The sequence below is a fragment of the Balaenoptera ricei genome, chromosome 11 (assembly GCF_028023285.1).
Source record: "Balaenoptera ricei isolate mBalRic1 chromosome 11, mBalRic1.hap2, whole genome shotgun sequence".
Lineage (NCBI taxonomy): Eukaryota > Metazoa > Chordata > Mammalia > Artiodactyla > Balaenopteridae > Balaenoptera > Balaenoptera ricei.
The window spans coordinates 23,786,867-23,927,250 of NC_082649.1; the positions used below are offsets into that span (position 1 = coordinate 23,786,867).

At 48.2% G+C, this 140,384-nt stretch overlaps 5 protein-coding genes and 1 long non-coding RNA gene across 16 annotated transcripts; 4 read left to right on the forward strand and 2 right to left on the reverse strand.

Annotated features, from left to right (window-relative positions):
• Window positions 1-25,891: 25,891 nt before the first annotated feature.
• Window positions 25,892-73,124, reverse strand: LOC132374532 (uncharacterized). Its single transcript, XR_009505684.1, has 3 exons — window positions 72,851-73,124; window positions 72,505-72,615; window positions 25,892-25,970 (listed from the first exon to the last, which is right to left on the reverse strand). It is a non-coding gene; the product is annotated as an uncharacterized LOC132374532 (long non-coding RNA).
• DDR1 (discoidin domain receptor tyrosine kinase 1) lies at window positions 49,271-68,615 on the forward strand. Of its 9 annotated transcripts, none has more exons than XM_059938297.1 (19): window positions 51,319-51,402; window positions 54,716-54,884; window positions 57,640-57,769; window positions 57,860-57,962; window positions 58,164-58,392; window positions 59,715-59,862; window positions 60,122-60,230; window positions 60,723-60,909; window positions 61,019-61,265; window positions 61,812-61,907; window positions 62,023-62,174; window positions 63,061-63,226; window positions 63,915-64,025; window positions 65,113-65,357; window positions 65,526-65,653; window positions 65,867-66,082; window positions 66,549-66,783; window positions 67,358-67,507; window positions 67,620-68,615. In XM_059938297.1, the coding sequence occupies exons 3-19, from the start codon at window positions 57,682-57,684 to the stop codon at window positions 67,758-67,760; spliced, it is 2,751 nt and encodes a 916-aa protein (XP_059794280.1). In that variant the 5' UTR covers window positions 51,319-51,402; window positions 54,716-54,884; window positions 57,640-57,681; the 3' UTR covers window positions 67,761-68,615. The 9 variants fall into 9 exon arrangements, with proteins under 9 accessions (XP_059794284.1, XP_059794285.1, XP_059794280.1 ...); XM_059938293.1 differs by lacking the exon at window positions 51,319-51,402 and adding an exon at window positions 53,136-53,235; XM_059938295.1 differs by lacking the exon at window positions 51,319-51,402 and adding an exon at window positions 53,306-53,502.
• A 126-nt stretch (window positions 73,125-73,250) lies between the features above and the next one.
• On the forward strand, window positions 73,251-78,863 carry GTF2H4 (general transcription factor IIH subunit 4). Of its 2 annotated transcripts, none has more exons than XM_059938306.1 (14): window positions 73,251-73,496; window positions 74,132-74,274; window positions 74,530-74,634; window positions 74,994-75,125; window positions 75,399-75,495; window positions 75,591-75,679; window positions 75,894-76,005; window positions 76,155-76,223; window positions 76,413-76,496; window positions 76,741-76,873; window positions 77,054-77,184; window positions 77,804-77,851; window positions 78,025-78,103; window positions 78,572-78,863. In XM_059938306.1, exons 2-14 carry the CDS (start codon window positions 74,135-74,137, stop codon window positions 78,742-78,744), a joined length of 1,392 nt encoding a protein of 463 aa, XP_059794289.1. In that variant the 5' UTR covers window positions 73,251-73,496; window positions 74,132-74,134; the 3' UTR covers window positions 78,745-78,863. The 2 variants fall into 2 exon arrangements, with proteins under 2 accessions (XP_059794289.1, XP_059794290.1); XM_059938307.1 differs by having other exon boundaries at window positions 76,200-76,223.
• A 117-nt stretch (window positions 78,864-78,980) lies between these two features.
• VARS2 (valyl-tRNA synthetase 2, mitochondrial) lies at window positions 78,981-90,657 on the forward strand. Of its 2 annotated transcripts, XM_059938304.1 has the most exons (30): window positions 78,984-79,133; window positions 79,607-79,834; window positions 79,969-80,050; window positions 80,167-80,267; window positions 80,559-80,680; window positions 81,049-81,115; window positions 81,208-81,305; window positions 81,852-81,933; window positions 82,104-82,223; window positions 82,681-82,792; window positions 83,506-83,594; window positions 84,109-84,199; window positions 84,339-84,466; window positions 84,584-84,687; window positions 84,874-84,955; window positions 85,274-85,350; window positions 85,432-85,507; window positions 85,797-85,902; window positions 86,169-86,239; window positions 86,368-86,493; window positions 86,712-86,816; window positions 86,974-87,042; window positions 87,167-87,245; window positions 87,366-87,493; window positions 87,626-87,778; window positions 88,573-88,779; window positions 89,468-89,579; window positions 89,725-89,900; window positions 90,062-90,190; window positions 90,307-90,657. In XM_059938304.1, the coding sequence occupies exons 2-30, from the start codon at window positions 79,634-79,636 to the stop codon at window positions 90,400-90,402; spliced, it is 3,189 nt and encodes a 1,062-aa protein (XP_059794287.1). In that variant the 5' UTR covers window positions 78,984-79,133; window positions 79,607-79,633; the 3' UTR covers window positions 90,403-90,657. The 2 variants fall into 2 exon arrangements, with proteins under 2 accessions (XP_059794288.1, XP_059794287.1); XM_059938305.1 differs by lacking the exons at window positions 89,468-89,579; window positions 89,725-89,900; window positions 90,062-90,190; window positions 90,307-90,657 and having other exon boundaries at window positions 78,981-79,133; window positions 88,231-88,600.
• Window positions 90,658-94,784: 4,127 nt separating this feature from the next.
• SFTA2 (surfactant associated 2) lies at window positions 94,785-95,840 on the reverse strand. The gene is made up of 3 exons (XM_059938308.1): window positions 95,472-95,840; window positions 95,135-95,223; window positions 94,785-94,996 (listed from the first exon to the last, which is right to left on the reverse strand). The coding sequence occupies exons 1-3, from the start codon at window positions 95,530-95,532 to the stop codon at window positions 94,910-94,912; spliced, it is 237 nt and encodes a 78-aa protein (XP_059794291.1). The 5' UTR covers window positions 95,533-95,840; the 3' UTR covers window positions 94,785-94,909.
• A 32,035-nt stretch (window positions 95,841-127,875) lies between these two features.
• Window positions 127,876-131,366, forward strand: MUC21 (mucin 21, cell surface associated). The gene is made up of 3 exons (XM_059937968.1): window positions 127,876-127,939; window positions 130,095-130,813; window positions 131,178-131,366. The coding sequence occupies exons 1-3, from the start codon at window positions 127,876-127,878 to the stop codon at window positions 131,364-131,366; spliced, it is 972 nt and encodes a 323-aa protein (XP_059793951.1).
• Window positions 131,367-140,384: the final 9,018 nt, after the last annotated feature.

Genomic DNA, 140,384 nt, shown 5'->3' on the forward strand with positions numbered 1-140,384 from the left:
ATTTTTGCCAATCTGAGAGGTAAAAAATTACTACCTTAGTACAGTTTTGATTTATATTTTTCTTTTTTTTATTATTATTTATTTTTGGCTGCGTTGGGTCTTTGTTGCTGCGTGCGGGCTTTTCTCTAGCTGTGGCGAGCAGGGCCTACTCTTCATTGCGGTGCACGGGCTTCTCACTGCGGTGGCTTCTCTTGTTGCGGAGCACGGGCTCTAGTCGCACGGGCTTCAGTAGTTGTGGCTCGTGGGCTCTAGAGTGCAGGCTCAGTAGTTGTGGCACACGGGCTTAGTTGCTCCGTGGCATGTGGGATCTTCCTGGACCAGGGCTCGAACCTGCGTCCCCTGCATTGGCAGGCGGATTCTCAACCACTGCGCCACCAGGGAAGCCCTGATTTATATCTTTCTTACTAGATGCAAGGTTGAACATCTTTTTATACATTATGGAGTCCTTTACATTTCTTTCTGGAACTGTTTGTTCATGTCTCTTGCAGTTTTTAAGTTGAGTTTGTGGGAGTGGAAAAAAATTTCCCTTCTAGGCTCTTTGGCTGGTCTAATAGTTAAATTGACATAAGACAGAGTAACAAGGGGAAAAAATTTTTGGACATATAAGAGCCCCATAAAAATAAGAAACTCAAAGGCAGTCATGCAATTGAGGTTTATATGCCATCGGGAGCTAAGGAATGAGATAGGGGCCTGGGACTTGAAGGGGAGGTGTGTAATTCACAGGAGGATGAGAAGAGCAGATGTTTGGTGATTAGATGTTTGCCTGCCAAGCAGGTAAGTCTTTCAGATGAAACAGCTATCTCTGGTTATAGCTCTCTCTCTGGGCCTGACCCCCTACCTAAATTATTTAGGCAGTTAAGGGAGAGGTAAAAACCTGTTCCTGAGCCTGCTGGATCTTGATTGCCTTCAGCTCAATGGTCCATATGCCAAAGTGGCACATTTTGGGGTGGCCTATTTTGCTCCCCTTCAAGTTGTTGGTTCTTTTCCCTCTACTTTTAGAAGCTCTTTATATATTAAGGATGTTAGCCATCCGTATGTGATATGTTTGCATTTTACTTTGCTTATGATAATGTTTTTTCTTGTAAAAGTTTTTGCTTTTAAATTTTTATGTGGTCAAATGTATCAATCTTTTCCCTCAATGGCAGCTGGATTTTTAGTCATAGTTATGAAAGTATTCTCCTCTCCCAAGTAACAGAAAATTCACTCATTCCACCCCACACCCCATACTTATATGGTTTCACTTAAAAAAAATTCTATATGGAATTTATCCTTTTGTATGATAAATGAACACAATTTTTTTTTTCATATAGAGTTTCAAATCTGATATTATTAGCTCCTTCCCCCAGCCTCCCTTCAGCTTGTCTTTTCCTGGACATTTTATTCTTTTCGAGGTTTTCCAAAACTGGACATGAATCAAAATAAACGTCTTTTCAACTCCCTGCATTTGTTTTCATTTTGCTGTCTGTTTTTCTTTCCTGGACTCTGTGATTTCTGCACAGTGTTTTTCCAGCAGTTCCAGGAAGTTATGACCTTTCGGGCTTCAGGAAGAGTGGACTAAAGACCTGTCCAGAGAGTGATTCAAGCTGGAGCAGGTTGTGCAGACACCCAGGAGGGCCTCCTCTGCTTGGGGGTGGGGTAGAAAATGGCTTCATGGAGTGGGGGCTGGGTGGAGGGGTGCTCGCAGGTGTGAAGCACGTGGTAGTTCAGTTTTTGTTGATGATTCATGTTTCTTGTTTCCACCATCTTTGGTCTTTTCTTTTCCATCTCCCCCGCTTCCTTACCTACTTTCAGACAGCTCCTTGCTTTCCCCCTACTTTTCTTTGCAACAGCTTCGTATCCCAACCATTCAGCATACGAGAGGGTGCAAACTGATGGACTGCTGCCTGAATATCTGCAGAAACGTGTAATTTGCTAACGGAATGTTTATAAAAACTATTGAATGCACTCCAAACATTTTAAAATGGGAGATTACACATAAAAATCCAGATTTCTAGATTTTAAAAATTCAGACTATCTGGTATCAAGGGGCCCACAGTCATTGCTGGTAACAATGGAGCTGGATGGTAGCTGCCCCTCTCAGGTCACTAGAGTCTACTCCGTTGGTGTCTCCTGGCTTCCCTAACACTGAGGGACAATGTCAATTGGCATTTATCATTTAGCTTGAGCAGCTGTTTTTCCTCTAGCAGAAAAATTTTAGTCCCTACCCACATGTTTACTCCAAAGTTGGAACACAAAGAAACAGCAAGAGCCGTGTTTTTCTCACCCGCAGCGTGCTATGACGTCATTCACATTTCCTGCTCTGACCCTGTAGGGGCTGAGTTTACAACCTTTGCTAGAGACAAAGGCTCAGGTCTCCCTCCCGCTTTCTCTCCCTCTCACCCCTTCTTTCTCCCTCCTCCCACCTTTTATTCATATGAAGATTAGTATTTAATGCACTGCTGTAAGGTTAAATAACTTCAGGACCACTACTGAAACTGTAGTCTTCAGAAACGGTCTGTGGAAAGTCACATTTTTGCAATAGTATTTCGTGTGTGTATGTAGAAGATGAGAGAAGTTACTTTATCAAGAATCTATCTGGCACAACATTGTAAATCAAGTATACTTCAATTAAAAAAAAAAAAAGAGGGCTTCCCTGGTGGCGCAGTGGTTGAGAGTCTGCCTGCCAATGCAGGGGACACGGGTTCGAGCCCTGGTCTGGGAGGATCCCACATGCCACGTAGCAACTAGGCCCGTGAGCCACAACTACTGAGCCTGCGCGTCTGGAGCTTGTGCTCCGCAACAAGAGAGGCCGCGGTACTGAGAGGCCCGCGCACCGCGATGAAGAGTGGCCCCCACTTGCCGCAACTAGAGAAAGCCCTCGTACAGAAACGAAGACCCAACACAGCCAAAAATAAATAAATAAATAAAATTAAAAAAAAAAAAAAAGAATCTATCACTTGTCTTGCTGTTTGTGTCATCAGCTAACAACCTATTCATATGGATGAAATCTGAGAAACTCATGGAGCCTGGCCAAACACAGCTTTCTTTTAGGGTCATTATCATCAGCTGGGGGATGGCATTCAGAGGGTAGTATTAGAAACCTGAAAAACAGTGACATAAACAAATTAAGGGTTCAATTTTTCTGCATTTAAAATAACTCTCAAGGTGAGAACAGGGCTCCTAATGGGAACCTGGCTCCCTCTAGCCTCCTGAGCCATCATCTATAGGGCTGACTCTGTCCTGCACCTAGTACCTCATTTCTTAATTTATTTTCCTCCTTAACACTTACCACATTCTGACATACTATGTATCTATTTGTTTATGATCTGTAAGCTCCTTGAGCTAGGGATCATTGTCTGTTTTCTTCACCTTGAATCCCGAGCATGGAAAATAGCATGTATTTGTTGAGTAAATGAATCAGTGCTCTCAGGGTGACTGCTAGAACTCAGACTACCACGTTTATGTTTCTGGCAGGAAGAAATGGGATAGTGAAGGGCAAAAGGGGACCCAAGCCCAGAGAGTTGGCTCCAGAAAAGAACTCTTCTGCAAGTCCATTTAGTGACTTAGGCTGACACCCCCTTAGCCAGAACTGTGTCATGCTGTCACTCCTACCTGGACGGGATGTTGAGAAAAAAAATTTGTTTAAAGCAGAGGAATATGGATAAGTGAAATAAAACTGGGGCTCTGTTAGAAGGAGGAATGGGAGAATGCATATCAGGTCTCTGCAAGCTGCCCTCTCTGAATGCCTGGAGCTCCAGAGATCATCCACGGGGCTCTTCACCGTGACCCTAGGCCCCGGACTTTCTACTTTATTTACTCTTATGAGTAACATCAGCTTCCTTGAACTTCACCACACTGTGATTCCTTAATTCTATACTTACTGATTATTTGTTGCGTTTCTAAGACGTAATTACACATAATTCCAGGAACTGTGAGTAGTAAGAACCCCCTCCCCCAAATCTGTCAACTATTCTATTTTTTAGGCACCATTATTCTTACTGAAACATTCAGTGGCTTAAGCTCTACCCTACAGGTCCCTGACTGCATACGTGTGCACAAGTGTGCGTGTGTGCATGTGTGTATACATGAACCTGTGTCCACACATCACAAAAAAGAAGAGGGTGGCAGCCTCTCCACACCCCTTCCTCCTCCCTTCCAAGGCTGCTGATGTCTGGAACTGAAAATGCTTTCATGTGTAGAATGCAGGCTTATGCACCCCAACAGGTAACTGGAGGAGCAGGGAGAGTTGGCACCTAGGGCCCTGCCTATGAGCTCACAAAGGTGATGAGGAGGGCTGAATTCCAGTTTGTGCTCAGCTCCCCTGGCCTCTCACCACGGCATAGTGTCAGGGCTGTTTGCCCAGAGGAAGGGGCCTTTTTTTTCTAGTTTATGAAAAATGTGCTCTTCGTTGCCAAGCATGTATACTTATCATCTGCTTGTGCCCAGAGGAAGTGCCTTTTCCTATTTAATTCACTCAGAGGAGGCGTCTTTAAAATGCACCCAAAGGCTCCCTGTGGGCTGGCTTCAGCATCCTCTCCTGTATGGAGGTCAGTAGATTTCGCCCCTGCTTATTCTGAAAGCCAGAGATCTGTGACCACTGCCGTCCCCCCCCTTCCTTCTTTCCTCCATCCAGTCAATGTCGGACTACTGAATGAAAGTAATCTGAAGACAGACACATTCTATTCTTCTCTTCAGACCAACACCTTCTGTTAAAAAACCATCTCCCCGTGTGCTGCCGTGAGTGAGATCCAGCTGAGCTCACATGGGGTACAGCCTATGCTGTGCTCCATTGAGTGGTGAGGAATATCCCAGCCTAGTTCACACTCATTTCCAAATCGCCTCTGCAGGTGTCTGACCTCAGCCTCCCTCATCTTAGTTCTGTTTTAGAGAGTGGCATCTTCTGATGCTAGCACCAAACTGGGATGAGCTGTTTCTGGAGCCCCTGTGTACCGGCCACAACTTCCAACTTGGAGAACCTGTGACTGTATGAAATAATCTGATCGTAAAATGCTCGATAAATAAGGAAAGTACAGAATAGTTATAGAGCAGACTGGTTTTTTAAAAAATGACAGGTTAACCTGTGTATCAAATTAAATCTCATAGAGAAGCTCACTGTATAACAAAAACGTGAAGGCGGAGCTTCTCTGGGTGAAGGAGATGAGCCCTCCCCACAGTGCACCCGCCCAGATCCTCATCAGAGCCCCTCAGGTGCCTCTGTGGCTCTCCAAGGATCTGTTGAGCATGATTTGCAAATGTATAGGTAGTGGAAAGAACCCAGGCTTGGAGTTAGGAAATGGCATGAGTTCTTGCTTTGTGGCCTAGGGTAAGTGAAACAGCCCAGTCTCTCACGTCAGCCTCATGTGACCCACGGGAACAGAACAAGTCATGCAGGTGCCTGAAGCTCAAATGGAGAATTACTCAGAAATACCTCCTCCTTGTCTAAGTCTACTCGGAACGTCCTTTCTCAGCAGCCTCCTCCATCTCATCATTTGGCCGTGGATCTTGACATACTCTGCGAGGCAGAGCTGATTGCCGCTTCAAACTCCATTATCCCCCTCTCCCCCAGCAATGGAACCTCAATCTGGTTTGGGCGTCTGTCCTGTGGGAGTCTGATGACAGCTAGAGTTGATCCCTGATTATTAGGCTGTCCCTTTAGTTGCATCTGTATATACTTTGGCGCTTGTGGGGTATGGAGTCTGAGGTAAGGGGTGCCCAAGAGTCTGCTGTGGGTTTTTGAAGCTGAGGAGGTGGGAGGAGGAGACGTGGGAGCGGTTATGACAAGAGGGAACTGAAAAAAGTAAGAACATTCAGTGCTTGTTCTGTGCTTCTGTACACTTTTGACCCTGGAGAATTTTAAAGGACTTTTTCTAATATTTATCTTAGATGGATGGAGTCATTTGATAAGTATCCCAGGCACTATGTAGGGGTTGGGAATAAACAGTAAATGCTACAGAGTTCCAGCCATCAGGGAGTTTTTTTGTTTGTTTCTGTTTTTAATTTTTTTTTTTTTATTTGGCCGCACTGCGCAGCATTTGGGATCTTAGTTCCCCGACCAGGGACCGAACCTGGGCCCCAGCAGTGAAGGCGCCGAGTCCTAATCACTAGACCGCAGGGAATTCCCCTTCAAGGAGCTTTCTAAGTTTGTTTTTTAGCCCCACAAGGACAAGGTGGAAAACCCAGGAAGGTGTTTTGACTGAGGCCCCAGAACACCCAATGCCCAGATGTGTGGACAGAGACACAACATCCAGCAAAAGCAGAATTCCTTTAGAACTCTGCTGATTGTGAGGAATAAGTCAAAATGGCAAACCTGCAGGATAACATCCTGGCTCATTTCTTTCTTTTTCTTTTTAAATTTTAGCCGCGCCACACGGCTTGTGGGATCTCAGATCCCCGACCAGGGATTGAACCTGGGCCATAGCAGTGAAAGCACCAGATCCTAACTGCTAGACCACCAGGGAACTCCCATTGGCTCATTTCTAAATTTATTTATTTTTGGCTGTGTTGGGGCTTCGTTTCTGCGGGAGGGCTTTCTCTAGTTGTGGCAAGCGGGGGCCACTCTTCATCGCGGTGCGCGGGCCTCTCACTATCGCAGCCTCTCTTGTTACGGAGCACAGGCTCCAGACGCGCAGAGCTCAGTAGTTGTGGCTCACGGGCCTAGCTGCTCCGCGGCATGTGGGATCTTCCCAGACCAGGGCTCGAACCCGTGTCCCCTGAATTAGCAGGCAGATTCTCAACCACTGCGCCATCAGGGAAGCCCCCATTGGCTCATTTCTTATACAAAGGAAAACACTGAGGGTTTGCTGAAGAAAGGAGGAGAAAGCAGCATATTGGGAACAATGTCGCAAAAATGTAAATTGCTCCCTGGCGATTGCTAAGATCTTGATGACCTGATAAAATGGTGTATAAGGCAGAGCAAACACACCCTTGTGATGAAGCCAGAAATTTCATCCACAGTGAAAGATGCTACCAGAGGCAGTGCCAGTGTGGGTTGGGGAGGATCAAGATTGTTACCATGTATAAACAACAAGGTCCTACTGTATAACACAGGGAACTATATTCAATATCCTGTGATAAACCATGATGGAAAAGAATAAAAAGGAATGTCTCCATGTGTATAACTGAGTCACTTTACTGTACAGCAAAGTCTGGCACAACATTGTAAATCAACTATACTTCAACAACAACAACAACAAAAGATTGTTACCTAGTCCAAGCTCCTACTTCTTGCTGCACAACAGGCTAATAAATCGAGAGATGAGTTGCTGGGGCAAGGAATAGTGACTTTATGAAGAAAGCCAGCAGACGGAGAAGATGGTGGACTGGTGTCCCAAAGAACTACCTTACCAGAATTAGAATTCAGGCTTCTTTCATACTAAAAGGGGAGGGAGTTAAGTCCTGGCTCCAGCCAGACTTGGGGGGTGGAGTGGGGGGTAGGGAGGGTGGGGATGTGTTAACTTCTTCCCTCCTGCAGCCATTCACAGGTGGATCAGATCAGGATTTCCTATGAGCTAAACAAAGGTATTTTAAGGTATTTTAGCTTACCTGGGAGGCAGAGTTCCCAGAGATGGGCCATTGTGTATAATTTAAGCTCATAGGCAACATCCCTTTAGTGATTAACTTGTAAGAGAATACAAAGGTTCTTTCACAAGATTGGTGTCTGGAAAAATAGCTGGGAGGCTATTGAAACTGTCTCAGTGAGTGGTGATGAACGTTTGAATGAAGACAGCTGCCAAGGGCAGGTGGGGACAGATAGGAGACGGATTTCCAGGCAGGAAGGACTGATGTAAGGGTGAGGGAGTGGAAGATGACTCTGGAGAGAATACCTAAGGCCTGTGTTCTTTCCTCACATACCATGTTGCCTTCCCATGGAATGGGGACCCCACCTCAGTCCAACTCTTCCACTTTATAACAAAAGGAGGACATTAAAAGCCAGGAAATGGGGACTTCCCTGGTGGCGCAGTTGTTAAGAATCCACCTGCCAATGCAGGGGACATGGGTTCGATCCCTGGTCCGGGAAGATCCCACATGCCGCGGAGCAACTAAGCCCGTATGCCACAACTACTGAGCCTGTGCTCTAGAGCCCATGAGCCACAACTACTGAGCCCGCGTGCCACAACTACTGAAGCCCGAGTGCCTAGAGCCCGTGCTCTGCAGCAAAGAGAAGCCACCTCGACGAGAAGCCTGCTCGCGGCAACTAGAGAAAACCCACGCACAGCAACGAAGACCCAACGCAGCCAAAAATAAAAGAATTAATTAATTAATTAATTATTTAAAATCCCAGGAAATGGAAACCCTCATCTATGGCTGAACTGAGAGTTGGGGGAGGAGCCCAAGTAGAAGCCAAGTCTCCCTTTCCTGATCCTACCCCTTCCACAGGTGCACATTAGAGCCAGCCAGGCCCTTTCCACACACTTGGGCCTAGGCCACACCCCCTCCAGTGAATCAGAATCCCAGGGCTGGGACCATGAGCTATTCCAGGGCAGTGCACAAGTTTCTCTTCCTGCCGTGACCATGATAGCACGTTCTGCCTGGACCACACTTTTTCTCTGATTCATAACTGCATTACATAATTGCAATACATTACGTATTACTACCGATAATTGGAGAGGTGCTGAGTGCTTGGATAGAGAACTATATGCAAACAAAATCCTTCTTCATAGGCCCATTAGTGGTAATAAACTAGAACTAATTTGTAAACATCTCATTGCAACTGCAGGAGAGGGAAGACTTTGGAGGCTGCTCTCCAGTAAAAAAGGGTTAATGGACAATCAATCATTGTTCAGTCAGCAGTTACCAATCTAAGTTTTGTAAAATTGATCATCTCTTTATGAGTTTATTTTAGTAAAAATAAAGAATATTTTTATAAATTTATTTATTTATTTAGTTAGTTAGTTATTTAGTTTTGGCTGCATTGGGTGTTCATTGTTGTGCACGGGCTTTCTCTTGTTGCGGAGCACAGGCTCTAGGCACACGGGCTTCAGTAGCTGTGGTTCACGGGCTCCAGAGCACAGGCTCAGCAGTTGTGGCGCATGGGCCCAGCTGCTCCGCGGCACGTGGGATCCTCCCGGACCAGGGCTCGAACCCGTGTTCCCTGCATTAGCAGGCGGATTCCCAACCACTGTGCCACCAGGGAAGTCCCAAGAATATTTTTAACATAAAAAACAAAATCTTAAAATTAAAAAAAATTGTGGTAAAATGAAATAACGTAACATGAAATTTACCATCTTTACTATTTTTAAGTGTACAGTTCAGTAGTGTTAAGGACGTTCACATTGCTGTGTGACCATCACCACCATCCATCTCCAGAACCCTTTTCATCTTGCATGACTGAAGCTCTGTACCCATGAAACAACTCCCCATTCCCACTTCCCCTAGCCCCTGGCAATCACCATCCTACTTTCTGACTCTGCAAATTTGCCTACTTCTTATAAGTGGAATCTTACAGTATTTGTCTTTTTGTGGCAGCTTATTTGGCGGAACATAGTATCCTCAAGGTTTATCCATGTTGTAGCATGTATTAGAATTTTCTTTTCTTTTAAAACTGAATAATATTTCATTGTATATGTAGACCATGTTTTGTTTATTCATTCATTCATTGATGGACACTTGGGTTGCTTTCACCTTTTAGCTACTGTGAATTGTGCTGCTATGAACATGGGTGTATAAATATCTCTTTGAAATTCTGCTTTCAGTTATTTTGGGTATATCCCTAAAAGTGGAATTGCTGGATCATATGGTAATTCTGTTTTTAATTTCTTAAGGAACCACCACACTCTTTTGCTCCACTACTTTACATTCCCACCAACAGTGCACAAGCGTTCTAATTGCTTCATATCCTCACCAACACTTATTTTCTGTTTTGATAGTAGCCATCCTAATGGTGAGGTGACATAAAACCTTTCTAAAACACAGGTTTGCTAATGATTTTGATCTCCCAAACCCTTAACTTTTCATGAAGTCCTAAGTTCCTTAATCACAATATTTTCATTCATGAATATTTTTAGGAAATGACCCCCCATGGCTAGAGGAGGAATACTGTATAGTCATTTTATCAGTTTTTACCAACTAGAAAGGTAAAAATTTTAATTTATTTTAATTTTCTTTCATTATTAGTGAAGCTGAACTTTTCACTATAATTGTTAATTAGTTATAGTTTCTCTGCTGTGAATTGTGTCTGAATTTCTTACATGGTACAATATAAAAATAGAAATAACTATTGAGTGCTTTCTATGTGCCAGCTAGTGTTCTAAGAGTTTTACATGTAGTAACTCAGTTAATCCTGACCCACCACCATGAGGCGGGTGCAATGATTAGTCTCATTTTATGGAGGAAACAGAAACACGGAGAGGTCAGTGAACTTATCCAAGGTCCTACCCAGGAAGTCTGGATTCAGAGCCTGTGCCCTTAAATACAAAATGGCCAATATTTTCCTAACCTATTTGTTTGATTTTTTTTTTCTATTAACTATAAAAATTTTTTTAAATTTATCAGTCTACTCCTTTCTTTTGTTGGCACTTTTTTTTTTTTTTGGCCATGCCACATGGCTTGTGGGATTCCCTGACCAGGAATTGAAACTGCACCCTTTGCAATGAAAGCGCAGTGTCCTAACCACTGGATCGCCAGGGAATTCCCGGCACATATTTTTTTTTTTTAATATATTTATTTATTTTATTTATGGCTGTGTTGGGTCTTTGTTTCTGTGTGAGGGCTTTCTCTAGTTGCGGCAAGCGCGGGCCTCTCATTATCGCGGCCTCTCTTGTTGCAGAGCATAGGCTCCAGACGCGCAGGCTCAGTAATTGTGGCTCACAGGCCTAGTTGCTCCGCGGCATGTGGGATCTTCCCAGACCAGGGCTTGAACCCGTGTCCCCTGCATTGGCAGGCAGATTCTCAACCCCTGCGCCGCCAGGGAAGCCCCTGGCACATTTTTTTTTTTTTTCTTTCAGCCAGTCTAGAACATCCTGTCCTTTTCAGATAATAGAAAAACAAATTTTTTTAATATTAGATGTTTTACATATGTATGTATTTTCCAAATAATCATTTATCCCAAACTATTTATTGAATTATATTTTTTGTTCCACTGTTTTGTGATGGTATCTTTCTGCTGGTCTTTATTTCCTAATTGCTTGTTTTTTTAATGAACATTATATGTTCAATCATCTCTTTGAGGATGCTGAAGTCTCTTTCTGGTTTTCACATTCTTTTCACTTCACCTGGCATGAACCTGTCTCTGGAGAGTTGATGTTGCTGACTCCCTTTCTCAGTGTTAGTTTTTGTGTATTTTGGAATTTTAGTTTCCAGGTCATTTCCAGGTTTTCTATCTCTCTTCTCTGGTTCCTCACTCCTCCCTGTCCAGTGACTGAGCAGTTGCCCTCCTCGGAGCCCTGTCCAGAGTGAGGTCTTATATGGCAGCCAGGGCCCCTGCCCTGGCCTGACCCTGAGGATGACTCAGGTCCAGCCCCATGACAGAAGAGGCTGGGTTAAGGTCATGTGTTGCGCCATTTGCTCCATAGGCCGCAGTCCCAGGCAAAGTCAGTAGCAACTTATTTCAATCTATTTTCTTGAAGAAGGTGGGGAGAGGCCAGTCACAGCTCCTGGATTTTTTGCCTGAATTGATGACTCTGTTCCCCCACCTCAAGCGGGCAATTCAATTCTTTCTCATCATTCAACAGGACTTGAATTAGCAGCTGCCTTTGACTGTATCCAGACTCCAAAAGGCCACAGCATCAGCCCTGTTCATCTTTTGCACTTATATTCAATTTCTGGGAATACCCATGGGGATATTCTCCACTTGTTGAATATGGATTTTGTATTTTCTCTAATAGTTTATCCACCATTGCTTTGTGCGGGAAGCCTTGGGCTGTCTATTCTGTTTCACTTGTGTGCCTGTGTCTTTATGTACAAGCATTCATTGTAGCTCTCTGCTATGAGTTAGGAAGCCACTCTCACAAGTTCCTCCAATCATGTCCTGATAGATTTCTCGAGGCTGGATCAGGTAGGAGGCTCTACAGCAGTTACCTGAGATGAGAGTGGAGGAAGTGCTACTGTCCCCCACCCAATGTGAGGACGCATCAGAGGAGCCCTGGGGTAGCTGCTCTGGGACAGGAGGAAGGTTTCTCTTTGAGAGCTCCATGCCAACATGTCATCAGGGGTCTCAAGCCAGGGTAGATCCAGTACCAGGGAGTATATGAGAGCAAACATTGGTGGCTTGACATGGTCCCTAGATGGACAACCAGAAGTTTCAGCTGTGGTAGGATCCCTGCAGAACATAATGGTGTATATGGCAGCCAGGATGCATCTGGGGCATTATGCACCGTGTCCTTAGGACCCCATGAGTAATTTGTCCAACATTCCACACGCACCCCTGCCTGCAGGCAGGGCAAATACATGGCCCCAGCTCCTGCCCCCTCTCCTGCTGCACCAGGATATTTCTCAGTGCCACGGGCACAGTGATCTAAACACAGAGCTGCATACAAAGTGGTGCCTCTTTTGCAATATAAACAGAACCAGATCTCCGGCTTGAGTGCCCTCTTGGCTATGAATTCAGGGGCAGGGAGAAGCAGCCTCTGCCCCACCCAGAGGTCCTGGCTCCCTTTCCAAAGGCTCAGCCTGTGATCAGGCCCAGTGGGGCTGAGGAGCAGACACGGGCAGGCTTCCCTAGCACCAGACACACTGGGATCCCCGCTTGGCCAGACCGTCTCCTGAGGTGCCCGTGCGAGTTTGCCCCAGAAACCCGTTTTTCCTGGGACTGGGTGTCACCTCAGGACAGAGAATGCCAGGAGTCATAACTTGGCCCTGCAGCAACTGAAGTCTGCCAATCCAGCCTGAGACAGCAGGTTGTGCTTGGCCTTTGGGCCTGAGCTGGGACTTGCAGCTCCGTAGGGAACCTCTGGGAGTGCCACCAGGGGGAGCCCTTTCTACATCTTGGGTGTCTGGGTCTGCGTTCAGCCTCCACAATGTTGGTGTCTACACACATGACTTAGTTTACGGATTGAATCATGCCTCCATTTTCGCGGTTTATGTAGTCAACCTCATCTCCTGCCACGGTTCAGGTCCTGTCTTCCTTCAGATGTAGTTATGTAACACTGTAGTCACAAGCACAGTGTAGGGTCGGGGAGAAACAGGAGGTGTAATGTGTGTCTTCACTCCCCAGATGCCACTCCGTCTACCTCACCTGGCAGCCAAGGTCCTGAGATTGTGCTGAAGCCTTAGAGGCCCAGGCAGCGGGCGGAGAGGGGCACAGAGGTGGCGTCTGTGTGGGGGGTGTCTAGATTGGCTGCACCGTCCTCCAGCAGGTACCTCCACTAGGATGGAGAGGCCTGGCTGCCAGCAAATCCTTCCTGTTTCCTTTGGGTGTTCTGGACATGGCAGGTGGGGCTGCAAGTGGTTCAAGGAGGCTCAGGGAAGACACTGCCGGGTGAGGAGAGAGTGTGGCCGCATCTGCGGAGGGTGGTGCTGACCAAGCTTCAGGTGCACAGGAGGGAGACTGGGGAGCGGGGTGAGGCAGAGAGGCTGAGGGGGAAAGGTGAGGCCAAGGGGGCCTTTCCAGCTTGAATGCCACAAACACCACTGTAAAGCTCCCTGTAAAGCACCTCACGCTCCCTGCCTGGGTCACAACCCTGGAGGGTGTTGCCATTAGAGGCCATCAAGTAAGTTGGAAGGAATTTCAGGGTCTTGGGGGCCTTATTATTCTCTGGTGCAGGCTGAGAAAATGCCAGGCCTTTCTAGAAAAAGAACCATGTTCAACATAGTGCTGCCTACGTTGTAGGTAAGAGATGGGAGAAAGGAGGGATCGAAGTGGAGAGAGAGGGTGAGAGGTAGGGCCTGCTGATCCTCTCTGGCTCCTAAGTTTCAAACCCTAGTCCCCTGAGGGAAATGAATGGATTCATGACATAAGCCCGGCATCTAGAGACTAAGAGCCACCTCCTCACCCCCGATGCGAAGGGATTCCCTTGGACTGGAGGGCAGAGGGGACTCGCTGAGGCTGTGGACATCTGTGGGTCCTAGAGGATGGGGGTCCTTGGGCTGAGCCCTGGGGAAGGGGCAGAAATGGCAGAAAGGTTTGTGGCGTCGGAGGGAGACCTCTGTCATGCTTCTTTGAGCCTGCAGCCCCTGAGGAGGAAGCACCGTGTGGAGCTGTCAGCAGGGCGGGGCCTCAGTCACCTCACAGCGGAGTCCTGTGCCTCAGCCAGAGGCAGGAGATGGGGGGCGTCTAGATTGCACCCCACACAGATGCACCATGTCCCCCAGGGAGCATGCTGCAGCCTACACCGGAAACCACCCCAATACCCTTCCACAGGAGAGCGGGAGGGAAAGTTGTAGCAGATTCATGCAGTGGGACGCTTCTCAGTGAAGAAAACAAATCATCCTACAGCCCCATGTGACAATGCAGTGAATCTGCAGACAAAATGTTGAGTGGAAGAAGCCAGATCCACAAGGGCACACAGTGTACAATTACATCTATAAAAAGCTCAACTCCAGGCAAAACTGTAGAGGTCAGGAGAGTGGTTACCCTTAGGGGAGGGTAGCGACTAAAAGGGGACATGAGGGAGGCCCCTGGCATCCTGAGAATGTTCTATTCCTTAGTCTAGGTGCTGTTTGCACAGATGTGTTCTGTGTGAAAGTTCATTGGGATTTGTGTGCCTTTCTGTATGGATGTTATATTTGTGTAAAACAGTTTTTGAGATTTAAGTGCAAAAAATGAGACTACAGAATGGAGTGAGGAGATGGGAATGGTCTACTATTATTTCAGTGCCCACTGTGCTCCATGCCTCCTTCATAGGATCTTTGCTCTTGTCTTATCAAGAGGAGGGGAGGCGGGGCAGAATTTAAATCATGAAGGACTTTCAGCTCTTTCATTCCTGACATCTTCTGTGAATCAATATTCTTTTTGATCAACTGTTTAATGGCATCCTAAATTTATCTCATGCATTTTTCAGCTCCTGCAAAAACTAAAAGGGATTAGATGGGGTTTGTGTTATTGTGAGCCCCCAGTTTGCTGCCTCCTTCATAAAATACTAGCTGGACTCTTGTATATGAGCATCAGCATCTGTAAATCCAGCAGCAAGACCTGTGGGCTGCTCACATCAACCTGGCGGACACTGCTGATCAAGTTTGAGGTCTTCTTGGTATCATCTCCATAGCCCCCAGTTTCACTGGTGCCATTGCTGCAGCAGGTCTCAACTCACCTGGACTCACCTGGAGGAAGGGGACTAATTCTATCCACTGCTAGAGATTAAAGATGGCCACAAACCCTTTTGGTCACTTCTCCCATTGAGAAGTGGGGTCTCCTTGAATCTGGGTGGGTTCTGTGGCTTTTTGATCAACAGAAATTGGTGGAGGTGATGCTGAGTCAGTTTCCAGACCTAGGCAACTTCCACTCCCTGTCTCTTGGAACACTCTCTGGGAGCCCTGAGCCGCCATGCAGGAAGTCCAAATTCCCTTGAGGTTGCATGCTGGAGCAGCCATGCCCAGCACTATGGTCACCATAAGCAGAGCCCAGTTGTCCCCACCAAGGAGACAGAAATGTGAGGAAAGCTGTCTTGGACACTTTGGACCAGCCCATCTGCCAACTGAGAGTGACCCCGGTAGACATTGATAGGAGTAGAACTGCTGAAATGACAGATAAAATGATGAGATATGAGGCAATGGTTGCTGTTTTAAGCCACTAGATTTGGAGCAGTTATGAAGCAATAGGTAACTGGAACATTTGAATTTCTGCCTGGACCACAGCCTTCGTGTCCTTGGCTCTGTAAGAACCCATCTCCTTAACTCACTTTGCCAGTGTGGCTATAGCATTTGCCAACTCTTCATTCCATTAGAATTCTTTTAGTTGCCAGGCTTGTGGCAAGATAATTTATTGTAGAATTATTTTTTTGTTCTGTTCTTGTTGCTCTATGTATATTTCCCTCACTGAGAAAGTTATGAAGCTCTTGTTCTCAATTCTGAGCTTCTGTTTTGGGTATGGAGAGAGTGGGTGAGTGTTGGCATTTGGATTATGTGCAAACACCTAGGCTAAGAGAGACAGAAGTGGGCTGTGAGCGTGTGCTGAGCAGAGACTGAGAATCTCTGGGATCTGGAAATTTGGTGCCCTCCCCCCAGTGAGTAGTAGAGACCCAGGCCCCTAATTTTTGCCCAGAGCACACCCAGGCTGAATGACTGCTGGCAAATGCCCAGAGAGGATAGGCGTGGTTTCTCCCAGGTTGGGCCATATAGGCCAGGGTCCCCAGGAGAGACTCTGCAGTCAGTGATATGGACATCTGTAAGGGGCAGTGCTGGGCCTGACCCAGAGGACTCCAGGGTTGACAGCAGCCTCTGATTTCAGAGGCAGCAACAGAAACAATGGCTGCTGCTATGGACTGAATGTTTGTGTCACCCTCAAAGTCATATATTGAAACCCGAAACCCCAATGCAATGGTATTGTAATGGATGGGAGGTAATTAAGTTTAGATGAGGTCACGAGGGTGGAGCCCTTATAAGAAGAGGAAGAGACCAGAGGTGTGTCCCCACCCCCCCACCATCTTGTGAGGACACAGTGAGAAGGGGGCCATCTGCAAACCACGAAGAGAACTCTTACCAGACACTGAATCTACCAGCACCCGATCTTGGACTTCCCAGCCTCCAGAACTGTGACAAAGAGATGTTTGTTGTTGAAGCCACCTAGTCTGTGGTATTCTGTTACAGCAGCCTGAGCTGACAGCTACCACTAGTTAGTAAGGACCTGGTCTTGCTCTCAGCTTTTCTGGCACTGCATAAACCCCTGAGAGTTTATAGTCTCATGAAGGGAGGAGGGAACCCCACTAATGACCAGGGTTCAATTTCCTTCCAGTCTGGCAGTTTGGGACACAGAGCAGATTCCATTTAATTGAGAAAAAAATAAGGAATGTGATATTTCATGCACATTTTATAACCAAAAATAATAAATGTAACATGCTTCTCAAGCCATCCAGAACATTTAATGGCTTTCTCTTTATTGCATTGTGGGCTCCCGTGCCCATTGAACTGTTGGTATTTCCCTTGGCAGGATTTTCGTGAAATATCTCCAAGGTTTGGATTTTTTTTCTTTTTAAATAAAAAGAAGGGCATGGAAACAGAGGAGGGGCTTGCTCAGAAAAATAAAACCCAAATATTGTTGACGCATGTTCTTTATTTCTCACTTACTGAATATCTGCTCTCTGTATTCTTTGATTTTAACAAATCATGTATGGATTTTTAAAATTTCTAATCTTTTTAGCAGTTATTACATTTATGTAGTTTAAAATGAAAATTACATTAAAAGGTACATGAGAAATATCACTCTCACTCCGTTCCCACCCTCTGTTTTCTCTCACTTTGCCCCTGTAAGTAACCATTTTTATTATAATAGTGACGTATTTATCCTTCTGACGTTTCTTTATGCAAATGTACCTTTATTTTTTCCTCTCTCACTCAACAAAGCATATTATACATATTCTGCTCCTTCCTCTTAAAATTTTAACTACTTACTCTGGAAATCCTTCCATGCCAGAGCACATAAAATTCTTCCTCTGTTTTTTTGACAGTATTCCATTGGTAGATATACCAGAGTTGGCTGTTTAATCAGTCCCCCATTGCTGAACACTTGGGTTGTTTTTGGTTAGTTATTATTACAGATAATGCCACAATGAATAATCTTATACCTAAGCAAGTTTATGTTTGTGTGGGCAAATCTATGGGATGGATTCCCAGAAGGGGTCTTCTGGGTCGAAGGGTAAATGCATTTCTAATTCTGGTACATACTGTAGGTTCTGCCGCACAGGATTGTGCTGTTTGCACTGTTGCCAGCAATATATGGAGCCGTCTGTTTCTTCCTGGTCTCACTCACACAGTGGGATGTCAAACTTTTGAATTTTTCCCAACCGATGAAAGATTCATGTAAGCTTAACGTGGATGCACTTGGACTAATTCTCCTTCCTGCATTTCCCTAAGAACATCCTCAGACTTTTCTTTCACATCAGACACCTTAATTAGCTCCATCTTTTCAAGAGGTTGGCCGTTTTTATATTTCCTTCACTATCATCACAGTTATGAAAGATTTCTGCCAGGGGTGGTAGGTTGAGTAACCATGGTCTCTGTTGGTTATTGCAGTAAAATCAATAGCTACAGGTGGCTTGAATTGTTTTAGACGGAATTGACCTCAGGTTAAAAAAAAAAATGTTATTTTATCACTCTTTGTATCATTACTTTCTAAGCTTAAATATCTTTTATGAGATATTTGTATAAATATTTGCATTTATTTAATATTTAATAAAACAAAATTAAAATATTTTGTCCACAGAAAGTCCAAGCCTTCTTGAATAGAAGTTGAAATATTAAAAGGAAAAGAAAGGCCTCCACCACAGCCATGTCTTTGGTAAACTCCACCCGGCTCCAGTAGTCTCTCTGTTGTATTGTTTAGGATACAAATGACCCCCTATTATGCTGGGGTACCTTTCAGCCAAGGCATTGGCAGTAGACAGGCTGCTTCCTCTCTTGTTTTGCCTACTCCTCCGACTGGTCATAAGATTTGTTCATTTAAATGAATTCCTTATTGTAAAAAAAAAAAAAAAAAAAAAAGTAAGTTGGGGCTTCCCTGGTGGCGCAGTGGTTGAGAATCTGCCTGCCAATTCAGGAACACGGGTTCGAGCCCTGGTCTGGGAGGATCCCACATGCCGCGGAGCAACTAGGCCCGTGAGCCACAATTACTGAGCCTGCGCGTCTGGAGCCTGTGCCCTGCAACAAGAGAGGCCGCGATGGTGAGAGGCCCGCGCACGGCGATGAAGAGTGGCCCCCACTTGCCGCAACTAGAGAAAGCCCTCGCACAGAAACGAAGACTCAACACAACCATAAATAAATAAATAAACCCAAAAGTTAAAAAAAAAAAAAAAAAGTTGTCTTATGTACGATATAAAGAACTCTAATCAATTAGCGTTAAAATACAAGGCCGAACTGATTGCCCACAGCAGTTTATGCGTGGCTGGGGGTGGGGGTGAGCCCGAAGCGGCTGGAGCAGGAGGATCTGGAGGCCGGGAGGTGGTGAGCAGCAGAAGGCTCACCTGTCTGGAATGGAGGAGCGGTTTTCACGTTGGAGATGAGATGCCATATATATATTCAAGGAGCCTTTTATAGCAGATTAATAAGTCTGAATTTCCATCTTTTCCTCCAGAGTGACAGGAGTTTCTGATGATTGCGCAGGGGTGTGGGTGTGTGGTGGGCATTAAGATAACATGACCTGATTCAGGAGTGTAGTAGTCAGGATTCTCTGTTCCAGAGAAACAGAAATATATATATTCTCTCTCTATATTCTGTATTGGTATATATATATATGGCACAATTATGGAGGCTGAGAAGTCCGATGATTTGCTGTCTGCAGCTGGAGAACCAGGAAAGCTGGTGATGTAATTTGGTCTGAGTCTGGAGGCCCAAGAACCAGGAGTGCAGATGTCTAAGGGCAGGAGAAGATGGACGTCGCAGCTCAAACAGAGAATGAATTTGCCCCTCCTCCTTCTTTTCATTCTATTCAGGCCCTCAGTAGATTGGATAATGCCTACCCATATTGGGGAGGGCAATTTGCTTTACTGAGTCTACTGATTCAAATGCTAATATCTCCTAGAAACGCCCTCCCAGACCCACCCAGAAATGTAGCAGCTATCTGGGCATCTCTTAATCCAGTCAAGTTGACATACAAAATTAACACAAAGGGTAATAGCCAGGGTGTAAAAACCCCATCAGAGGACTCAGGTGAGAATGCCTGGGTCAGCCTCTCTTGCTGATGCATCAGACCTAGAGTCCACTTAGATAAACTTTTTCTATCTCGGAATTAATGACTATTTTGAAAACTTAGATTAAAGACAACGTTTTCATTTTGGTCTGATATTCAATATCTATAGGATGAGTTGGAGGGTCTGGGAGGGAACAGGATGTCTGAGGCCACACTGTACACCAGGCAAATAGAAGAAATGCAGGAGGGATGGAGTTGCTATGAAGCCATATGCCAATGACAAGGGTACCTGGTGTCAGCACCATCCTCTGCCATCCTGGGGGAGCAGAATTACTCAGCAAGTTTCCATCAGAGGAACCCCCTCGAAGTAAGATTCCAGGATGTAAACAGATTCTTTCCTTTTTCATGTAATGCAGATAATTATACAGTAGCAGAGGGTGGGTGGCCTTCAATTCTGATCAGGAGGACATAGATCAGATCTGGCTCCTTTTCATGAACATTTCCATAAAATTAAATAAGGAAGTTAAAACCCCCCACTAAGAGCTGGAGGTTATGATCGCTTTGCTCCTGAACAAGCTAAAATAAAACTGGAAATGTGGCTGATAATTGCATCATTGCACTGCCCTGGCTGGTGGGTGGCAAGAAGCCAGCAGTCAACTAAAGCCACGGTGAGAATCAACTGAAGGACATCTGTGAGGCGAGAAAGGAAGCCCTACTGAGAAAGGAACTATCTCAGGCTGTGACGATTGCTGAGAAGTACTGCAGTGAGTGAAAGAGACAGGATGTCCCAGTGATAACAAGAATCCCCAGAGCAACGAAAATCTGTTGGTAGGTGGGTAGCACTAGGCATTTGTAGCTCAGTTCAATACAGCCTAGGGGAGGAGCAGTTTTTCCCAGCACAAAATAAAAATGGGAAAGTAGAATGTTCTCTCCAATTCAGAGCATTTAAGCAATGTATATTTGAGCCTGTAGCAAGGATCTGTATTGTACAATAGTCACTTGCTTATTTGTTATGCAGAATCCATTCATTGTTTTGTTCATGGTAAAGGAAACATCAAGATGGCAAACTTCTGATGAAAACTCAGGTTAATGAATATCACACACACACTCATACACACACAATGGAGGAAGTTCCAGAAAAAATGGAAGCAGTAGGAAATGTATCCTGAAGGCATACAGGTTAAACTTATGCAATTATACTGTTAGCATTTGCCAAAATCTAGATAATCTAGTAAAATCAGAGAAACAAAAATCAGAGAATTGATAAGCAAGAAATTGTAAAAATGTAGGAATGTGTAACAAAAAGCATTGGAGTTTGTTTCTTTGGGTAAATCAGCCTTCCCTTTGTCTTTATGAGATCACACAGATGGGGGCATCCCAGCAAGGCCCTGACAAGGAAATAACACAAATGACTGGAATACTGCAGCACAATTCTGACACTAGGCACCTGGAGTTAGCATTAGACTCCCAGGTTAAGGGCACAGTCCCCAACAAGACAACCCTCACTTCAGATGCCAGTCACAAGTTTGGGGGTCCCCAGGCCACTTGCTCCAAATGGCTACAAATCTGGGGAGTTCCAATGACACCCCCTCAGGTTTGATAATTTGCTAGAACAACTCACAGAACTCAGGAAAATGTCATACTTGCAATTACAGTAAAGGATACAAATCAGGAGGACCAGCCAAATGAAAAGACACATAGGGCAAAGCCTGGGAGGTTCCTAAACACAGAGCTGCCATGTGCTCTCCCTGTGGAATCAGGGGGCATCACCTTCCCCACACATCCTTGTGCTCACCAACCAGGAAGCTCCACCAAACTTCAGTGTCCAGGGTTTTCTTCTGTAGGCATGATTGATTGAATCATTGGCCACATGATTGAATTCAATATCCAGGTCCCCTTCCATCCCTGGAGGTTGGCATGGCTCAAAGCCCCAATCCTTTAATCACATGGTTGATTTTTCTGATCCGAAGTCATCTCATTAGCATGAACTCAGGTGTGATCCAAGGGACTCATGAATAATAAAGATACTCCTATTACTCAAGAAATGCCCAGGAATTGGGGTCTTTTCCAGGACCCAGGGACAAAGGGCAGTCAAATTCTTTATTGTACAATAGAGACATATAATATAGTTGGCCCTCCATATCTTCGAGTTCTGCATCCACAGATTCAGCCAACTGCGGATCGTGTGCTATGTTTACCGCCAGAGGTTGGTTGAATTTGCGGATGTGGAACTGGCAAATACAGAGAGCTGACTATGGGATTTGAGCATCACCAAATTTTGGTACTCCTTGTGGGTCCTGGAACCAATCCCCTGCAGCTACTGAGATATGACTGTATTATAAAATAGAGATGAGAAATCCTGACATATCTTGAGAAGTCTATCACAAGAGCTTAAGTATTTAGCAAGTGCATTATGAAAAGAAATCAGCCAAGTGCAGTGTCTTATCATGGAAGCATAGGATCCAAGCATCCAGTTATTGTAGGAATTGAAACTGGATGTAATAAAGGCTCAGACATTGTAAAGGAATTAGTATTACAAAAGATGAGAGAAGTTGAGGACTATGTCAAGATGCAAAAACGAAAGATTTGTCACAATTTACTTATCCTTTGCTTTCTCTTAGGAATGGAACAAGACTAAAGATTAACCCAGGAAGCATACAGTAAAGTTGGCTTCCTCCCCTGTACAATTCCACATTAAACATATTCCACATTTATATTCATATGGAATTGATTTTGAGTAGAGAGAGACAATCCTAATCATTAATGTATTTCATATGGTTAGAACCAATATACCATTTATGTAATGTAATAAAGCTTTCTTTTCCCTCTAGTTTGAAATGCATATTTTACCGTATACCTGTTGACCTAAAACAAACAGACTGCCAGGTACTTCTCCAGCAAAAGTAAGTTTACTCTGGATCAGCAAAAAATTGCAATTCAGAGCCAGTAACCACAGCAAGCGGAGAGCAAGTCCCTGCGCAGGAAGGAGAGGAAAACCTCTTTTAAAAACCTCTTTTAAAAAGGGGAAAAGGAAGTTGGGAGGGCTATAGTAAACAGTCCACTGGAGGAATTGAGAGTTCAAAGTATAGTGGCTTGTCATTGGTTGAGTTGTGACAACCTCTCATTGGCTGAGCTCTTGCCAGGAAGAAGAGGAAGTCTCTCTTTTTCCTGTTGGGCTTTGCTATTGTCATAGGGTGTGAGAGCTCCCCCTTCTGGCCTCCTGACTATTTTAATTGAGGTTTCCGTTTATCGATTTTTATATACCAAATTCTTATATACAACTTAGGTCTCTTTCTGGGCTTTACGTTCTGTTTCATTGATTAAGCTGTTTTAGTACCAGCAACACTTGATTTTAATTATTGGGTCTTTCCATTATATTTTAACATCTAGTAGGTCTGATACCCTTTCATTCTTTTTTGTTTTTTCCCCAAAAAATCTCTTGAAAATTTATTACATTAAAAATCCTATTATTAGTGTAATTACCTTATATTCAAAGATAACTTGGGGAAATTGGTATATTTACAATAATGAGGATTCACAATCAAGAACTAGGGGTATTTGCATTAATGTTTATGGTCCTTCAAAAACATTTGTAATCTTCTTTCCAGGGATGTGAATGGATGTGTTTCTTTTGAGTATGTTTCTTAAGTATTTTATATATCAATATTGGGAATGAGAATTTTCTAATTATATATTCCAACAGGCTGTTGCTGATAAATAGAAAATCTATTGCTTTTATATATTATTTTGCAATTGTCCACATATCTGCCCTTAATAGTTTTACAGTTGATACTCTTTGATTTTTTAGGAAGATAATCAAGTCTGCAAGTAAGAATACTTTGATCTTTTCCTCCTTTCCAATGTATGATTGTCTAGGAAATGTAAATAATAGTTAATGATATTGGCCATAGTGAGAAATTTGCCTAATCATAGGAATGCTTCAGTATGTGTTATGTTGTTTGTTGATTCTTTAGCATGATAAGGAAGTATCTTTCTATTCTTAGGTTCTAAGAATTCTTTTTTTATATACTTATAGGATTAATTGTTCAATTTTATTAACTATCAGTAATCTAGATGATCATGTGGTTTATCTCCTTTGGCTTACAGGTGTGACAAATTTGTATATATTTTAAAATATTAAGCTATCTTTGCACTCTTGGTTAAAATATCTCATACTAAAATTTCATCTTCTGGATTGAGACTCTGGAAACCTTAAAATTTCTTCCAGAAATTCTATATATCCAGTCAGCTCCCAGAATACCTCCTATAACTAACCTCTCAAAAAGAAGACATTTTTCCCCCTTTGTTCTTTGTCCAATATCAAAGGAAACCTCCAAATTCCAAGTAGGTCAGGCTACTAATACACACAAATCAATTCTGATAAAATCATCATAAAATAAATGACTGTTGTTTACTAAGTGATTACTTGGTGCTAGGCATTGGATTAAAATAAATATTTTATTTAAGCCTTAAAATTACCCTTAGTTTCTCATTGAAAGTATACTGTAGTTGAGACAGGAGGGAAGAGGACAGAGCACAACCTTTAAAAGAATGACATAGCCATTGAAGATATGACAAAAATTGGTTAGAACCTATTAGGCCCAAGATGGCAGCAAGATTCAACTTCCAGTAGACCTTGAGCCTCATTATAGGCTCACTGTAATACACTAGGATGCTAAATGGAGTAGAACCCTATGGCCCTTCCCCCACACCCACTCCTACCCCATGTCCTCAGTCTGCCTTTTGTCTGTAGAAAAACTTTAGCCAAAGAATAAGTTTAATCAGAGAAGTGAGGAAAATGCAGAAGCAAAGGAAAGTAGTCAAACAGGACAAAATAATAATAATTTAGTCAATAAGCGAAGTCAAGGACTTTTAGTTCCTCCTCAAGGGCTATAGGTAATATTCTGAGCCATATTCTTTGAGCTGTCTTGTAGATACTGAAAACCCCACCAGGTAGAAGAATTTAACTACATAATGACCAGACTCTAGCCATGACATAAGTGGCCACAATTCCGAGAACTGGCCTCAAAGAAATGGGAACAAACCCACCCTGGAACTGAAGGCTAACTGTATTTAAAACAAATCAAGATGACGCTGATTAGGCCACTGCATGACCAATTTCAAGATGACTGTCAGAGCTGACTGTGCTGTTTCTGCATGTAGCCCCCTCCTTCCGCCTATAAAAGCTCTTGCCGGGACTTCCCTGGCGGTGCAGGAGTTAAGACTCTGAGCTCCCAATGCAGGGGGCCTGGGTTTGATCCCTGGTCAGGGAACTAGATCCCACATGCATGCTGCAACTAAGAGTTCACATGCCGCAACTAAGACCCAGCACGACCAAATAAATAAATGAAAAGAAAAAAAAAAAGATACTGAAAACTGACTGATAATGAAAACACAACAGGTTGAAATTGGACATGGCTAAAACAATACTTAGACCAACAGAACAAACTCAAAGAAGCAAGAAAGAATGAAACACTAAGATGAAATAGAGAACAACAACTTATATAATAGAGAATATTAACAAAATCCAAAAGCTGGTTTGTTGAAAAGTTTCTTAAGATAGACCATTACCTAACCAACAAGAAAAAAAGAGAAAAGTTACCAAAAAAGTAAAGCTTAAAAAAAAAAAAAGCTCTTGCCCACTGATGGGGGAGGGGGTTGGCCTTTGGGCAGGAGTCTCCCCCTCAACCCCCCGCCCTCGTTGTCAGCCTCTGAAATAAAGCAAACTTTCCTTTTCACCAACATTGCCCCTCTAGTATTGGCTTTAGAGAGGCAAGCAGCCCAGCCGGACCCCACTTTTGGCAACAAAATGACACACCCAGAGGTGCCATGACAGTTCCAAGGCCGACCATAAAAGGCCAAAAAGTGGCCCAATTCCTGGAAATCCCGCCCCTTCTCCAAATAGTTGGAATAATCCTCCCACTCATTAGCCAATGAAATTACCCAGCCCATAAAAACTAAGCACCCCATATTTCCGGGCCATGCGCACCTTCTGAGTCAGACCGCATTCGGTCTATGGAATGTGTACCTCTGCTTTCACTTTACTATGGCTCTGTTCTTGAATTCTTTCCTGCCCGAAGCCAAGGACCCTCACTTAGCAGCCCTTCCCAGGAACTTGCCCAAGACCTGGGACATGACCATCCTCTCGAGCCCCATTTTCCTGCAGATGCTTTACAAAAAATATTAATAAATCTACTTACCTATCACTTTGCCTCTCGCTGAATTCCTTCTGTGCCAAGACATAAAGAACCTGAGCTTCATTAAGTCTTGAGATGAGCTGTGTTAAAAAAAAAACAACTCTGCTTACAATGATAATTTTCAAACCTACACAAAAGTAATGAGAAGAGCATAGTGAGTCTTCTTGTATCTGTCGCAAAGCTTCAACAACTGACAAAATTTGGTCATACTCATTTAATCTACCCATACCACATTTTCCCCCCTGGGGATCTTTTAAAACAAATTCCAAACATTGTACCATCTCATTTATAAATTCTTCAACATTATACCCAACTCATATTGAATCCCTGCAAGCTGACAGCATAATGCTGAAGCGCAATTCATTATAAGAGATTCTTTTTTTAAAAAAATAAATAAATTTATTTATTTATTTTTGGCTGCATGCGGGCTTTCTCTAGTTGCGGCGAGTGGGGGCTACTCTTGGTTGTAGTGCTGGGGCTTCTCATTGTGGGGGCTTCTCTTGTTACCGAGCATGGGCTCTAGGCTCGTGGGCTTCAGTAGTTGTGGCTCGCGGGCTCTAGAGCGCAGGCTCAGTAGTTGTGGCACAGGGGCTTAGTTGCTCCGCGGCATGTGGGATCTTCCCAGACCAGGGATCAAACCCGTGTCCCCTGCACCGCCAGGGAAGTTCCTATAAGAGATTCTATAAAGGTTTAAAGCAATGCAATCCAAATTCACAGGGCAGTGAATGTAATTACACAATCTACAGAACTGGAGGAACTACATACTCTTCGAGGAATCCTACATGGACTTTGTTTCACTTAACTGAGTTTCTGATAAGAATTGGGAGGGAGGGAGTGATGTTCAAGGTTATGTATTCTGGCAAAAACTTAAGAGTGCAAATTATTCTTGTTGGTTAAGAGAGATCCATTAAGCAGAAAGTAGAATTGGTATCCTTGTAGAGAAATTATATAGCCTAACCAGAATTCATAACACCTAGTCACTGCACAGGCAAGTGGCTTGAGCTCTTGGCAGGATTCTCTGAGATGAACTGTCTTTCATCAGAATGGTGTCTCTTAAAAGTGGACAGCCAGAGTGAAAGAAGTCACATCCCATCTACCCCCAAAGTACCTTCTTATGATTTCATTTACATCAAAGTCTAGAAAATGCTTATTAATCTATAGCGACAGTAAGTAGAACAGTGGTTGTTTAGGAATGGGGGTGGGGAGGGGGAGGAGAAAGGGAATTACGTAGAACAAGAGAAAATTTGTGGGATTGTGATGATGGTTTCACGGGTGTATACATTTGACAAAACGGACTGAAGTCCACCCTTTAAATCTGTGCAGTTTATTTTTTGTCAATTATACCTTCATAAATATATTTTTAAAAAAGAATAGCCAAGGGATTTCCCTGGTGGTCCAGTGGTTAAGACTCCGCGCTCCCAATGCTGGGGACCCAGGTTCTATCCCTGGTCAGGGAACTAGATCCCGCATGCCGCAACGAAGATCCCGCATGCGGCAACTAAGACCCGGCGCAGCCAAAAAAAAAAAAAGAAAAGAAAAGAATAGGGACTTCCCTGGTAGTCCAGTGGTTAAGAATCTGACTGCCACTGCAGGGGATACGGGTTTGAGCCCTGGTCCGGGAAGATCCCACATGCCGCGGAGCAACTAAGCCCGTGCGCCACAACTACTGAGCCTGTGCTCTAGAGCCCGCGAGCCACAACTACTGGAGCCCGAGTGCCTAGAGCCTGTGCTCCACAACAAGAGAAGCCCGTGCACCGCAACGAAGAGTAGCCCCCGCTCGCCACTACTAGAGAAAGCCCGCGCAGCAACGAAGACCCAATGCAGCCAAAAATAAATAATAAATAAATAAATAATATATACATATTAAAAAAAAAAAAGAATAGCCAAAGGGCAGAGTAGTGGAAAGTAAATGCCGTTTCAGAGATGCTCCAGGTCCGGATCACAAGTGTAACTCACAATAAGAAGAGACAGGAGTCTGAGAGCTGACATCTATGAGCCCACAAATTAAGGAAATTATGCACTCTTTGGGTTCATAAACTGCTCTTTGGTTATAGAGTCCTAAGCAGCCAGTTGGTTGAGTCAAGGGTGGAAATGAGAGCCCTGCTGGCTCAAAAGACTACTCTGGAGATATAGTCCTTGCCTCCAAGGCTTTCCCAGGTGTTCTTCAAGCAGTCTGATAAAGCTTCCAGATTCTTAAAGCAACAGGACACTTTTTGTGTACCTGGACCTTGTCATGCTCAGGTGAAGGTGAGAACACGGTGTGTTTGTTTCTGGTTTGGTATCTAAATATAGAAGCTAAAAAAAAACCCAAAATGGGCATGGGAATTATCTGGTACCCAAATGCCACCAAGAATTGCGTTGGGTGTCTAGTGGAATTTAGCCATCAGGCAGGAGAAGATGCCAGCCAGTCACTATGATCTAGAATTTTGCCTGTCAGCTCGGGACTCCAACCTGGACAACTGAAATTTCAGGAAGGATTGACCAATTCTTGTATGACAAATTGGTCCGAGTGGTGGCTCAATGCACGTGGGTAGAGGGAAGGTTGCTCTTGCTGGTTTCTACCTACTTACCTAACAGGCTGCTTCAGAGGAAGCACACCCCATGGACAAGGCCAGGTGTTTCCATTACTAGAGTCTTGCCCCTTCACGCTTTGGAGTCCCATCTCAAGTCCGTCATTTCTCCCACTGGGAAACATTGGGGTTGCCCAGGGTTGGCATGGGTTGCCCAATCCTACCTGCCTTGAGCTTTTTCCTCATGCCTGAGGGGCTTGAGGCTACCCTGAGAAATGCAGAAGACTAGTACTGCATCCTCCACCTTTGGAGGATGGTTGAAGTACCAGTCTAGACTTGATCCAGTCCTCAGGGGCTGACTAGAAGGGGTATCTTACCCTAGACAATGGAAGTTGGAAAGGCTGGAAGGATGGGCCCCAGATAAGGCCTGGGAGAGAGCTGAGTGCCAAGCCAGGGGGCCCGAGTTCCCAGGCAAGTCTAGGATAGTAGAAGGAGCGCAGTCAGGACCAACCAGGAAGAGGAGCAGGTTGGGAACAAAATGGAATATGGGAGATGGTTGCTCTGAACAGTCTGTGGCTTGTGCCACTATATCTACAGGCCATCGGAGCATCATTCATGAGGTGGGAAAGCTGGTCTGGAGCTACAGAGGCAGGGTGAACCCCACTCACACTCCTGCTGCTGGGCTGTGGCTCCCTTAGAGTCGCCAGGGGAAGATTCTGAAGAGTTCTGGGCACTTGGGGTGGGGGGCTGTTTCATAAAACCCATATCATTGGGTCACAATTTCCCATGCCCCTAGTATTTGGTGATGGCCATGATGCTTGATCCTAAAATGATCCTGGTGGCTCCTACTAATGGCCGCCTGCTATTTCCGTATCTCTCAGCAGATCATTATTTTCTCTGTCACTGGGAGTTGTTCATGGCATTGTTTCACTTTGCCAGGAAAAGCCTGACCACAACAGTAATTAGACAGTGGGTCCAGTGCTCCCCTAGTGGGGCTGATGCCCCATTAGTCATGGCAGACTTTTTTTTCTTCCATGACATAGATTTTTACTTATTTTTCTTTTTATTGGGATATAGTTGCTTTACAATATTGTGTTAGTTTCTACTGTACAGCAAAGTGAATCAGCTATATGTATACATATATCCCCTCTTTTTGGATTTCCTTCTCGTTTAGGTCACCACAGAGCACTGAATAGAGTTCCCTGTGCTACGCAGTAAGTGGCAGACTTTAAAGCCGCTGCCTGGATGCTGCTCTGTGGGTCCTCAGCCTTACTGAGCACTACACCCCTGGCCCAAGTTCCTGATCATTCTTGCAAATGTTCTAGGCCTCCTCTTTTTGTTCTCTCTTCCTTGGTGTCACTAATCATGGGAGATGGGTGGACTCCTCCTGTCCACTGCTCCTGACTTGAGGGTGTGAGCCAGAACTGCCGTCTTTTCATGTGACCCCCTGAGGGAGATCTCTAACACCTACACATGGATATTCTCCTTTGCATTCTAACATTTGCTATGAAACTTACTGGCATGGTTCTGGAGCTCTCCACAATTCTAAACCCTATGTAGGTGCCACCCCAAGCATCCTGCCCCAGAGCCCAGTCTGCACGGATGCCAGGGATATTGCTGATGCAGGACCTATAAGCTTTGTACCAGCCTCCTTCTCTTTCTCCTTTCATGACTCTGTTACTCCTTCAGTGTATTAGAGGAAAGTTCCAGCCAACATATTAAATGGTTAATTCTCTAGACCTGGCACAAGACTACGAGAAATCATCTTTGGTCCAAAGGCTCTGGATTTTTGGTGACTCGTTATAACCATTACATTGGTACAACTATACACTGAGTAAGAAAAATCATGGGGCATAATGGTGGAGACCACCAGCTACACGCCAAACGCCTCTCTTCTTGGGGTACACATACTACATTTCCCAGACACCCTTCCAAACAGGTTTGGTCACATGACCAAGGTATCTCCAACAGAGACCAAGTTACCTCCAGTGGAATGTGAGCAGAAGTGTACATACCAAACTCCAGGCCTGATCTATTAAAAACCTCCCACGTTCCTCCTCCTTTCTCTTCCCACTTCTTCTGGACGATTGGCAGCTTGACACCAAAGGTGACCTTGGAAGCCATTAACTGAAATTGGCAGAGCCACTGTCAATCCAAGTTCCTGATAGACCATGAGGAGGAGAGCTGCTCTTGGAATGCAAACCTTCTCAGCACTGTTATATAAGAAATAAATTTGTATTATGTGAAGCCCTGAAACTTTGTGTGTGTGTGTGTGTGTGTGTGTGTGTGTGTTTTAATTACCACAGCCTAGCCTACTCTAACTAATAGAAGGTGAGATCAGGAAGCAATTTTATTTTCATTTCTCTTTGTCCCTTTAAACCCATTTTGTGGGACCCATTCTCCTTCTGCTCCTTGATGGACATTTAAAACAGGTTCCATGACCTTTCTGGTCATTGTATGTAATCAAAGGTCACCTGGTCTAATTTCCCCAAAAGTTTAGTAATTAAATGGTCTGGTTTCATGTAATGGTAAAACTTCAAACTTTATTTAAACTCAAGGCTTCTTCCCTTTCTTTGTGCCATATACAGACCAGCTGCCTTCACTGGGAATTGAAGTGTGCAGTGATCTCTCATTTCCCATTCCGTGCTTTGTGGCAGAAACTGCTATTGTCCCCCAATATTCATTCACCTCTTCTTCCTTACTAATAAAACTCCCAAATTTTTGGTGGACTTGTAGCCATCCTGAATAAAGACTACATTTCCCAGCATCCCTTGAAGCTATGTGTGACCATGTGACTAACTTCTGGGCAAAAGGGTCTGAGTGAAGTGAGTGAGGAACTTTTTGATAATGCTCTGGATGGCCGGCATGGTGCTCCACTTCCCCTTTCCCTCTTCCTGCTGGCTGGAATAAGGACCCAGAGGATGTGGTGATGGGTCATTTCAACCTTTCAGGTGAGAGCAGCATTCCAGGGAAGGGCAAAACAGCAAGACAGAAGGACCCAGGGTCCCCAACATGGTGGAATTACCATATCCAGCCCAGGAGTCCTTATGCTGGAACTATTCCATGAGAAATACTTTAACTTTTGTCTCTTTTTAACATAGAGTTTTTTTCCCCCAGCAGCTGCTCCTGTATACTTACTATACAGGTCATCCTTTATGCGTGCTTCTGTCTTTCCTCCATCATCTTGCTAACTCTCCTTGGACCTTGGACCCCAACAGGGTTGGAGTGGTGAGAGGGAGAGGCCGAAAGGTGCCAGGAGAGGATTTATTTGGCTAGAACTCCTGTGAGATGGCATAAGTCATCCCTGGGTTTTTAGGCATAGGTGATCCTTCCTTTCATTAGGCACTTTTGTGGATACTTTTGGAGACAACTCCTTCCCTTCGCTAAGATTTCTCACTCCCTGATTGTTGGATGTGGTCAAATGCCCTGCTTAGGCTAGTCAACTATATTTCTTTCTCCAGCCTCTACAAGTCTGGCAGGACTCTATCAGGCTCACCAATCCCTCCAGGTGACACTTTTGGACAGGATCTAACATCACCCTGCGTCAGGCCCCACATCTGGTCCACAGGAAACGTCATAAATCCAGTGGTGGTATCTGGGAAGGCTGGCAGCCTCTCAGCCCAGCAGCCTCTCTTGTTCCACCATCAGGGCAGCTAGCCAATTTGTTCTTTTCATTTTCAGAATGAGCCAGCCACCAGCTCACCCAGTCCTCCACACTGCAGGGAACACACATTAAACTCTCTGAAGGATACTATGAAGCCTCTTTCCCTGGGCTTGATGGGAAAGAAATGCCTGTCTCAGATTTCCTCAAGAGGCTGAATAGCTACCCCGTTCCTACTCCCATCTATGGTCCCACCTTTATGGGGACATTCCCAGGCTTGGCACTGTAAAGGTGCTCTGGTCCCTTCCCTCATGATTCTCCTCTTATTGAGGAAGAGATTCAGACTCTTTAAAAGCTCATTTCTCTTGAATAAGAACTCATTTGTCTTGTCTGTTTGCTTTCCAAATACCAACCTCACCCACTTACCTCATATTTTCCAGGGCATCACAGAGGAACTAACATGCCCAGAAGCTCTAGTGAAACTGCATTCTATTCTCCTTCTGTTTGAACTTCCAGTCTACCTTACCCAAGGTCACCTGCAGTGACTCCACCAGAGCCACTGTCACTGCCACTATCCCCAACAGAACAAGGGGCTCTCACCCCAGTGGTAGTAATTAGTCTGTGGTGCAAGTAGTATTTCAAGGTTGAGTTCAAAAATGTAACCTGAGTTTCTCTGGGTCTCACTAGCCTGCAAGGATATGCAAATGGGGTCATCTTAAGGTAATAACCCAAATATTAGCGTCTCTTCCCAACCCCTACAAAGTCCCCTTCTCTGCCGAAGTATTTCTGGGGATCTGAGGGAAGTCTCACATGTGCTCATAAATCTAGCCATCCAGGTATATTGTAACTGTCTCCATCTCCTTCTAAGCATCACACCCACTGAACTGGAACCCTCGAGACACCAAATCTGCAGGGTGTGGGGGGTGTCTATGCCCAGTGGTCAGATGCCTTTCCTGTCTTTTGTGATCCACTTCATTAGTGGGGCATCCAAGCAATGCCTGTAGGCCCCAGGGTCTTGCAGAGCTTGTAGGACCACAGCTTCCGGATTGACATTCAGCCTTCTTCCTGACTGGGATGGAGGCAGGACTGGACTAGGGATGGTGGCAAACAACATCCACTTACTCTTTTAGTCAACAGATATTTCCTGAGTTCCTCTTCCATGCTAGTCACATGGCGAACAAGATAAATGTGGTCTCTGCAACCAAGGAGTTTACAGCCTGATGCAAGACCAAAAACCAAACACACACACACACACACACTCACACACACACTCACACACACTCACAGAGCAAAAAAAGGCACTTAAAATTTAATGTTCAAGACTTTGTTATTATTGGGTCAAGTTCATTGTACTTGGCTGCTGCTTCTGCCTGGGTGAGTTCTGTGCATGAAGCCTGTCAACCTTCAGGCAAATAGATGCTGACAGCCGGACAGCCGGCCTTACCTATGGCAGCACCACCCCTCCTCACCCTGCTGCTACAGGGATCCACTGGGGCCCAGGGCTGGAGGTTAACCCTTACTGTGCTGCAAGTGTCTGTTTTTTTGCTTTTTGTTTTTTTTTACACTCAGTGACAACCAAAGGAAAACACTTATGGTACCTCCCCCAGAGCTTTCTTCCTCCCCCATCCAACACCATGGTTTCCAAACTTTCCATTCCCTGCAGCAAAACTGGTTAAGAGACTGGACAGGCCACTGTCATAACTTCAAAAATATAAGAGGAGGCCAGGGATCTGTCAATCCTGGGGTAAGAGGGGTCAGGCCAGCGCAGACCAGACATGGGGAGGTGAAAAACTTTGAGAGAAGGTAAAGGGAAGGGCTATTTGTGGAGAGGGAGGGGTTGGGTTGAAGAAGGAGGTATTGGAGGAACGGAGGGCAGTCTTGGAAGCCCATCTTCTGCTGGTCTAGGGAACCAGACATGAGAGAGAGAAAACCTGGAAATGAACCTGGAAACTAAAATTCCAAAATACACAAAAATTAACACTGAAGAAAGCAGCTAGCAACACCAACACTCCAGAGACAGATTCATGCCGGATGAAGTGAAAAGAACAGAACAACCAGAAAGAGACTTCAGTATCCTCCAAGAGATGACTGAACATATAGTGTTCATTAAAAGAAAACAGCAATTAGGAAATAAAAACCAGCAGAAAGGTGCCATCACTAAACAATGGAAGAAAAATATAATTCAATAAATAGTTTGGGAGAAATGATTATTTGGGAAAATACATATATGTGAAACATCTAATGTAACAAAAATCCAAATATTTTCTATTATCTGAAAAGAAGAGGATGTTCTAAGCTGGCTAAAAGAATAAAATGGTCCAATAAAAGAAAGGAGTAGACTGATAAATTTAACCACAGTTTTGTTTTCATTTTTATAGTTAATGGAAAAAAATTAAAAGCAAACAAATAAATTAAGAAAATATTGGCCATTTTGTACATAAGGACACAGGCTCTGAATCCAGACTCCTTGGGTAGGACCTTGGGCAAGTTCATTGACCTCTCCATGCTTCTGTTTCTTCTATAAAATAATAATTGCACCTGCCTCATGGTGGGTCAGGATTAACCGAGTAACTACACGTAAAGCTCTTAGAACAGTAGTTGACACATAGAAAGCAGTCAATAGCTATTTCTTTTTTATTTTGTAGCATGTAAGAAATTCAGACACAAACAATTCACAACAGAGAAACCATAAATAACAATTTAGTGAAAAGTTCAACTTCACTAATAATGAAAGAAAATTAAAACAATTCAAATTTTACCTTTCTAATTGGTAAAGACTTTAAGATGACAATAGAGTATTCCTTCTCTAACCATGGGGGTTATGTTCCAAAAAATCTCCTTGGATGAAAACATTGTGATTAAGGAATTTAGGACTTTATGCAAAGTCAGGGGTAGGAGAGATCAAAACCTTTAGTAAACCTATGTCCTAAAAAGGTTTTATGCCACCTCACCATTAGGATAGCTACTATCAAAACAGAAAATAACAAGTGTTGGCAAAGATATGAAGCAATTAGAACCCTTGTGCACTTTTGGTGGGAATGTAAAATAGTGGAGCCACTATGGAAAACAGTGTAGTGGTTCCTTAAGAAATTAAAAACAGAATTACTATATGATCCAGCAATTCCACTTTTGGGGATATACCCAAAATAATTGAAAGCAGAGTCTCAGAGAGATATTTATACACCCATGTTCATAGCAGCATTATTCACAATAGCGAAAAGATGAAAGCAACCCAAGAGTCCATCAGTGAATGAATGAGTAATCAGAATGTGGTCTGTACATAAAATGAAATATTATTCAACTTAAAAGGAAAGGAAATTCTAATGCATGCTACAACATGGATGAACCTTGAGTATATTATGTTCAGTGAAACAAGCTGCCACAAAAAGGTAAGATTCCACTTATAAGAAGTAGTCAAGGGCTTCCCAGGTGGTGCAGTGGTTAAGAATCCGCCTGCCAGTGCAGGGGACACGTGTTTGAGCCGTGGTCCGAGAACATCTTACATGCTGCAGAGCAGCTAGGCCCATGCGCCACAACTACTGAGCCTGTGCTCTAGAGCCCGCGAACCACAACTACTGAGCCCGTGTGCCTAGAGCCCGAGCTCCGCAACAAGAGAAGCCAACACAATGGGAAGCCTGTGCACTGCAATGAAGAGTAGCCCCTGCTCGCCACAACTAGAGAAAGCCCACGCACAGCAACGAAGACCCAACAGAGCCAAAAAGAAAGGAAGGAAGAAAGAAAGAAAGTCAAGGGACTTCCCTGGCGGTCCAGTGGTTAAGACTCCGTGCTTCCACTGCAGGGGTCACGGGTTTGATCCCTGGTCAGGGAACTAAGATCTTACACGTTGCATGGCACAGCCAAAAAAATAAATAAAAATAAAAAAATAAAATTAGAAAAGAAAAATAGTCAAATTTGTAGAGACAGAAAGTAGGATGGTGGTTACCGGGGGCTAGTGGAAGTGGGAATGGGGAGTTGTTGTTTCATGGGTACAGAGCTTGTCATGCAAGATGAAAAGAGTTCTGGAGATGGATGGTGGTGATGGTTGCACAACAACGTGAATGTACTTAACACTACTGAACTGTACCCTTAAAAATGGTAAAAATGGTAAATTTCATACTATGTGCATTTTACCACAATTTTTTTTTAATTTTAAGATTTGTGTTTTATGTTAAAAAATATTCTTTATTTTTACTAAAATAAACTCATAAAGAGATGATCAATTTTACAAAACTTAGATTGGTAACTGCTGACTGAACAATGATTGTCCATTAACCCTTCTTTACTGGAGAGCAGCCTCCAAAGGCATCCCTCTCCTGCAGTTTCAATGAAATGTTTGCGAATTAGTTCTAGTTTATTACCGCTAATGGGCCTATGAAGAAGGATTTTGTTTGCACATAGTTCTCCATCCAACACTCAGCGCCTTTCCAATTATCAGTAGGAATACGTAATGTACTGCAATTATGTAATGCAGTTATGAAACAGAGAAAAAGTGTGGTCTAGACAGGATGTGCTATCATGGTCATGGCAGGAAGAGAAGCTTGTGCACTGCCCTGGAATAGCTCATGGTCACAGTCATGGGATTCTGATTCACTGGAGGGGGTGTGGCCCAGGCCTAGGTGTGTGGAAAGGGCCTGGCTGGCTCTAACAAGCACCTGTGGAAGGGGTGGGACCAGGGAAGGGAGACTTGGCTTCTACTTGGGCTCCTCCCCCAACTTTCAGTTCAGCCATAGATGAGGGTTTCCATTTCCTGGGTTTTAATGTCTTCCTTTTGCTATAAAGTGAAAGCGTTGAACTGAAGTGGGGTCTTCATCCCATGGCAAGGTAACATGGTATGTGAGGAAAGATCACAGTCATCTTCCTCACTTTCCCCTTACATCAGTCCTTCCTGCCTTGAAATCTGTGTCCCGTCTGTCCCTACCTGCCCCTTGGTGGCTGTCTTCATTCAAACGTTCAACACTGCTCACTGAAACAGTTTCAACAGCCTCCCAACTAATTTTCCAGACACCAATCTTGATCCTCCCCAACCCACCCTGACCCTGCCTCTGGTAGCATCCTTCACTGTGGATGAAATTTCTGGCTTTATCACAAGGGTGTGTTTGCTCTGCCTTATACACAATTTTATCAGGTCATCAAGATCTTAGCAATCACCAGGGAGCAATTTACATTTTTGCAACATGGTTCCCATTATGCTGCTTTCTCCTCCTTTCTTCAGCAAACCCTCCGTGTTTTCCTTTGTATAAGAAATGAGCCAATGGGAGTTCCCTGGTGTTCTAGTGGTTAGGATTCAGTGCTTTCACTGCTATGGCCCAGGTTCAATCCCTGGTCGGGGAACTGAGATTCCCCAAGCAGTGTGGCGAGGCTAAAATAAAAAAAGAAATGAGCCAGGATGTTATCCTGCAGGTTTGCCATTTTGACTTATTCCTCACAATCAGCAGCGTTCTAAAGGATTTCTGCTTTTGCTGAGAGTTGTGTCTCTGTCTACACATCTGGGCATTGGGTGTTCCCTGGGCCCTCAGTTAAAGTGCCTCTCTTGGGATTTCCGCCGTGTCCTTGTGGGGCTAAAAAACAAACTTAGAAAGCTCCTTGAAGGCTGGAACTTCGTCTCATTTACCGTTTATTTCCAACCCCTACATAGTGCCTGGGATATTTATGACTCCTCCATCTAAGATAAATATTAGAAAAAGTCCTTTAAAATTCCCCAGGGTCAAAAATGTTAGAAGCACAAAACAAGCACTGAATGTTCTTACTTTTCTCAGTTCCCTCTTGTCATAACCGCTCTCATGTCTCCTCCTCCCACCTCCTCAGCTTCAAAAACCCACAGCAGACTCTTGGGCACCCCTTACCTCAGACTCCATACCCCACAAGTGCCAAATCACATCCAGATGCCACCAAAAGGGACAGTCTAATACTCAGGGATCAACTCTACTCGTCCTCAGACTCCCACAGAACACTTAGCAATTCTCATCACAGAATGGGATGCATATTTTAGTCCAATAATGTTAATATTAGCACTAATTCCTCATCGATCTCTTCATCCACTCAGAAATTCAATGGCTCAATAGCGAGGAGTTTGGAGCAAAGGTAAGTACATGTTAGATGTGGGTAAAGACAACCCACTTCCAATTCTTACTCCCAGGGAGCTTTCTATACACAAACAGGGAAGAAAGATCCAGAACTAAATAGGGTGAGGAGGTCCATCTTAGGAATTTTAAGATTGAGAAAGGGATTTAAAAAAAAATAAAGAAAGGAATTTGCCTGTATCTTGATGATGCGAAAACCATATCAAAATATCATCTGTCACTTAGAACAGAGATAGCCCCAAGTCCTGGGCTGCAGGTGTCTGGCAAGGGGTAACTAGTGCACACCCAGAGACTTGGTACTGTTTATATTCGGCCTTGAAAACCTTCAGAACCAACCTTCCTCGGGGTTTTCTGTGAAGGTAAAAAGTCTCCTCAACTCCCAAATGGCACCTTAAGGAGATGTATTCTTGCTCCAGGTGAGGAAAGGATCTCGTGAAGAACACCCCAGTGAACAAACAGCAAGACCCGGCCCCTTGCCTGCCTCTCACCCTGTCCTGGGCCTTCCCCACTGCACATCCCCTTCCAGCTGTGCAGCCCAGAGACACCCAGCTGAGGCTCCTGCTTGGTTTGAAGGTCATCCAGAGTTGAATACCAGCCCAGAATTTTAGCTTCCTGTCCAGGAAAACCAGCTACATAACTTTTTAAAAAAATTTTAAACTATTAGAATTTCAGATTTCCATTTTCATTTGCTTACTTTCTAATTGTTCCGTTGTTTGGAAGACAGAAATTTTCAGGCCCTCCCTCTGTTAAGTCTCTAATTTTTTTTTCTTTTTTTAAATGGAGATATAATTTATGTATCGTGAAATGCTCAAATCTTTTTTTAAATTTATTTTATTTATTTTTGGCTGTGTTGTGTCTTCATTGCTGCGCATGGGCTTTCTCTAGTTGCGGTGAGTGGGGGCTATTCTTCGTTGTGGTGCGCGGGCTTCTCACTGCGGTGGCTTCTCTTGTTGCGGAGCATGGGCTCTAGGCATGCGGGCTTCAGTAGTTGTGGCTCGCAGGCTCTAGAGCTCAGGCTCAGTAGATGCGGCACACGGGCTCAGTTGCTCCGCGGCATGTGGGATCTTCCCAGAGCAGGGCTCGAACCCATGTCCCCTGCATTGGCAGGCGGATTCTTAACCACTGCGCCACCAGGGAAGCCCAAGGCTCTATTTTTAAAAAATATTTATTTATTTATCCATTTGGTTACGCTGGGTCTTAGTTGCAGCAGGTGGGCTCCTCAGTTGTGGCTCACTGGCTCCTCACTTGTGGTAAGCAGGCGCCTTAGTTGCAGCTCGCCGGCTCCTTAGTTGTGGCATGCGAACTCTTAGTTGCCACATGCATGTGGGAATCTAGTTCCCTGACCAGGGACTGAACCCCGGGCCCCCTGCATTGGGAGCGTGGAGTCTTAACCACTGCACCACCAGGGAAGTCCCTGTTAAGTGTCTATTGATGTGAACACACACACTATGGAAACATTAAGAGAAGATGCTACTTAATGGGATCAGGTGATTCTTTTCTTTTTAAAATTAATTTATTAATTTATTTATCTTTGGCTGTGTAGGGTCTTCGTTGCTGTGCACAGGCTTTCTCTAGTTGCGGCGAGCTGGGGCTACTCTTCGTTGCAGTGCGCAGGGTTCTCATTGTGGTGGCTTCTCTTTGTTGCGGAGGATGGCCTCTAGGCACATGGGCTTCAGTAGTTGTGGCTCATGGGCTCTAGAGCCCAGGCTCAGTAGTTGTGGTGCACGGGCTTAGTTGCTCCGTGGCACGTGGGATCTTCCTGGACCAGGGCTCGAACCCGTGTTCTTAACCACTGCGCCACCAGGGAAGTCCCTCATGTGATTCTTTTATGAAGTGAGAGATTCTTTCACAATTTGAAAAATTTCACTCTGTATGTAGAATGTTTTGGAACTCATGTTATGACGTCAGTTCAATAAATTAAAAGGCTGATTCCATGATGGGGAGGATAGATCTCTGCAGAAAAGTTTCTTCCTCCACCTCCCACCTCCAACCCCTACTCCTCAGACCAGGGTTTTCATGAAGCACAAGCCTCACTCCAGGTGGGAGCCCTGCTGAGGCTGGAGGAAAGCCTCCAGAAGGTGGCTAATACACTGCATTTGGCCCCTGGTTGTGGGCAGTGGCAAGTGGACAGGTGAAGTTTGAAGGCTATTTTCCAGAGACATGATGTGAACTTCAAGCCTCAGCTGATGGTCACGTGGTTGTGTGGTGGTGGCAGACTATTTATTTCATGAATGGAAGGACTCAGGCAGTGCAGAGGATGACATGGGCCACGTTGTCTGTATCACTATTGCCCTCGGGTCAGGGGGCAGGTCATTATGAAGCCCTTGCCAGTGGGTTCCCTGGAGTCTAGGTGAGAGACACATGAGATGTCCCACACCCATGGATGTGTCATAGATGGCAGTATAGTTTATAGCATGATGCTTAAATTATCAAAAATATCACTTTTGGCACCCTAAAGGGGACACAGTGGTCTGTTTCAGGAGCATAGTGGCAGAATTTAGCACTTGTGTGAACCTCCTTTGATTAAAACATTATCAGCCCCCTCCCACCCCGACCTCTGATCGCCCCCCCCACCCCACACACACAGGGTGGTTCTGGGTCCTAGGCAGGCACTAAGCGTCTGCTGTTTGTACTCAGCTTAGCTCCACCCATGGCTGAAGAGCTGTGAAGTTCACGGTGGAAGATCTCCAAGAGGGGTGGTCTTTGCTGCCCCTGTGATCCAGCGGGCATGATAAGTTATCCATCCATCTGCCAGTTCTGGTTTCCTAGTATGTATATGATTTAGAATTAGAAGCACATAAAAAATAGCCTTATTACTGGGACCTTTACCTCTAATTCCACTTTGCCTTCATATAATTCTTTTTTTTTAAATCAGTCATCAATTTTATACACATCACTTTATACATGTCAATCCTAATCGCCCAATTCAGCACACCACCATCCCCACCCCACAGCAGTTTTCCCCCCTTGGTGTCCATACGTTTGTTCTCTACATCTGTGCCTCAACTTCTGCCCTGCAACCCGGTTCATCTGTACCATTTTTCTAGGTTCCACATACATGCGTTAATATACGATATTTGTTTTTCTCTTTCTGACTTACTTCACTCTGTATGACAGTCTCTAGATCCATCCACGTCTCAACAAATGACTGAATTTCGTTCCTTTTTATGGCTGAGTAATATTCCATTGTATATATGTACCACAACTTCTTTATCCATTCGTCTGTCGATGGGCATTTAGGTTGCTTATATGACCTGGCTATTGTAAATAGTGCTGCAATGAACATTCGGGTGCATGTGTCTTTTTGAATTACGGTTTTCTCTGGGTATATGCCCAGTAGTGGGATTGCTGGGTCATATGGTAATTCTAGTTTTAGTTTTTTAAGGAACCTCCATATTGTTCTCCATAGTGGCTGTATCAATTTACATTCCCACCAACAGTGCAAGAGGGTTCCCTTTCCTCCACACCCTCTCCAGCATTTGTTGTTTGTAGATTTTCTGATGATGCCCATTCTAACTGGTGTGAGGTGATACCTCATTGTAGTTTTGATTTGCATTTCTCTAATAATTAGTGATGTTGAGCATCTTTTCATGTGCTTCGTGGCCGTCTGTATGTCTTCTTTGGAGAAATGTCTATTTAGGTCTTCTGCCCATTTTTGGATTGGGGTGTTTGTTTCCTTAATATTGAGCTGAATGAGCTGTTTATATATTTTGGAGATTAATCCTTTGTCCGTTGATTCGTTTGCAAATATTTTCTCCCATTCCGAGGGTTGTCTTTTCATCTTGTTTACTGTTTCCTTTGCTGTGCAAAAGCTTTGAAGTTTCATTAGGTCCCATTTGTTTATTTTTGTTTTTATTTCCATTACTCTAGGAGGTGGATCAAAAAAGATCTTGCTGTGATTGATGTCAAAGAGTGTTCTTCCTATGTTTTCCTCTAAGAGTTTTATAGTGTCCAGTCTTACATTTAGGTCTCTAATCCATTTTGAGTTTATTTTTGTGTAGGGTGTTAGGGAGTATTCTAATTTCATTCTTTTACATGTAGCTGTCCAGTTTTCCCAGCACCACTTATTGAAGAGACTGTCTTTTCTCCATTGTATATCTTTGCCTCCTTTGTCATAGATTAGTAGACCATAGGTGCGTGGGTTTATCTCTGGGCTTTCTATCTTGTTCCATTGATCTATGTTTCTGTTTTTGTGCCAGTACCATATTGTCTTGATTACTGTAGCTTTGTAGTATAGTCTGAAGTCAGGGAGTCTGATTCCTCCAGCTCCATTTTTTCCCCTCAAGACTGCTTTGGCTATTCGGGGTCTCTTGTGTCTCCATACAAATTTTAAGATGATTTGTTCTAGTTCCGTAAAAATTGCCATTGGTAATTTGATAGGGATTGCATTGAATCTGTAGATTACTTTGGGTAGTATAGTCATTTTCACAATGTTGATTCTTCCAATCCAAGAACATGGTATATCTCTCCATTTGTTGGTGTCATCTTTAATTTCTTTCATCAGTGTCTTATAGTTTTCTGCATACAGGTCTTTTGTCTCCCTAGGTAGGTTTATTCCTAGGTATTTTATTCTTTTTGTTGCAATGGTAAATGGGAGTGTTTCCATAATTTCTCTTTCAGATTTTTCATCATTAGTGTATAGGAATGCAAGAGATTTCTGTGCATTAATTTTGTATCCTGCAACTTTACCAAATTCATTAATTAGCTCTAGCAGTTTTCTGGTGGCAGTTTTAGGATTCTCTATGTATAGTATCATGTCAACTGCAAACAGTGACAGTTTTACTTCTTCTTTTCCAATTTGTATTCCTTTTATTTCTTTTTCTTCTCTGATTGCCATGGCTAGGACTTCCAAAACTATGTTGAATATTAGTGGTGAGAGTGGACATCATTGTCTCGTTCTTGATCTTAGAGGAAATGCTTTCAGTTTTTCACCATTGAGAACGACGTTTGCTGTGGCTTTGTCGTATATGGCCTTTATTATGTTGAGGTAGGTTCCCTCTATGCCCACTTTCTGGAGAGTTTTTATCATAAATGGGTGTTGAATTTTGTCAAAAGCTTTTTCTGCATCTATTGAGATGATCATACGGTTTTTATTCTTCAGTTTGTTAATATGGTGTATCACATTGATTGATTTGCGTATATTGAAGAATCCTTGCATCCCTGGGATAAATCCCACTTGATCGTGGTGTATGATCCTTTTAATGTGTTGTTGGATTCTGTTTGCTAGTATTTTGTTGAGGATTTTTGCATCTATATTCATCAGTGATATTGGTCTGTAATTTTCCTTTTTTGTAGTATCTTTGTCTGGTTTTGGTATCAGGGTGATGGTGGCCTCATAGAATGAGTTTAGGAGTGTTCCTTGCTCTGCAATTTTTTGGAAGAGTTTGAGAAGGATAGGTGTTAGCTCTTCTCTAAACGTTTGATAGAATTCACCTGTGAAGCCATCTGGTCCTGGACTTTTGTTTGTTGGAAGATTTTTAATTACAGTTTCAATTTCATTACTTGTGATTGGTCTGTTCATATTTTCTGTTTCTTCCTGGTTCAGTCTTGGAAGTTTATACCTTTCTAAGAATTTGTCCATTTCTTCCAGGTTGTCCATTTTATTGGCATAGAGTTGTTTGTAGTGGTCTCTTAGGATGCTTTGTATTTCTGCGGTGTCTGTTGTAACTTCTCCTTTTTCATTTCTGATTTTATTGATTTGAGTCCTCTCCCTCTTTTTCTTGATGAGTCTGGCTAATGGCTTATCAATTTTGTTTATCTTCTCAAAGAACCAGCTTTTAGTTTTATTGATCTTTGCTATTGTTTTCTTTGTTTCTATTTCATTTATTTCTGCTCTGATCCTTATGATTTCTTTCCTTCTGCTAATTTTGGGTTTTGTTTGTTCTTCTTTCTCTAGTTTCTTTAGGTGTAAGGTTAGACTGTTTACTTGAGATTTTTCTTGTTTCTTTAGGTAGGCTTGTATAGCTATAAACTTCCCTCTTAGAACTGCTTTTGCTGTATCCCATAGGTTTTGGGTCGTCGTGTTTTCATTGTCATTTGTCTCTAGGTCTTTTTTGATTTCCTCTTTGATTTCTTCAGTGATCTCTTGGTTATTTAGTAACGTATTGTTTAGCCTCCATGTGTTTGTGTTTTTTACGTTTTTTTCCCTGTAATTCATTTCTAATCTCATAGCGTTGTGGTCAGCAAAGATGCTTGATATGATTTCAATTTTCTTAAATTTACTGAGGCTTGATTTGTGACCCAAGATGTGATCTATCCTGGAGAATGTTCCGTGCGCACTTGAGAAGAACGTGTAATCTGCTGTTTTTGGATGGAATGTCCTATAAATATCAATTAAATCTGTCTGGTCTATTGTGTCATTTAAAGCTTCTGTTTCCTTATTTATTTTCATTTTGGATGATCTGTCCATTGGTGTAAGTGAGGTGTTAAAGTCCCCCACTATTATTGTTTTACTGTCGATTTCCTCTTTTATAGCTGTTAGCAGTTGCCTTATGTATTGAGGTGCTCCTATGTTGGGTGCATATATATTTATAATTGTTATATCTTCTTCTTGGATTGATCCCTTGATCATTATGTAGTGTCCTTCCTTGTCTCTTGTAACATTCTTTATTTTAAAGTCTATTTTATCTGATATGAGTATAGCTACTCCAGCTTTCTTTTGATTTCCATTTGCATGGAATATCTTTTTCCATCCCCTCACTTTCAGTCTGTATGTGTCCCTAGGTCTAAAGTGGGTCTCTTGTAGACAGCATATATATGGGTCTTGTTTTTGTATCCATTCACCAAGCCTGTGTCTTTTGGTTGGAGCATTTAATCCATTCACGTTTAAGGTAATTATCGATATGTATGTTCCTATGACCATTTTCTTAATTGTTTTGGGTTTGTTTTTGTAGGTCCTTTTCTTCTCTTGTGTTTCCCACTTAGAGAAGTTCCTTTAGCATTTGTTGTAGAGCTGGTTTGGTGGTGCTGAATTCTCTTAGCTTTTGCTTGTCTGTAAAGCTTTTGATTTCTCCATCAAATCTAAATGAGATCCTTGCCGGGTAGAGTAATCTTGGTTGTATGTTCTTCCCTTTCATCACTTTAAGTATATCATGCCACTCCCTTCTGGCTTGTAGAGTTTCTGCTGAGAAATCAGCTGTTAACCTTATGGGAGTTCCCTTGTATGTTATTTGTCCTTTTTCCCTTGCTGCTTTCAATAATTTTTCTTTGTCTTTAAATTTGACCAATTTGATTACTATGTGTCTCGGCGTGTTTCTCCTTGGGTTTATCCTGTGTGGGACTCTCTGTGCTTCCTGGACTTGGGTGGCTATTTCCTTTCCCGTGTTAGGGAAGTTTTCGACTATAATCCCTTCAAATATTTTCTCTGGTCCTTTCTCTCTCTCTTCTCCTTCTGGGACCCCTATAATGCGAATGTTGTTGCGTTTAATGTTGTCCCAGAGGTCTCTTAGGCTGTCTTCATTTCTTTTCATTCTTTTTTCTTTAGTCTGTTCCACAGCAGTGAATTCCACCATTCTGTCTTCCAGGTCACTTATCCGTTCTTCTGCCTTAGTTATTCTGCTATTGATTCCTTCTAGTGTAGTTTTCATTTCAGTTATTGTATTGGTCATCTCTGTTTATTTGTTCTTTAATTCTTCTAGGTCTTTGTTAATCATTTCTTGCATCTTCTCAATCTTTGCCTCCATTCTTATTCCGAGGTCCTGGATCATCTTCACTATCATTATTCTGAATTCTTTTTCTGGAAGGTTGCCTATCTCCACTTCATTGAGTTGTTTTTCTGGGGTTTTTTCTTGTTCCTTCATCTGGTATATAGCCCTCTGCCTTTTTATCTTGTCTATCTTTCTGTAAATGTGGTTTTTGGTCCACAGGCTGCAGGATTGTAGTTTTTCTTGCTTCTGCTGTCTGCCCTCTGGTGGTTGAGGCTATCTAAGAGGCTTGATGGGAGGCTCTGGTGGTGGGTAGAGCTGACTGTTGCTGTGGCGGTCAGAGCTCAGTAAAACTTTAATCCACTTGACTGTTGATGGGTGGGGCTGGGTTCCCTCCCTGTTGGTTGTTTTGCCTGAGGCAACCCAACACTGGAGCCTACCTGGGCTCTTTGGTGGGGCTAATGGCCGACTCTGGGAGGGCTCATGCCAAGGAGTACTTCCCAGAACCTCCGCTGCCAGTGTCCTTGTCCCCACGGTGAAACAGAGCCAGCCCCCACCTCTGCAGGAGACCCTCCAACACTAGCAGGTAGGTCTGGTTCAGTGACCCCCAGGGTCACTGCTCCTTCCCCTGGGTCCCGATGCACACACTATTTTGTGTGCGCCCTCCAAGAGTGGGGTCTCTGTTTCCCCCAGTCCTGTCGAAGTCCTGCAATCAATTCCCACTAGGCTTCAAAGTCTGATTCTCTATGAATTCCTCCTCCCGTTGCCGGACCCCCAGGTTGGGAAGCCTGATGTGGGGCTCAGAACCTTCACTCCAGTGGGTGGACTTCTGTGGTATAAGTGTTCACCAGTCTGTGAGTCACCCACCCAGCAATTATGGGATTTGATTTTACTGTGATTGCGCCCCTCCTACCGTCTCACTGTGGCTTCTCCTCTGTCCTTGGACATGGAGTATCCTCCTTGGTGAAGTCCAGTGTCTTCCTGTCGATGATTGTCTAGCAGCCAGTTGTGATCACCTTCATATAATTCTTTATAGCATTATGCAAATCTAATCATGCCCAGATTCAATTTTTAAAAACACTTTCCAGAATCTACTGGATAAGACCCAAACCCCTCGGCATGGCGGGCAAGTCCCTTCACGAAAGCCTGTCCAATCTCATGAAAGCATTTTGTAGAGGACACTTTTGGCATTCACAAAACGGCCATCCCTACTTCCTTGCTGGGTAAAGTTTTTACAAATTTTATTTGTTTATTGTTTCAGTGCTGCCCTCCCATATATTCAGAGAAGACGGTCCCTTCACGGCCGAAAGAGATATATTACTATGATTGCTCTAAATCAGCCACACCATTTCCATTCCTTTTCCCATGATGGATTTAGGAGTGGGGCTCTGGGCCCAGTGAGACATGGCGGGGAGAGTTAGGGGGGAGTCTGCGGGGGTACTTTTGGGAAAAGCTTTCCACCTCTGTACATTGCTGTTGAGGATGTGGGATGTGGTGTCTGCAGCTGAGGCGGCCAACCAAAGTCTATGAGGCTGAGTCCTGACACACTGAGGATGGGAGAGCAGAAAGTTGGAAAGAAGCTGGTCCTTGATGACATAATAAAGCCACCAGATTAACCAAGAACCTTTCTTTCCCAGGAAACTTCTTCACCCAGAATTTTTTTTTTCTTCTGTTTTTTTTCATTTGTTTGTTTAAGCCTTTTCTGGTACTTGCAGCCACAAGCATTCTCACTGATAAACCTGCCCAACATCATCTTTTACAATTCACCTTTCCTTCTACTTAAAGCCTGCGGTGGTCTCTCTCATACCTTCACATTCTACACACTCTCACCTCAGTTTTCGGTTCTGTCATGTAAATTCTTCTTGGAGTTTTCCCCAGGTGCTGCCCTATGACCACTTCACTTTGTGACCCCTCCTTCCCTCCCTCAGTCTCAGCAGCCCTGAGGCCCCCAGCTCTAACTTCCTTGCGCTGGATCTTTGGGAGAGGGTGGGAGTTTGGACTTTAACAGAGATTCCAACACTACAGGTTTCCTTTGGAGACTCCTGAAGGCCCAGGTCGAGTTTAGCCCTGCACTGAGGGCTAGAACTTGAGTAACGTATGGACCCTTTTGGAAGACATACAATTCTCATGGACTTGACTTAAATTATTTTTATAACAAATGTGTGCAAACACAGCTAACTATGAACTCTTCCTGCTTCAGTACTTAAGCAGTCATAAACCCAAAACAAAGTTGCAATAAATACAAACAAAAGTGGAAAGACAATTTAACCTAAAAGTAATTTGATGTGATGAATAGTGTCCTTTTTCTGAAATGAAGTTGGTGCTGGCAACGTGAACACATAATACCTAACTGGCTCTTTTGAAGTTGACACAATATTCCACTGTGTGCCCAGCATGATTCAGTTCTCCCCCTACTTGTGTCTGTTCAAATAACGAAGAAATCTTTGTTAGTACGTGTCCCCTGGACTTCACTTGGTACGAACGCAACCCAGACAATTAAAGAAGTGCTAACTTGACCACAAGTAGGTAAACACACAAAACAAATGCAGGCACTCACATGCAGGGCCCTATAGATCAGTTACATAGGATCCAGAACATGCTTAAAATACTTTCCAAAAAATTACCAATGAAACAAAAACATGGAATTTAATAATTTTCACAGAGCATTCATGGAACCTCAGTTTGAGAAATACTATCCTAGCACTGACCTTGACTTCTGGTGTGACCTTGGGCAAACTGTTAGCCATCGTTCAGTCTCTGTACATTGTGCACAAACAAAATAATTTGGACCACTAGTATTCTTGGGAGATGAAGGAAGTTAGAGGAGTTAAGGACAATGTCCCAAGATCTTCAAGGACGATAAAGGAAGGGGTGAGGATTTATGACAGATCCCTAGAGTTGGACAAATAACGATAGCTCAGACACTCCAGTCCAGCTTTGACTTTGGAGTCAAAAGGACTTGTGTTTGAATTCCAGATCTGCCAATTGCTGTGTATGTGTCTGTGGGCAAGTTACTTGATTTCTCTGACCCTCAGTTTCTGCCCCTGTAAAAGTGGAAGTATCTCAAAATGCCACCTCACAGAGCTGCAGTGAGGGCCAAATGCGATGACTTGGGCAAGTGCTGAGGGCAGAGCCTGGCACCTAGCAAGGCTCAGTAATCAGCAGCCTTTATCAGGAAGAGGCCAAGGGTTGCCGAGAATGCCACAGGCTTTGGCAAAGAATGATAGAAAAGAGAAAGTGAAGATTCTAAGCTTCTGTCCATAAATAACAGTATTTCTGCTATGTGACTGTCAGCATACTTCACACTAATGAGCCCCGCAGCTACCCTAAGCTTCCGCTCAGCCTTTCTCTTTTCTCCCTCCCTGGCTGCCTCTCCAGAGCTCTGCCCGCCCCGGTTCCACGTCCAGGCTTGAAGCTCCTTCCCTCCAGGTTTTCACTTTCTCCAGTAATTACCGTAGTGTTGGTCACCTGTGCAGCGAGCGCCCCCCAGTGGTCTTTCTGTTCATTACAGGGACCGTGGGGCCTACAAAAGACTGAAGAAAGGTGCGGTTTCCAAGGCGGCAGGACTCAAGAGACTCAGGCCTTTGCCTAGTCCAGCCACTCAGGAAGCCGTTCTGGATCTCCCTCCTAGCCCCCGCCCCCTTTTGGAAGAGAGAGGCGGAGGAATCTAGAAGTCCTGGGTGGAAAGCAGCAACTTGCCACAGATCTAAGGCAAGTTACAACCTCTCCGGGCCTGATTCCCTTTTTAAGAAGAGCCCTGCCCCATCCACCTCAGAGGCCCCAAGGAAACAACCAAATGATAGGTGAAAACACCGGGAGAGAACCGCGCATGTGCTTTTCTGTAGGCTCTCAACATTTCCTCACGGCTTTGCTGGTTGGGGGGTGGGGGTGGGGGCGGGGGCGGGGGAGAACCCCGGGCGGATGTGGACGAGATAAAGGGGGAATGAACTCCTCTCTTCTCCTCAGCCATTCCTCTGCACTGTGTATCCAACGTGCTGCTGCCAGAAACCACTTTTAAAATAACACCCATCTAATCATGCGTTTCCCAGCTCAAAGGCCGAAGGCCCTTCCTCCTCACCTTCAGAATAAATGAAACTACTAATGAGATTACCCCACCTCACTCTGCCTCTCTGGGGTTAACGCGTACAGGCTCTGCCTTCCAGCCACAGCTACGTTTTCACAGAACCATGTTTACGTCTCCCTGCTATTAGCCAGGAATGGCCTTGCTTCGTTTCTGCAAATCTTTGTCTGACTTAAAACCCAGTTCCAGCTCCAACTCTTCCATGATGTTGTCCTTGATCTTGCCTCGCCCCCACTCAGGAGGACCTGGCCTGCCCCTCCTCTGGGTTCCCACAGCCTCTTCCAGCTCTGACTATAGCATGGGTCAGGCTGTCTTCTGTGATTATATACATATACAAACACACACACATACACATATGCGTGTTTATATATATACATATATACATACATATTTATACACACATATACACATACATGCCTGGCTCCCCCTCTAGACTGTAAATGCCCAGAGTGGGTTGTGTTCCTCTATGTATCCTTCATAGCTCTTACTGTCAGAACCCTGCTCTGCACAAACCCTTCATAACTGTGGAATGAATTGGGACATGGAACTCAGGGACCCAAGTGACACATGAGAAAGCCACAGATGGAGATCATGTTAGTGGGGTTTGGATGGTTGTTTCCATCAATGGGGCCTGTACGCCATCTCACATTATCATCCCAACAGACCCCCAGGGGTCTATTAGCTCCATCTTTCTGATGAGGGGACTGGCAGGCTGTAGGACTCAGCAAGAGGAGCTAGATGGTGAGTGGCAGTTTTGTTCCTTGCTTCTCAGCGGCAAAGCCTTGCTTTCTCTCCTCCCGTTTTGGTACTTTGCTTCCTCGCATGTGAGGCCTCGTTACTGCTCCCTCCTGGCCCTACTTTCTCCAAGCCTAATCAGTCCCCTTTGGCTTTGGGAAGCATATTTTCCAAATCAAGAATTGGAGTACATTGTCTGACAATGACATTTGTACTTCAGAGGTGACAGGTCAGAATATGTTTGAATTGGGATTGTTCTGGAAAACTGAGGGTGCCTTTAGGCCTTGGGTACTTCCTATGCTTTGGTACAACTTTGGGGGGGGCACTCACCAACTAGGAAACTGGTATTCTGGTTCTCCCCAGAGTGCAAAACCCTGACGGAAGAAATGAATTGTTAGGGACGCAGAAGGAGACCTCCTAAGGACCACTGTTAATCTCTTCTCCCACCTCCTGTCTGTTTGTCCCTCTTGCCTGGATTCTCTCCCTCAGCAGGACCTAATGCCTGCTGCCTAAGCTCTCAGCCACAGCCAGCCGCTGCTGCTTTCTCCCGCGCTGCTTCCCTTCATCTCCCTTTGTCTGGGGTCTTTGTCTGCGGTCTCCCTGCGGTTCACAGTCCTCCGCCTCCCCTCCCTTTCTCCCTGGCCTGGCTGCTCCCTCCCTCTCTGCGGGGGCCGGGAGGCTCGGCGAGGGGAGCGGGCTGGGTTGCCATGGTCACGTCGAAGCCCGCCGCAGCTGGCCAGGGCAGCTGCTCCCGGGGCTCCGGATGGGCGGACAAAGCCAGGCGGCCTTGGCAGCCCTAGAACCGGAACCCTAAAGGCCTGAGACTGGGGGGACTGGGACCCAGGATAACCCTGAGCTGGAGGTGAGAGGGAGGAAGCGAGAGCCGAACAGGGAGGGCAGGAGTGGGGACTGGTGTTGGGCCCTCCCCTCTTGGGGAGGGACCGGGCGGTCCAGGCTGGAGGTGTGGTGGGAGGAGGGGAGTGTGCCTGAGCCAGAGGGGTGGGGAGGAGGGAAAGGATGGGGAATAGAGTTGGGGGCCGTGGTGTGGCAGATGGGCTGAGGACTAGGATGTATCCAAGTAACCAACCAAGAGGTCTGGGGCCTCTGTGTCCTGCCTTCAGAAGCAGGTTTGCTTCAATCTTTGGAGTTGGGGCCTCTGTCTCCCCTGGTCTGTCCCTCAGTTGTCCCTTCCCTTCTCAGCCCCTTACTCTTCTCTTCTCCCCAGTCCCTTCGTTTCAATCCCCGTGCCTCCATCTTCCTCTTCCCCCATCTCTGGGTTTCATTCCAACTGCTTCTTCTCCCCTTTGTCCTTGTTTGGCGTCCCCTTGGTGTATCACCTCTCGAGGCCCCTCTCTTTCCTGCCCTCCTCTCTGAGTGTCCCCCCACCCTTTCCCCATCATCTCCACTCCAGTTCACTTGCTCACCCAGCCCTTTTCCCCAAACTCCACTCTTCCCACCTTTTGCCGTATGCCCTCTCATCCCTTTCCTCTCTCTGATCCCCAGTTCCCCTCTGCCTCAGCCTCAGTTTATCTCCTGCCTCTCTGAGTTCCATCACCATGGCCCCATCTCTTTCCATCCCCCAGGCTGCCCACAGCTGAGCTCTGTCTCATCTTTCTCCCTGTGCTATATCATCTCTTCCTCCTCCTGCTCCTGGGCCTCAGTTTCCCATGTGGACTTGGTGGTATCAAGGCCCAACTCACACCCAGGGCCTTGTCCACCCCCTCACTCTGCCCCCCACCCCCCAGTGGATTCTCACTCTCCCCAGCTGCTGACCCAGAGGCAGCTGCACCTCCCAGGAAGGGGACAGCAGCTTCTGTGTGGGGCCCATCTGGCCCATCCTCTCTCTCACTGGTCCTGCTGGGCTTCCCTGTAGTGGCCCAGTAGTCTGCAGGCCTGAAGCTGCTCTCTTCTACATGCCTCTCCTCACATTTTTTCAGCTGTTCCTCCTCCTCTCTTTCCTGGGCAGCAGGAGGCCATTGGCTTGAAGGGGAGGGAGGCCCTGAATTGGAGGACACGGATGGGGGAGGGGTAGAGGGTCCTTTGGGGGCTCAGGAGGACATGGGGGCCTCTGGAGCTGTGAGTGATTCAGGAGATATGGGATGGGCTCTGGGGACCACGGATGGGTGGGTGGATACACTAGGTCTTTGGTACTACTCTGGGGGCCCCTGAATGGCTGGGATTTCCCTCTCTGGCCCCTAAGAGTCTCGGCTCAGAGCCTGGCATTCCAGCCGGCTCCAGCCCCCTTTCCACTGTCACTTGACTCCACTGGGCCCCAGCCCGGCATCCCTCCCACTCCTCCAGCTCTGGGCTGGGTTGAGGTGGGCATCACCGACTAGGAATTTCTCCTGGGGGAGAAGAGGGAGCAAGGGTTTCAGGATTCTATGGTTTCTTATACTCTCCGCAGTCGACCCCTCTGTCTGGCACCGCCATGCCACCTGGCCGGGGTCAGCGTGGGCCTGCGCTGTGGAATGTCCCACTGGGGTGTGAGGGGATGTTCCTCCTTCCCTGAGGGGTCTGGCTGCAGCTCAGCCGGGCCGCCTGCCCGGGGCTTCCCGGGAGCACAGCCCCTGGAAGGAGGGGCTGAGAGTCCGCCCAGGTGAGGTTACTTGGGAAACCTTGGCCCCACCCCCGGCCTGGCTCCACCCCCGGCCCAGCCTCTCCGGGCCCAGCTTCCCCAGCGGCCCTCTCCGGAGGGGTAGGTGCGCCGGGGGAACCCTGGGGGTTTGGTGGGAGGGGACGATGGGAAGAGGTAATTCTCAGGGTGGCCATGGGGCTGTCTGTTAGTGAGTCCCTCAGCAGTTGGGGCGCCCTAGGGTTTGTGTGTTGACCCGTGAGTTGGAGTACGTGCCCATATGTGCCTTGGCCTCTCCCAAGGGCCAGCCTCTTCCTGGCAGTGCTTTTGTGTACTTGTCTGGGACTTCGTGTTTCTTTCTTGGGACTGTTGTCTGGGACTGCACGTAGGGTGAGTTTATATCTATCTACTGTGAGGTGCAATGGGGCAGAGATCTGCAGTGGCGTGAGACCTTACCCTGCAGGTGATTGGTAGGTGTGGGGTGTGGAGAGAGGTGGTGGGGCCCCAGGTAGCGCTGAGCGGGGTGGCACAGTTACCACCACAGCCCTTCTGTCCTGCCCACCTCACCCAGCAGCTCTCCCGCTCTTTCTCTCACATTGGGTTTGTACCTAGTCTCTCTGCACCCAACTTCTCTGGGTCTCGTGTACTGTTACTTTTTGTCTGTGCGTGATTTTCTCTTTGCCCCCCTATCCTCCTCCTCATCCCCACCACTCACCTTGTCCGGGCCTATCCTTGCCAGCGGTCAGACCCTCCGACCCCACCAGGGCAGAGCTGGCTGCCCTGAAGAGCACGCCCGAGCTTTGAGCAGGGAGCCCAGGGGAACCAGGACCTCGGAGTCTGGACCCCAGGGTCCTTGAGAGGACTGGGGAGGGCCTTGTGGAGTTATGGGGAGGAACTGGAGGTGGAAATAGAGAGAGGAAGGGGCTGGGAGAGAGGGGGCTGGTCCTACGGCTGGGTTGGGGTGTACAGGACCAGAGGCTCAGAGGGTGCCAGACAGAAGCAAGGTTGGCGGTGTGAACAGAGTAGGTCCAGGAGGCCAGGTTGGACAGGTGAGCCCTGCTCCCTTCCCCCATTCAAACTCCTGCTGCTGGACCGGGCGCCGGGCCTGTGGGAACGTGCTCCTTCCCTGTGCCCTGGGGCTGCTCCCCTTCACCTCCCTCTCCAGGAACTGAGCCCAGAAAAGGGGGAGTAGGGAGGCGGGCCATCCCCTCGTGGGGCCTGGGAGTGGGAGAGGCCCTGAGCGGTTAGCCGCTGGCCCCCTGCTTGGGCCGTTCTTCTTTGTGGGGATCCTGGGGGAGTGGGCCGTGGGTGGGTGGAGGGGGATGGGCACGCAGCGCCGAGCCGGCGGCGGGAACGGCGGCGCGGTTACCTGGGGGAGGCCGGGGCGCGCGGGGGAATGCGGGGTGGGCGTGGCGGGGCGGAGAGGAGCGCGGGGCCGGGAGGGCGGCGCTGGGCGTGGGAGCGGCGGGGCTGGTTCAGCCCGGGAGGGGGAAGGGAGGGCAGCGGCCCGAGCGCGCGGCGAGCGGGCGGAGGGGGGAGCAGGGAGGGGGAGGCGGCGCCTGGGTCCGAGCCGCCCCAGCCCTGGCTCCTCTCCCCGGAACAGGCCCCCGACAGCTGCTCTCGGGAGCCGCCTCCCGACACCCGAGCCCCGCCGGCGCCTCCCGCTCCCGGCTCTTGGCTCCCTCCGCCTCCCCCTCCCTGCGCCCCGCCGCCGCCGAGGAGGCCCCGCTTCGGGGTCGGACGCCGGGGTCTGCCGTGAAGAGCGATGAGAGGTAGGAAGAGCGGCGGGAGGACCCCTGCGGGACGGAGAGGCGGGGGCGGCGGCCTGGGGCTCCGGGGACGCGCGGTGGCCAAAGGATGAGGGCCTGGCCGGGAGGCAAGATGTTCCCGGGCTGGACTTCGTTGTCCAGCGCCGCTAAGTCTGTCCCTGCCCGCCTCCCAAGTGCTCTGGCTTACTGTCTGAAAATGGGGGGGGGGACCCCCTGACTTCCGAGAAAGTGTGTTCCAGCCTTGAGGAAGGACCGCCTTTACCCAGTATAGAGGAACTGAACCCCAGGAAGACAGGTGCTCATATGTGGTCCTACTGAATCATCTCCATGCCTCCTGGAGAAGTGGGCCTGTCCTCCTACTTGGCCAGTCTCTGCGGGCATCTACTAACTGTTAAGCCTCCATCCAGCCAGCTCCCAGTTGGGCAGCCTGGCCTCAGCCCAGCAGAGAGAGGGCCTGACACCATAACCTGCCAGTGACAGCCGCTCATCCAGGGTTGGATGGTCAGTTGGTTCTGCCAGGAGTTACTGTCATTGCCCAGTGAGCACCATCCTCAGTGTCCCTCCCCCACTCCCTCCTCTCCAGCCTTCACCCTACAGGTCCCCTGCTGGCTGGACATTCCTTTCCAGCACCTCTACCCCCAGCCAGAGTCTGGTGCTCAGACTCACTGTTGCTGAGGGCACATAGTGTGTCCGGAATTGAGTGGTACAGTGGAGATGAAAGCTGAGCATATGGGAAAATAGAGAAATGACTTTTTTTTTTGGTCACTCCAGCCACCCAAGTTTCCTTCTGTTCCCCACTCTCTTGACTTCCCTCTGGCTTGGTCACCTTGAGTATTAGGGGGTGGGCCCCAGTTCTCTTGGGATCCTGTGCCTGAGGACCTGTGTGCCTCACACTGTCCTCTGATTGTAGGAGAATGTTTGTCATTTCATGTTCACAGGTGTCTGAAGATGACTATTAACTAAGTGATGGGATTGAACTTGAAAGAATGCCGAGGTGTGGATGGAGGTGATGTGTGCCTGAGTGTCCGTCTGTGTTTGCCTTGGCTGGGGTGTCTATGTGTGTAATGGATTTATGAGGATGTCACATGTGTCTGTCTCTGAAAGTCTGTAAGACAGTTGTGTGTGCGTGTGTGTGCGTGCGTGTGTGTACAGAGCTGTGTGGGTGTTGTCTGGGGTGAGGGTTGGGGGTTGGGAGAAGAGGGTGAAGGGCTTGTGGCAGAGTGTTCCAGCCCCTGGCTTCCAGCCTCATGCTGCACCCAGGGGCGGCACATGGGGGGCCTGATTGACTGATTGATTGTAGTGGGGTTGGGGTAGGTTTTCTGGGCCTGTCCTTGGTGTTTGTGACCCAGTGGAGAGAAATGGGGTGACAGGGTGTCAGAGAACAGATTGCCCCAGACGTCTCTCTGTGTGTTTCTCTGCTTGGCTCTGTGCCCTGCGCTTCGAAGCCTGCTCTGTTTACCTCTTGCTTTGTGTTTCTCGCCCTGTCTCCTCCTGCCTTCTATCTTCTGCCTGTCTTTGTATGTCTGCCCCGGGCTCCTCTTGCTTGCTCCGTCTGGCTCTGATGACTCATCTGGGATAGGCATGAAGGTTACCCAGGGGAACAAGGGCCCTGCTGTTCCCGAGAGAGGTGGGGGTGGAGAGCAGCACCCAGGAATTCCAGGCCAGCTGCCTGGGGCTCCGGCAGCTTGCTCCCCTGTGCCAGCTCCCAGACCCCCAAGGGACCAGGCATGATGCTTCCGGTTCCAGCTCTCCTTTGATACCTAGGTCCCCCCATAACTCAGTCAGCCCCCTCAGCTGCTGCTTTGGAGCTGTGGGGTCTCAGCTGCCTCTTACATTCCTGCCCTAGAGCATTGTGGGAGCAGCTGGAGGAGGACAAAGGGATGGGGGAGTATCCCCCCACTCCTCCTACCTCCTGGGGTGACCTGGCTTCCCTGTCTTTAGATCCGCCCTCATCTCCAAGGCAACTCAGCCTTTTCCTCAGCCCTGGGCTCTTCCTTCTGAGGCAGCCCCCTTCAGAAACTGGGAACTGGGGGGATAGGATGTCGAGGTCTTAGGAAGGGAAGGCAGAGCAGGGAGAGGGGATGGAATGCTTTGGACCTGATGGCAGAGGATCAGGGTTTGAGGGGTGGCACTAGGGGTCCCAAAGGATTCCAGGGCCTGGAGAACTCAGAGCAGACCTCTGCTGGGAAGAAGACAGATCAGGATCGATTTTCCTGGGGCTGGGGCTGGGGTTGAGGCTGGGGAGGGTAGATACCTGGGTTCATAAGAAGTTGTAGTTGGAATGGTTTTCAGGCGGCAAGCTGCCAGGGGCCCAGTGAGGGGGAAAAAAAGCAGGGATTCTCAGGCTTTAATAGGCACAGGTCACCTGGTGATTGTGTTAAAATGCAGACTCTGATTCTGCAGGTCTAGGCTGGGACCTGAGATTCTGCATTTCTCCCAAGCTCCCAGGTGTGGCTGAGGCTGCTGGGTCAGGGGCCAGCAGGGCTACAGAGGACACTGAGATTGGAAGGTTGCTGGGGTCCCCCGCTTCGCTTAGAATTCTGGTCTCCTAGGTGGGGAGGGGACCAGAATTTAGCTCAGTGTCTGGCACATGGGAAGCATTCTAAAAATATAGCTGATGCAGTTAAACAGTGACTGTTGTTGTCATTTCACTGCTATTATCCCCAAAGCAGCCCATTCTGTCTCTTCATTATTGGCTGTGAGCCAGTCTTCTTGATTGCCCTTTAACTAACCTCCCCCCTCATTATGTCCCCTGCAGAGATGTTGCCCCCACCCCCATAGGCCCAAGGGATCGAGAGCAATGGGGCCAGGGGCCCTCTCATTTCTACTGCTGCTGCTGCTCTTGGTGGCAACAGGAGATGCTGACATGAAGGGACATTTTGACCCTGGTGAGGAGACTGGCTCTTGGGTCCCTGAGGGATGGGGCTTGGGAGACCGAGTTGGGAGCCTTGACCCTCTGTATGCCTGTGTTCACCCAGCCAAGTGCCGCTATGCCCTGGGCATGCAGGACCGGACCATCCCGGATGGTGACATCTCTGCTTCCAGCTCCTGGTCAGACTCCACTGCTGCTCGCCACAGCAGGTAGCTGGCACACCTGGGCTGCCCCGGAGGGAACCCCTGGGGACTCTACTTGCCCTTCCAACCCTCTGCCCAAGCCAAGAGGCTTCTGAGAGGGTCGATGCCAATGAAGCCCCCCACAGTACTGGGGGGGGTGTATTAAATACTGGAGAGAGAGGCAGACCTAGGGCCAGATGTTCCCTGTGACTTCCTGCCCCCTCCCAGGCTGGAAAGCAGCGATGGAGATGGGGCATGGTGCCCTGCGGGGCCGGTGTTTCCCAAGGAGGAGGAGTACCTGCAGGTGGACCTGCGGCGGCTGCACCTGGTGGCGCTGGTGGGCACCCAGGGGCGGCACGCAGGGGGCCTGGGCAAGGAGTTCTCCCCCAGCTACCGGCTGCGCTACTCCCGGGATGGCCACCGCTGGATGGACTGGAGAGACCGCTGGGGCCAGGAGGTGAGGCTGGCAGGGACAGTGCCCAGGGAAGGCTGGCCCTCCTCTGTCCCCCTGCTGTACCACCTATCCACTGATGACTCTGCAGTGTACGCCCTCTCTAGCCCGGACATCTCCCCTGAGCTCCATCTAGTGTTGCAAACCTGACCACTTTCCACCTAGATGTATTATGGTCAACTCAAACTTACCATAAACTTCTCAAGCTGACGTTGAGCCCCATTCCCATCCCAAACCTGCTCCTCCCCCAGCATTCTCCAGCTCAGGAAATGGTACCACCATAAGCTAAGATGATATCCCTGATTCCTCTTTTTCTCCCACCTCCTACTTCCAAAGCATCAGCAAGGCCTGTCTGTTCCACCTCCATGATATTTCCTGAATCTGCCCACTTCTTACCACCTCCACCTCTACCCCTAGGCCAGGCCCCCACCATCCCCAGCTTAGATGAATGCAGTAGTCCCCAAACTGTTCTCCTTGCTTCTTTCTCTCCTGAAGTCAAATCTCCACCTGGAGGCTACATCCAGGGTACTTGAGAAAATGCAAAGCAGATGCCTCACACCTGGCTCACAGCCCTCTGCTGGCTTTCCTCGCTGCCAGAACAAAAGCTGAGGTCCTTCGTGGGTGCAGAAGCTTAGCCTGTGCTGGCTCCTGTCCACATCCCTTACCCCTCTCTCCATTCTCGCTCCACCCAGGCCATGCTGGTTTTCTTGCTGTTCCTGGTAAATGCTCACCCCACAGCCTCAGGACACCTTCACTTGCTGTTCTCTGTGCCTGGAAAGCTCCTCCCCCAGCTGTCCACAGGCTCTCCTCCCTCCATTCAGTTCTCCCCGAAGATATCACCTCCTCATAGAGCCTTTATCTGACTCCCCACCTCCAGCTGCCTCTTGTTTGTCACAGCTGTTTCTCCTACTGGACTGTCAGTCCTACAGGAGAGGGACTGATTCTCACCCCCAGGAATGTGCCTGGCTGGTGCAGAGTGGGTGCTTAGCCAGCATCTGCTGAGTGAACAGAGGGAATGGGTGCAGGAAGAGGGGAAGCCAGAGCAGGGGTGCAGAGCTGCGAGGGACTGGGTAGAATCTGGGCACAACAGGATGAGAGACTTAGAGGTCAGGACAGACCATCAGGCCCAGAGAGGTGTCAGGGGGCTCTGCTGCAGCCCCTTGTCTTACAAATGCCTGGCTGTACTCCATGCCTTGGGTGCTCAGTGCCACCCTTCATGGGTCTCTTTGTGGCCATTGTGGGCTGGGCCAGGGAGCAGCTGGTGGCTGGGAAATTAGATCCGATCTGGAGCCTTCCTCCCCCATCCACCCCTGCGTCCTGGCCCACAGGTGATCTTAGGTAATGAGGATCCTGGGGGAGTGGTGCTGAAGGACCTTGGGCCCCCCATGGTGGCCCGACTGGTTCGCTTCTATCCCCGGGCGGACCGAGTCATGAGCGTCTGTCTACGGGTGGAGCTCTATGGCTGCCTCTGGAAGGGTGAGTCATTCAGACCCCTGAGGATTCATTCCTGTCCTGGGGACTGGGGAGTGGGAATGGGGGAGAGGGGCATCTAGGATCCTCTCTCCTGTTGGGAATCTGTCACTCTGAGTGAGGAGGGGACTGGCCAGCATTGCCTCCTCCATGCCAGCGGCCTGTGGAGGGATACGAGAGAGGGACCTGAAACCTGCCCAGGCCTGATGCAGGGGTGGGGGATGGAGGCTCCGTGCCCCTAACGCCCCTCCTCCCCCTGCCCCAGATGGACTCCTGTCTTACATGGCCCCTGTGGGGCAGACGATGTACTTATCTGAGGCCGTGCACCTCAACGACTCCACCTACGATGGACACACCACACACACCGTTGGCGGGTGAAAGAAGCGGGCCCCGCAGGACATGGAGCCTGGGGTGGGAGAGTGGATGGAGTGGGTTGGGGAGGGGGTTGTCTGGGCAGTGAGAGGGAAGAACTGCAGAGAGGGATGGCTTAGGTGGGGCTCAAGGGACAGGACCAGGATTTAGGGATAGCAAGGTGACCACTAGCTAATGTGACACTTTGTGCGAATTAGAGAAAGGCCTGCCTCTGGTAAGACACTTAAATCTGTTGCAAATTGTCACAATAAATACACACATCATAGGTTGAGCGGTGTCCCTTAGAGGCGGTGCCTTTGTGTAGCATGTGACTTCAAGGTGCCCTAGAGAGTCCTGGGTGAGGGTAAGAGAGAGCTGTGTGAGGTTGGGGCAGGGGTGGGGGGTTGCTGGGCTACGCTGGCCAGGCCACTGGAGGATGGGGGTTGTAGAGCACCCAGATAGGTGACACTTTCTTCTCTTCCAACCTCTTCTTCCTCGGCTCCCCTCCTCTCCAGGCTGCAGTACGGAGGTCTGGGCCAGCTGGCAGATGGCGTGGTGGGGCTGGATGACTTTAGGAAGAGCCAGGAGCTGCGGGTCTGGCCAGGCTATGACTATGTGGGATGGAGCAATCACAGCTTTCCCAGCGGCTATGTGGAGATGGAGTTTGAGTTTGACCGGCTGAGGACCTTCCATGCCATGCAGGTAAGTGCGGCCAACTCCCAGGGAGGGCTCTGAGACCAGGGTGAGTGCCCTGGGGTGCTCGCTCGGGCTCTCCTGGACTTGACCTTGTGTCCTTCCTTCCTTCCCCCAGGTCCACTGTAACAACATGCACACGCTGGGAGCCCGCCTGCCTGGCGGGGTGGAGTGTCGCTTCAAGAGGGGCCCTGCCATGGCCTGGGAGGGGGAGCCCGTGCGCCATGCCTTGGGGGGCAGCCTGGGGGACCCCAGAGCCCGGACTGTGTCAGTGCCCCTGGGTGGCCGAGTGGGCCGCTTTCTGCAGTGTCGCTTCCTCTTTGCTGGGCCGTGGTTACTCTTCAGCGAAATCTCCTTCACCTCTGGTAAGCCCCTGGTCTCTGCCCAGTTCCCAGCCTCTGGTATTACTAACCCATAGTGCCCTCGAATAACCACTCCCGGCACCAATGAGACTTTACAAGTAAGGCTGCCCTAAATAATTTGAACACTTTCCTCCCCCTTTCCCCCTGCCTGTCTCAGTCTTTCGTTTATGAGCCCCTCACTCACGACTGATGTTGAGCAGTATGACAGTGTGGTTGTTAAAATACTGAAATATTCTGTGCTGGTTGAGAAATAGCCTCTTCTCTAAGCCTCCTGACAGCCAGGATCCCCACCCTGGGCTCTCCTCAGGAGTCCCACTTCTCCCCACAATCCAGCAACTAAAAGATTAACATCCAGCACCACCACAACCATCCAGGACCCTCCAGGATCCTGTTCCACCACCTATCCTGGTTGGTTGGTACATATATTGAGTATCAGCCCTGCTCCTACTCCTCACCGAATAATAGAATTCCCTCGGTCTCATGCATGTGTGCCTCCCTTTGGTCGCCTCCTCCCTATCTGACCTCCCCTTTTTTCTTCCTTCTCCCCAGATGTCGTGAATGACTCCTCCCTGGCTTTGGGGGGCACCTTTGCACCAGCCCCCTGGTGGCCACCCGGCCCACCTCCCACCAACTTCAGCAGCTTGGGTGAGCTGCCCTGGGGCCCCCGCCAGGGCGTGTGGGTCCTGTCACCAGTCCTCCCTGGGCCCCCTCAGCCTGGGTGGGAAGCCTCCCCTGGTCCTGACCCTTCTGCCTCCACCAGAGCTGGAGCCCAGGGGCCAGCAGCCCGTGGCCAAGGCCGAGGGGAGCCCGACTGCCATCCTCATTGGCTGCCTGGTGGCCATCATCCTGCTGCTGCTGCTCATCATCGCCCTCATGCTGTGGCGGCTGCACTGGCGCAAGCTCCTCAGCAAGGTGGGCAGAGTGGGGTGGGGACCCTTGGGCTACTGGGGGTGGGGCAGCCTGGGGAGGGATGGGCAGGATGTGGGTGTGGAGAGTGAGGCCAGTGTGTGTCGGGACTCCTGCGTTAGTTAGGATCCAGCAGGGACCATAGAGCACAGTCGGATGAGAATAATTTGAGGGCGGCTTAGTAAGGAGACCACGTAGAAAGATGTGGGCAGGGTGTACGTAAATCACGAGAAGCAGTGCAGTTCCCCAGGCCTGGTCACCGCAGAGCTGCTACCATCCCTGGGTCTGTGGGGTGAGCGAAGGAGGCAGTCACTGGAACGCGGGAGGAATCTAGGAGGAGTGTGTGGAGAGGGCGCCTGAGAGGGGCAATGGACTTTGGTTCCAGGATGCAGCTCACCTGGGTCCATCCCTTAGGGAGGGGCTGGGAGAATAAACACCCTGACCTCACTTCCTGTCTGCCCTCCAAACTCCTGCTGGGGCTCCTATCTGGCCAGCCCAGACCCAGCCCATTGATGCAGTCCACACTGATCGACCTCTTGGGGCAGAAGCCCAGCGGGAGAAGGTGGCGAGTGGAGCTAGAGGAGCAACTGGAAGAAGTGTGGCACACCCTAAGCCCACGTCTTCCAGGCCAGAGTCCAGTGGTGGTGATATGCGTTAAAGTTAATAGTTATGGACTGGTAGGATTTGGGTTGGAATCCCATTGCGGGACATCAGGGAACCCACTTAAATGCCCTTGAGTCTTTCTTTACCTGTGAGATGAGTTAGTAATACATACGACTACAGGACTTTGTGAGCACTGAAGGAGGGAACACGGGTGTAGGATTTAACCAGGAGCTGGGAAGGGCGCGCTGAGCGGTAGCTGCGCTTAATATTTCCCGTTCCCCATGACAAGGCCGAGCGTCGGGTGTTAGAAGAGGAGCTGACGGTTCACCTCTCTGTCCCTGGGGATACCATCCTCATCAACAACCGCCCCGGCCCTCGAGAACCACCCCCTTACCAGGAGCCCCGGCCTCGTGGGAATCCGCCCCACTCTGCTCCCAGTGTCCCCAACGGCTCTGGTAAGACCTTCCTTGTTCCAGTCCCACCTCCGTCCTCTGCCTGTCTTCTTAGTGTATCCTTTTTCCTCTCCTTTACCATTCCTTTCTTTTACTGTCTTCCCCAGTTTCAACTCATTTTCTTATTTCTGTGTGTCCCTGGTCACAGCCTTCTGTGTTACTCCACGTCCTTTACCATATCATCTCCCTCAGGAAGTTTCCATGCATTACTCACAGTCCCCAGTGCTCTCATCCTGTTTCTGTGTCCCACACACATCCCTCTCTCGTCTCTGTTGTGCCCTCTCATTGTGTCTTTCTGGCTCCTCTCCTCTCTCCTAGACTCACCATGTTCATTCTATCCATCTACCTATATTTATATATCCATTCATCATTCATCCGTTTGTTCATCCATCCATATATATTCATACGTCCATCCATCATCCATTCATCAACCATGCATCCATCCATCATCAATCCATGCATTCACTATCCATCCATCCAGTCATTCATCATCCATCCATCATCTGTTCGTCCATCCATCACCTATCCATCCAGTTATCCAGCACTCTCCAGATGCTTGTTTTATTCCACTTCTGTCTCTTAGTACATTTGTTCTCATCAGCCCTAGTCTTGCCCTATTCTGTGTCTCCCTGTCTGTCTAGCCTTGAGTCTCATCCCTTCCCCGTGTTTCCCCCCCTCCTTCTCCCGACAGCGTTGCTGCTCTCCAATCCAGCCTACCGTCTCCTTCTGGCCACTTACGCCCGCCCCCCTCGAGGCCCGGGCCCCCCCACACCCGCCTGGGCCAAACCCACCAACACCCAGGGTAAGCCCCTCTGCCCCTAGTCTCTGCCAGGCTCCCCATACCTCTACTGGGGCAGGGAAAAGTCCTCACACCTTGCACTCCCTCCTCTCCCCATTGTGGCCTCTTCTGCTCTCCTGAGCTCCCAAGGAGGAAGCTCCTGTGCCCTTAGCTGTCCTCTGCTGCTGCTTGCTCCTTTTTAAGGCCTCCCCCTTGAGCTGAGGAGTAGAAATCTCCCTGGTTCTCAGCTGTTCCCCTCCTCCTGTTCCATCCCATCTCTTGAGCTCTCCAGAGCCAGACAGGAGGTTGCTATGGTGGCTCCAGGCTCTCCTGAGCCTGAAGTGAAACCTTCCTTCACTCTCCCCTCTCTCTAGAGCTGCAAGGACGGCCTCTCCCCCAGTGCTTGCCCTCTCCCCCAACATGTCCTCTCTCTGCTCACGCCCCCGCCCTTCCTGTCTGCCCTTCTCTTCTGTGTTACCTTCTTCTCGTCACCCCTTCCCCAGGGCCAAGGGGGGACAGCTCTGCTTCCTCTCCTCTGTCTGTAGACTCCATGTTGTGCGGGCTGTGAGGAACTGTTTTCCTTTCCCTCTGTGTGCCCCTGTCTCTGCTTGTCTTTGAGCTTGGTGTGTTGGGTCAGGGAGGGCTTGGGTAGCCACGGCAGGGAGGATGAAAGGATGAAAGCAACCGGTAGAATGGCTATGTGAATGACAGTGGCTGGCGGTGAGTGGGTCATGGGTTTGGAAATTGGAGGGTGACCGGATGGCTGGGACCATCCTTCTTCCAATGGTGGGTAGAGGAATTCCACTTGCAGCCAAGACTTCTTTCATGGTCTTGTACTGTGCTGGGATCCCTAGAGAACAAGACTTTATGACATTCTTTGCTCAACCATTTCCACTGCCTTGAAAGCTCTGTAGCAGCTAACTCTTATCCCATGCCAGCGCCTTCTCTGTTTTGAGGCTGGCGGGTGGAATACCAAGAAGAGGAGGGTAGACCCAGTCTCTCACCCACCTGGGAGACGGGGCGCCTCTGGGAGACGGGGGTGTGGAGAACCGTGGCTCTCGGGGGCTGTTCCTGATGCCTCGTCCTGTCTTCTTTTCCCTCATCCCTCCAGCCTGCAGTGGGGACTATATGGAGCCTGAGAAGCCGGGTGCCCCGCTCCTGCCCCCACCTCCCCAGAACAGCGTCCCCCATTATGCCGAGGCTGACATTGTCACCCTGCAGGGTGTCACTGGAGGCAATACCTATGCTGTGCCTGCACTGCCCCCAGGGGCAGCTGGGGATGGGCCCCCCAGAGTGGATTTCCCTCGGTCGAGGCTCCGCTTCAAGGAGAAGCTTGGCGAGGGCCAGTTTGGGGAGGTAAGTAGGATTCCTGCCCAGCCATCAGCAGTGTCTGCCTCTCTGCCTTTCTTGATGCCATGCCCAAACATCCCCCCTGGCTGGGAAACCGTCATCTGTGTTGTCCCAACTGACCATTTCTCCTTGGTGAACCTTGTGACCCCGTAGCAAATCACCTTCTTTCTCCAGGTGCACCTGTGTGAGGTAGAGAACCCTCAAGATCTGGTCAGTCTTGATTTCCCCCTTAGTGTGTGCAAGGAACACCCTTTACTGGTAGCTGTCAAGATCCTGCGGCCAGATGCCACCAAGAATGCCAGGTGAGGACCAGGGATGGCATCTGGAAGAAGGGAGGGGGGAGGCCATGAAGAGAGGGGAGGGATCTAGAGAGAAACATGGTGGAGACCAACAGTGGGGGAGTGTCTGGGGACTAGTGAGTAGAGGTGGGGGAGTGGGGCACTGGTTTGTGGGAGCTGGAGGGAAGCTGCAGGTCAGCCCCTCGGCATCCCGCCACCTTCTCCCTGCTTCTCCAGGAATGATTTCCTGAAGGAGGTGAAGATCATGTCGAGGCTAAAGGACCCAAACATCATCCGGCTCCTGGGCGTGTGTGTGCAGGACGACCCCCTCTGCATGATAACTGATTACATGGAGAATGGCGACCTCAACCAGTTCCTCAGTGCCCACCAGCTAGAGGACAAGGCGATGGAGGAGGACAGAGATGGGGAGGCGGCCCAGGGGCCCACCATCAGGTACACAAGGGGGTCTCCTCCGCTCCCCTCACTCCAGCTTAGAGGGAAAGGGGGAACATGGGATGGGCAGGCAGGTAGAGGTTCCGGGAGGGGGCCTGGCATGAGACACATGTGGCCATGTTCATCTAGAACTTGAGGGGCAGAAAGGCTGGGGATTACGACAGTGAGGGTGGTGAAGGGACTTGGACCCTGTCAGGAACTTCCCTGTGCTCTCTCGCCCTCACTGTCCCTGAGTCCAGATTGTGGAGCATAACAAAAGTGGTAGCTCCCTGGGGTCGGATGAGCTAAAGAAAGGTTGAGTGGGCACCTACCCGCTGGCCTCCACCAGGGCTTTCCATCTCCGCACCAGGAGGAGGGGTAACCCAGTCCTGGGGAGAGGGCTCTCCTTCATCTCCCAGGAATCTGTGAGGTGGGGACGAGTCTAGAGCTGCCCCTATAACCCGCTGTTGTCGGCTTCCATACTCAGCTACCCGATGCTGCTGCATGTGGCGGCCCAGATTGCCTCGGGCATGCGCTATCTGGCCACACTCAACTTTGTGCATCGGGACTTGGCCACAAGGAACTGCCTGGTTGGGGAAAATTTCACCATCAAAATCGCTGACTTTGGCATGAGCCGGAACCTCTACGCCGGGGACTATTACCGTGTGCAGGGCCGGGCGGTGCTGCCCATCCGGTGGATGGCCTGGGAGTGCATCCTCATGGTGAGAGGCCCTGAGAGAGGCGGGAAGGGAGGGGCGGTTAGGGGAGCACTGGCTGCCACTTAAGCTCTGGGATCTCGTTCAGTCACTTGCCTTCCCTGGACTGCAGTTTTCCTCATCTCTGAAGTGGGGGTTTGGACCAATGCTCTATAAGGTTCCCTCTGGCTCAAGGGACTGGAGAAAGCAGAGAGTTATGGTATGATTGGAAAGGGTCCAGGAGCCAAGAGCGAGTGTGAGAGATGGAGTCAGGGTAGCAGAGAGGAAGAGAGATAAGGAGGCTAGAGATAGAAGGCGATGAGTTGGGAGAGTCAGGACCAGAAAATGGGGGGCAGGATGGGTAGAAACGGGAAGAGGTGAGGAGAGGACTAGAGCACAAGAAAGAAGGCAGAGCCAGAGGAGAGGAGCAGGCTTAGTGGGAAAGAGGGCCAGCTAAGGAGGGTGGAGCGCCGGGGGTTGGGAGGGAGTCAGGTGGGTGTGAGGATGATGCTGAGTGGATGTGGGGTCCCACTGGGGAGAGGAGGAGGGTCTCTGTTGACTGATGCCTTTCTCCACCTCTGTTGCCTTATCCATGCACCAGGGGAAGTTCACGACTGCCAGTGACGTGTGGGCCTTTGGGGTGACCCTGTGGGAGGTGCTGATGCTCTGCAGGGCCCAGCCCTTTGGGCAGCTCACCGATGAGCAAGTCATCGAGAACGCGGGGGAGTTCTTCCGGGACCAGGGCCGGCAGGTCAGAGCAGAGGGGAGGGAAGATGGGTCTGGGGGTCCGGGAGGGCCAGAGCCTGTCATCTTGGGGACTAAAGAACATTTGCCTGCCTTTCATCCACGCTGCCACAATGCAGGTGTACCTGTCCCGGCCCCCGGCCTGCCCGCTGGGCCTGTATGAGCTGATGCTTCGGTGTTGGAGCCGGGAGCCTGAGCAGCGACCACCCTTTTCCCAACTGCATCGGTTCCTGGCAGAAGATGCGCTCAACACAGTGTGAATCACAACACCCAGCCGCCCCTCCCTCAGGGAGGATTCAGGGGAGGCCAGCGGCACTAGACAAGAGGAGCTAAGCGCAACCCACTCCATTCCCCCTCCTGACCGCCCTTCACCTCTGAGAGAGGCAGTGTGGCTTAAGGTGGGCTGGGCCTGCCGGGGAGCTGACGCCCTCCCTTCCCCAGATATGCTCTCATGCCCCCTTCCTGCTCCTCTCTTAGAAGCCCCTGCCACCCACCCAGCTGGCCCTGTGGATGGGATCCTCTTTGACCTCCTCTAGCCATCTCTTGGGGGAGGTGGGAGAAAATATAGGGCAGACACTGGACCTGGCCCATTGGAGCACCTGGGCCCCCCTGGGCAACACTGGTACCTGGAGAGAAGGCTGTTGCCCCCAGCCTCTCTCTCTCTCTCCGTCACACACTGGACCCCACTGGCTGAGAATCTGGGGAGTGAGGAGGACAAGAAAGGGAGAAAGGGGTTCCCTTGTGCCTCCTCCTGGGATTGCCCTCAGCTTTGGCCTCTCCCTCCTCCATCCTCTGAAACACTGGACTTGGGGGTGATCCCTACCCCCCCAGCCTCCCCACTTCCCACCTGCCCTGTTGTAGGTAGAACTTCTCTAAGCCTGTATGTTTCTGTGGAATAAGTATTGGGATTAGGGGGGAAAGAGAGAAATGGCCTGTGGCCCTGGGGTTGGACATCTCTATGGTAGCTGCCACATTGTTTTTTCTATAATCACTTGGGGTTTGTACATTTTTTGGGGGGGAGAGACACAGATTTTTACACTAATATATGGATCTAGCGCAATGCTATTTTAATCCCCTGCACTAGGCAGGTAATAATAAAGGTTGAGTTTTCCACAGCTACGAGTGGGTTTCTTGGGGTTTTGGTGAAATCTGCCTCCTGCCCCCCCAAACCCATTTCCTTTCTTCCTTCCCCTCTTTTTCCCTCTTCTTCCCACTCCATTTCCTAACATGTGTTTTTCCCAGCATAGCGTTCTGTTTCTGCATAAGCCAGGCCCTCGCCTGTGGGACCTAAGGTCCCACATGAATATGGAGCTCTGCAGGAGGCCTGGAGGGAGGTGGATTAGGCCAGCGGTCCTAACCTTGTCTGACCCATGGACCCCTTTGGCAGTGTGGAGAGGTCTACTGATTCCTCCTCAGAATTATGTTTTAAAACCCGTTTAAAAGTATTTCATATATATATAAAATACACAATTATGATTACATATATATAACAGGAAATCAAAGCATTTACCAAAACGTTAAAAAAATGATATAGTAACATATGTGCTTCTTTTAAATATATTTAATAATAAGCCTAGTAGCAGGTGTAATAATTATTGATATTTTCAAAAAGTAATGAGCATAAATGATATTCTGAGATTTCTACAGCTATAGTGGGATATGAGAATAGCTGTGGTGTCTATTAGTGACAAGTGACAGGTACTGCTAATATACTGGGGGTTTTGCTCACAGTCATATTTGGAGGAAACGCTAAATTTCAGTTAGAGGTTAATAAAAATAGAGATTAATTCTTTTCTTGCCCAAATTCTAGGAAACCCTCTCCCACTGCCTGCACCCCAGGGTCTGGAAGTCCCAGGAGGAGAATCCCTGTATTAGACTGATCAAGTGTTCAAATTACAAATAGGTTTGAATTGTTTGAGAGCCAAGCCAAGACCCTAAATTATCTCAGAGGCTTGGAAGGATGAGCCACAGCTGCCAAGAAAACATTTAACAGAGTTCAAATTTGGTTGGAATGAAAAAAAAAAAAAAATCAGTTGCAAGTATGGGAAAAGGCAGACCCATCTTGATGGCAGTTCATGTGAAATAAAGACCCTGGGGTCTCAGTTGATGACATTTACAAAATGAGCCAACCGGATAATGAGGATGACAATAAAGATAATTTAATCTTCGGTTATATTGATAGGCCCTTGGGGTTCCAGGTCACAGGTCTGAGTCCTGCTGGAACCTACACAGGTCAGACCACTGTGACCCACAATTTAAGACAAGGACTGACAAGACAATAGTTTAGAGGCCAGAACCCAGAATGGTGAGCAAAAGAAGCCATGGCAGTGAGCCGAGAACTCCCAAATTTCTGAGCTTAGAACTCTTAAGCTCTAGACCTGCACAACCACCTAGGGTTCATTTGAATTTCAGTCTCAGCACGTTCAAACCTGCTGCTCCTCCGTGGTTCTCTGACTCAGTGAATGGCAGCTCAGCTGCGCAAGCCAGAAACCTGGGCATCATCGTTGACACCCCTTCTCCCTTACTCTCACCTCCCAAGTCCAGTCTGTCAAGAAGCTCTGTTGCCTTTGATTCCATATTTCCCTTAAATTCATCATTTCTGTCTCCAACCCGATCGGAGCACACACCACCTCCATCTTGCTTGGACCACTGCAGTAGTCTCCCAGGATCTGTTTCTGTTCCTGTCTGGTTTGTTAACAGGCCTACAGCCAGTGTGATCTTTAAACACACAAATCTGACCCCATTCCTTTATTCTACACCCTTTAATGGCTTCCCATTGACCTTAAAGAACAAAATCTTCTTGGCCAAGTTTGCCCCTCCTCCTGCTTTGTGCACCACTGGCCTTCTTTCAGTCCCTCCAATGGACTCAGTCCTTCTTGCCACATGGCATTTATAGCTTGCTGTTCCTCCACCTGGAACATAATTCCCTGCTGTTTTTGCCTTGTTAAAGGCAAAAACAACTCCCAACTCCTGCTGGTCCTTCAGCAACCTTCCCTGACTTGCCCGACCAGGTCAAATGCCCTTGATGCTCTCTGAGCACATGCCTCTCTTCTTTGTAGGACCGACTACAGATGCGAATTTACATGTTTTTTGTTTGGCTGGTTTTTTAGTAATGATGATGCTATTTACTGAGCACCCTCTCTGTGCCAGGTACCATACTTATTACATATTGTATCTTATTTAATACAACACAGGAAGTAGTTAAACTTATTGCCATTTCACAGAGAAGAAAACCTCTCGTTAGGTTAGCAACATGCCCAAGGCAGCACAGCTGGGAAATGGAGAAGCTGGTGGAAAACAGGCCCGTCAGCTCCTGGCTCTGTTCTTTCTCTCCAGGATGCTACCTGAGGGGAGGAGGGCATGAGCTCTCCATTACCCAACATAGGACGTTTTCAAGCACAGGGTGGATAGCCCTATGTCAGGGAGCTCTTTCCACAATCTCAGCTCCTAGGAGCCCAGGGTGATTTTCTTTCTGAAGGCCAGTTCCAGGAACCCAGCCTGTGCTCAGCCTGACATCAGACACCTTGCATCCCTTAGGGCAGGGCTCTCCAAGAGAACTCTGTTATCATGGAAATGGTCTACATCTGCACTGTTCAATAGGTAGCCACTAGCCACATGTAGCTGTTGAGTATTCGAAATGGGGCTAATGTGACCAAGGAACTGAATTGAAAATTTTATTTCAGTTACTTTAAATTTAAATAGGGCTTCCCTGGTGGCGCAGTGGTTGAGAATCCGCCTGCCAATGCAGGGGACACGGGTTTGAGCCCCGGTCTGGGAAGATCCCACATGCCGCCAAGCAACTAGGCCTGTGAGCCACAACTACTGAGCCTGCGCGTCTGGAGCCTGTGCTCCGCAGCGGGAGAGGCCGCGCGACAGTGAAAGGCCCACACACCGCGATTAAGAGTGGCCCCCGCTTGCTGCAAGTAGAGAAAGCCCTCGCACAGAAACAAAGACCCAACACAGCCATAAATAAATAAATAAATAAATTTATGGAAGAAAAACAAATTTAAATAGCCACAGGTGACTAGCAGCTCCTGTTCTGGACAGTGTAGCCCTAGTTTTCCCTACACTGTAGGGAACTGTGACCAGTCTGCCCAGCTCCCCCCTTGCTTGCTCTAGTCAAAATGAAGCATATGGCCTATTTGAGTTTAACACACACATAAAAGCTTCTTTTACAGCGATGGCACTGGATTAGGTATGCCATTTTGTAATCTGCTCTTGTCCCCGTCATGATAGGTGGTACGTAGCTCAGGCCAGTATGCAGACAGTGACCTCCTCTGCAAGCGCTGCCCAGTATTCTACATTGCAATGACCCACATTTTATCTAACCAGCTCCCAATGATGGACATTTGGACTGTTTCCATTGTTTTCATGCTACAACAACAAACACACTTCAGTAAACATCTTTGCATGTATATCTTTGTACCTACGTGGCAGAATTCCAGTATGCTACTTTCCTAATGGGGGAGTTGCTAGGTCAAAGGGTAATTACATTAAAATCACTGGTACATACCGCCAAATTACCCTTAGAAAGGTGTGCCTATGTCAACCCTCCACAAAAATATATGAGTATGAAAAAAAAAATGAGTATGGTTAAGTGCTCATGTATACTCATGCCAACAATGAGGTTGTCAATCCTTTTTTTTTTTTCTAATTGGACTTTTTATTATTTCTTTAATTTACTTTTCCTTAAGAGTGAAGTTGAGAGTTTCTTCATTTGGTTACAAGGCACTTGTATTTCTTCTGTTTATTGCCTGTTATTTCTTAATATTTCAACTGTGTTGTTTCTTCTTATTGCTTTACAAGAGTTCTTTGTATTTTGTCTATTTTATCAAATATTTCTTCCCAGATTGTAATTTGTCTTTTAACCTTACTCAACGTTTGCCATAAGGAAGCTTTGTCAGTTTTGTGTCATTCTTTGAGGATTTTAAACATTGCTAAAGAAACGGAACAACAAAACAAGCATGGGTGGGCTACAAGGTATAACAAAGTCTTAGTTCTTACCATTTTGATTCCTGGTCACTCGCAAATGAACTTCAACTCCCAGTTCGGGCACTTTCTAGCTGTCTGACCGTGGGCAAACTTCTTAATCTCATTGAGCTTCCGTCTTCTAGTCTGCAAAGTGGGAATAACAAAACTTGCCTTATAGGAATGTGGGGAAACGTGTAGCTCTGGCTTTGGCTGAAGACGTTCCCTTCCCTTACCCGGCAGTAGTTTCATAAATCAAATCAGACCAAACAATTGGTTTCTTTTTAAAACTGCATTTATTAGGATCTTCTAATTAAACGGGAGGTGGGGAGGTGGGTGGAAGCATGGAGGACGTGACAATTAAGATTTATTGAGTACTTACGTGCCGAGGAAGGCGCACTGGATCGAATTAACTCCTAATTCGAGAAAATGCTCTGGATAGTGCATTATTCCAAATTCACGGGGAGCAACTGAGCTCAAAGAACCCAGTTTTGTGCGTCTCCAAACCCAAGCGCCTCACCACCATGTCTTTTCTGCGCCTCCGCCAGGACGCTCTCAGGGCATTTCTACTCCCAGCGTCCCCACTCCAGCTCAGGTCGGTTAGATTTGCCGTTGGCCGAGAGGGTGGAGAGCGACGCGGAACAAAGCGGCCCAACCTCTGGTAGCCCCGACTCTCTCAAGTAAAAGCCAACCTCTCCCCGCTAGGCTTCCCCGCGATGCCTTTTGGGAGTTGTAGTCAGACGCGCTTCAGCTTGCTCCCGGGTGGGGAAAGACAAGACTCCAATTCCCAGTATGCCCTGCGGCGGGCGAGCGCAGCGCCGATTCTCGTCCTCGCTGCTTCTCCACTCCTTCCCTTCTTTTCTGAATCCTCCACTCTGGTCTCCTGTCGGTGAAATCCTTCGACCCTCTCCCATTTTTTTCTCTCATTTTCCGCCATCCTTTTCCCTATTCCCCGGAGCCAGTGAGAGACATTGGCTCCGTTTAAGCGACGAGACTTGGAGTGCACGAGGGGGGATCGACACTGAGTGGTAAGGGGGCTGGGAGAGAAGCGGTGGCGGAGGTATAAGAGGAAGAGAGTTGAATGAGAGGTGAGGACTGGGAGGAAAGTAGGGGACAAGTTAGGAGATCAAGCGGTGTGGGTCAGGCTGAATGTGGTGAAGTAGTCTTGGGGGCGGGAAGAGGAAAGAGGTGGAATTGGATTTGGGAGACATGGAGGGGTAAGGTAGTTATTGCCGTGCCCAGCACGAGAAATGGGGCCAAGAAATAGATGGGAAGAACGGACAGATTTGGAGCTTATAGGCTGCTCAGACCAGGAGAGGTAGGAGGGAGAGAGGGTTGGGCTCCAACAAGTCTCTTTGTCACTGCTTAGGTAAAGATGAGACAAGTCATTGAAATACAAAGTTTGCAAATATGGGACAGTTAACAATTCTGCCATCTAGAAATTTAGAGAAGACTGGAGTTGAGGCCAGCAGTGGGGCAAAGAGGCAGGAAAAGAGGGGAGGTTGGTCAGGTTTGGGAGAAACAAGAGATGAGTGACATGAAAAAGGAAACCATAGAAAAGATGCATTCTTGTGGGGGCCAGTGGCTCTGGAGCCAGAGTGAGAAAGGTGAGGGGCAACACTGGCGTGGACTGTGGGGGAACACTAACACTTGCACCTCTCAGGTGATGGAGAGCACCCCTTCCAGGGGTGGACTGAATCGAGTACACCTACAATGCAGGAACCTGCAGGAATTCCTAGGGAGCCTGAGCCCTGGGGTATTGGACCGATTGTATGGGCACCCTGCCACCTGTCTGGCTGTCTTCAGGTGAGGACCCCCTTCATGGCAGGGACCATGGTGGGGAAATGTAATGAGGCCTGCAGACTGGAATAAGTTCTCGTGGGTAGAAGCTTAGCCCTCGTGGGCTTGGAGATTGAAGTGTGCCAAACCAGATGGAGGTAGTGGGGGCAGCAAGACTGGTAAAAGTGTGGGGGGTGAGGTGAGGTGTTTGAGGCCATTGAGAGCAGGGATGCAGTTCTCAGGCAGCTCCGATATTAACATTTTCCCTCTCCTGTCTTACAGGGAGCTCCCATCTTTGGCTAAGAACTGGGTGATGCGGATGCTCTTTCTGGAGCAGCCTTTGCCGCAAGCTGCTGTAGCCCTGTGGGTGAAGAAGGAATTCAGCAAGTGAGTGTCTCCTGCATTCTCAGCCAGATACAAATTTCTCAATAGCCAGGTTTCCCAAACTGCTGTTCTTGGGACACTTCCAGGAAATATTGATGGGAACACCACAAAACTTGTAATTAAGCAAGTTTTGGGAAATTCCGTTTACTGTATTTTGCCTCTTGGAGAGTTGTGAGGTCTGTAAGAAGGCTCTGGTAGGTGTTACAGTAAAGAAATTTGCCTTAAGAAGACACTGATCTTACTCTCACGTGAAACAGTGTTCCAAGGATCACCAGTTCAGAACAGGCAGAAATGGAAGCCTTTATGGGCCTCCTTCTTTCTGTTCTCCGGACATCCCCCTCACCTCTCTGCTTCTGTTCCAGAGCTCAGGAGGAAAGCACGGGGCTGCTAAGCGGCCTCCGTATCTGGCACACCCAGCTGCTCCCTGGTGGTCTCCAGGGCCTCATCCTCAACCCCATATTCCGCCAAAACCTCCGCATTGCCCTTCTGGGTGGGTATGTCACTTACACCTTTTCCTAAGCTAGGCAGGGGAAATAGTGATTAAACTGCTCATTAAACTGCTGGAGGGGAAGCTCCTGAGGGGGCCTCTCTGGAAGCTTGTGGGCTGCACTTTGGAAGCTCCTTTAGGAATAAGTTGGACCAGACATAGCTACATGGTGTAGGAAATGTCTGCCACTCATGGCCCCTGGGGACGAAGGTGGAAAGAGGGCAGAAGGGTGGGTGGGGAACACAGGCAGGGTTCCTTACTCTCGGCCGTCCTGGCATAGGGGCAAGGCCTGGTCTGATGACACAAGTCAGCTGGGACCAGACAAGCACGCCCGGGATGTCCCCTCACTTGACAAGTATGCCGAGGAGCGATGGGAGGTGAGGACTTGGGACTCTGTGTGTGTCTCTGCTTGTGCTCCTACTTCCCACGGCCTTTAGAGGCATCCGACTCTGTGTTCTCTTCCGTTCCGCAGGTGGTCCTGCACTTCATGGTGGGATCCCCCAGCGCAGCCGTCAGCCAGGACTTGGCTCAGCTCCTTAGCCAGGCTGGGCTCATGAAGAGGTGAGGAAGCCAGAGGTACAGCGGCTCTGTTTTGCCATCTCCTTGGGTCCCTGCTAAATTGAGTGTCCACATCGGGTCAGGATTGCAGAGGGTTGACTGTAAAAGGAGAGCTGAGCAGAGTACGGCCAGAGATAAACCAAAAAAACTGTGATCACACAGGTGGGATGGTGGCCTTTCTCTGCACACCTCTGCCATGGGCCCTCTCTGTCTCTAGTGCTGAACCTGGAGAGCCGCCCTGCATTACCTCTGCCGGCTTCCAGTTCCTGTTGCTGGACACCCCGGCCCAGCTCTGGTACTTTATGTTGCAGTATCTGCAGACAGCGCAGGTGAGCAGGTCAGGGGCTGCCTGCCAGCATGCTCTGCTCTTCCCAGGACCCACTGAGAGACTGCTGCCCGTAGACTCTGTTCCCTGATTTTTTCTCCTCATTTCCTCCCTCCCATCCCTCCCCCTTTGTCTCTGCCCATTCCTCCCTAGAGTCGGGGCATGGACCTAGTGGAGATTCTCTCCTTTCTCTTCCAGCTCAGCTTCTCTACTCTGGGCAAGGTAAGCTGGGGGCTTGGGTGGGCAAGATGGGAAAAGAGTAGAGAGATGGGAAAGGGAAATGAGGTTATGGGGCAATACAGTGAAAGATAAGAATGAACAAAGATGGGAAAAGAGGGAGTGAGTGTATGGGGTTGGGAAAGGGAGGATGAGATGTGTTTTGGACCCCAGCTGGCCATCTCTCTTCCCTAGGATTACTCTGTGGAAGGTATGAGTGATTCTCTGTTGAACTTCCTGCAACATCTGCGTGAGTTTGGGCTTGTTTTCCAGAGGAAGGTATGAGCACCCAGATACATGGCTTTTAGGGAAGAGGCAGGGTGGTATGGTGCCTTGGCCTTAAAAAGGAGTGGGGTCTCAGGAGGCAGGAAGCAGTTGCCAGGACTGAATGCTTGGGTCCCTCGGGAGAAAAATTGGGAGTTGAGGTTCTGTGCACTGGAAGGAATCTATAATGTCTGAGGAGGAAGATGAAGGGCAGTGACGCCGGAGAGAGGGCCTATTGCCTTTCCCTTCTCCTTTCCAGAGGAAATCTCGGCGTTACTACCCCACGCGACTGGCCATCAATCTCTCGTCAGGTGTTTCTGGGGCTGGGGGCACTGTGCATCAGCCAGGGTTCATTGTCGTGGAAACCAATTACCGGCTGTATGCCTACACGGGTGAGGCTGGACAGAGGGCCCCTGGGAGAGCAGGCTGGGGAGGGGAGTGGGGAAGGGGAAAGAAGGAGGAGGGACTGCCAGTTTCTGGTCATGTAAACTTGGTGGTTTACAGAGCTCTCTGAGGCTTGAGCTCTGGGTGTGGAGGAGCCTCCTAATCCTCTCTTCCTATCCTTGGGTCAGAGTCGGAGCTGCAGATCGCCCTCATTGCCCTTTTCTCTGAGATGCTCTATCGCTTCCCCAACATGGTGGTGGCACAGGTGACCCGGGAGAGTGTGCAGCAGGCCATTGCTAGTGGCATCACAGCCCAACAGGTATCGCTTCTTGGGGAAGGTGCAGGTGGGAAGAAAGGCTGCACCTGGCCTGTGGGGTACAGGGTGGTCACCTCATGGAAGGCTAGCATGGGGTCTGTTATAGTAGGTGGTGGTGACGAGAAATCAAGGGTCTAGGTGTGGGAATAGGTAGACCGTCGAGGGGAAAAGACATGGAAGAAGGACACCACCACTTCCTAGCTGCAGAGATGGTCTAGTTGTTTCTCTTCTCTGAGTCTCAGTTTCCTCATCTGGAAAATGGAAATAATGAGAGTTCTCACCTCATAGGGCTATTGGAAGGATTCAGTGAAATAAAGGTAAAGCATTTAGCTCAGAGCCTGCCATGCAGTAAGTGCTCAAAAATAATAGTTGCTGTTATTTTAAAGATAAAAAAACGAAAAACGAGACTATGGAAAGGACAGATGTGTCAAAGAAGGAGTAGCAGACATCACCTGTGGGAACAGCACCTTGGGACAACAGCTAAACTGGGATGGGTTGAACTGTTGACAGGCATGTGCCGATGAGTTTTTAAACAGTTGATGTTCAGTGACATTAGGTGACAGCTTAGGTAGCTTTCCTGCTTTCTTAAGCCCTTGATCCCAGTTCTTGTCTGTTTTCCTAGATCATCCATTTCCTAAGGACAAGGGCCCACCCAGTGATGCTTAAACAGGTACAAACAGGAGACTGGAGGTACAGACAGCTGCTGGAGGCTGACAGCCCTTGGCACCTGGCCATGAAGTGATGGAAAAGAGAAAGGGGCACCCAAATCTGGGGGATGAGTGGAGGGCTAGGGTTGTCTGGAGTAGTATTCCTGAATCTTACAGCCATCCCTTGCCCCTGCAGACACCTGTGCTGCCCCCCACCATCACGGACCAGATTCGGCTGTGGGAGCTGGAAAGGGACAGACTCCGGTTCACCGAAGGTGAGTGGCTTTTGCGGTTGATTCTTGGTCATTGGCCAGAGGAAGGACAATTCAGTCTTGATGAACTGAAAAAGCTATTCATGCATTTTATTTTTTGTTTACTGCATGGGCTGGTAACGCATGCACTTTTTATTTTGGGGTGAGTCGGTGGCAGTAAATAAATTGTCTCAAATCAGTGCAATTTGGATTTAGCTAGAAGAGGGAAATTGGGAGGGATAATTCATAGTAATTTCTCTGGTTTTGGTAAGCATTAATGGGTTTTCTTATTGTATTATACTGCTTTCCTGAATATGGCTGGATCACACTAGTGTTAGGATGAGCCCTGGAAGAGGCAAACATAGAAGATTAGTATTTAAACGTGGTGGATGGCAAGCCCAGACCGCTGCCCTGAGGCTGCCACCCAGGGGCTCCGCGCCTCAGGTTCTCACCTCCTCTCTCTCCCCGTCGCTCCTGACCTGCGGACCCCAGGCGTCCTGTATAACCAGTTCCTGTCGCAAGTGGACTTTGAGCTGCTGCTGGCCCACGCTCGGGAGCTGGGCGTCCTGGTGTTCGAGAACTCGGCCAAGCGGCTCATGGTGGTGACCCCGGCCGGGCACGGCGACGTCAAGCGCTTCTGGAAGCGGCAGAAGCACAACTCCTAAGAGTGGGGGACCGGACCCGGGAGGGCGGGCCGCGTGGAGGCGGGTGCGGCGTCGGAAATCAGGAGTTTTCTTATTCACACGTCGGGACTGTTCTCGTTTAATAAAGTTGTGAAAGTGAACCGTGCAGCCCCCGGCGCCTCCCCGAGAGGCCACCCCGCTCGGCGGAGAACGCCCTCCTCCCCGCGTCGACAGCCATTGGACCTGGAGGGGAAGGAGGTGGGGCCGAGGCCAGTTACCGCGCATGCGCCCGGGCGGGGACCCGCCTCCCAGCGCCGCGGTGACCGCGAGTCAAGTTCCGGGGTTCAGTTAGCTGGTGCTCGAGCGCCTGACGCCGCCGCCTCAATCGCCCGCAGCCGCAGGGCGCCCTGGGATAGCGGCGGGCTCACCGGGTGAGCGCGCGGCGGGCAGGCCTTCGGGGAGTGGGAGGTGCTGCGGGGTCAGGACCCACGCGGCGGGACGGGCGGGAAGGCCTGGCACGCGCTGGCTGGGGGCAGTGCGGACGGCCTCTGGGGCAGGCGGACAAGTAGTAACCCTGGCGGGACTCCTTGCTGACCCTCGGGAGCGCTAATGTCCATCATGTGCCAGAATCCCTGAGTCCTTTCCCCTCCTCTGTGTCCGCGGTCACCCCCACGTCGCAGATGAGTAGGTTGAGGGCCTGAGAGTCCTACCCTGTCCTGGAAGATCCCTGTCGACACCGTGCAATCTAGTCCTCACAGAGGAAGGGTTGTGAGGGAAGGGATAGATACTTAAAGTAACAGACCAGTGCTTGGAGGGAGGCAGAGAATAAGGAGGAGGATGTGATTTGGGGAGGTGTGACCCTCCCTCACCACCCTAACTTCCTAATGTGCTCTCTCTGGAACAGACCTTGGCCCCTTTCCAAGTACTCCCGATGCCTCATTTGCCTCTGGCCTCTTTTCGACCACCACTCTGGGGGTTGAGGCCCTCAAAGGGACTCCCCAGGTCCCATCCCCTTTCCACCCAGTCAGAGCCCAATGGATCAGCCATCTCGCAGAGGAACCGTGAAGCCAAACAGAAGCGCCTGCGACAGAAGCAGGCGGCGCTGGAGGCTGGAATCGCCCAGAAGACCAAGGTTAGGGGTCAGACAGCTTGTCCTTGGTTCTCTGAGAAATCGTGGGAGGGAGCTGGAGGAGGAGACTGGCTGGATTCCAGATACCTGGGGTACATTCGAATTGCATCCCCCCTTCTGGTTCCTCCTCTCTGCAGTCACCTGCAGAATCCAGTAAGGCCTGGACTCCTAAGGAGATAGTGTTGTATGAAATCCTCACGGAACACGGTGAAAAGAAAGGTAACTAGGACACTTGAAGGCCTTTTCCCTCACATTTTGGTTGCCCATTTGGTCTGCTGAAATGCAACCTGGGAACAAAACTCAGGAGTTAGTGGAGCTCTCCTCTTCCTCCATAGATGTCTCCCGGCCCCTGCCTCCTGCATACAGTCCCCAATATGTTGAGGCTGCCTGGTACCCTTGGTGGGTGCGAGAGGGCTTCTTCAAACCAGAATATCAGGTTAGTACCTGGTAGGGAGGGGTGCTAAATGGTCCTCAGGGCAGAATGGCCCATGAGGTTGGTGGGCATGAGTCTGGAGCTCGCAACCAGCCACATTGCAGGGGCTGCCAAAAGCAAGGAGAGCTTGCCTTCTCCCTCTGGTGTCTCCAAGGTGTCCACAGGTTTTCCCCTTCCCTGTTATTTGCCCGACTGTTTTTCCTGCAGTTCTTTCTGCCTTGGAGACACCAGAGTGTGCTATTTCCCCAGGGAACATGCAGCCCTCTCTTGCCCTTTGACTTTCCCTTTCTCTAGGCCAGGCTGCCCCAGGCCACACGGGAGACCTTTTCCATGTGTATCCCACCCCCCAATGTCACGGGCTCCCTGCATATTGGGCATGCGCTGACCGTAGCCATACAGGACGCCCTCGTGCGCTGGTGAGACGGGAATGGGGCTGCTTGAGTTCTTGGAGGGGAAGGAGAAAGTGGGAAGGAGTGAGGATAAACAAACATGTAAGACCAGGGATTCCTGTGAGGGTTTTTCTTTTCTTTTCTTTTTAAAAATATTTTATTTATTTGGTTGCTCCAGGTCTTAGTTGCGGCAGGTGGGCTCCCTAGTTGCGGCTCGCGGGCTCCTTAGTTGCACTCGCCAGCTCCTTAGTTGCGGCACGCGAACTTTTAGTTGTGGCATGCATGTGGGATCTAGTTCCCTGACCAGGGATCAAACCCCGGACCCCTGCATTGGGAGCGCAGAGTCTTAACCACTGCGCCACCAGGGAAGTCCCATGACGGTATTTCTTTTGCAGGCACCGGATGCGTGGGGATCAGGTGCTGTGGGTCCCTGGATCAGATCATGCAGGGATTGCTACTCAAGTATGTCTTTCGCCACTTTTCCTTTTCTTGGGTGAGAGAGTTCTTCGCCCAAAGTGACCTGATTCTCTGTTTGCCCCCTCATCTTGCTGTAGGCTGTGGTGGAGAAACAGCTGTGGAAGGAGCGAGGAGTGAGGAGACACGAGCTGAGCCGGGAAGACTTCCTTAGGGAGGTGTGGAAGTGGAAGGAGGAGTGAGTATGGTGGGCAGGACTGGAGGGGCCGAGACAGCAGGTTTGGGTCCTGGCTTCCCAGCCCCTCTCTCCTAACATGTAGTCAAGGCTTTTTCCATTCAGTCCTAACTTCCTGTGGTGACTTAAGCTCTGAAGCCCCTTAGCATTTGGTGGGGTCTCCAAGCTTTGTGTGTGTGTGTGTGTGTGTGTGTGTGTGTGTGTATTGTATATGTTAAAATGTAGATATTTGTGTATATGTACGTATATATATATGTATGTATATATGTATGTTTTTCCCTCTATTTATCCCATTTTCCCTTGCTTAGATTTCATCATCTCTCCTCAGCCATTCCCACTTTCCATCCACTTGAAATTACCCTCTTTCTTCCAGGTCTGTTAACACATACCATCTTCTCTGTAAAGCTTCTTTGGGTTTCTCACAAATCAGCTGCCCCTTCCCGTTACTGTAGAACTTTATGCTTCTTTCAGTGTCAAAGAAGGCCCCATACTGGGTTTGTCTGTGTCCATTAGCTTCTAGAGGCTAAACCAATGCCGTACTCACTCCAGGAAAGGTGGAGAGATCTGTGAGCAGCTCCGAGTGCTGGGGGCCTCCCTGGACTGGGACCGAGAGTGTTTTACCATGGATGCCGTGAGTGTTCCGTGCCGTGGTCCCTGTGGGTGTCGGGGAGGTGTTTAGAGCTCTGTGCAGGGAGGCGGGTTGCTGTGTGTGTTGCGGTAGCAGGGTGGGATGCCCAGGTCCCTGAGTGGGGTGATGGGCTGAGAAGAGGCTGTTGGATGTGGACACTCAGATCATTCTAGGGCTCCTCAGTGGCTGTGACAGAAGCTTTCGTGCGGCTCTACAAGGCTGGGTTGTTGTACCGGAGCCGGCAGCTTGTCAACTGGTCGTGTGCTTTACGCTCTGCCATCTCGGATATTGAGGTGAGGCAGAGAAGGAGAGGTGGGTTTGTGAGAGCTCTGAGGCAGGGGGAGAGCTTGGACTTGGGAGCCAGACTGCCTGGATTCACATCTGAGTCTGGCCACCTCCCAGCTGTGTGGCTCCTGGCAGGCTGTTAGTTTCTGTCAGCCTCAGTTTCCTCAGTCTGTAAATTAGGGGTGATGGAAATGCCTGTGTCATGGGCGTGTTGTGAGAATTCAGTGAGAACTCCTGGAAGGTGCTCGGCACAACACCTGTGCGTGGTTTAAGTGCTTGGTGAATATTTTCTGTAACTGTGGCTGCACAAGGATTAGGTGAGGGAAGGGAGGTGGCTCCTGAATCCTCCAAGTGGCTTTTAGATGGGTTGCAGGGAGGCGGGGCCGTGGATGAATGGAGGTGGGAAGCCGGGTGCAAGCCTTGCAGAAAGGCTGCTCTCTGACCCTGCTTTTTCCACGCCTCCAGGTGGAGAGCCGGCCCCTCCCTGGCTGCACGGAGCTTCGGTTGCCTGACTCCCCCACCCCTGTGTCTTTTGGCCTCCTCTTTTCCGTGGCCTTCCCCGTGGATGGAGAGCCTGGTGAGGGTAGTCCTTGGAAAGGTCACCCACTTGTCTCTGCTTCCCCTGTTTTCTCAAGCCCATGTTGGGCTGATGGAGGGAACCCACCAGCCTATCTCCCACATGACATAAGGAACCTTGGTAGTGTTGCGTCCTCATGGGCACTCACCCTGGGTATCCTGGGCCATGTAAGAAAAGTGCACGTGGTCACTGCCCTGTGGGAGCTTAGCATAATTCTGCAGGAGGCTGCTACCCCCGGAAGAGACAAAAGATCAGTTCTGCAGTGTGGTTTGAACAATAAGTGTTCCCAAGAGTTTGGAGAAGGGGAAGATAGATGAGCTGGAATAGTCAGAGGACGTTTCTTGTAGGAGAGGCTGCTGCTTGCCCCAAAGAATGCACAGCATTTATGATCAGGGCACCGAGAACCCCCAGTGTCCTCTGTGCACCAAGCAAGGATTCTAGTTGTATTTATTAACATTCTGTCCTTGTCTCACAAGCAAGTTATTGAGGAATTCCGCAGCACCAGACACCCCCTCAGGCCTCTGGTCATTAGCTTGGGGGAAACCTCAGGCTCCTGTAGACACTGGTCCTAGTTTTCTCTAGTTACTCCTGGGGGCCTGCTCAACTTTGACCATCCCTGTCCCCTCCCTTTGCCAGTTCTTCTGGCTTTAGCTTTGTCAGGAGTGTGGGGTGAGGGCGAGGACCAACTTTAAGTGCTTGAATTTTGTCTTCAGATGCAGAAGTTGTGGTAGGAACCACGAGGCCAGAGACATTGCCTGGAGACGTGGCTGTGGCCGTCCATCCCGATGACTCCCGATACATGGTAATACACAGCGCGCTCTCTGCCACCTGGCCTTCCCACCCCCATCCTCTTCCCTTCCTTTTAGAATGGCAGCTCCTCCTCTCTGCTTTCTCTTCCCTTTCCTAAGATTTCCCTCATCTCAGTTCTCCAGTGTCTCTGAGTCTACTCCCTTCTCTTCCTGATGTTACACTTCAGCTCAGGGGCTGACAAACTATGGCCCGTGGGCCAGATCCACCTGCTGCCTGTTTTTGTACGAGCCACCCTCGTTCCCTCTGTATCGTCTGCAGCTACATCATGTGTTATCTAACTCGGCCATGGTGGCGGAGTGGAGTTTTTGTACAGAGACTGAATTTGCCTCTTGGCCTGTAAAGCTTAAAATATTTATACTCTGGTCCCTTAAGAAAAAGTTTACCGAGCCCTGCTCTGGCTCTTTACCTTCTGGTTTTCACCCTCATATTCCCAGGGTTCTCATGCCCACCCCAGACCCTTCCATCCCACACACATGCCTGTCCTTGTTCCCTCTCCTTCCCTTCAGCATCTACATGGGCGACAACTTCGTCATCCCTTGACAGGGCAGCTTCTCCCCCTTATCACAGACTGTGCTGTTCAGCCACACCTGGGCACAGGTGAGTGGGGGCAGGGGAGAGAGTGGAAGTCAGGGCTTCTGGGGGACGAGAGGGAGAGATAGGGTAGCGTGGGCGATGACGATACATCTGAAAAAGTCAAGGTCAGGAATCAGTGCTTACGTCAGTTCTGCTCCCCTAGGGGCAGTGAAGGTGACTCCAGCTCACAGCCCTGCCGATGCTGAGCTGGGGGCCCGACACGGCTTGAGCCCCCTGAGTGTCATTGCGGAGGATGGGACCATGACCTCCCTCTGTGGGGACTGGCTGCAGGTAGTACCAGCTCAGTGATACCCTGTCCTTTGGGGGCACCCTCTGCCCCATCTCCCCTCTCCCACTTTCTTGTTTTCCTAGCAGCCTTTAAGCTTTCCTGTTGCTGCTTTTCCCCAGGGTCTTCACCGATTTGTGGCCCGGGAAAAGATTCTGTCGGCACTGAGGGAACGGGGCCTGTTCCGGGGATTCCAGGACCACCCTATGGTGCTGCCCATTTGCAGGTAACCCCATTTTCACTCCTTTCCGTAGGGACCACCCCAGATGGGAATGGATGAAGCTTAAGAGTGACCGCAGGATGGGCTGTGCACCCCTTATGCTAGAATACGAGCTCTGTGTCAGTGTTGTTTGCTGCTGTATCCTCAGCGCTTGAGGGCCTGGCACGTAGTCGGGTCCTGTGTCCCTTTCAGCCGTTCCGGGGATGTGGTAGAATACCTACCGAAGAGCCAGTGGTTTGTCCGCTGCCGGGAACTGGGGGACAGAGCTGCCAAGGTGAGGCTGCAGTGTGAGGAGGGCCTGGGGCCTGGGCCAGGGGACTCCCTGAGCGGTGGAATGAAGAAACAGGGAGGCTGGGGGCCCTTCTGCCCCCCAGACCTCTCTAGCTGTGCTCGTTGAGAGGAGAGCTGTGGGGATGGAGGCCTGGTGCACAGAAAGGGCTGGCTTGCATCCTCACTCAAGCCCAGAATCTTCTCAGGAGGCTTGGGAGGTTCTTCCTGAGTTTTAGAACCACTTCAGAGACCACTTGTCCCATTCATGGGGGGTTGAGAGGTGCAGGAAGGGAAGCACCGTCTAAAGGTCCTTTCCCTCCAGGCTGTGGAGTCAGGGGCCCTGGAGCTCAGTCCCTCCTTCCACCAGAAGAACTGGCAGCACTGGTTTTCCCACACTGGGTAAGGAGAAGGGGGGGCTTTCAGGAGATGGGGAGGGGGCCCACTGGTTATGCTAGGAAATCACTCGTGTCCTCCCGGCAGGGACTGGTGTGTCTCCCGGCAGCTGTGGTGGGGTCATCAGATTCCAGCCTACCTGGTTGTAGAGGAACACACACAGGTTGGTAGGAAGAAGCGGAAGGGAGGGCTGGGTGTGGCTGAAAGAGCCTTAGCACAGGAGTCCGAGGACTTCCAGTGCTGGTCCCAGCTCCCTGCCTTTGCTGTGCTTTCTGGTCTTGGTCTCGTAAACATCTGTTGTGTGATCAGAGCTCCTGAGCTGGCGATTCTTCATCCCACCACCAGAGGGTGCCGGCCATTCTCAGACCACCTGAGAACATGAAAACTCAGTGGTGTTTCACACCTGTCAGGTGCTGTTCTTCCTCACTCTTCCCTACCCCTTACTTCTGCAGGGCGACACGAAGGACTGTTGGGTGGTCGGGCGGACAGAGGCTGAGGCCAGAGAAGTAGCTGCAGAATTGACAGGGAGACCAGGGGCGGAGCTGACCCTGGAGAGGGGTGGGTACTGAAGCTGGGGAGGGCAGGGGAGGGCGTCTGGGTGTTTGAGGGAGCAGGTAGTGAGGTAGAGAAGGTAGGGTCGGGAAAGCTGGGAATGGGGCAGAGGGCTCGACCCCTGGTCTCTGTGGGTGGGGCTTGGGCTGGAAAGGTGGGTAGCAGTGGGCTGAGGTTTGTGGGTGGGGCTTGGGCTGGAAAGGTGGGTAGCAGTGGGCTGAGGTTCTGAAGCTGAGGTTCCAATTGTTCCCATTCCCCATTCTGTTTTCCAGACCCCGATGTCCTGGATACCTGGTTCTCCTCAGCTCTTTTCCCCTTTTCTGCCCTGGGCTGGCCCCAAGAGGTGAGGTGGGTTGAGAGGAAGAGAGTGAAGGTGGGGATGAGGAAGTGGCCCCCAGGGCCCCCAGAGAGTCTTGAGAAGAGCTGGAGGCCCTGGGCTTAGGCCTCTCACTGCTTATCTTTTTCTCCTAGACCCCAGACCTGGCTCATTTCTACCCCCTGTCACTTTTGGAAACGGGCAGTGACCTCTTGCTGTTCTGGGTGGGCCGCATGGTCATGTTGGGGACCCAGCTCACAGGGCAGCTCCCCTTCAGCAAGGTAATGGCCCTTTGGTACCCTGCCCCTCTCTGTGACTCCCCAGTCTTCCCCAAGCCTTGTTGTCCATTCTAACCCCTAATGTGGGGTTTTCTGTGTTCCCAATTCCTTTGTCCTGATTCACTTCCCAGCCTAACCCCTAAAGCCCGGAGGACAGCCAGGGGATCCTCCAGGGTAAAGTTCTCCAGGCCCCCCTCTGCTGACCCCCGTCATGCCCCCAGGTGTTGCTGCACTCCATGGTTCGGGACAGGCAGGGCCGGAAGATGAGCAAGTCGCTGGGGAATGTGCTGGACCCACGGGACATCATCAGTGGGGTGGAACTGCAGGTCAGGATGAAGGGCCTGAAGAGGGATGGGGTTTTCAGGAGAGAGGAAGGCAGGGGAGGGGCCGGCAGGGAGGGCTGGAGCTGGGAGGGTCAGTAGGCGGGGCCCTTGTAGGGGTAGGGTCTTCCACTGAGGCCAGTGAATTACTCACCCACCCCAGGTGCTGCAGGAGAAGCTGAGGGATGGGAACTTGGACCCCGCAGAGCTGGTGATCGCGGCCTCAGCACAGGTGAGTCGCCAGTGTCTGACCCATCCCAGCCTCTAGCTCGTGGCCACCAGGTTCCTCTGCAACCCAGCTTCTGGCCCTGCAGCCTCATAGGCAGCTGCCACCCCTCTTCTCTTTCTGGTTGCAGAGAAAGGACTTCCCTCATGGGATCCCTGAGTGTGGGACAGATGCCCTGAGATTCGCCCTGTGCTCCCATGGGGCCCTGGGTAAGCCTGGGCGAGGGCAGCCGGCAGCGGCCCCTGTGCGGTGGGGCAGGGCGGGGCAGGGCCAAGGACTCCCGGTGCAGCCACCACCAGTGCACGCTCCCTCCTGTCTCTCCCTCCCAGGGGGCGACTTGCACCTGTCTGTCTCTGAGGTCCTGAGCTTCAGACATTTCTGCAATAAGATCTGGAATGCCCTGCGCTTTATCCTGAATGCTCTTGGGGAGAAATTCATACCCCAGCCTGCAGAGCAGGTAAGAGAGAAAGAAGGGGTGCTTGGGAGCTGGGTAGTCCGACATCTGAGGCTTGGTGGAGGCATCTAGAAGGAGAGGAGGCAGCGGAGTGGGAGTCAAGCTGTCCCACCCTGAAGCCCCTTCTGCCCGCAGCTGTCCCCCGCCTCCCCCATGGACGCCTGGATCCTCAGCTGCCTGGCCCGCACTGCCCGGGACTGCGAGCGGGGCTTCCTCACCTGCGAGCTCGCGCTCGTCACCCACGCCCTGCACCACTTCTGGCTTCACAACCTCTGTGATGTCTACTTGGTGAGTGAGGCGAGGGCATTCCCCCTGCAGACCTGCTTCCTCTTCCCTAGCGGAGAGCTCTGAACTGGGTTCCTAATTCTGCCCTCCGGACAGGAAGACAGATGAGATGGGGAAATCCTAATTCCCCTCTTCCCTGGGACTGGCCTGGGCGCTGTTCCCTGCTTGTCACCAGAAGAGAGAGGAGGAGGAGGGGAGATTTCTAGAAAACCCAGTCTGACAAAGCAGGATTGGGAGGCAGATGGAGATTTTTTTTTAGTCCCTGTGATTGCTCAGTTTGGACCCCGGGCAGGCTGGGAGCTGGGAGCGGACAGGGAGGAAGAGTAGGGGTCTTTAGACCAAGGGCTTCTCTCAGAGGGAGGGCTTGTTAACCGCGGAGTGTCAGTCCCACCGCCAGAGCAGCTCAGCCAGCAGGTTGGGGGGTGGCTGGCAAGAATGTTCATTTCTTGTCCCAGGTGATGCTGACACTGATGGCCCAGGACCACTGCCCTAGATTTCTGTTTCTCAACTTTTTAAAAAATTTCTGTCTCTTTTTGATTAAAAAAAACTCAGTGCTTTTCATCCTAAACAACACAAACCTCCCTAACAATTTAATTCCCCACCCATCCCTGAGAGTCCCTGCCCTAGATTTCCCGTTGTCACACGCTCCACACTGTGTCCAGGGACAGTTGATGGTCTCAGAGATGCTGGGTGCTCCTGCCCGTGTTTACCCACAGCATCCCCACTGGTAGGGCGGCGAGCGTGTGGAGGAAGGACATGGCCGTGGACGTCCCCTGACCCGTTGGCCTCCTCCCTAGGAGGCTGTGAAGCCGGTGCTGTTGCACTTGCCCCACCCCCCGGGGCCTCTTCAGGTCCTGTTCTCCTGCGCTGACATTGGTCTCCGCCTCCTCGCCCCGCTGATGCCCTTCCTGGCTGAAGAGCTCTGGCAGAGGCTGCCGCCCAGGCCTGGTGGCGCCCCTGCCCCCAGCATCTGTGTTGCCCCCTACCCCAGTGCCCGCAGCTTGGTGAGTCACGTCCATGGAGTCTTGGAGTGGGACTTCTGGTAAAGGCTTGGGGAGCAGTCTTCTAGAAGGGCTTGCTGCTGTGGGGTCGTTGACAGTGGTGGTCTGTATTTTGCCGTGGAGTCTTTGGGAGGATGGATTGTTCCTGTAGGGCTGGGTGTTGGGGGCAGTATTAGCAAGTGGTTAGAGTAGGACGTTGTCACCAGACTGACACTAGCTGTGTGACTGTGTATCGGTCAGTAATAGTACATGTCATGGTTGTGATGAGATTAGTTGTTAGTGATAGGATATCCCAAAAATCTTAGTGCAGTTTTAAGCTTTAATAACTTGAGAAGGATAAAATGCTACAAACTCACCCAAAAAATAATTCTAAAGTTTAACTCAATTTCTTTTTTACTTACTTGATTTTGTGAGTTTTGAATAATATCTTTTAAATTCTGATTTTTGGTTGTTTGTCATCTCCAGTCATAGCGACTAAACAGACATTAACCAGCGATCATCTAAGACCTTCTTAGATGACACCCCGGTTTTTGCCATGTTCCATTCCTTGAGGTGGTGAATTATGTGTGTGGTGGAGAGAGCAGATCGTTGCTCTAAGGAGATAGGGGTGGGCGGGTGGAGGTTAGAGCCAGGAGAGTTGAGACCGAGTCTCCCAGGTGCCCGCTTATCGACTCTGGGTGCCCATCTCCAGGAGCACTGGCACCAGCCCGAGCTGGAGCGGCACTTCTCCCGGGTCCAGGAGGCTGTGCAGGCGCTGAGGGCTCTCCGCGCCACGTACCAGCTCACCAAGGCCCGGCCCCGAGGTGAGGCGGGCCCTGGGCTCCTGAGTCTCTGCAGACAGGAGGGGCTGGTGGGGAAGAGGGGGAGCCTGGAGGACAGAGCCCAGAGTTAGGAGGTGCAGGATGAGGAGCTGATCTCTTGACCCTGACAGTTTCCTTTCCTCCCCAGTGCTGCTGCAGAGCTCAGAGCCAGGAGACCAGGGCCTCTTTGAGGCCTTCCTGGAGCCCCTGGGCACCCTGGGCCACTGTGGGGCTGTGGGCCTTCTACCCCCAGCTGCAGCAGCTCCCTCGGGCTGGGCCCAGGCCCCTCTCAGTGACACCGTTCAGGTCTACATGGAGCTGCAGGTGACCAGAGGAGACTGAAGGAGGGAGGGGTGGGGTTGAAAAGGATGTTGGGAGGAGGGCAAGGGGCGGGTTCTATAAAAGTGAGGAGGGATCTTAGAATGGGGGGAAGGGCATGCTGGGTGGACTGCAGATGTCTGAGCCTTCTCTCTGTTCTTCCGCAGGGCCTGGTGGACCCCCAGACCCACCTACCTCGGCTAGCTGCCCGAAGACACAAGTTGCAGAAGCAGCTTGATGGCCTCATAGCCCGGACCCCATCAGAGGGAGAGGCAGAGACTCAGAGGCAGCAGAGGGTGAGGCTGGGGCAGGCGACCCAGGATGCCCGACTCCCTAAGGGAATGTGGGCTGGGGACAGGGGTGGTGGGGGGAGGCTATACCTCGATCCTCACCTGCTTCTCTCCTTGCCCAGCTTTCTTCCCTCCAGTTGGAATTGTCAAAACTGGACAAGGCGGCCTCTCACATCCGGCACTTGATGGATGTGTCTCCCAGCCCTGGGGAGCTCTGAGCTCTAACCATCCCTGGTAGCTTTCCTGCCTCCCAGACCCGCCTTTGAGGACAGGTTCGGCAACTGTCATGGTGCCGTGGAGCCCCAGAGACCGTGTGGTCCAGTTCCCTCCTTCGTCAATGAGGAAACAGACTGGTTTGGTCAGAGTGACTGGGTGTCCTCGAGACGCTCATGTTTTTGCCGCAGCCTCCCTCCTATGCAGTCCCACCTGAAAGTTTAGGAATGAGGAAATTCAGATAAACTTAAGAACCCAAACATGTCTGCTTGTGGTCCTTTTGTCCCTCTTTCCCCCAGCGGTGACTTTCCGCCTCTTGGTTGTTCCCTGACACTTTGGTCTGGGAGAGAGGCGGGTGGCCTCTTAGCGCTGGTTTCTGGGCCACAGTGGGAGTGTGGGTGCTGGGCGGGGCCGCCCTCATTGGAGGAAGGAGGAGCTCTCGGTAGGGCCTGGGAGCAGTGACCTGGCTTCCACCTACTTCCTGCACTTACTGACAATGGCCCGACTTCTGCAGGCCCTCCCTCTTCTGCTTCTCACCGGAAGGAAGCTTCCCTGCTTCTTGGCCTTATCGCCAAGGGTGCTGAGAGGATCAGGGACTTCCTGCAGGCCTAAGGGGAGCTGTAGGTTGTGCTGGGGATTGAGTTCCCCCCTGCTTCTGTGTACCTGAAACCAGAGTGCCAGGGACACACCGCCCAGCCCCAGGCAGGGATATACACATGCACAGATGCCCACCTAGCCACCTCCACCTCCAACACCTTGTCTCATTGGTGGAATTCAGGGGCCTGGCCCTTCCACACCCAAGTGACATTCTGTCCAGCAGCTCTGAGAAGCTACTGTATGTGGCGGGCCTATACTGGGCTGAGTCCTCTGTGGTGCCATTTAATCCTCCCAAGAACCTCATGAGGTGGATATTTGCTCCATTTTAGAGTTGAAGAAACATGCTCAGGGAATAAAAGTAACTAGTCCAAAGTGTCAACTGGGATTCAACCCAGTAAGTTAGGTGCAAGTTTTCTAACTGCTGTAACCAAGCTTCAAAGATAATGGTGGCTAACCTATAAAAATACTGAATCACTGTGTTGTACACCTGAAACTGATATTGTAAATCAACTATACTTCAACTCAAAAATAAAAAATAAAAGTTATTTAAAAAAAAACAACAACAAAGATAATGGCTCAGACGAGATGGGTGTTTCTTTTGCTTGGCAGAAGCAGTGCAGGACTCTGCGATAGAGGGTCCCATACCCCTTTTGATCTTACTTTCCTGACATTTTGATACACTCTTCCCAACTCTGGGTCTAAGATCTTCTCCCACCACTATATCCACATCCCACCCAGAGGGAAAGGAAAAGGAGGGAGTGAGCACCTTGCTTTTTCCCTTCCCCCAGTTCAACAAGTATTTCTTGAGCACCTATTATATGCTGGGCCCTATTCTGGACCGTTGGATTCATCAATGAATGAAACAAATCTCTCTGCCATTGTAGTTCTTTCATTCTAGCAGGGAAAGTCAGAAATAACACATGTAAATAAATAAACCAGTGTGTCTGAAGGTCATAAATGCCAGGGGGGAAAAGGGTGGAATAAGGTAGGGGGCTCGGGTGCATATGTGTGTTGGGGGGAGGCAGGTTGTAATATGAAATGGGTCAGGGCAGAACTCATTGTAAAGGTGAGATTTAAGTAAAGACTTGTAGGAGGTACAGGAATTAGCCAAGTGGATGTCTGGGAGAAGAGTGTTCCAGGTAGAGGGAAGAGCCAGAGCAAAACACTAAGATGGGAGTACACCTGGAGAGCTCAAAGAGTAGCAAGGAGGTGGTAGGGGGTGGGGGGGAGAGTGAGAGGTGAACTCAGGAAGGTAAGGGATGTGGTAGGGGTCAGGGAAGGCTCAAGGCAATCATCTAGACCTGTGCTGTCCAAAATGGTAGCCACAAAATGGTAGCCACTTGATTATCTAAATTAAATAAAACTAAACATTCAGTTTTTCAGTCACACTAGCCACGTTTCAAGTATTTGATAGCCACGTGTGGCTAGTGGCTACCATATTGGTCAGTGCAGGTTATGAAATAAAACATTTCCATCATCATGAGAAGTTCTATTGGAAAGCGCTGGTCTAGGACCTTGTAGGCCTTTGTAAAGACTTTGTTTTCTTCCCTCTGGGAGCAGGGAAAGGAAAGGAAGTGACTTTCCTGTCAAGGATATTACCAGGAAGTTGTATACATACTTCCTTTCTACTTGCAACCCGTTGGACAGAACCTGATCACAAAGCCATTCCTAGCTGCAAGGGAGGCTGGGAAATGTAACATAGCCACGTGCTCAGCTAATATTTACATCACTATCCAAAAGGAGGGGAATGACTATTAGAGGAAAGTTAGCAGCCTCTGCCACCCCTAGGTCTAGTGAACCCCAAAGCATTCTTTTTACTGCCCCGCTCTGCCTAGAGTCTGGGAAGAGAATTCTTTGAGAAAAGAATCTGGAAATCACAGCCCTATGATTCCAGGCCCTGAGATTCGAGAACCAGGTTAAGAAGCAGTTAGCTTGGGAGTTCAGGACTGACATGCACACACTGCTATATTTAAAATAGATAACCAACAAGGACCTACTGTATAGCACAGGAAACTCTGCTCAATATTCTCTGATAACCTAAATGGGAAAAGAATTTGAAAAAGAATAGATACATGTATATGTATTGCTGAATCACTTTGCTTTACACCTGAAACTAATACAACATTGTTAATCAACTATACTCCAATATAAAATAAAAATTAAAAAAAAAAAAAAAAGCAGTTAGCTGTCTGCTCCTCCAGCCTTTTGGAGATCCAGACATTTAATCCCTTGACTTGTTTGGGGCCTATTCACTTGACCCATGGGTGTCACCTGCCCGCCAGTGCAGGCTAGGGGCCAGTCATGAAATACTGGGGCCCTTTGGAGACCCCAGCTACCTCTCCTCCAGGCCCATAGTCTCAGGACAATTGTCAAGGAAACTAAAGGAATTTTGTTTTACTATGCTTTCTCATTTTCAGGGATACTCCATATGGAACTGCTGTCTTCCCCTCCCTCCGAAGGAGTCAGTCTCTAGTTTCATATGGTGGTGATGGTGTGCAGGGGAGTGGGGGACGGGGTTGGTAGAACAGGTATTGTGGAGAACAGGAGGCAATCATACCAATGCCCTCCACATGGTCAAGTCTGGGCTGCATGCTTGCATTTTGAGACAGCCGGTAAGAAGTCAAGATCATCTTGAGTGTGGAGTCAGATGTGTACCTGCCTCAAGAAAAGCAGGAGATGGGAATTCCCTGGTGGCCCAGTGGTTGGGAGTCTGCGCTTCTACTGCAGGGAGCATGGGTTCAATCCCTGGTTGGGGAACTGGGATCCTGCAAGCCGTGCCGCCAAAAAAAAAAAAAAAAAAAAGGCAGGAGAAGGAGGACCCCTGGGGGACTAGGATTTATATGCTGGGACCAGGTTTCCACCCTAATAACGATCCTTACCTCCCAGGCCCACTATCTGAGAGGTACCATGGCAAGTGCCCTAGGTAACTTATCCATGTAATCCTCAGACCAATCCTAGGAAGCAGGTACTATCATTATCCTCATCTGGCAGGTAAAGAAATGGAGGCTCTAAGAGAATAAGAAACTCACCTAGGATTTAAGAGTGGGCCTGTGGGACTACACGTTCCCATAGTTACCAGCACAAGAACACCCATCCTCTTCTCCCCACCACTCTGCCAGGCTGGCCATCCTCTCACAAGCTGAACCCCTCATCTCTCACCTGAACTGGCCCCCACGCCACGTCCTACCCAGACTGACCTGTGTGGATCCCTTGGTCAGGGGGCCCATATCCTGGGGGTGTTCTGCTCACATCCCTGTCTGAGGTTCCTGAGCCCCCAGCCCCAAAGCTTAAGCAGGGGGAGATGAAATTAAAACCTTGCTTAAGCCAAGGCATTTGCCTGGTGTCAGATCTCTCCACTGCTAATGGACCTCAGTGAGTGACTTATGCTCGCTAAGCCTCAATTTCCTCATCTGTAAAATCGGATAATGAGACCTATTATGCTACATGCAAGATTGTTGCAAGCATTGAAATGGGAAAGCCTCACGCCTGGAACAAAGCAGGAATTCAATAAATGTTCCTTTTCTTTATTCCCAGGTGTTCTGAAGAACTCAGCTTGAAGTGTGCGTGTATATGCACATGTGTATGTGTGCGTGGCGTGTGTGTGTGTGTGTGTGTGTGTGTGTGTCCAACAGTTAATTCCCCACATTCCTTCTGGCCTTTGACACTGGTGTTAAGAGAGAGAGCGTCCACCCTGGAAACCCTCTGCTTAACAAGGGAGAGTCAGAGACTTGAGTGTACAATTCCATTTTCCTGCCGGCCCCTCTGCTCATGAACCCACAAAGTCAAGTCATTGAGCTCAGCATATTTACTGCCACTCAGCAGGGTGAGGGCCTGCTGGAAGACGGGGTCAGGCATTGCACCTGCACCCCGGGGACGGGATGCCCCAGCCAAGAAGGGCACAGGCTTCGACTGCTCTCAGACTTTGCAGGTGACGTGGTGTGGGGATCCTGCATGATGCAGGGTGACATTGGTCCCTGATGGGAGGTGGAGGAGGGAGCAGAGCTGAGGGAGAGAAAAGGTTAGAGGGCGAGGTGTAAGATGGCTGTCACTCACACCCCGGAGACAGCCAGAGGCCCAAACTGACTCAGAAATGCACTCCAAGTTCACACAGCCCCATCCTTTTCCCTCCCCAAGGACTACCTTCTCGAGCAGTCCCAGGAAGCTGGAATCATAGGAGGAATTTGCCAGAAAAGAGTCCTTCATCTTCAGTTGCAAAGTCATTTCTGACCCTAGGGATCCAAAAGCACAGCTTAGGACCCAGCCACCAGGGCCGGATTCCCTCGGAGATGCGGGCACCACCTCCTGCCCCACACCCACCCGCGTTCCTCTTCCCTGACAAGGCCCTTCCAGACCCTCTCGTTGCAGGAGTTCAGCCCTGAACACTCAGGAACTCAGGACTAGGGTGCCTCCATCTCTCTCATTCCCTTTCTCGGACCCTTGTCTTGGGCACCCAGGTGTCTAGCCTTCCAGACCTTACCTGCTCCCTGTGAGCTGGCGAGGAGGGTCAGGAGGATGAAGAGGGACAGCCCAGCCCCCATCGCGGCTCTATCGCTTCTTGCTTCTCAGATGGACAGAAGAGATGTCTGAAGGCCTGCTGGCCTCTCCTTAACTGGCCTGCCTTCCTACTCGCCACTCAGTCCTTAGCACAGGTGTGTGTGGGGAGATGGGAGGGGGAAGCTGGGGAACTGGACTTTCCGGTTCTCTCAGTTTGGCTCTGAGGACCCAGGAGAGGGCCATTCACTGGGCTGCTTGGGAAATAGAGAGCGGTCCCCTTTCCTCGATCCTGCGCCCCACTTCTCCCCCATGTCTCGAGGCTTGAGGGGGTGGGTCCCTGGTCTCACAGAGAGGGAAGCTGAGGAGGTATCCCTCTGTGCAGGTGTCTGGGCCCCACCCAAGCTTGGGCCTCTCATTGCTCTTTAGGGATTAATTATTAACTGCAATTAATTTCTATCATCCCTGCCACCGAAGGGCTCAGGAATGTGGGCCCAAAAGGGAGGGGTGGGTTAGGACAAGTTCTTCCCAAACCCAGGTGTTCTGCTCCCCCAGTCACAGTGGCTTTCTAGGTGAGAAATCTGGGTAAGGGGGAACTTTCGTCTTTGAATATTTTGTTTTAGTTGCTCTAAAATATCCTAGCTACTCAGGCAGGGACACGAATTTCATCAAATATCCGCCCCACCCCCCTGCCTTGTGCACTCACGGCAAAAGGGATTCCCTCATCCTCCCAGACAACACCCTTTCACAAGGCACTCAGAATGGCAAACACAAGGACAGATTTGTAGAGGGAATTTGGAGCCCATCTAGTTTACCTTCTTTCTTTAAAAACTGCGAAACAAAGGCTCAGAGAGGGTAAATGACTTATTAAGGTCACACAGTCAGTAGCAGAGAGATTAGAACCCATCCGTCATTCTGCCAGACACAGGGGTAAGCTCAACAGACTGACAAACTTGTCACGTAAACCGCCTAGAATGCACGAAGGCACATGCCCTTTGTCTTCTTAGCTGCCTCCCTTTTCATCTTCTCCCTCTTCCCCCCAAAACCAATGGGCCCCTGTACATGGAGGCAGAGAGGACCCTGGGCAGAGTCAGGGAGAAAAGCCAAAAGCAGGACCAGGCACCTTATCTTTGATAAAGGAGGCAAGAATATACAGTGGAGAAAAGACAGCCTCTTCAATAAGTGGTGCTGGGAAAACTGGACAGGTACATGTAAAAGTATGAAATTAGAACATCCCTTAACACCATACACAAAAATAAACTCAAAATGGATTAAAGACCTAAATGTAAGGCCAGACACTATCAAACTCTTAGAGGAAAACATAGGCAGAACACTCTATGACATAAATCACAGCAAGATCCTTTTTGACCCACCTCCTAGAGAAATGGAAATAGAAAGAAAAATAAACAAATGGGACCTAATGAAACTTAAAAGCTTTTGCACAGCAAAGGAAACCACAAACAAGACGAAAAGACAACCCTCAGAATGGGAGAAAATATTTGCAAATGAAGCAACTGACAAAGGATTAATCTCCAAAATTTACAAGCAGCTCATGCAGCTCAATCTCAAAAAAACAAACAACCCAATCCGAAAATGGGCAGAAGACCTAAATAGACATTTCTCCAAAGAAGATATACAGATTGCCAACAAACACATGAAAGAATGCTCAATATCGTTAATCATTAGAGAAATGCAAATCAAAACTACAATGAGATATCACCTCACACCAGTCAGAATGGCCATCATCAAAAAATCTACAAACAATAAATGCTGGAGAGGGTGTGGAGAAAAGGGAACCCTCTTGCACTGTTGGTGGGAATGTAAATTGATACAGCCACTATGGAGAACAGTATGGAGGTTGCTTAAAAAACTAAAAATAGAACTACCATACAACCCAGCAATCCCACTACTGGGCATATACCCTGAGAAAACCATAATTCAAAAAGAGTCATGTACCACAATGTTCATTGCAGCACTATTTACAATAGCCAGGACATGGAAGCAAGCTAAGTGTCCATCAACAGATGAATGGATAAAGAAGATGTGGCACATATATACAATGGAATATTTCTCAGCCATAAAAAGAAACGAAATTGAGTTATTTGTAGTGAAGTGGATGGACATAGAGTCTGTCATACAGAGTGAGGTAAGTCAGAAAGAGAAAAACAAATACCGTATGGTAACACATATGTATGGAATCTAAAAAACAAACAAACAAAATGGTCATGAAGAACCTAGGGGCAAGACGGGAATAAAGACGCAGACCTGCTAGAGAATGGACTTGAGGATACGGGGAGGGGGAAGGGTAAGCTGGGACAAGGTGAGGGAGTGGCATGGACATATATACACTACCAAATGTAAAACCGATGGGTAGTGGGAAGCAGCCGCATAGCACAGGGAGATCAGCTCTGTGCTTTGTGACCACCTAGAGGGGTGGGATAGGGAGGGTGGGAGGGAGGGAGACGCAAGAGGGAAGAGATATGGGGACATATGTATATGTATAACTGACTCACTTTGTTATAAAGCAGAAACTAACACACCATTGTAAAGCAATTATACTCCAATAAAAATGTAAAAAAAAAAAAAAAAAAGCAGGACCAGGGAAATGGAGAGATGGAGGGAGACACTGTCTATCCCATAAAAGTAAACAAAGTGCGATCCCAGGGCTCCCAGACTTGTACTGGAGAGCAGGAAGCCCAGAGTGGGAAGAATTAATAGACAAAAAGATCATCAGACATAGGAGGTAACAGCAGGGGTGAGAAGGTGAGAACATAGTGAGATGCCTTGGGGCATCTGAGTCCTCTTAAGAGGAGAGTGGGAGCACGCCCATGTCTTTCTCAGCTGGCCCTCTTCTTTCCATGTAATCATAGCCGAGGCTTCTGTGTGCTAGGCACCTTAGAAACATTATTTCCTTTAATGCTTATTATGGCCCTTTGAAGTAGGTACTACATTACCCCAGTTTTAGGGGTAAAGAAACGAAGACTTCGATAGGTCATGTGACTTGCCCAAGCCTGCACAGCTTAGAAGTGGTGGATTCCAGTGCGGTGGATTTAGAGCTGGGTTCTGAACTTGCTCATTGCACTGTCCCTGAACACGATGATTGTCTTACCAGGTGTCTCTCTTCTCCCGTCACCCCTTCTCAGCCAAAGGAATGGAAAGCTCTGTGGGCTGCAGCCATTGGGAACGACGGATGGCTCAGGTGTTCACCCTCCTGCCCTGCCTTGGGCTCTCCTAAGGGTCAGATGCAGTCCCCAGATAGTGACGTTCTCCACCCACACCCAGCTCCCAAACCCTGCTTCCACAAGGGACCCGTATATCCTCACCCCCAATGGTTATACTTCTAGGAGCAAGAGGACCTTGGGAATAGGACACCTGGGTCTCTTCCCTTTGAAGAGGACCTGGGCTGGGGACTGACTTGGGCCTGGGGGTTAGATCCCTAATCCGGAAAGAGCCTGAGAGCCTGGTAGGGGAGTCCTCAGGATCTTACTCACTCTCCCCCTCACCCATGGCTTCCTGGGATCAGGCTGGGACAGGTTAGTCCCCTGGGGACAGCTTGGTGGCCTCTCCCTAGGGATGGAGATCCTGGTGTTGATGGAGGCCCCGGCACACCTGGCTCTTCCGAGACTTGTAATAAGGCCTCAAAGCCTTTAAAGAGCCGGGGAGACAGTCCTGGAAACGCACCTCAGCGGGCATCATGGACGCTGCACTGGCGCTACTCTTGGGCCTGCAGGCCTTGGCTGGCTACAGTGAGCACCCGGGCTCTGACGTGAGGCACTGGGGTCAAGATGTGGACTCTGGACCCAGGGAGATGGCCAACTCTTCTAACACCATCTTATCATCTTTCTTCTTCTTCCAACAGCTCAGCTGATCCCATTGGGGACCTCTAACTCTGGAGGCATCTCCATCACCTCTGGGGATGTCTCTGCTGGTCTCCCAACTGCCTCTGGGGATATCTCTGCAGGTCTCCCCACCATCTCTGTGAGTTTCTCAAGTTTCTTCAACATCTGGGGCTTTGCCCAGCAGTCCTCAGACTTTAGATCTGACCATTTTGGGGAGCACGTCAGGAGTGGTATCAACTTTGCCAGGTGATACTTCTGTTGCTCAGTCCATCTCTGCAGAACTCTTTGGCTTGGCCCATAGCTTTGGGTGGGGGCTTCCTGTGTTCAGCCCTGAGTAAGTTGTTAGTTCCCCGGAACCTCACTGAAGCAGTATCCTGGCCTTGGTGGCTATACAAAGGCTCCCCTTCTGCTTTTCAACTTACCAACTTTTTCTCTTAGTGCATTTTGTATCCTGCCTAAGATATTTTTTTGCCTACTTCGAGGTCATGAAGATATTCTCCTACACGTTCTTCCAGAAACTTTATTATTTTTGCTTTCAAATTTAAGCCTATTATGCATCTCAGATTAATTTCTGTGTATGGAGTGAGGTAGGAGTCAAGATTTCTTTTCTCCCCTTACAGATAACCAGTTGCCCCAGAACAATTCATTTCAAAGACCCTCCCTTTCTCCCCACCATTGAAATATGTAAGTCCCTTTATCAAAAGTCAAGTGACCATGTATGTGTGGGTCTATTTCTGGACTCTCTTCTGTTCTGTCTGTTCTTACTCCAGTGCCACAGTCCTTAATGTCTGCAGCTTTGCAGCAAGACTTGAGGTCTGCTAGTGTAAATCTTCCACTTTTGTTTTTCTTTAAGACTGTCTTAGCTATTCTCAGTCCTTTCATTTTCATTGAATCCGTTTATCAATTTCTACCAAAAACTGGCTAGGATTTCAATTGAGGGGGCACTGGATGGAATTTCTGCTTCTGTTCTCGCTCAGATCTCCTCTAGCTGTTTTCCCCTCTGCCTTTCTGGGATCTTTCTCAGCCACAACAGCCCCTGGGACTGCTTCACCTGTGCCTGGGACTTCCACACCAAGTGGGGCTGTCTCAGGAAGTTCCACTGCCACCACAGCTGGGGCGGCCACCACATCCCCTGAGCTCAGCGTCCCGACCTGTAAGGTGCTCTTGTTTGCATTGGGTCATTGACCTGCAGGCAGCTCGGCTCCTGGAGAGGAGTGTAGGGACAGGCATTAGGACCTGCTTTAAACTGTGTTTTGAGTATGTCTGAGGATGTCTCCAATACTTAAAAGGGTTTTGGTTCCCCCTCAAGCCTCTGGTCCGACCAGTAGCCAGATGTCTTGTTACCTGATTGCTTCCTCAAAAGGTTTTCAACTTTATTCCTCATGGCCCAATCTGTCTTTCCAGGGCAACAAGCATCCCCTCCACAGATCCTGTCCTCCCTCCTCCCTCTGTCTCCCTCCTTCCCTCCCCTTCAATCCTAGTCTCCCCACCAGGCAGTCTGAGGGCAGGAAATGAGTGGAGGGAAAACACACAACTGACTCTGGCTCCCCTTAGAGATCAGAGTTAGGGTGGGGCGGTGGGAGGACAGGGGGCCTCAGAAGAAGGAGAGAGACCCACCCAGGGACCCTCACAGTGCAGAGACATCACAGATGGAGAGAGACGCGGACAATAGAGCCTGCGATATGGAGGAAGGTTCAGAAAGACGGAGAGACGTGGATGTCAGTGAGGACTTTAGAGACTGACAGACACGTCCACAGGTGTCGGGAAGAGGTGACTGGGGCTTGGAGTGAAGCCCTTTAAAACCCCCTCCACTGAGATTCTGTTCCCGAGATGACAAGACAGAATTCCACAGAGAAACATGGTCTTAGAGTTACATAGATGTCAGAGTCACAGAAGGAAAGATGGAAAGTCACAGAGGGCAGTGGGGGTCAGGGGGTTGAGGTCTCCCTGTGTTCCTCAGGCCCAAAGCCACAGGAGAAGGGCTCTGTCCCTGACTGGGCCATTGTGTTGATCACTCTCACTTTGGTGGCAGCAACTGTCAGCCTACTGTATAGTATCAAAAAGGTGAGTGGGGACTTCCCTGGCAGTCCAGTGGTTAAGACTTCGCCTTCCAATGCAGGGGGTGCAGGTTCAATCCCTGGTAGGGGAGTTAAGATCCCACATGCCTCACAGACAAAAAAACCAAAACATAAAACAGAAGCAGTATTGTAAACAATTCAATAAAGACTTTAAAAATGGTCCACATCAAAAAAATCTTAAAAAAAAAAAAGGTGAGTGAAGCTATGGTCCAAATGTGTGGGTCCCTGAGGCCAGTGGAACTGGGACCTGGTGCCCCAGAACTCTGAGAAGAACAGGGGCTTCAGGGTAAAAGATGACAGCTTGCCACACTTAGGGAGGGATGAGGGGAAAAGGGAACCGCAGTCTGGGTGGCTGAGAGGAAACACTGACCGGGCAGGAATGGGGGTTTGGGGCCACTGAAAGAGAGGCTTGGGAGCGCTGCAGGCTGACCAGCCCATGGAGGTGCTAAATTCAGCTCTAGGCAGTGAAGAATCAACTCTGTGAAGTTAGTTTATAACCTGGGTTTTGAATCCTGGCTTTGCCATTATAGCTGTGTGACCTTGTGCAAGTTACTTAACCTTTCTGTGCTCCATATTCCTCATTAATAATAATAACTAATAATATATAATATGGGCTTCCCTGGTGGCGCAGTGGTTGAGAATCTGCCTGCCAATGCAGGGGACACGAGTTCGAGCCCTGGTCTGGGAAGATCCCACATGCCGCGGAGCAACTAGGCCCGTGAGCCGCAACTACTGAGCCTGCGCGTCTGAAGCCTGTGCCCCTCAACAAGAGAGGCCACGACAGTGAAAGGCCGGCGCACCGTGATGAAGAGTGGCCCCCACTTGCCGCAACTAGAGAAAGCCCTCGCACAGAAACGAAGACCCAACACAGCCAAAAAAATAATTATAAATAAATAAATTAATTTAAAAAAAATTTAGAGGAAGTGAACATATTCCAATAATGAGTTTAGGGAAATAAATGGACTAGTCCTACAAGCATTACATTAAAAAAAAAATATATATATATATATAATAATAACTAACACTTAAATAACACATTATGTGCCAGATACTGTACATATTTTAGTTCACAGCAGCCCTGTGATATAAGCAGTATTACTGTCCCTTATTCTACTGAGGCCTGGGTCCCTGGGGGAAAGTGTGGGGTAGCAGACTAGTGGAAACAGGAGTTGTCAGTCAGCCCTGCGTCTAGATGAAGCCGCAGGGGAGGGGTCTGCCTCTGCTTCAGTCTCCCCATCCTTCAGGACGCATTGCCTGGGAGGAAGCCTGCCCAGTTCTGAGCAGTCGGTCTTTGGCATGACTCCATGGAGCTTAATTAACCTCCCATTAATTGCATTAATGAGCAGTTGGCCGCTCCTCTTCCCTCGCATTCCAGCCCTGCCTAGGGCTTAGGGACCAGTCGTGCCAAGTACTGAGACGGATTCACATATTGGCCCTCTAGTCCTCCCGTGAGCCCCGCTGCCCCAGGGCCCTGGCCTCCTGTCCTCTGCGTCCAGCCCTCTCCACCCCCTCTGCCTGTTCCACGTCCCCCTAGAGGCGGTAGCCAGCCCTGGCTTCCACTCCATTCGGCCGAGTCAACACTATTGATTGTCTCCTGTGTGCCAGGCCCTGTCCCAGGTGCTGGGGATGCAGCAGCGATCATGGCAAAGACCTCGCCTGCAGGGTGCTGACTTTCCAGTAGCGGAGACCCACAGTGAACAAATTAAGTGGGTGATAGAGGCAGTGACTTAGACACCTGGACCCATGGCTTTCTCTCTCCTTAGAGTCCCAGATAGCCTGTCCTCCCCTTACTCCAGCCTCAGCCACTGTCTCTTGGGAACGCAGTGTATGAATTTTGACAGTCTCTGAGCTAATGTTTGCTTCAGGCAAGGAATCAGGACAAAGGGGAGAGAGAGACTCCAGGGAGCTCCTAGAAATGAGAGGTCTGCTTTTCTGTTTAGGGGTGGATGGGGGTTTGCAGGCAAAGAGACTGCCGCTGGGCTGAGGTGGGGGGTGGGGAGAGGGAAGGCAGAGCCCCTGTCCGCTGAGCATCTCTGCCAAATATCTTGGCTTCAGTGCCTCTGGGTGGCCTGGACCTGCTGGCATCCCTGGTGAGGGATGTCAGTCCCTGCGGTTCCATAGCTGTCTTGTCTCTGCCACTGCCCCCACTGTCCCCACTTCTTGTGTCATCTCTGGACACTTGGAAGCACCTGTCTCTGCAGCAGTGGGCTATGTGAGGGCTTTCCCCCTTCTCTGCTCTTTCACCTGATACTCATGGACAGCTCCACCCAGGGCAAAAAGAGTGACCTTGTGTGAGTAAGGGGTGTGGAGAGCTGGGCTGACGCGAGAGAAGTGGGAGGGTGAATGTGCAGCTGGAGAAGAACCAGAATTTGAATCTCCTCCCAGAATCCAGGCATCCAACCAGCCCCCTCCCCATCCAGCCCCAGGCAGAACTCAATCCTTCTGGAACCTATCATCTGCTCCCCACCTGCCCAGAACCCTGGAGGCTGCCCACCCAACCCCCCACCTTCCACTGGGGCTGGGGCAGGAGTCTGTCCCTCCCAGTTGCCTTTCCCTGCCCCCAGATCCCACCCTTTCAGTAGGCACCCACGTTCCTCGCTCCATGACGAAGCAGCTGCGGTCTCCCGTTATCAGGGCACCCCTGTGGGGTGGGGCAGTTCCATTTGTTTAAGATTTAGGCCTGAGGGGCCCCAGCCCCAATGACGTCAAACCTGGGCCCATATAAGCTGAGGGGACCCCAGCCCATGGCCTCAAGCAGCCATCCAGCTCCAACATGGCCCAGCCGGCCCACGGCATCCATTCCATCTTTGGCCTCCAGTGCTGCTTCCTCTTCCTTCTAGCTTCCCAGGAGGCAGGTAAGGTGCCCTCAGAGGCGAAGGGGTCACCATCACATGCGGGGATAGAAAACAGAGAGGGGTTGTTTCTTAGCATTCATGTGGTTGAACGACCAATCACAGAAATGAACAGCAAGTGACTATGTGGTGGGAAAGGGGGTGGGTTCGGAGCTACTGCATACAGTTGTCTAGGGTGTACACTGCTCAAGTTTGCCAGCTAAGGGGCATGTCGGAGATGAATTACAGCCTATGCTCTGCTCCTCAAGACATGGCCTGCAAGGCTGCAGCCACCAGAGGGGGGCTTCTTTTAGTCTGGGTAAAGACACTGGCTGGGTTGGCAGTCCTGGGTAGGCAGCGGCAGGGACCTTACACTCCCTGAGCCCCTGCTCTGTGCAGGGAATTCACAGGCGCTCAAGGTACTTCATCTCATTTCATGTCCTCAAATCCCCTGAGGTGGTTAGTAATGTCCCATTTTATAGTGAGGAGAATGAGACTCAGAGAGGTAAAGGGCTTGTCCAAAGTCACAGAGGCAAGCAGGGGTTCCACCACGCCACCCCCGCCGCTGTCCTCAGGGGGCATAAGGTGCGTTTCTTTCCCAAGAGCCCTGCTCAGTTCTGGTCTGGGTTCCAGCCCTGACTCTGGCCCATGTACTTAGTCTGGGCTTCTGTAAAATGGGAAGGATGCTGCCTGGCTGACATCAACAGTTACTACGCGCTTGGCGTTGTTCTAGGCACTTCATCTGTGTTTACTTATTTAATCCGCATGACAACTCGATAAGGTGTGTAGGGTTTTATCCCCATTTTACAGTTCCGAAACATCCCAGGGCTTTGGTAAGAAGGTGAATATAGAAAAGTTTGACGGTGGCCTATATGGGGAAAAACTTTTTTAAAAAAGTGGATATACATATATGTATAACTGATTCACTTTGCTGTACAGCTGAAACGAACACAACATTGTAAATCAACTATACTCCAATAAAAATTTAAAAAAAGAAAAGAGGGCTTCCCTGGTGGCGCAGTGGTTAAGAGTCCGCCTGCCGATGCAAGGGACGCGGGTTCGGGCCCTGGTCCAGGAAGATCCCACATGCCGCGGAGCAACTGGGCCCACGCACCACAGCTGCTGAGCCTGCGCTCTAGAGCCTGTGAGCCACGGCTGCTGGGGTGCCCGGGCCTAGGGCTCGTGCTCTGCAGCTAGAGAGGCCACCGCAATGAGAGGCCCACACACCGCAGTGAAGGGTGACCCCCACTCACTGCAGCTGGAGAGGGCCCGAGTGCAGCAACAAAGACACAACGCAGCCAAAAATAAATAAAATAAAATAAATTAAAAAAAAAAAGAGGTGCTGAATCATTAAAAAAAAAGAAAAGAAAGAAAAGATAGAAAAGTTTGACAAGCAAAATAGACCCTACAAGATAAAGTGAAATTGCAAAATTAGTTCACTTAGTTAAGAGAGTTTTGTGACTGAACCTGGGGAGCAGAGATGCCCAAACATAGGGGCAGCTTGGAGGGGCCTGGGCGATTCAGAGGAGGGTCTTACAAGGTAGACACTTGGCAAAAATAGATTCAGAGAGACTCTCTACGTACTGCATAGGGTCATCCACGGTAACAGCGTTGATGATCCCAAACCAGGCCCGGGAAGGTCGTGAGTCTGGATGCTCTGGGCAGCACTGTGGGCAGGGGAAGCAGCAGCTTTTCCTTCCAATGGTATTTGATCGAGGGTGATGTTAGAGGAAGTTTCTCCTTCCCTGAGCTCAGGGTCATGCTGGGGCCGGAGGGGATGCAAGCTGGTGACTGGGCAGATGGTGGACGGCAGGGGCAGGGGCAGGGGCTGAGGCATCTCTAAGTTGTCTCTGCTGGGTCTCAGCAGTGCCTTGATTTGATGCCCTTCCCCCCACCTCGAGGGTCTGGGGACAGAGGCATCAGAGCCGCCCTGAGCCGCCCACCACCCAGTCCCACGCACCTTCTCTTCCCCTTCCTGTCAGGCTGATTGTCCCACCTGCCACTCTCCATCCCCTCCTGTCCTGCTGCTGCCCAGGAAGAGGAACCTGTAGGGGGCAGAAGGGAATGAGTCCCAAATCATCTCCACACACATTCACTTTTTTTCCTCACATTCACTTTATTTTTTACAGTTTATTTTATTTTTATTTTTTAAAATTTATTTATCTTATTTATTTTTGGCTGTGTCAGGTCTTCGTTGCTGCATGCGAGCTTTTCTCTAGTTGCAGCGAGCAGGGGCTGCTCTTCGCTGCAGTGTGCAGGCTTCTCATTGTGGTGGCTTCTCTTGTTGCGGAGCACAGGCCCTAGAGTGCGTGGGCTTCAGTAGCTGTGGCACGCAGGCTCAGTAGTTGTTGCTCCCGGGCTCTAGAGCTCAGGCTCAGTAGTTGTGGCGCAGGGGCTTAGTTGCTCCGAGGCATGTGGGATCTTCCCAGACCAGGGATCGAACACGTGTCCCCTGCATTGGCAGGCGGATTCTCAACCACTGTGCCACCAGGGAAGTCCCTCCTCACATTCACTTTTGAGGGAGATTTTTCTCTGAGGCACAGGACAGGCACAGGGCACACTCAAAATCCGAATTCTGGAGCAGGACACTCTGGGCTCTGTGTGTGTGGTCTGGGAGACAGCCACGCTAGAGCTTGGCTGGCTGGGATGGAGGGCACGGGTGGGGAGGGAAGAGCCGCTGGGCGCTCATATTCTGCAGAGAAGAGCAAGGGGGCGATAGGCGGGGGAGGGCTTGAGTCTGGGGTGGGGTTGGGATGGAGTCAGGGTGGAAGTGGAGTGTAAGTCAGGGCTGACACATAACTGTGTCCAGCAGACAGTGCGGCCAGGGTACGGAGGGAAGAGTGACAAGAGGAGTGGATGAAGACCTTTAGCCCACAGGTCTGGGGTACGCCCTGTCACTTATCCACAGGACCAGTCAATACCCAGATGCAGATAACTAGATCCTAGAACCCCAGAGTCTGCATCATGCAGCCACAGAACCACAGGTGCAGCATCTAGATTAAATCATCACTGAAGAAAGCACAGATGGGGCTGAGGTCCTGCCTGAGGAGAATCTAAAAAAGACATTTTCCTATAGTAAATGTTATTTGATTTAATTTCTATGACAAAAATAATATATGCTCAATCTAGAAGCTGAAAAATGGAAAAAATTAGAAAGAAAAAGAAAATCTTTTCTAATACTCTGTAGTTGTCCATGCAAACATTTGAGTGTTTTTCTCTTTCATCTTTTTTACTATGTCTGTGTTTTAGGTCACATATTGAACTTAAACTGTATAGACACTTTAACAAACATTTACGCACATTATTGCAAATGGAGTAAGCCATTTTTGAGGGATGAGACACCAAGAAACATCAGAAATACTCTTTTGCGTGAGGCTGCTCTGACAGAGACTCCATAGCACGAGTCACTTAGTAGGACGTCCATCTTCTTTTCAAACCAGTGAATGAAGCAGATAGAACAGACCCTTGGAACTGTACACAGTTTTGATGCTGTGGGATTTGTTTTTACTCTTTTATCCAGGCTGAGTATCTACCACCAGTGTCTTGTGCTAAAGCCAGGTTTTGCTCTCTACCTATACCTCAGTGACCAAAACAGTTCTTTTCTGACCACTACTGTAGTCAGTGAAATGAATATCTCATGGTGGAAACTTCCTAGGAAAAGAAAGTTGCTACCAATGATAGATCTACTGGGGAGAAGAGATGGTCATCTCAACCTGGGGGTTAGGTCACTGATTTGCCTCAAGACTCAGGACCAAGGAATCCCTTGAGCTTCAACTCCCGATTTTATAATCAATGGTTCCACAACTATGTGATGTGGATCTGGAATTCTAAAATCTAGTTATCTGAGTCTAGTTATTGACTATGTGGCTCCTGTGGTTAAATAACGACCAATATCCCAAAACGGGTGGGCGAGAGACCTTCTTTCAACATCTTTTCATCTCAGGGCTCAATTACTTAACATAGCAGAAGTTACCCTTGGTCTCCCAACCTTTGGAGGCCACAATTATGTTTGTTTTCTTACTTAATATGCATAATGAAAGGTTGTTGGCATGGCTTCTGAAGAGTTTTCATCAGTCTTAAAATATTCTCTCATTCATCCATTCAACAAATACTTATGAAGTGCCTCCTATGGGCCAAACATTGCTCTGGGCTGGAGGACCTAGGCAATGAATAAAACACATAAAAGTCCCTGCCACTGTGGGAAGTAAACCGCACTTGTAATACATTAGAAACTGGTGAGTGCAATGTTGATAAAACACAGCACGGGGAAGCGGCTCAGGAATGTGTGTGTGCGGGTTGCGGGGGGGTGGGGGGGTGGAGGGGAGGTGGGGGGGGTTGAAGGTGTGGTCAAGGTAGACACAGAAGTGTATGGGGTGGCGGGGGGTAGGGGGGGAAGCCAGGAGAGACACCTGGAGCTGCAGAAGACAGGAGGGCAAGGCCACAGGCTCAGGCTCCCCTTACTACCAGGAGAAGAGCAGAGCAAAGTATGAGATTGTTTCAAAGACTACAACTTGAATTCAGCAAACACTTTAAAGAGTCTTCTACGCTCCAGAGTCTTCTATGCTCCATACTTCCTTTAGTCTTCACACTACACTGGTAGGTTGACATCATCGTTATTTACTGTTGAGGACATGGGGCTTCGGAGCATTTAAGTGACCTGAGTAAGGATGCAAACCTAGTGAGGGATAGTGCCTGGACTCTATCCTCTCCTCTGATTCTTTAAGGCCAGTGGAATTTGCCACTTCGGGCTGCTGCCTGCACATTTATTCACTCCATGGATATTTAGTCATCTCCTATCACATTTAAAAGCATCTGGGGTGTAGTGAAAAGCCTCTTTGCCAATCACTCACCCTCTTTGAACTTCCTTTCCTCACCTGCAAAAGAGTAAGATTGTACACTTGCCTCACAAGTTCGTGGTGAAGATTAAATAAAGAAATATATGTTTTTGGTCTTTTTTTTTTTTAAACCCACTGAGTTGTACACTTTATTTACTTATTTATTTGGTTGCACCGGGTCTTAGTTGCGGCTCACAGGCTCCTTAGTTGCGGCATGAGAACTCTTAGTTGTGGCATGCATGTGGGATCTAGTTCCCTGACTAAGGATCGAACCCGGGCCCCCTGCATTGGGAGCGCCGAAGTCTTATCCACTGCGCCACCAGGGAAGTCCCTAAACAAATATATAAACATCATCCTTCAGAGGTTCCACAAATGTCAGTGTTCTTCCTTCTCCAAGAGACTGGGCTGACCTATAGGCTGTATAGTGTGGTCTTAACCAGTTAAAGCCTGGGCCTGGGAGCCCAGAATGTATGTTCCTGTTCTGGCTCAACCTCTTACTTGCTGAGTGTCCTTGGGGAGATTACTTAACCTCTCTGAACCTTGTTTCCTCATCTATAAAAAGGGAGAATAACAAATAGTTCTCAACCTCAAATGGCTGTTGTAAAAAGTAAATGAGTTAATACACCCTCCTTCGTAGGACCTGCCTGTCTCCCAGTAAGTGTTCCAGAAAGGTGGGCCATTGCTCTGGCTGTGGGATTGTGTGCAAGTCACCATTGCTCCAAGAAATTCAAGTTTCTTGGCTGTAAAATAGGGACATTGACAGATTCTAAGATGCCTTGTGGGGAGCTGGGAGATCAATCACCTTAGAAGACAACCCAGAAAGAGAATGACTATGAGGCAATTAGCCGAGCTCCTGGCCCCAAGAAGGGGCCCAATAAACAAGGGTCACAGTCGGTATTGCTGCCGAGGGAATCAGAGAATGGACCCGGCCCGGTGAAGTGAGGGCCTGGCAGTTCAGCCCTCCTCTCTCCCCAACCTTGAATCCCATCAGGGACTTGGGCTTACCTCCTACCCTCACCCCCTTCTCGTCCACCCGTATTTCTTTCAAGGACTAAGTTCCCCAACCCTCAACCCTCTTAAGGAGTCAGCAGGGAGGTGGGTGGATTGTGGTTTCCTGTGACTGGGAGTGTGTCCAGGTTCTGGTTGCCACCTTGAACTAACAAAGTCTGGAAAGCTCAGTTATGTAACGACGCTATCTCTCTCACTTTTCCCGCTCTCCTGGCTCTTACTGTCCTGGTTAGATATCAGAGACATCTCCTCTGTTCCCACTGGTTGATCTTCCATGGAATTAAGGCCCACATCTGTTCATTGATAGGGGTGTTTTCCCTCACACACTGTCCATAAACATAGTCGGTCCCTGCCAGAATCCAGCTGCCTTGTTCACAGCTCCCAGGACCCCCAAGTCGATATCCTTTTCTTGCAAAAGGGTCACCTTCATCTATCTCAGATGGCTTCAGGTGTGAGAAGAGGGGGAGCCAGTGGGGAACCATAGGGGCTGAGTCACCTCATCCGCTTCCCTGCATCCGGGTCAACCTTCATCACCAAAATGAAAGGTTCCCACCCCCCTCCTCTACCTACCGTCCATCCCTCTTCTTATCTTCTCACGCATCACCTGTGTCTACTTACTAATCTCTGTGGGAAGTTTTGCCAGAGGTCTCACCTCAGTCTCTCACACAGTCACATTTGTGATGGAGCTGGACTATTATGGAAAGATAGAGATTCTGACATTTATTCCCTTTCCTCTCAGCTCTGCAGTGGAAAGGCAGCTCCGTTCCATAAGTATATAAACTCTAAAACAGCACTTGTGGAGCAAAAGGCCAATCAATATCTCCTCTCAAAATCTTACAATGTGATAAGCCAGACAGAGAGTAGAGGTTGACAGGCACACAAACAACTGTAATGTCACGTTGAAGGTAGCAGGAAAGAGTAACTAACAAAAAATTTTTTGAGCACTGAGATGAAGCTGGATCTTATCTGCTTAGAAAGGTCAGGAAAGATGCCATACAGCTAGAAAGATCTGAAATTGAGAACTGAAGAGTAGAGGTGGAGAGGAAAGAGGTGGCATTGCTGCTGAAAGGACAGCCTCAACAAAGGTCCAGAGACTGGAGATGAGAATGGGGATTAGATACCAGAGTATTCTGAAGAGACTGGCTGGGGAGATACATCTTGGGTAACAAAGGGACCCCTAGAGATGAGGTGAGAAGGGAAGCAGGGAAGAGCATGGAGGAAGTTTCTTATTTGCCTCTCTCCCTTCACAGGTGCTGCCACACTTCAAGAACTCCAGAAAACTCGTGAACACTCAACATCTGATCATTTGTTCTCTCTGGCTCCAGGCCCTGTTTCTATTACCCGCTCTGACCACACTGCTCTTCATTCAGAACACAGCTCCCCAGACCACTCAAAATCTACAGAAACCCATAAGCGAAAACACCAATGCAATACCACACACCACTCCAAGCTGATTCACCATGCTGTAGATAACTCCAAAAGCTCTGCAACTCAAGATGCTCCTCCCACTTCTGAACAAAACCCCAGCAATCAAGGAAAAGACCCAATTACCCAGAACAAACACAACATCTATACTAATGACTCCACTAACACAGATAAAGGATTGGTTCACGAAAAACATCCAACCCCAGCACCCAAGAGCAAAACAACTTGTCTTAAGTGTACAACAAAGAGATCAACAGTAACAAGTAACCCAGCTAAAACTGTAACACCAAGTACCACCTCAGACAAGACCACTGAAAAGACCACACAAAAGCCAGGAAAACCTAATGAACAAAAACAACCAACCAGGTCAAGTCATGAGAGGACCACAGGAGCCCCAGAAAATCCCATGAGACATGGAGGAAAGACCACATCAGGCCATGAAAAACTCACAGGAGCCCCTGCAAAGCCTGTGGAACATGGAGGAAAGACCACATTGGGCCACATGAGGACCGCGGGGACCCCAGAAATGCCCATGGGACATGGGAGAAGCACTGCGTTGGGCCACGAGAGGACCACAGGGCCCCTAGAAACACCCACGGGACACGGAGGAAGCACCACATCGGGCCACAAGTGGACTGCAGGGCACCCAGAAACACCCACAGGGCACGGAGGAAAGAGCACATCAGGCCATGAGAGGACAATGGGGGCCCCAGAAACACCCACGGGACACGGGGCAAGCACCATGTCAGGCCACAAGAGGACTGCGGGGGCCCCAGAAATGCCCACGGGACACGGGGGAAGCACTGCGTTGGGCCACGAGAGGACCACAGGGCCCTTAGAAACACCCACGGGACATGGAGGAAGCACCACGTCGGGCCACGAGTGGACTGCGGGGCCCCCAGAAACACCCACAGGGCACGGAGGAAAGACCACATCGGGCCACAAGAGGACTACGGGGGCTCCGGAAACACCCACAGAACACAGGGGAAGCACCGTGTCAGGCCATGAGAGGACCGTGAGGGCCCCAGAAATGCCCACGGGACATGGGGGAAGCACCGCACTGGGCCATGAGAGGACCACGGGGCCCCTAGAAACAGCCACGGGACATGGAGGAAGCACCACGTCGGGCCACAAGTGGACTGCGGGGCCCCCAGAAACACCCATGGGGCACGAGGGAAAGACCACATCGGGCCATGAGAGGACCACGGGGGCCCCAGAAACATCCACGGAACATGGGGGAAGCACCATGTCAGGCCACAAGAGGACCGCGGGGGCCCCAGAAATGCCCACGGGACATGGGGGAAGCACTGCATTGGGCCATGAGAGGACCACAGGGCCCCTAGAAACAGCCACGGGACACGGAGGAAGCACCACGTCGGGCCACGAGTGGACTGCGGGGCCGCCAGAAACACCCACAGGGCACGGGGGAAAGACCACATCGGGCCATGAGAGGACCACGGGGGCCCCAGAAACACCCACGGGACACGGGGGAAGCACCATGTCAGGCCACAAGAGGACCGCGGGGGCCCCAGAAATGCCCACGGGACATGGGGGAAGCACTGCATTGGGCCATGAGAGGACTACAGGGCCCCTAGAAACAGCCACGGGACACGGAGGAAGCACCACGTCGGGCCACGAGTGGACTGCGGGGCCGCCAGAAACACCCACAGGGCACGGGGGAAAGACCACATCGGGCCATGAGAGGACCACGGGGGCCCCAGAAACACCCACGGGACACGGGGGAAGCACCATGTCAGGCCACAAGAGGACCGCGGGGGCCCCAGAAATGCCCACGGGACATGGGGGAAGCACTGCATTGGGCCATGAGAGGACCACGGGGCCCCTAGAAACAGCCACGGGACACGGAGGAAGCACCACGTTGGGCCACGAGTGGACTGCGGGGCCCCCAGAAACACCCACAGGACATGGAGGAAAGACCACATCAGGCCATGAGAGGACCACGGGGGCCCCAGAAACACCCATGGGACACGGGGGAAGCACCGTGTCAGCCCACGAGAGGACCTCGGGGGCCCCAGAAATGCCCACGGGACACGGGGGAAGCACCACATTGGGCCACGAGAGGACCTCAGGGCCCCCAGAAACGCCCATGGGACATGGAGGAAACATCACATCGGGCCACGAGTGGACTGCAGGGCCCCCAGAAACACCCACAGGACACGGAGGAAAGACCACATTGGGCCACAAGAAGACCACGGGGCTCCCGGAAATGCCCACGGGACATGGAGGAAGCACCGTGTCGGGCCACGAGAGGACCATGGGGGCCCCAGAAAGGCCCACAGCACACGGAGGAAGCACCACATCAGGCCATGAGAGGACCAGTGGAGCCCCAGGAAAACCCATGGGACATGAAGGAAATACCACACCGATCCATGAGGGAAGCACTGGAGCCCCTGCAAAGCCCACAGAACATGGAGGAAAGACCAAATGGACTCATTACAAGAACTCAGGAGCTCCAGCAGAATCTACTAGACATCAAGAAAAGACCACATTGGCCACTGAGACAATAAAATCCCCAATTAAACACACAGAAAATTCAACAAAAGTCACAGCAGCCGCAGAGAGTATAAGACCTCCAGTGAAGGTCACAGGACACACATCTATTAGTACTACCTCTCCTCGTCCAAATAAAACTGAGGTTTCCCGTCATGTGCCAGTTGGTTCTTTTACAGCCACCAGGTCGATCATGTCGGAAGCCCCTGACAAGAGCCATCCACACCAGAACAAAGATGGCTCACAAGGAGATTTCCATGCTGGAGAGATGGGGGAGAATGATTCCTTCCCTGCATGGGCCATAGTTATCGTGGTCCTGTTGATTGTGATTCTCCTCCTGGTGTTCCTTGGCCTGATCTTCTTGGTAAGGGAGAGTGATGCCCAGGGGAGTGAACCCATGGGATAAGGAGTTGAGGAGATGTTATGGATCAGAACTGGAGGGACTAATAAGTCTAGGAAAAGGGGCATAGTGTGGAGGATGGTAATAGAGGGATTGTGGTGGTGGAAACTATGGAGAAAGAAAATAGATGCATGCGACATGAATAGTGGAATTGGGAAGAAAGCAGTGGCTGAGAAAAAAAGGATGTAAAGTAGGGAAAATTTTGGAGTTGGAGATAGAGTCTGGGGTGTGAGAATGGGGGATATTAGAATAAGGAAAATAAGACAGAGGAGGGAACTGGAGATGAAGTCTGGAACTCAATGTACCGGATCTGGGGCTGGAATAAGGATTAGGGTTTGAACGGAATCTTGGGAAAGGAGCAAGCTATGTCCAGGGTCAGGGAGAATAGAATCAAAGGACCTGAGATATGGGTGTCGAGGAAAGTAAATGGCATGGCAGATGGTACTCATTCCTCCTTTCTCTTCCCAATCACAGGTCTCCTATTTGGCACGAACACGCCGTGCACTGATCCAGAACACTGAGAACAATGACCCAGAGGATAATGGGGACTCCAATTCCTACCCAGTCCACCTGATGGAGCAACAGACTCTCGGCATGGCCCAGATCTCTTCCCCATGATGATCTTTCAGAAATCGCCCACGCCCAGCTCTTCCATGCCCTACCCCTTTCCTGGATGGAAAATGAGACCCACAATTCCTATTTCCTGGACTCCAGGAAGGGCAAAGTACTGACGGTTAACACATCAACCCTTCAACTGCTGTGTTATTGAAACTGGTCAAGGGGTGAAGTGATAAGCAAAAAGGATATGAGTTTGGGGTATAGAAAAGAAAGAACGAATAATACAGGCAAGTGTTCTCGATAGAAGATGATCTGAAAATGAAAAGGTGTCTGATGGATGTACGGGGTGGGGATCAATATAGGACTCTGAGTTTTGGGAGGGACAGCACAGTGAAGGGAAGTTCGGGAGCCTTAGAAGGCAATGCTCCAGACTGACTGTGAGTCAGGGTTATGGGCAGGGGGAGTCGAAAGACAGAGCTTCTGGGTTTCAGGACCAACCTATATTATTTCCATCTACTATTACTTAGAGTTTGTGTGTAAACAGGCTTGTCTCTGAGTTCCCAGGGCCCTTGACTTTTTTTTTTTTTTAATGAAAAAATGGGATCTGAGAAGAAAAGAGGATTTCCTTCTCCACCCTCTCCATTCTCAGAAAAATTCCAGAAAAGATCATAAATATCTGTCACCCAGATGGCTCTTCTCTCTCCCTCCTGAATCCCTTAGTTTTCCTAAATGTCTGCAGTGGGCATCCTGTTGGTTTGGCTTGCTGGGTTGTGTGTGGGCACACAGGGAGGGATTTTTGTTTGGCCTGCAGTCTCATCCATGGATCCCCACCCCAGACCTTCCTTGACGGTGTTCCCCACTCATCATTTATTTTCCTCTCTCCCCGCAAAGCCCCAAAGTCTTGGCTTTTTTCTGTAGGAGTCATCCATCTTCTCTACTGCCCCTATTCTCTCCACACCTTCACCCCAGATTCTGATTTTTCTCCTTGCAGACATTTCATCTGTGTATGTTTTCTGGATTTTCTCTCCAATTTATTAAAGCCCTTTCACCTATTACTGATTGGGCAGAGGGAGTAAGGGAGAGTTAGCTGATGACAGGTAACTTCTTTCTATCTATTGGTCTTTTTACAATAAAGTGTAAAATATTTATAAAGTAAGGCATCATAATTACTGGACTATCAGTTGGGAGAAAGTCCTGACTGCTGTTCCTGGCTCTGGCTGTGACCTTACAGATGACCTTGAGCAGGAGTGGCTGGAAGACAGGAATTCTTCGGAGGGTCGAGGAAGAGGAGGCTGAATTTCCACAGTTCCTAAAATGGCTAATTCCTGGATTTCCAGAAGAGCCAGCCTGAGTTCATGCTTGGCTCATTTGCATGGTGACAAAATGAGGAGAAAATGGGTTAATTAATAAGCAAGTATTTCTAAGCACCTATTATACATTCTGTTGAGGATTACAAAGAAGTATAAGACATAGTTCTCATCTGGGACACAAATACAGGAAAATTAAAATTAAATAATTCAGTAAGAGTTATCACAAGGCAGTACTACACAGAATAAAACAAGACTCTAATGAATTAAGCCCAATATTTATGCACATCTGCCATGTTCCATACTCATGTTAGGAGAGCAGCCCTGCTCCAAAACCATTCCGTGCCCAAATGTCAGTCCCAACCAAACCGCCGCCCATCATCCATGTAGCCTTGGGTCTCACTCTTACTGGAAGAGGATAGCATCAGCATCTCTGCTGACCAGAAAGGCACTCTAGTTTGCCACAGCTTCCAACCTTGACTCTATCCAGAATCAAACAGCAGGGCCACGAGCAGCTTTTTGCCACTTTTGGCATCCCCATTTGCAGGAAGCTGGAAGCCCATCATGGACAGTAATCCTAATCCGTACACTCATGTCAGTGGATTATCTGCCAGGACCCAGCCCTGGGCTGGGAGGGCCCTGAGGCCTGAGGGACTCTCTGAATCTTCACCTGGAGATCTGCTCTGCTAAGGGCAGAATTGTAGCGCGAGTGCCAGAAAGGAGGCAAGCCAGGTGCCAGAGGGACCCCAGACTTAGGTCCCTGGAGAGAGCCTTGAGGCAGAGAGGGACACCTGGGTTCTGGAAGAGGGCTGGAGTGCCATAGGAAAAAGGAGGAAGCTGCCCGGTTTTTAGTCTCTGGGTAGATGGTGACTCAGCATGTGGCAGCTGCCATGACAGGAGAGTCACTCGCTCTGGGAGGAAAGCAGATACCCCCTAACCCCAGCCTCTAACCATGAATTTCCCCAGCCTGGACCCTAATTAAAAAACCAAAACAAAATAAAGCAAAACATCCAACTCGACCAATGCCTCCCTGCCAAGGCACCAATATGGAGCATTGAGGGTCAAAGAGCGTGTGTTTGGGGGAGTGGGGGAGGTTCTACATCTCCCCAAAGCAAACAGGGACAGTGGGTGCCATGGGCCCCAGGGCACGGCCCTGAATGTCTCCCTTCCCACTTCTCTCTCCCAGGCTAATGATCACTTTGATATCTAAGGGGAAATCCTTTAACAAGCTCTGGAGCTGGGCTCTCATTAGGAAAAATTACTTAATGAGTGAGTGGCAAGGCAGGGAATGTTCCCCGGCCCCCTTCCCGGGGAAGAGAGAGCACGCCTTGGCAGCGAGCACCCAAGATCCCTAGGGCTAGAGCAGGCTCCAGGTGCGAGAGCAGAGGGGGAGCCTGAGCAGGGCAGCCCGGGGCAGGGCAGCGCGGGCTCTGGGTTCCCCAGTCCACGGCCCTCCTTCCCTGGAGGCTCCACTTGACCTGTGGCTCCCGAATCTCACTCCCTAACAGAGCGGAGTCTGGCAGAGGGCGACAGTAGGCTCATCTGAGGATCCCACCAGGTCCCCACCTCCCCCCGAGGAGCGGCCCGCCTGGGCCCCGGCCGATGCCCTCCTCCCACCCTGAAGCCACTCTGATGGGGGGGCGGAGTTTTGGGCGAGTCCCCCGTCCTGGCCTCAGCCACAGTCTCTGAGAGCACCACAACCTCCACGATAACATCTGTGCCCACAACACCCTCTACTTTGATCTCTGAATCCACCGAGGCCTCCACCAAAGCGTCTGAGACTACCCGTCCTCAGCAATAGCATCCGTGTCCACCACGGCGTCCACCACTGGCTCTAGGACCACGACAACATCTTCTGAGACCACCATGGCCTCCACCACCAACTCTGAGACCAGGACAGCTGCCAGCACAGCCTCTGATACCACAACAGTCTCCACTAAAATCTCTGTGACAGCTGCAGCTCTGTGCCCTCCACAGCTACCACAATGCCCGCTGAGACCACCACAGCCTCTGATAGCACCTCAGCCTCCATGATGACATCTGTGCCCACCACAGTCTCCACCAATGAAACCACCACAGGCTTTGAGACCACTCACCATAGCTTCTACCACAGCCTCAGGAACCACTGTGGAGTCTGTGCCCGCCAAGGCCTCTGAAACTACTGTGGCCTCAACATACTGACCCCTGGTCCAGGGGATGCAAACGATACTTCACAAGACAGCTCTGGCCTGTTATCTGTCTTTCCAAATAAAGTGCTGTTGGAACACAGTCACACCTATTTGTTTACATCTATAGCTGCTTTCCAGCTACTTTGCGTAACTGTAACAGAGACTGTGACCAAACAGCTTAAAAATTTACCATCTGGCCCCTTACAGGAAAAGTTTGCCAATCCTTGCTCTAGTCCAAGACCAAACTATTTTCTTTTTTCACTTGCTCTCTGGCACTTGCTCTGAATAAAACCACCTCTGCGCTTGCCATCAGCACTCGTACTGGAACTGATTCTACCCACTTTGTTCTGAGCCACCCTCTGCTATTCCAGTGACGGACACTGTTCTTGTATCAGTGTAGCCACGTCTCATCTAAACACAACCATTGCTGCCAACACCACCACCTCTACTGCCTCTCCTGTCCTCCCACCTTGTCTGAGTCCCCCACCCCCACCCCGCCTCCATCCCTGGGGTCGCCAGCCTCTTCACGTGGGTCATCTGTTCCGAGCACACTCAGCTCGACTTTGTTGATCACCACGATTGTGTTCGCTTATGTCACCTCTGCTCCAAGCCACGAGCACTGCCTCATCCATGGAAAAATCTTATTCTATCATCTCTTCTTCCAGCACCATCCTTATACCCAGTGACTACATCACAAGACTATCAGACCCTATTCCTTTCATCCCAACCCACCCTCTTCTCTGTGGATGACCACTTCCGTAATTGAATAGATCTCCCACATCCACATGGGTCATGGCCACATTTCCTTAATCTTCTGCTTCCACCATCAGCAGCACCATCTATGCACGTATTCTACCTCCTCTTCTGTAAGACACTCACCTTTATTCTGGGGACCATGGCCTCAGGCGAATCACTTTCTACCATCTCTCGTCCCACCACAACACCTCTCCTCAAACCACCAGCACCAGAGAAGTGTTATATCAACCCCTCTGCTCTAAGGACACCGGCCTCCCTGTTAATTATCTCCACTACCAATGCATCATATCGTGTGACCTGTTTCCTAGACACTAGGATCACTGGAACCAAACCAACTACACCCATCTCTGTCTCCACAGCTCCTGGAATGGACTCCACATTCCCTGCTACCAGGAATACTGTCCCTGGGAGAGCCCCAAACACCTCTGGCCTGGGCACATCCATTATTGGCACATCATCCAACACATCAGTGCCAGGTACTAGGACCACCAGGACAGGATCTACCCATGAGCCAACCACCACTCCTGGAACCAGCACCATCTCCCATAAAACAAGCCCAGTCTCCATGGGCACAAGCACAGTTAGCGTGAGCCACACACCAGCACATATGATTAAACCAAGTGGATATTTGCGGCTCTGAGGCATCATCCTCATCTCTTGGGCTGCAGTCATGGTTGGTGTTGGACTGTTAGTAGACTGAGTTTTGCCTGGTGAGTTACTGTACATGGAGATGGGGGGAACCCACCTAGAAGATGGATCATGAGTGGGAATAGAATAATGGGAATGGGACCCGCAAGATATTCAGAACGAGAAAGCAGTCAGTGTGTGGCGAGTCACACGTATGCTAACCCAATCAACATAAGAGTTGCAGGAGTAAAGTTGTAGTCTCACAAAGTCAGATTTATCGGCTTGTTGCACCAAAGGAGACTGTACACTAGAGGGACTAAGGAGCTTCTTACCAACTAAGGAAAAGAGTCATTACAGTATTGAGGGAAGCGTGGAGTTTGGGTGAAAGTTAAATGAAGCAGAGTTTTAATAAGCTCAAAACAAAGCAGGGCTGTGTGTACAAGGATCCACAGCAGCTCTAGACTGTGAAGTGGACCTGGTTTCCTTGGAAAGTACAAAGTTACAAGAGATGTGGAATGTTATTCAGAAACTCATCTGCTTCTGGGTAGGAAATCCAGGCTGCTTCTCTGTGCCAAAGTAACTTAGATCCTCCAGACAAGAATGGGATATTTCCTTCTTACTGATATAATTTCAGGCAGCAAATTTGCTATATTCTATTATTTTAGAGAACTAAATTTTTCACTGACAAAATCATTGAAAGTGAGTAAGTCACTCAAAGAAGGGGGCTGTTTTGATGTTTTACAGCTGCAGCGTGTCCTTGGGAAAAATACTCTTTCCAGTAATCTTTGCATCTGGTTTGATCCACATTGTTATCCCAGCCTGGTGAACAGCAGGGTAGATTGTTACTTTCTCAGTCTGATTTTTACTTTCTCACATAGCATAATACAAAGACCACAAGAGGGAGCAAAACAGAAAATATAAATGATAGATTATATAGCAAGAAGTAGAAAAAAAAGAAAAATGTGAAGTGGGGGCCCAAGAGAGAGGTAAGTGTATGGGTCTATGTGGTGTGGCTAGAGGCAAGGATAAGGGAAAGCATATCTTTTATAAAATAGCTGGAACTATATAGCACCAGAAAAAGGATCTCTAGAAGGTGATGATCATTCAGGCCCCCAACAGATTTTTCACGGTCATAGATATTACCACATGCTACTTCCTGGGGTGAGAGTGCAGGGCTCTTTTCCCCTCTTTTTATGATTTTACCCAAGTGAAAAGAAATTCACTTTTGTAGGTACCTCTTAGCACAGCTCAGATAGGCTGGCCATTTCAAAATACTCGACTACACACTAAGGGAGGATAACAAGAAAATACCCTTAGCAAGGACAGAAGCCCCAGAAACTCCTGCCCTTGTGTAGGCGAGGCTTCTGATGCTGTGAGAGCTCACCTGTTTCAAGGCCTAAAGTCCCCCGCAGTTCTCTGGGGACAGGGGAAGACATGACAGCCACATGCCAGCAGCAGACTTCATTTCTGCATTCTATTCTGCATCCTGGTCTTAATCTCCTATTCTAATATATCTTTCTTGTTCTACTTTTAAAACATATATTTATACTTTCCCATTTTAGCAGTATGTATTCCTGAAGTGGTCTTCAGCATGTGTAGGATGAGCCCGAGTAAACACACAATAAATCAATGAAAAATTCACACACCAGCCACAAACGGCTGGCATAATTTATAATCAACTTACTTGTGTTTCTTATATCAGATCCTCTGATCCTTCTGTATGGCATGAACAAAATGTGACTCACCAGCCATGAACAATCCTCTAATTGTTTAAGATAAACATGTAATAATAATAACTAGCATTTTATTAACTGTTTACTAGGTGCGAGGTCCAGAACTAAAAGTGCAAGAGAGCATTGTTTCTCCTTAACTCTGCTTAACCACCTTTGGGGCATGTACTCTTATTATCTCATTTTACAGGCTAGGACACTGGAGTCAGAGACTGAAGTAGCTTGCTGAAGATCACAGGGCGAGGTGGTGACAGAACTGGGGCTCTAATCCAAGTCTGCTCCACAGGAGAGCCTGTTCTCTTAGCCACAGTGTTTAAAGCTGGTTCTCCAACCTTTAGTTCTTAATGGGGCTTCCTTTATCTTAAAAAAAAAATTTGAGGGGCTTCCCTGGTGGCGCAGTGGTTGAGAATCCGCCTGCCTATGCAGGGGACACAGGTTCAAGCCCTGGTCTGGGAAGATCCCACATGCCACGGAGCAACTAGGCCCATGAGCCACAATTACTGAGCCTGCGCGTCTGGAGCCTGTGCTCCGCAACAAGAGAGGCCGCGATAATGAGAGGCCCGCCCACCGTGATGAAGAGTGGCCCCCACCTGCCACAACTAGAGAAAGCCCTCGCACAGAAACGAAGACCCAACACAGCTATAAATAAATAAATAAATAAATAAAATTTAAAAAACAGTAATTTATTTTTTAAAAAAAATTTGAAGTAAAACTTATAAGAAGTACACAGATCTCAAGTGTACAGCTTGATTAATTTAAAAATGTGTACACACCCGAATAACCACCATCCCGTTCAAAATATTGAACATTCCTATCATCTGAGTAGTTTCTGGTGTCCCCTCCCTGTCAATACCTGCCCAGCCAAGGGTAACTACTATTCTGACTTCTATTTTATGAACTTTCATAAGTTTCTTGTTTTTACCTTTCCTCATAGACGCGCAACTTTCTTGGCTGATTAACTCAATGAAAGACTCCCTATTTCTGGGAGTCTGTACTCTAGGTACAGGATGCGGATTTGCCAAGGTACACAGCAATGATCGTAGCATTCACATAGAGAATATGCAAGTGCAATAATCAGGAAGGCTGTTTTCTCAGAGAAGTGAATAAATAAATAAATGAGAGGAAGAGAGACACACACAAAGAATGAACGAAAAGTGAAATTTTGTGATTTTTGACAATCCAAGTTTTAATGATCTGAAAGAAAAGGATTTAACTCTAATAATATATATTTTTTCTCTTTTAGAATGACTTTTCTTTTCCCCTGATAAACAAAGGCATTTATAACCTCCATGACCACAGAATTGGCCTTGGTCTGGACCTGGACTCAGGATTGGGCTCTGGAATGTTCTATAGCCTAGAAAATGAACTGGTTCATGGAGGAACGTATGGCTCTGGACACAGGGTAGGCCATGGAGTGCGCCATGAATTAAGCCACAGCCAAGGGGGTGGTTATGGCATAAATCCTGGCAGGAGTTATGGACATGGAGGAGGCCATGACAAGAGCCATGAAGTGGATCACAGAAGAGGCTGCCAAGGAAGACATAGAGGAAGGGGGAGTATGGACATAGACTGGATAATGCAGGGCACTCTGGAAAAAGAAATATCGCAGAAGAAGGGGATCATGGAGGAGAAGGCAGTGGCCATAAAGTGGGTCAAGATAGGCTTCCAAAAGGTCTTCAGGGAATTGGCCATGGAGATGGTCATGAGCAAGGTCAAGAAAAGAGCCAGAGAAAAGATAGAGATCATAGAGGGTTTGACCAACAGGGCAGCCAGAAAAACAGAGAGTGTTTCTGGAGACCTGCAGCCTCATCAGATTTGGACCTGAGCTCAAGTAAAGATTCTCCCTAAGCTTAACCATAGTTCAGAACCTCTTAGGAAGTCACAGTAACCAACTGTACAACAATTTCTCTTTGCTCTCCTAATGCACAAGTAATAACCTGTGCCCTTTCGCTTTGGAATTCTTTTTTTATTTCCTCATGACGCAGTGTGACCAGTAGGAAGAAGGATGATATTATTACAGCCTTAAAAAACACAGCTCATACTGTTTGTGGCAGCAAGATGACTTGCTTCCTGTTTATCTATTTGAGCATTCTTTCCCCTCCTTTTTCCCTTTGTTACTGGGTGCTTACTAAGTGCTAAGCATTGTACTATGTAACTTTAAAGCCACTATCATTTAACAATTTTGAAATTTGTAATCTCAAAACAATCTTTTGAGAACTTCTACTTTTCTGGCAAAATAGTGGACAAGATGCATTAACCACCCCTCTTAATGAAAGCAACAAAAATTACTGGATAAAATATTGAAAAAAATCTTTGTAACTATATCAATCAGCTGGGTAGATAGTAGGTAATATTTAGATCAACAACCAAGAGAAGGCAGAGACTCAGGGAGGCTGAAGGAGAGCTCTGAACCAGCTGTCACACTGAGGGCATTTGCCGTATCTGGTGAATTTAAGCTTACCTTCTCACAGCTTCTTAGCACTTAGGGTACAGGAGACAAAGTCTAGGACCTGCATTAGGGGTGGAGTCTAATAGGAGACTCTAAAGAAAGCTGAGACCTAAAAGGGTTAAAGTTTCAGTGGTTAAACTAGAATGAAATTGTATTGACCACCTTGCACATTGGCGACTGAGACAAATGTCTGTCTCTAAACTTGACACTGAGTGGAGGGGAGTAAAAACCTCCCTTGAGAATTTGTAATTGCATAACATTCTTCATTTGGGTTTGTAGCTTCAAATCATACAAACTAGGTAGACAGAAAGCCATCTTTGACCTACACATGTCCTCCAGGTCTCCTTCATCTTTGGGAAGATTCTCCCTCCCCAATTCTTTGTCTCTTCCAAATGCTATATGACAAGTAAGGAGAAAATCACTGCAACGTGCTACTATTAAAATCTCAAAATACACTTGGCATCTATATATTTATGCTCTTCCTTTGTCCTTTATTGTTGCATGCTTATTATGCACCAAACACTGTGCTGTGCCTTTAAATACACCATCATTTATTTCTCAGAACAATCCAATGAGGACTTAAATTTCTGGCTCTATAATGGGCTAGGTGTCTTAAAATATGTTGAAAAACTAAAAATGGTGTACTAAAAAATCTTCTTAAAAGTATCATTGATTCAGCAGGACAGTAAGGAATGCTAAAAGTAAAGACTAAGTTAAGGTAGGAACCTAAGGAGGTAAGAGTACTCAAGCCAACTTTTGCCCAACCAGTGCATTTAAGCTTCAGGTAGCACAACCTCAGTCAGACCAACCCAGGTGAGGACTCTGGTAGTAGACCTTCACATAAATCTGAAAGGGAGAGTGTAAACTAAAACCAAACCCATCCCGGGACTTCCCTGCTGGTACAGTGGCTAAGATTCCATGCTCCCAATACAGGGGGCCCAGGTTCGATCCCTGGTCAGGGAACTAGATCCCAAGTGCCGCAACTAAAGATTCTGCATGCCACAACTAAAAGATCCTGCATGCCGCAATGAAGATCTCGCGTGCTGCAACTAAGACCCGGCGCAGCCAAATAAATATTAAAAAACAAAACCAAAAACAAACCCGCCCCTCCTCTAAGGAAATGCAAGCAAAATTGCCTATCTCTAAACTCAGTGCAGGGGAAGCGAGGATGGGAGAAGTACCTCTTGAGGAAGGGAAGATGGGGGAAGTACCTCTTGAGAAATAACTTGTAACCACAATACTTACATGGTTTGCAGCCCCAAATCATGTAACCTAGGTAATTCAAAAGAGCTCAAGCCTATAATTTAATTTAAAGGAATCTTCAAGTGGTATTGCCTCCCTATGCTTGGCAAAAACATGCAAATTCACTGTGGAAGATCAGAACTCATCTTGGGTTTCAAAGGACTTATATAGATAACAACCCAAGAAAAATAAATTTATAGTCATAAATCTCAAATCACAAATGAGGCACCATGAGTGAAAGCCAGCAAGAAACAAAACAAAACAAATAGACAACAGGATCAGATCCACAAAAAAACTATAGATATTGTCATAGCTTTATGGTTGTCTACTAATATCCATTAACCATCTTTGAAAATAGAATTCTCAAGTCTTAGTTGAGCACATGTCCACCCAGCAAAGGACTATATTTCCCAGTCTCTCTTGCAGCTTAATGTAGCTGTGTGACTATATTCTTATGGTGTGTTAGCAGATAGCAATAATTTCTCATGAAGTTAAAAAACAAGATAGAATTAACATACTTGATAATGTTAGGGTTTGAGCTGGGAGACAGGTAATAAGAATGAAAGAGTTCCAAGGTCCTTGTATTGTTTTGAAGGATCGTAAAGATATTAATTACATTTAGACTGATAAGTATGCATGTAAAACTTTTTTAGGATATCTCTAAAAGGTGAAATCTGGATTTGAATTCAAGACCTCTGCCTCCAATTAATTCTAGAGGGAAGAAAAGTTTTCTTTCTTAGAGTGCTATTGGCTTTACAGCCACAGATTAGGATTTCTGGGAGTTCAAGACCCCACCTGTCACTGACTGGCCCCTCACACCTCAACCTCAGGAACCACCCATCACAGCCGCTAGGCATGTAAGCCTTTCCTAGCACACTCTGTCCCTCCTGACTCTCAGACTGACTTATTCCAAGCTCCTTCATGCCTCCAGCCACCTCCTGCTTGCCAGCTTCTTTCTAGCAGGTTTTACATGTCGGGGATACTCATTCACCTATAAATAAACTACCTGAGATGTCGCCTCTTCCACGAAGCTTCTCCTCATTGACAGGGAATGGAGACAGCTGACTTCGGTCATACCGACTGTGCACTGGAACTCCCTTCAATCCCACTCCCCTTACCCTGGCCACAAGAAGCCTTCCCCATAAACTCCCCAACCCTCCACTCATTTGGGTCTCTTCAGTCATGCTCATTTAGCTGACTGTGTGTCCTTTCTGCTGCTATATCTGCGTCCAGACCCAACTCGAAGTTCCTAGAGGACTTGGACTAAGTATCTCCCTCCCCCAACAGACCTGAAGTCTCCTTATGTGGTGCCCGTGGTATACCTTGCTGAGAGATGCTTCATTAAGGCTGATGAGAAGGAACATCTGAAGGATCTCAGGGAAGAAAAGTTCCTATGAATTACTCCGAAAACAAACAAGACAGGAACCCCTATGGTTGAGAATCAAAAGGCGGCCTTTGTGGGAGTGGGGGAGGGAAGGATTGGGACTTCGGGATTAGCAGATGCAAACTATTATATATAGAATGGATAAACAACAAGGTCCTACTGTATAGCACAGGGAACTATATTCAATATCCTGTGATAAACCATAATGGAAAAGAATATGAAAAAGAATATATATATATATATATATATATAACTGAATCACTTTGCTGTGCAGCAGAAAGTAACACAACATTGTAAATCAAGTATACTTCAATAAAATTTTTAAAAAGGGGGGCCCTATACCACCCCTTTACCTGATATGAGTGTGACAGGTGGCTTGTTCCTGCATATTCAACACTCTCCCCCACCCTCATCCCCCATGCACCAGAGACCCCAAAGACGGCTACACTACCCATGGATCTCTCTTTTCCCGTTCAGTCATTGTGCATTGTTGATGCCTACTGCATGCTCAGCAATGTACCGTCTGTCTTCTGCCCATATCCCAGGAGCCCAGATCCCTAGTTACTGCTCTCTTTGAGGTCTCATTTTTTTTTTTTTTTTTTTTTTTGATTCAAAGATGTCGGGTCCTGCCCTTCAGCTCAGTCTATTAGGGCTTCTTCCGTGTTTAAAGCATGCACACAGGACTTTCTGACAAGGAAACAAAGTCTTGAACTGGAACAGGTTTCTGGCCCTATTTTTGCCTCAAGGGTGGGTCTCTTCCACTCTGACAACCTTGATTCCTTTATCCCATTCTACTTCCTGCTCAAACCCAGCCCAGTGCCCTGCCTAGTATGATCATGTCATTCTCCTTTCTCACCTTCCTCTTGAACCCCAGTCTATTCCTTCCCAGGCTCAGTATTGTTTTGTTACCTGCTCATAGTTGGCAGAAGAAGAAGTCAACTTCCCAACCCCTCCCCTATATGAAACTATAAAGGCTCCTGCAGCTCTTCCATGATAAAGAAAGAGGCAACAACATCGTGTGGAGGAAGCTCAAGCAGCCCAGGTATCCAGTCTCCCACCCCGCTAAGCTCAAGATTCTTTCCAAGAACACATATGTTGGAGACCCAAGCTCCTGGAAGCTCCAGCCTTTATCTCTTTACCTTGAACTCTCCTTTCTCAAGAATACTGTTCTTTGCCTTCTAGGTCTTCGTCACATTTGGGATCCAAGCATCTTTTTTACCAGCCACAAAGAGGCAGATCAAGATGCAGAAAAGAAACATTTGCCCTATGTACTGGTTACTGTTGCATCTCCTACTTTCAGAATACAGTGAGTGCTTTTCTTTAAAGGTTGGTGGTCTGTGAACTTTTGAGGGATTGTGGGAGATGATGACCAGCACTAGGAATAACTCTGGTTCTCCACCATAGAGTGAGGGTCATCATTTCACTCCAATCACTTCAGTCTAATAAGGTATCACCTGGGAGGCAGTCAGAGCACAGTGGTTAAAACTGTGGACTCTGGTCTCCAATTGCCTATGTTTGAATCACGGCTCCATCTGTTACCGGTACACTTTGGGTGAGTTAACTTCTCTGTGCCTCCGTTTCTGCATCTATAAAATGGTAACAACCTGTGAGATATGGCTGGGGTTTAAATATTAATAACAAGAAGAGTTGACTGTTATTTTATTTATTTATTTATTTAAATTATTTTATTTATTTATTTATTTTTGGCTGTGTTGGGTCTTCGTTTCTGTGCGAGGGCTTTCTCTAGTTGCTGCGAGCGGGGGCCACTCTTCATCGCGGTGCGCGTGCCTCTCACTGTCACGGCCTCTCCTGTAGCGGAGCACCAGCTCCAAATGCACAGGCTCAGTAGTTGTGGCTCACGGGCCCAGTTGCTCCGTGGCATGTGGGATCTTCCCAGACCAGGGCTCGAACCTATGTCCCCAGCATTGGCAGGCAGATTCTCAACCACTGCACCACCAGGGAAGCCCCGACTGTTATTTTAAAATATCACTCTTCTATATTATAAAAACTTAATTTTTCTCGTGTCCTTAACCCCTATTCCACAATCAGCCTCAGTCAGCCTCAGGCCAAGTAGAAAAGGATTCAAGTCAAAACTAACTCCCACTCTGCTCTGCACCTCTGACACTCTATTAAACACTCCTCGGGCCGTCTCCTATTGTGCAACTAGGAAGCATGACTTCTTAGAGAATTCTTTTTTTTTTTTTTTTTTTGGGCGGTGCCACACGGCTTGCACAATCTCAATTCCCCAACCAGGGATTGAACCCGGGCCACGACAGTGAAAGTGCCGAATCCTAACCACTAGACCATCAGGGTACTGCCCCGAGAATTCATCATTTTGAATCAAAATTAGCCCTCATACAATTTTGACTCAACTATTCTATTCTCCAAAACTTCTCAAATCAAATCCACTCCCTCTTTCACGTCACCCCTACTCTTGTTCATCTCAGTTTCTTATTTAGTTTTACTCATGATTCTAACCTTAACTCCAATTTGTACCCCATTGCAGATTTTAGGGGTCCTTCCCCAAATAGAGCTAAACTCTAATCCTATGTTAGTTCAAATAAGCTACACATGTGTGGGGTGAGGTGCTAGGCACTCATGTCCAAATTAATAGTAAAATGAGCCACAAATGAGATAAATTTTGTTTATCTGGAGAGGTTGAGCATCTTTGTCCTTCAAGGTAGTGAGAGGCAAAAAACAGGCACAAACTTAACTCTAGCTGAGCCTTCAAGAAGGTGGAAATGCTTCCCTATACTTGTAGATCTTGATTTGCAGACCTTAATCCTGGGAGATCTTATATATTTAAGTTACATATAACTTGCTCTTTTCTAACCTTTGCCTTGTAATCAGCAGCCCCTGGAACTTTAATGCATATGTAATCACCCAGATACCTAGGCCTATCTCAGACTCTGATTCATTTAGTCTGGAGTGGTTTGCCTAGAAATCTTTATTTTCAACAAGCTCCCCAGATAATTCTAATATAGGCGTTTTCTGAATAACACTCAGAAATATTTTCCAAGAAAGAAGCAATACCACTTTAATAATGAATTAATCAATATATACTAGTTTCACCTGGGTTCTACAACTCCTTTATAATACTTTTTATCTGTGTTGAATATTGTACAGCAGATGATGGAATAAGCTTACTATCAGTGAAATTAGGTCATGTAACCCTGGTGTTGGGGGTGGATGTGGAGGGTGACTTAGCATGGTAGCTAAAAGTGCAGATTCAATGGCCTGGGTTCAAATTCCTGTTCTACTACTTACTAGCTGTACAAACTTGGGCAAGTGTCAACATTTCTAAGCCTCAATTTTTTCATCTTAGCTGTTGAGAATAATAATATCTATCTCATTGGGCAGTAGTGAGCATTAAATAGAATTATCCACGTAATAAGTTTAACCAACCATTGAACAGAAAGTATATACGCTCAATATATATCATCATTTATGATTATCATTAGGCATAACCTCCATTAGTGGTAGCACACCCAGCCCAACTTCCAGTGAACCCACCACAGCCAACACTGGATCCAGTGCAACCTCCAGTGCGACTGGGACAGCCTCCAACACTACATCCAGCACGACCTATGGTGGTACCAGCACAGCCACCAACTCTGGATCCCAAGTGACCTCCAGTGGATCCAGCACAACCTCCAATACTGGATCCAGCGTGACCTCTGGAGGGACCAGCGCAACCTCCAATACTGGATCCAGCGTGACCTCTGGAGGGACCAGCGCAACCTCCAATACTGGATCCAGCCTGACCTCTGGAGGGACCAGCGCAACCTCCAATACTGGATCCAGCCTGACCTCTGGAAGGACCAGCGCACCTGTCAACACTGGATCCAGCACAACCTCTGGGGGGACCAGTACAGCCTTCAATACTGGATCCAGTATGACCTCCGGTGAGACCAGCATAACCTCCAGTACTGGATCCAGCACAACCTCCAGTGGGACCAGCATGGCCTCCAACACTGGATCCAATGCAACCACAGGAGGCTCTGGTACACCTTTGTCAACTGGAACACACACAACTTCCAACAGAATTAGCACAAGTGCTGGAACTCCAGTGAATACAGTGAAGCCCAGTGGGTCCCTGAAGCCATGGGAAATCTTCCTCATCACTCTGGTCTCGGTTGTAGTGGCCGTGGGATTAGTTGTTGGACTCTACTTCTGTGTGGTGAGTGCCTAATATATAGGCACTGGTGGGAAGTGCCTGGGGGGAAGGAATAGCAGGAACATAGGGAAATGAGGCATGAATAGTAGGGCCACAAGTTAGGGATGAGTAGGGAGGAAAGAAAAATCAGGAGAAAGTTACTAAAGAGACATAGCAAGTTAGAACCAGAGGAGCCAATCAATGTGCAGAGGAAGCTATTGACTTGTGCGGAAAGGGGAGCAAAAGAAGATATAAAGACTGGTGGAAGGACTGCTGAATGAGTGAAATGCTTTAAAGGGGGAGAAGATTCCAGAAGGAGTCCCTGGTGAAGGCTTCTCGGGGGTGGGGGGGAATCCAATTCTGAAATGATTCTGCCTTCTTTTTCTAGAGAAACTCCCTGTCCCTGAGAAATGTCTTTGACAGAGCTGTCTACCGACTCCATGGCCCCAACCTCGGCCCAGGCCCTGGAGGGAATCATGGAGTCCACCACAGGTCTGGGTGGAGCCCTAACGGATTCTGGAGGAGACCAGTATCCTCAGTAGCCATGGAGATGAGAGAGACCCACGATGGGCTCTAAGCGGCTGCTGAAGCCAGAGAGCCACATTCCTCCCAGAGGGAGCCAGCCTGGGGGACCAGAGATCTGAGTGTCCTTTCATTCATCCCCAGGAGTCCCCTCCCAGCTTTGTTTGGGTCTCTGCCAGCCTTGGGGAAGACACTTCCTCCCTCTCTCTTGCTTTTACCAGACACTGGAAAGAGGAGACTCTGCTGGTCATTTAGCTAAGAAATAAACACATACAAACTATATCACAGAGAGAACCTGTGTGTGCACATGAGTGGGTGTCTGCTGCGCCGAGTTGAATTTCCCGGTTGTATGAGAGAACCCCATGCTGGAATCCACTTGGCATTCAGAATCTCCACAGTAAAATCCAGAGACATCATCCATATCTGTCCCCTTTTTCTAATCCTTCTTGCCCCGAGCAGGAACCCTGTGCCCCCAAGAATCTCCCAGACTGAGAGGGGAATTGAATTGGGGGAGATGAGAAGGGAGGGCAGTGCCCGGATCCTACAGGCTCATGGATTAGGCCCGTGGTAGGTAGAGATTATGTTGTAGCACATGCAGAACCCAGAGCATGACCAGAGGAGGTATGCTGTTGGGTGGGGGGAGGGGCGGGGAGGGAGGTCACTCAAAGTCACAGTTTCCAGGCCATTTACATTTGCTCTAGACCTGGGTTAATTGTCAGAATGAAGGTGTTGGTTGATACTTTCACTCTCAGTGCTGCCTTTGGAAGCAGAGAGAAAGTGCTTCCTGTTTTTATCAAGGGAAAGACTTCCTGGCCTGCTAAGATTTCCTTTCAAGAGGGTCATGGCAGAGACACTTGGGGTAAAGCCTGAGGTTCTCATGAATTCCCTTCCCACAAAGGCTGCACATACCCCTTTCATGGTCTAGGATAGACGGCTCCCTGATCCTGCAGGTCTCAGAGGACAGAGGCGAGCTGCTTTGAAAGGCTGGGTTGCTCTGAATCCATGAGGCCAGTGACACGACTTCCACCGGGGACAGAGGCCTCAGGAGAGAATTAGCAGGTTGTTGGTGGGTTCACCCCAACTCACAGCAGTGGAAACTGCTCTGCCTTCCACCACTCATTGGGTTTCTCAAGTGTCCGCAAACCAGACAGTTGATCCTAGTCAGTGAGGCCATGCTGAGCCATGTACAGGCCCATCATCATCATCATCAACATCATCATTATCTTACCTACAGGGACCCAGCAACCGGAAGGAGAAGCTGAGTTGAACCCCCTAGAAAGTTGCCTCCCACTGGTGTGAACTGTGGAAAGCATAATGTGAAAAACGTGAAAATAAGGCAAGGGAGTCCATTTAGATAATTAAAAAATGTAAAACATGCATTTTCAGGTTTAAAATTCTAATAGACAAATGCAAAGAGGCTGGTTGAGAATAAAGTTAGTTATCTAGAAGAGCAAGTGGAGAAAGTAGCTCAATTAGATACAACAAACCAGAGATGAAAATCACTGACACAGAAAATAGAACACACTTGGAGGATTGATTCAGGAGGACTAACACACAAGTAGTAAGATTCAAAACAGAGAAAAAAGGAAGAGGTAGACCAGAGGAACTAAAAGAACAACAGGGAAGAAATATTTTAGTCTGCAAATTGAAAGGGCTTATTAATAACAACTCTGTAAATATACTAAACCCCATTAACATCTATTTTAAACAGGTGAATATGCTATATAAATTATATCTCAATAAAGCTGTAAAAATATTATTACCCAGCAGGCATATCGTGTAAATAAAAATTTTGATTTTCAAAGATAAACAGCAATGGGCACTTTGAGACAGTGGGAGATGAAGAGATGAAACCACGGTGAGTACGTAATTCAGCTTGTGGTTAATTGACATAGTTACACTGTGAATATCTCGCTACTCACAGAAACTGGAGTGTGTACATAGAGTTAGGAAGCATAATGACTCAACTTTCATCATGGGATCCGCTTACATGGACGAAACATGTTTTAACCCGACAAAGCCCCAGCTCACCAAGGAAGTTTGAGGTCTTCCTCAAGCAGAGGTCTAGGATGTTGACAGGATTAAGCGCTTTTGCACTGTTGGCCTAGTGCAATGATCTTTAAATGGAGTCTGCCCATACCCTTGGAGGTATATGAAGACTTTCTAAAGAGTATTATGCAGGTGTGGGATATCTTATGGGAATCATCTTCCAGATCTTCAACTTCCGTATGTATTTTGTGCCTGTGGTCAAAGCATCTGCTAGTTATCCTTTTCTAGCTTTCCTTCTATAGCCACCCACCCACCTTTTACATTCTAGCTCCTATATTATTATGGTGGATTTCCCTAGGTGCAAAAAATTCCAGGGTGCAAATAAAGGGGATAACTCAAAATCTCTTCTAATTTAGTCATCGTATACCCAGAGGAGGGCTTCATGTTTTCCCTTGCCTCACATAAATTCCTATTAGGGGCTAAAAGAAGTGTAATAAACTGGGAATTTTTGGACATGTTAAGATGTTATTGATTCAGATATATTGTAGAGTGAGGTAGCAGGGGTGATAAAGATTTCTGCTTAACAATCTCTTCTCTTCCATCTCCTGTCAAAGAATACATCCTTCAGGGGGGAGCAACTCATGAAAGCAGAGCAAACACAGCATCAGTAAGAAATAATAAGAGTGGCAGTGACTTATTTAACCTAGGCGAAAACCCTATGGCAAATCAACCCACCTTATCTGTCTGTCTACCTATTTTAGAATATTCAAGATTTGTAAAACTTTGCTGGGAAATAGCAACTTACTATGAAGCACGCTTCCCTGGCTTATACACCGTTCTCCATAAGGAGAAACAGTGTCTCATCAAGAGTTTCTTGGTTTAGATCACAGTTGGATATTTTGCATGATTTTCAAGGAGAAAGACATTATAAGTTGTACATTTACTTCCAGTTGATTAATCTTATATCTTTTAAAAAATATATTTATTTATTTATTTGTTTGTGCTGGGTCTTTAGTTGCGGCAGGCGGGCTCCTTAATTGTGGCTTGCCGGCTCCTTAGTTGTGGCATGCGAACTCTTAGTTGTAGCATGCATGTGGGATCTAGTTCCCTGATCAGGTAACGAACCTGGGCCCCCTGCATTGGGAGGACAGAATCTTAACCACTGCGCCACCCGGGAAGTCCCTAATATTTTATCTTAAGACGAAAGGAAGATCCAGAGGCTGTACAGCATACCTGCTAAGAGCACAGATTGAAGAACTAGAATTTCCGGTTTTAAATCTAAACTCAGTGTGGCCTCCCACAAATTCCTTCACTTTCCTGGGTCTCAGTTTGCTTATCTGTAAAACTGAGGGTGATAACAGTACCCAATTCATGAGATTGCTGTGAAGCCCTTAGAATAGTACATTTGGTAGCACTCTATAAATTTTGTTATTATTTTTTATATTGGGAAGGTTCATGTTACACATTTTCTTGAAAATATGGAAAAACATTGCGGAGTTGGAGAAGGGGGAAAGATAAAAACATTGCATAAGAAAAACATTTTCATTTATTTTTCACCAAAATGTTATTGAGGACTGAGAAATTTAACACTTACAAGCCACAGGAAATTTTTTTACGTTTATAAACATATCTTTTGGTGCAGAGAAGCATGGTAGGGTGATTAACAAAAATCTTACAAGCAAAAAATATTACAGTAGAATAATGTAAGGGAAGTAATATCAAGGCAGAAAAACAGGGGTAGAAACCAGAGAGAATGGGAGACATAAAAACGGCCTGATGAGGCGCAGAGGTTTCCAGAGCTCAGCCAGGGCTCACGGGCTTTCTAACATTCCTTGTGGAGGCTGAGAGAGCTGTCCCCGCACGCCAGTTCCAGACTGCATTCTGCATTCAGATTTTCACCTGGACTTGCTCCCCTATTCCAATGTATTTTCTTTTTGTTCTGAATTTTTTATTTTATATTTTTTGTTATAGAGAGGTACCTTAAACAATGTGTGGAAGATAGCAAGGTATAAATGATGAAGACCACTCCAACTATAGATTATTCCTTTTAAACTCTAAAATGTCCTCGAATTATAGGGCACCACATACAGACTCACTTCCACTGGTTTTCTCCTAAACCTGCTGGCACTCTCTTATTCAAAACCAAGAGGTAATAGCAATAATAATGGTAGCTAATATTCATTAAGCACTTACTTTGTGGCAGGTACTATGCGAGCATTTTACATGTGCTATTTCATTTTATCCCCCCAATAACACTATGGGGAAAGTGTTATTATTATCTTCATTTCATATACAAGGACACTATTCATACATAAGGACACTATTCACATTTCAGATGCAAGGAGATATAAAGAGGTTAACAAACTTACTGAAGGGCACACAGCAGAGAACTCAACCCAGGATCTTTTAATTTTAGGAATCCATGCTTTTAACTGAAAGGCAATATGTTGGATTTCAAAACTGTGGCTCATCCAGAAACGTTATACCTGGTCTCACAAACATGCATTTCCTTAGTAATACAATGATGGATTCCTGTTCTTTGGTGGTCCATCCCCTGAACACTGGGATGTTGATTTATTTTTGCTTTGCAAATTCCACCGCATTATATTGGTACAGCATAGTAAATTAGAATATAGACACAGTGAGGTTATTATTTTATTTGATTTTTCCTTATTTTGATGTTTTCACAATGAGAGAAATAAAAGATAACACATGGATATGAAGAGAGACACAGAGAAGTTAAAAGATTATGAAGAAAAAAATTTTAATGGGTTCTCTTAAAAAGTGAAAGTCAAAAAAAAAAGTGAAAGTCTGTTTCCTTTGCTGTGCAAAAGCTTTTAAGTTTAATTAGGTCACATTTGTTTATTTTTGTTTTTATTTCCATTACTCTAGGTGATGTATCCATAAAAAAATATTGCTGTGATTTACACCAAAGAGTGTTCTGCCTATGTTCTCCTCTAGGAGTTTTATAGTATCTGGTCTTACATTTACATCTTTAATCCATTTTGAGTTTATTTTTGTATATAGTGTTAGAGAATGTTCTAATTTCACTCTTTTACATGTAGCTGTCCAGTTTTCCCGGCACCACTTATGAAGAGACTGTCTTTTCTCCATTGTATATTCTTGCCTCCTTTGTCATAGATTAATTGACCATATAAATGTGGGTTTATTTCTAGGCTTTCTATCCTGTTCCATTGACCTATGTGTTTGTTTTTGTGCCAGTACCATACTGTTTTGATTAGTGTAGGTTTGTAGTACAGTCTGAAGTCAGGGAGCCTGATTCCTCCAGCCCCATTCTTCTTTCTCAAGATTGTTTTGGTGGTCTTCCCTGGTGGATCAGTGGTTAAGAATCCACCTGCCAATGCAGGGGACAGGGGTTCGATCCCTGGTCTGGGAATATCCCACATGCTGCGGAGCAACTAAGCCCGTGCACCACAAATACTGACCCTGCACTCTAGAGCCCACGAGCCACAACTACTGAGCCCGTGTGTCACAACTACTGAAGCCCATGCACCTAGAGCCCATGTTCCGCAACAAGAGAAGCCACCACAATGAGAAGCCCACGCACTGCAACAAAGAGTAGCCCCTGCTCGCCACGACTAGAGAAAGCCCACGTGCAGCAATGAAGACCCAATGCAGCTAAAAATAAAATAAAAAAGATTGTTTTGGCTATTCAGGGTCTTTTGTGTTTCCATACAAATTAAAAAATTTTTTGTTCTAGTTCTGTGAAAAATGCCAGTGGTAATTTGATAGGGATTGCATTGAATCTGTAGATTGCCTTGGGTAGTGTGATCATTTTAACAATACTGATTCTTCCAATCCAAGGACACGGTATATATTTCCATCTGTTTGTGTCATCTTCAGTTTATTTCATTGTGTCTTATAGTTTTTGAAGTACAGGTCTTTTGCCTCCTTAGGTAGGTTTATTCCTGGGTATTTTATTCTTTTTGATGCAATGGTAAATGGGATTGTTTCCTTAATTTCCCTTTCTGATCTTTCATTGTTAGTGTATAGAAATGCAACAGATTTCTGTATATTAATTTTGTATCCAGCAACTTTATCAAATTCATCGATGAGCTCTAGTAGTTTTCTGGTAGTGTCTTTAGGATTTTCTATGTATAGCATCATGTCAGCTGCAAACAGTGACAGTTTTACTTCTTCTTCTATTTGGATTCCTTTTATTTCTTTCCCTCCTCTGATTGCTGTGGCTAGTACTTCCAAAACTATGTTGAATAAAAGTGGCGAGAATGGGTATCCTTGTCTTGTTCCTGATCTTTGAGAAAATGCTTTCAGCTTTTCACCTTTGAGTATGATGTTAGCTGTGGGTTTGTCACATATAGCCTTTATTATGTTGAGATATATTCCCTCTATGCCCACTTTCTGAAGAGTTTTTATCATAAATGGATGTTGAATTTTATCAAAAACTTTTTCTGCATCTGTTGAGATAATCATATGGTTTTTATTCTTCAGTTTGTTAATGTGGTGTACCACATTGATTGATTTGCTGATATTGAAAAATCTTTGCACACCTGGAATAAATCTCACTTGATCATGGTGTATGATCCTTTTAATATATTGTTGGAGTCAGTTTGCTAGTATTTTGTTGAGGATATTTGCATCTATGTTCATCAGTGACGCTGGCCTGTAATTTTCTTTTTTGTGTGATATCTTTGTCTGGTTTTGGTATCAGGGTGATGGTGGCCTCATAGAATGAGTTCAGAAGTGTTCTTTCCTCTGCAATTTTTTGGAAAAGTTTTAGAAGAATAGGTGTTAACTCTTCTCTAAATGTTTGGTAGAATTCACCTGTGAAGCAATCTGGTCCTGAACTTTTGCTTGTTGGGAGTTTTTTAATTACTGATTCAATTTCAGTACCAGTAAATGGTCTGTTCATATTTTCTATATCTTCCTGGTTCAGTCTTGGGAGATTGTACCTTTCTAAGAATTTGTCCATTTCTTCTAGGTTGTCCATTTTATTGGCATACAGTTGCTCTTAGTAGTCTCTTATGATCCTTCATATTTCTATGGTGTCAGTTGTAACTTCTCCTGTTTCATTTCTGATTTTATTGATTTGGGCCCTCTCCCTTTTTTTTTCTTGATGAGTCTGCCTAGAGGTTTATCAATTTTGTTTATCTGGGCTTCCCTGATGGCGCAGTGGTTGAGAATCTGTCTGCCAATGCAGGGGACACGGGTTCGAACCCTGGTCTGGGAAGATCCCACGTGCCACGGAGCAACTAGGCCCGTGAGCCACAACTACTGAGCCTGCGCGTCTGGAGCCTGTGCTCTGCAACAAGAGAGGCCACGATAGTGAGAGGCCCGCGCACCGCGATGAAGAGTGGTCCCCGCTTGCCGCAACTAGAGAAAGCCCTTGCACAGAAACGAAGACCCAACACAGCCAAAAATAAATAAATAAATAAATAAATAAAGTTTAAAAAAAATTTTTGTTTATCTTTTCAAAGAACCATCTTTTAGTTTCATTGATCTTTTCTATTTTTTTTTAGTCTCTATTAAACTTAAAAGATTTTGCACAGAAAAAGGAACCATAAACAAAACAAAAAGATAACCTACAGATTGGGAGAAAATATTTGCAAACAATACTACCAACAAGGGGTTAATTTCCAAAATATACAAACAGCTCATCCAATTTAATATCAAAAAACAAACAACCTAATCAAAAAATGGGCAGAAGACTTAAATAGATATTTCTCCAAAGAAGACATGCAGATGGCCAATAGGTACAGGAAAAGATGCTCACATTGCTAATTATTAGAGAAAAGCAAATCAAAACTACAATGAGGTGTCATCTCACACTAGTCAGAATGGCCATCATTAAAAAGTCTACAAATAATAAATGCTGGAGAGGGTGTGGAGAAAAAGGAACCCTCTTACACTGTTGGTGGGAATGTAATTGGTACAACCACTATGGAAAACAATTTGGAGGTTCCTTAAAAAACTAAAAAGGCAGTTACCATATGATCCTGCAATCCCACTCCTGGGCATATATCTGGAGAAAACTCTGATTCGAAAAGATACATGCACCCTAATGTTCATAGCAGCACTATTTACAGTAGCCAAGGCATGGAAGCAACCTAAATGTCTATCACAGATAAATGGAGAAAGAAGATGGTGTATATATATATATATATATATATATATATATATATATACATACACACACACACACACACACACACACACACACACACACAGAGTGGACTATTACTCAGCCATAAAAGAGAATGAAATAATACCCTCTGCAGCAACATGGATGGACCTAGAGATTATCATATTAAGTGAAGTAAGTCAGACAGAGAAAGACAAATATCATATGATACCACTTATATGTGGAGTCTAAAAAAATGACACAAATGAACTTATTTACAAAACAGAAATAGACTAACCGACTTATGGTTACCAAAGGGGACAGTCAGGGAGAGGGAGATAAATTAGAAGTTTGGATTAACATATACACACTACTATATATAAAACAGGTGAACAACAGGACCTACTGTATAGCACAGGGAACTATATTCAATATCTTGTAATAACCTATAATGGAAAAGAATTTGATAAAGAATATATATAGTATATATTATATATATAGGTATAACTGAATCAATTTTCTGTACACTTGAAACTAACACAACATTGTAAATGAACTATACTTCAATTTTTTAAAATCCTCAAAGCAGGAACAATATGGAAAAGGATAAACCATTCATTTTTATACCTCTGACCTTTTAATGTATATCTTCTACAATACATTTGCTGTGCTTTACTTGGCTTACTGTTATTAATTTTAATTTCAGTTTCAGTAAAATAAAGATAAATACCTGAAAAAAAGTGAAAGTCTGTGATTTTAGTCAACCAGGTGTATTGTGAAATGTGAGAGGAGTACTCTCTTAAAATATCCACATCTTTCTCTTTTAGAGGGATACTCTTCTGCTTCTGAGAAACATTGACACTTATTACACCCATGACCTTGGCCTGGGTCCATTGTTCTGCAGCCTCGACAATAAACTGAGCCATGGAGGGGCCTGTGGCCTTGGCCATGAAGAAAGCTACAATGCGGGCCATGAATTGAGCC

Coding starts and splice junctions, on each gene's coding strand:
- DDR1 (XM_059938301.1), top strand. CDS start 57,682: ATGGGGCCAGGGGCCCTCTCATTTCTACTGCTGCTGCTGCTCTTGGTG. Junction 62,175..63,060: donor GGCGCAAGCTCCTCAGCAAG/GTGGGCAGAGTG, acceptor CCCCATGACAAG/GCCGAGCGTCGGGTGTTAGA. Junction 67,508..67,619: donor TCCGGGACCAGGGCCGGCAG/GTCAGAGCAGAG, acceptor GCCACAATGCAG/GTGTACCTGTCCCGGCCCCC.
- GTF2H4 (XM_059938306.1), top strand. CDS start 74,135: ATGGAGAGCACCCCTTCCAGGGGTGGACTGAATCGAGTACACCTACAA. Junction 76,497..76,740: donor GGCTTGTTTTCCAGAGGAAG/GTATGAGCACCC, acceptor TCTCCTTTCCAG/AGGAAATCTCGGCGTTACTA. Junction 76,874..77,053: donor CCGGCTGTATGCCTACACGG/GTGAGGCTGGAC, acceptor TCCTTGGGTCAG/AGTCGGAGCTGCAGATCGCC.
- VARS2 (XM_059938304.1), top strand. CDS start 79,634: ATGCCTCATTTGCCTCTGGCCTCTTTTCGACCACCACTCTGGGGGTTG. Junction 84,467..84,583: donor TCTGTGGGGACTGGCTGCAG/GTAGTACCAGCT, acceptor GCTTTTCCCCAG/GGTCTTCACCGATTTGTGGC. Junction 84,956..85,273: donor TGGGGGACAGAGCTGCCAAG/GTGAGGCTGCAG, acceptor CTTTCCCTCCAG/GCTGTGGAGTCAGGGGCCCT.
- SFTA2 (XM_059938308.1), bottom strand. CDS start 95,532: ATGGGGGCTGGGCTGTCCCTCTTCATCCTCCTGACCCTCCTCGCCAGC. Junction 95,224..95,471: donor CGCCAGCTCACAGGGAGCAG/GTAAGGTCTGGA, acceptor TTGGATCCCTAG/GGTCAGAAATGACTTTGCAA. Junction 94,997..95,134: donor TCCTGGGACTGCTCGAGAAG/GTAGTCCTTGGG, acceptor TCTCTCCCTCAG/CTCTGCTCCCTCCTCCACCT.
- MUC21 (XM_059937968.1), top strand. CDS start 127,876: ATGCAGAAAAGAAACATTTGCCCTATGTACTGGTTACTGTTGCATCTC. Junction 127,940..130,094: donor TCTCCTACTTTCAGAATACA/GTGAGTGCTTTT, acceptor GATTATCATTAG/GCATAACCTCCATTAGTGGT. Junction 130,814..131,177: donor TTGGACTCTACTTCTGTGTG/GTGAGTGCCTAA, acceptor TTCTTTTTCTAG/AGAAACTCCCTGTCCCTGAG.